The sequence below is a fragment of the Mobula hypostoma genome, chromosome 8, assembly GCF_963921235.1.
Source record: "Mobula hypostoma chromosome 8, sMobHyp1.1, whole genome shotgun sequence".
Lineage (NCBI taxonomy): Eukaryota > Metazoa > Chordata > Chondrichthyes > Myliobatiformes > Myliobatidae > Mobula > Mobula hypostoma.
Window position 1 is genome coordinate 82310263 of NC_086104.1, and position 126914 is coordinate 82437176.

General features: G+C 39.3%; 1 protein-coding gene and 1 long non-coding RNA gene across 9 annotated transcripts; one reads left to right on the forward strand and one right to left on the reverse strand.

Annotated features, from left to right (window-relative positions):
- The first annotated feature begins 5921 nt into the window (after positions 1-5921).
- Positions 5922-78558, forward strand: gpcpd1 (glycerophosphocholine phosphodiesterase 1). 6 transcript variants are annotated; one of them, XM_063056221.1, is made up of 24 exons: positions 5939-6053; positions 7414-7522; positions 10029-10171; positions 10534-10603; positions 15595-15705; positions 17165-17252; positions 23982-24072; positions 25347-25431; positions 27612-27687; positions 32717-32758; positions 40842-40965; positions 44921-45158; positions 48510-48666; positions 49016-49145; positions 50543-50597; positions 54393-54485; positions 57833-57910; positions 59512-59551; positions 61893-61951; positions 62296-62361; positions 69355-69491; positions 73383-73518; positions 73614-73774; positions 76959-78558. In XM_063056221.1, exons 6-24 carry the CDS (start codon positions 17204-17206, stop codon positions 77200-77202), a joined length of 2061 nt encoding a protein of 686 aa, XP_062912291.1. In that variant the 5' UTR covers positions 5939-6053; positions 7414-7522; positions 10029-10171; positions 10534-10603; positions 15595-15705; positions 17165-17203; the 3' UTR covers positions 77203-78558. The 6 variants fall into 6 exon arrangements, with proteins under 6 accessions (XP_062912289.1, XP_062912292.1, XP_062912291.1 ...); XM_063056224.1 differs by lacking the exon at positions 15595-15705; XM_063056220.1 differs by lacking the exon at positions 10029-10171.
- On the reverse strand, positions 52722-89759 carry LOC134350680 (uncharacterized). 3 transcript variants are annotated; one of them, XR_010018963.1, is made up of 4 exons: positions 89512-89759; positions 80095-80150; positions 70913-71030; positions 52722-54463 (listed from the first exon to the last, which is right to left on the reverse strand). It is a non-coding gene; the product is annotated as an uncharacterized LOC134350680 (long non-coding RNA). The 3 variants fall into 3 exon arrangements; XR_010018961.1 differs by lacking the exon at positions 80095-80150; XR_010018962.1 differs by lacking the exons at positions 52722-54463; positions 70913-71030 and adding an exon at positions 73786-75970.
- Between the last annotated feature and the right edge of the window lie 37155 nt (positions 89760-126914).

A 126914-nucleotide genomic window follows, 5' to 3' on the forward strand; every position in this document is an offset into this window, starting at 1 on the left:
AATCCTGGCAGAACATCAAGTGTCGTGGACTTCCAGCCAGAATAAGCGTTTTCCATCTCTACCCTCTGTCCTCAATATGCCAGCTTGTTACAAATCTAAGTATGCATTTGACCCAGGATCCCATGTATCTTTATCTTCTGAATCAACCTACCATGAGGGACCTTATCAAATGCCTTAATTAAGTCCATGTAGATAACATTCACTGCCTTAACCTCATCAAGCTCCTTTGCCATCTCCTCAAAAAGAATTAAATTAAGTTTGAAAGGCATGACCACAGAAACCATGCTGACTGTCCGTTTCCAAGCACTTATAGACGCTATCCCTGAGTATCATCTCAAATAGCTTCCCTCCTACTGACATGAGGCACAATTACCTGGAAATGTATGCACCCAGCAGAGTCTGACAAATAGTTCAAGTTCAAGTTTAGTATCATTCAACCATACACATGCATACTGCCAAATGATACAGCGTTCCCCCGGACCAAAGTGTAAAACACATTATATATAACCCATACACATAACACATAAAGAAATATTACCACAAATAAATCAACAAATAATAAGCTGCATATATGATACAGGTTAAAAAGTAAACAGTATTACTACTGGTGCTTCATACGTGATGAGACCTAGGTGATGACTGAGTTCAGTAATCTTATGGCCTGATGGGAGAAGCTGTTTCTCATCCTAACAGTTCTTGTCCTAATACCATAGTACCTCCTGTTTGATGGTAGGGGTTCAAAGAGATTGGTGGACAGATGAGAGGGATCATTGACAATGCTAAAGGCCCTATGTACAATGCGCTTCTGAAAAGTATCTCTGATGGGTGGAAAAGAGACCCTGATGATCCTCTCAGCAGTCCTTGCAACCCTTTATAGGGACATGCAGTCTGATGCCTTTCAATTCCCATACCAGACGGTGACGCAGCTAGTAAGGACATTCTCAACAGTACTCCTGTAAGTATTGGTTGAAATGGGGGTGAGCCTCACTCACTTCAATCTCTTCAGAAAGTAGAGTTTTCTTGACAAAAGAGATTGCGTTGAGGGAGAGTGCTCCTAACTTTCTCCACAGAGAAACCCTGATGTAGCTTAGTCAGAACTGCATTACTCTAAATCATGGGTTCTCAACTTGGGGCCCACGGAACCCTTGGTTAGTAGCAAGGGTCCATGGCGTAAAAAAGTTTGGGAACCCCTACTCGAAATAGTACCATACAATCATACAACAGATTTTTATCTATTTGGAAGTGAAAACAAAGCCTCAGCCTAATATCTTATTTGAAAGACTACACCTCTAAAAATGAATAGTATTATCAATGAATTGGAAGGAATTCCAAGGGATCAGATATTTGAGTATTTGGATAGACAGGGACTGATGAGAGATAGTCAGCAGTTTTCTGTGTGGTAGATCATGCCTACCCAATCTTATAGTGTTTTTCAAGGAAATTACCAGAAAAGTTGATGAAGGGAAGGCAGTGGATGTTGCCTACGAGGACTTCAGCAAAGCACTTGACAAGGTCCCGCATGGGAGGTTGGTCAAGAAGGTTCAGCCACTTGGCTTTCAAAATGATGTAGTAAATTGGATGGGGCAATGGCTTTGCGGGGGAAGCCAGGGAGAGGTAGTAGATGGTTGCCTCACTGACTGGAGGCCTATGACTCGTGTAGTGCTGCAGGGATTGGTGTTGAGTCTGTTCTTGCTGTTCCTTTCAGCACCCTGTGGCGCCTGGGGCAGCAATCTTGCCACTTCCTTAGTATTTTGTCTGTTTTTTATGAGGCTGGGTTGCTAGCTTGATTTTCAACCCAGCACAGATGGAAAGCGTGCAAACAGCCAGCAGGATTCAAACCCAGGACCACTCACCTTGGAGCCCAGTGCGGATGCCACTACGCCGTCAGCCAGCCAGAATCCGTTCTTACTTGTCATCTATATCAACGATCCGGATGATAACGTGGTTAATTGGATCAGCAAATTTGCAGATGACACCAGGATGGGAAGCGGGGTGCAGTGGACAAGGAAGAAGACTATCAAAGTTTGCAGCAGGACCTAGACCTGTTGAAAAAAAAAATGGGGTAAAAAATGGCAGATGAAATTTAAAGCAGACAAGTGTGAGGTGTTGCATTTTGGGAGGACCAACCAGGGTAGGTCTTACACCGTGAGCGGTCAAGCACTGACGAATGTGGTCGAACAAAGAGATCTGGGAATGCAGGTCCATAATTTATTGAACGTGGCATCACAGGTATTGAATTGACTTTATTTCTTACATCTTTCACATACATGAGGAGTAAAAATCTTTACATTACATCTCCACCTAAATGTGCAATTAACAAACATAGTAATTTATAATAATTTATAACAAATAGAACAGTCAATGTAATATAGAATACACTCAAAACAGCATGAATTCATCAATCAAATGGCCTGGTGGAAGAAGGTGTCCCGGAGCCTGTTGGTCCTGGCTTTTATGCTGCAGTACCTCTTCCCAGATGGCAGCAGCTGGAACCGATTGTGGTTGGGATGACTTGGGTCCCCAATGATCCTCTGGGCCCGTTTTACACACCTGTCCTTGTAAATGTCCTGAATCATGGGAAGTTCACAACTACAGATGCCCTGGGCTGTCTGCACCGCTCTCTGCAGATTAAGGGAGGTACAGTTCTCATACCTGGCATTGATACAGCCAGTCAGGATGCTTTCAATTGTGTCCCTGTAGAAAGTTCTTAGGATTTGGGGGCCCATACCAAACTTCCTCAACCGTCTGAGGTGAAAGAGGCGCTGCTGTGCCTTTTTCACCACACAGCTGGTGTGCACAGACCATGTGAGGTCCTCCGTGATGTGGATGCCGAGGAACTTGAAGCTGTTTACCCTCTCAACCCCAGATCTATTGATGTCAATAGGGGTTAGTCCGTCTCCATTCCTCCTGTAATTCACAACCAGCCCCTTTCTTTTTGCATCATTGAGGGACAGGTTGTTATCTTGACACAAATGTGTCAGAGAGATGACTTCTTCCCTGTAGACCAGCTCGTTATTGTTTGAGATTAGGCCAGTTAGGCCAATCAGCAAATTTAATTAGCAGATTGGAGCTGTGTGTGGCAATACAGTCATGGGTATACAGGCAGTAAAGGACGGGACTTAGTACTCAACCCTGAGGGGTTCCTGTATTGAGAGTGTTGTAGATAGTGTGGTTAAAAAAAAAGCTTTTCGCATATTGGACTTCGTACAAGACAATGGTGAGGCCTAATTTGGAGTATTGTGTCCAGTTTTGTTCACCTACCTACAGAAAAGATGTAAATAAGATTGAAAGAGTACAGAAAAAATTATAAGTTTGTTGCCGGGACTGGAGGACCTGAGTTGTAGGGAAAGATTGAATAGGTTAGAACTTTATTCTCCAGAACATGGAAGACTGAGGGGAATTTGATAGCGGTATTATGAGGGGTATAGATAGGGTCAATGCAAGCAGGCTTTTTCCACTGAGGTTGGGTGAGACTACAACTGGAGGCCATCGGTTAAAATTGAAAGGGAAACGTGAGAGGGAACTTCTTCACTCAGAGGGTGGTGAAAGTGTGGAATGAGCTGCCAGAACAAGTGGTGGATGTGATTTTCATTTCAATGTTTAAGAGAAGTTTGGATAGGTACGTGGATGGGAGGGGAAAGGAGTGCTATGGTCCACATGTACTCGCCGGGACTCGGCAGTTTAAACTTCTCTGAAAACTTTAAATTGTCCAAATCTGATTTGAACATGCTCTAATTGAAATAACATAACGCCACTCAGTCATTGTCTGGGTGCTCACAGATCTACATTGACTCGTAGCTCAGCCATGCCTCCATTTTACATTCCTATTGTTCCATTCTACTTTCTTTAAAGGTTTTGTCATTCCCATTATCCAGACAACCCTCAGATAACTGCACTTCAGTCTGGCCTCTGAGTATCTTTAACTTTAACTGAGGTCCCATCAGCTGCCAAAGCCACAAACTGTGAAGTTCCATACCCAAAGCTCTCTACCTCTTCCTGTAGGTCACCTGCATTCAATCCACAGGGTGACGATAAGCTTCTCTTTGCTTGCCACTTTGTTTCTCTATGCTGCTCCCACTCTGACCTATCGATTTGTGACGTCCTGCTCTGTTACAATGAGGACCAATGCAAACCAGAGCAACAGCAACACATCTTCTGTCTGCAACATTGCAGCATTTTCAACATAATATCTAACTCTACAATTTCAGGTATCTTGGTTTCTAATTTGTATCCATCAATGATTTTGGCTCAGCTATGACTACTCTATATTTTTCTTTTCTTCTTTTGTCTTTCTTTTCCTCTGGCAGTGGAGGGGATATGCCAAACTGTCTGGCCGGGTATCTCTTCCTGCCCTGCATCTCCCATTCAGAGACTGGTGAATGTTTGAAATTCTCACACTCAGAATGCAGGCTCGGTCAAGCTGCATTCAACTGCAGTCAAATGATCTTTTGTATTAGAGGTATCAAGGATATGGGGTAGGTCAAGAAAGTTATATTTGGGGGAGGAAATTAGTTGGCCTATTCCTTTTATTTCATATATTCTTATGTAATAGTCCTCTCAGTTCAAGTCCACAAGACATACATCAGATTTGCGGCAAACTTCACCAGTGCCAAACCAAGCAAAAAAGAATTATCCATGTTCTTTGTCTTAACTTCTCCCATAAAACAGCTTAAGTACAAGTTCTTGTGGAATCGCATTCATTCCAATAAAGGTTATGTAGTTTAACCATTTACTGTACATATCGGATATTGTTTTCACTTGGTTTGGCACTGGTGAATTTTGTTGCAAAACCCACTAGTGCCACTCAGGAAGGCGGCGTCCATTATTAAGGACCCCCATCACTCAGGTCATGCCCTCTTCTCATTGTTAGCGTCAGGAAGGAGGTACAGAAGCCTGAAGGTACACGATCAGTGATTCGGGAATAGCTTCTCCTCCTCTGCCATCTGATTTCTAAATGGACATTGAACCCATGTACACTACATCACTTTTTTACTATTTCTGTTTTTGCACTATTTGTAATTTAATTATTTAATATGCATTATATATAATTCCTGTAATTTATTTATTTCTCTATTTATCATGCATTGCATTGTCCTGCTGCCGTTTATGCTGGTGATATTAAACCTGATTCTGATTCTATTGGCCTCAGTTGAATAACTGAGTCTTCGCAACCTCTCATCTGGATGCCAGAATTTTAAACGTTCACTATCCTCTGAATGAAATTAGGGAAATAAGGAAAATTATGCATTGTTGGAGCAGGTTATCTGAAAGTAAGTTTGTCCCCTTGATCTACGGAGTAGAAGTGACAAAACTGTTCAAATTCTTGCTTGCTATTCGAGCAAGATGACAGTGGAGTGGGGTTTAAGAATATAGCTTGCAGTAAAGAAGGCGAGTCACCTCTGCAGTGTCTAGGCAGAAGAGAACAGACCACCTTTTGTGAAATCGGAAGTGAATGGGGAAATATAAATTTTGCATTTAAACCTTTGTACTTGCATGAAAATGAGTCATGCAGGGGAAATTAGACACTTTAATTGAGGGTGGGGCATTATATTTGGAGCTTGCTTAGCAGGAAGTCGGGCAGAAATAGATTCAAAAGAAACCGGAGGCTAGACAGCTGTAGGTTGAAGCATCATAAGCTGCGGCCAAATTGAAAGAGTTTCTTCCAATGGTAGACGTAAAAGGAAGTAAAACGTTGAGTGCGGACTCGCAGGGTTCACGACCTTTGACTATTAAAAATGTACATTTTTTAAAAATAGAAGACCAAAACTAAGATTCCAAAAAGCAAGTCGGGGTTGCAAATGGCAAAAATATTACCTCCAGTCCGTCAGGTTGTAATGGTGACACGATGGTTTGGGGGCGGGGGGTGTCGACGGCGAACGACAGGAGGGATCCACCAATCAGAGAGTAGCAGTGGACGAATGGGAAGGGCAGGTGGGCGGGATTTGCGCTGATGCTGTAACTGTGGGGGAAGCAGGCGGACGCCGTTGGTTTTCTTGCAGTCGCTGGTGTCAGTCGTCGTCGGACAGACGGTTCGGATTGATGTCTTCTCTCAGGTATGTGGCAGATTAGCCAGCCCAAGTTAAGAGGGGGAGGGTAAAGTTTCCCTTTTTTTAAAAAAATCGGTTCATAACCGAGGTTCGCGTTTTCTTGCCGTCTACTCAACGGTGACGGGTGTCCGTCGGAGGAGTTGCTTTCGTTGCCCGGACCCGTTCTGCTTTTCTCTTGACCCAACCGGCACGGTCCCGGCTTTTCTTCTTCTTCTCCTCCCATCAACACAGACCCAGCTTCTTCCCCGCCACGCTTACACCCCCCGCTAGCTCTCTTCCGGCTTCTGCCTCCACCCTACCCCCAGGCCCGTCCCGGCTTCTGCCTCCACCCTACCCCCAGCCCCGTCCCGGCTTCTGCCTCCACCCTACCCCCAACCCCGTCCCGGCTTCTGCCTCCACCCTACCCCCAACCCCGTCCCGGCTTCTGCCTCCACCCTACCCCCAACCCCGTCCCGGCTTCTGCCTCCACCCTACCCCCAACCCCGTCCCGGCTTCTCCCGCCACCCTACCCCCAACACCGTCCCGGCTTCTCCCGCCACCCTACCCCCAACACCGTCCCGGCTTCTCCCGCCACCCTACCCCCAACACCGTCCCGGCTTCTCCCGCCACCCTACCCCCAACACCGTCCCGGCTTCTCCCGCCACCCTAACCCCAACACCGTCCCGGCTTCTCCCGCCACCCTAACCCCAACACCGTCCCGGCTTCTCCCGCCACCCTACCCCCAACACCGTCCCGGCTTCTCCCGCCACCCTACCCCCAACACCGTCCCGGCTTCTCCCGCCACCCTACCCCCAACACCGTCCCGGCTTCTCCCGCCACCCTAACCCCAACACCGTCCCGGCTTCTCCCGCCACCCTAACCCCAACACCGTCCCGGCTTCTCCCGCCACCCTAACCCCAACACCGTCCCGGCTTCTCCCGCCACACTCTTCCCCAAACCCAACCTGCATCGTTCCAGCTTCTCTTTCCTTTACTTCCTTCATTCAACCTCCACCCGGTAACGTCCTGGCTTCGCGGTCCTTACTTAGCTCCCCCCAACCCTCCCACCGGTCTTCTGAAGACCACCCCTCCCCCAAAATTCGACCCGGTCGCTTCCTGCGGGGGAAAAAACCGCACAAACAACGCTGTCCCAGCCTTTGTTCTCTCAACACGCCTGCCACTATCCCACCATCCGGTTCGGCATCCTTTTCCTTTCTCTTCCCTTCCCCCAATTCGGTCGCTCACGCCTCTGCATCCCCATGATTTGGTATGCAGTTGAAAGGAATTCCTGACGATGGGTCTCGGCCCGAAACGTCGACTGTGCTTCTTGCTATGGATGCTGTCTGGCCTGCTGCGTTCCACTAGCATTTTGTGTGTGTTGCTTAAAGGAATTTATTGCCGGCTGCCACGTTGCATCCGCGTTTTAGAGAAGCGCATTCGCGTATTGGATTTTAAAAAGGAGATGGGAGATGAGCCGCTTACCGTAGGGTAATCGAGGTAGGCTGAACGTCGATTTTTTAAAATTCCGGTAATTTCTATCCCCCTCCCCTTCTATTTCCATTCCCTTATCTGATTCCCCTCTCCCCTTCAGTGCTCACCTGCCCATCATCTCTCTCAGGTTCCCTTCCTTCCATGGAGCACTGTCCTCTCCTATCAGATTCTTTCTTTACCGCTTCCACCTAATTCCTTTCTGCTTCTTACTTCATCCCCCTTCTCCCAACCACCACCACCACCTTTTTTTGGCTGCTTCTCCCTCCATTTCCGGTTCTGATGACGGCTTTCTGACCGAAGTGTCGACTGTTATGAGTTCCTCCATAACTTCGTGTGGTTCCATAGGATAGGAAATTTTCTGTGTGGAATTCAAGGGAGAATAACTAGTTTGAGCACTGGATGTGAAATTAAATGAAAGCAAAGTGGGTGATTGTGAGGAACTCAGTCGGTCAGGTTATATTTACTGCAGAGGTGATAAAACAGTGAATGTTTTGGACCAAGACCCTTCATTAGGACTGGAAATGAAGTCCTACCCTTTCTTGCATGGTCCATTGTCCTCTTCCATTAGATTCCCTCTTCACCTGTTTACGTCTTCCACCTTACCCTTCCCAGCTATTTACTTCATCTCCCTTCACCCACCCAGCCCCACACCTGGTCTTACCTATTCTCCTTTCCCTGCCTTGTTTTCACTTCTGCCCCCTTCCTTTCCAGTCTGGGTGAAGCACAAAGGCTTTCAGAAAATCCAAGTACACAACATCCATCCTTTGTTTATCCTGCTTGTTTTTTCTTCAAAAAATTCCAACAGATTGTCAGGCAAGATTTTCCCTTAAGTCATGCTGACTTTGACCTTTTTTTGTCATGGGCCTTCAACTTCCCCTTAACAATCAACTCCCAACATCTTCACAACCACTGAGGTTAGGCTGACTGGCCTATAATTTCCTTGCTTGATGCCTCTCTCCCTTCCTGAGGAGTGTTATCTGTAATTTTCCATTCCTCTGGAATCATACCAGAATCATTATTAATCATTACTAATGATTCTGCAATCTCTTCAGCTACCTCTTTTAGAACCTTTGGGTGTAGTCCATCCTGTCCAGGTGACTTATCTACCTACTTTCAATTTCTGAAGCACCATCTCCCTAGTAATAGCAACTGCACTTACTTCTGCCCCTTGAAACTCAAACTTCTGGTATACTGCTAGAGTGTTCCGCAGTGAAAACTGGTACAAAATACTTATTCAGTTCGTCCGCCATTTCATTGTCCCCCGTTACTATCTCTGCAGTGTCATTTTCCAGCAGTCCATTATCTACTCTGGCCTCTCTTTTGTTACTTGTATGTCTGAAAAAAGCTTTTGGTATCACTTTTGATATTATTGGCTTGCTTAGCTTCATATTTCATCATTCCCACCCCCCCCCCACAACTCCCTGCACTTTTTTTTTGCCTTCTGTTGGTTTTCCCAATCCTCTGACTTCCCCCTAATTTTTGCTGTATTGTATGCCCTCTGTTGGGTGGTGAACCAGCTGCTTCGTGTGGGATCAGAAATGGGCAGCACCTTGTAATTTGCTACATCCTGGAGCTTTTCAGAGAAGTTGGCAGATGAGTATTTGTCAGACAGTCAAGTTTCCAAGTGATAGATGCGTGCTTGAGTATTTCAGCAACAAATGCGCTGAGTTAGGGGTGGGAGAGATTTTTGTGTTGCAGAGAACATGGATGATGCAAGTTAGTTACATACAGATTTGTCCAGACACATTTGCTGTGGGTGAGGTGAAATGGGAAGTAAGGATTGAAAAGTTAATGATGTAGGCCAAGTATAGTTGTGATCTTTCCACTGATCACCTGGAGGAAGTTATGGTTCATTGAATTTTGATGTTTGTGCAGTGGCAGCAGAAAGGATATATGGAGCTGGGTATTCAAATGCAGGGTGAATGGGAAGTCATTATTAAAAATGCTCTGGAAATCAGATTGGTAAGGTTAGAACAAGGTAAATCTTGTAGAAAACAGAGATATTGGAACGTCAGTGTGTGGTTTTCTGCCCAGAGCTGAAGATAAATAGAAGACTGAGATTTTTAAGGGCAACTTGTATAATTGTAGTTAGTTATTGAATAAGCCATTGTCCCATGAAGAGTGATCAGTATAATCTATATACAGTACAAAGAAGTGAAGCAATAGATTTATTATTCTTAAAAGGTTTGGTAACAACGCTTTTCCCATTTAAAGTCTTTAACACTGTTGTTTGGCATTTTCAATCACATAATTCTTTGGCATGTTTTGTTGAATGCAGTAGGAATATCTGTGCCTTATTCACTCTTGCCCAGTAGAGACAGAATGCAGCCAGCATTAGTTTCTCTCCCTCAAAATGTTTGGATTCCCTTACTCAAGATTCTAATCTCACTTTCTCGTTCTCCTACTGTTTTGATCATCTTCTGAATGCAATTTAATGGATGCTGCTATATTTTTCAATATGTGACCTATCTACATTGACCAACAACCAACCGAAATACAAAATACTCTGCAGATGCTGGGGTCAAAGCAACACTCACAACACACTGGAGGAACTCAGCAAGTCGGGTAGCCTCTGTGGAAACAATCAGTCAATGTTTTGGACCGGAACCCTTTGTCTGGACTGAAGAGGGAAGGGGCAGAGGCCCTATAAGGAAGGTGGGCGGAGAGTGGGAAGGATCCTATAAAGAAGGTGGGGGGAGGGTGGGAAGGAGCCTATAAAGAAGGTGGGGGAGGGTGGGAAGGAGCCTATAAAGAAGGTGGGGGGAGGGTGCACTTCCTGGATATTTTCAGATTATGAGATAATGAAAGTACTGATAGTCAATTTCTATTTTGCAAATAATTAACTGCTGTGCATATTGTTATTTCTTCTAAGATTTTCTAAGCTTAGAATTGTATCCTAATTTTTGATATTGAATTATGTAAGGACAGGTTTTAAGAGTTTAATGCTTCTAGCTTGAAATATTCTGTTAAAGAAAACTTTTAAGTTTAAAATGTAAGCTATTTTTGTGTGTAAGCAGGTCTGAAGATTTAAATACTTTTGGTGGTGGCAGCAAGCCGGCATGACACTGCAGAAACCAACTTAACTTGGTATGTATACAGTACATTTGTAAAATGTTTTGTTTTGATTAGATGCACAGAGACTGGTGTTCATCTGGGTGTTACTGTATATGCCTATTCATGATAGTTGCATTTTAATTATTGGATTTAGGTTATTGAAGTATCCAAAGGCACAAGGTGCTCAAGATACTGTGCTGCTGATTTGATCCTGAATTCCATCCACTGTCTCGTCAAAACAGTGTTGGATTTGTTTAGAAACTTGTATTTAATATATTAATTTCTAATGCCTCATAATCTGGGGCTTAGTTGTATAAATAGTGTGTAAGATTTACCAAGTAAATACCTACTTTTCCATCCAGCATTAAACAATTACCCAGTGAATAGTAATTAGAGGAAAAATTTCCTTTGTATTCTTTAAATTTATCTTGCATGCAAAGCTTTAACTCAGTTCCTTTAAAATGGAATTGATATGGTGAGATTTTGTCCATTGTATTTACAGTGTGCTTTTTAACTTTAAAGACTTACAAAATTAAAATTACATTTGTTCATTTAGTTTCATTGTGAATTTTTAAGGATTACTGATAAATATAAAAAAATATTGACCATATCAATTGATGGATTTTTGTTAAAAAGCAAAGTTTTGGATAACTTCTTTGTAGTAATGGGTTAATGTACAGAGAATATGGAACAGTACAACACCGGAATTCACCTTTCAGCCCACAATGTTGTGCTGAGGCAGCTAAAAAGCAAATAAGAAACTTCCAAACACTTATCCCTCCTACCTACACCATGTCTGTATCCCTCCATCTTGTATCCATCTGCCTATCCAAACGTCTCTTAAATGCCTCTAATATATTTGCTTCCACTACCATACCAGGCGGCACATTCCATGAGCTTAAAAAAAACTTGCCCCTCACGTCCCCCTTGAACCTACCCCCTGTATCCTTCAATGCATCCCATCTGGTATTAGACATTTCAACCATATGAAACAGTGGTCTTTGTCCAGTCAGTCTATGCCTCTTAAAATCTTGTAGACTTGTATCAGATCTCCTCTCAGCCACTGGCACTCCAGAGAAAACAACCCAAATTAATCCAGTCTCTTGTGATACCATATGCATTGTAAACCCGGCAGCAAATTAGTAAACCTATTCTGCGCCCTCTCCAAAATTTCAACATCCTTCCAGAACTGTATACAATACTCTAGATGTGACCTAACCAGAGTTGCAACTTTATAAATTTTTGAACTCAATGCCTCAACTGATAAAAATAGTCATAGTCATACTTTATTGATCCCGGGGGAAATTGGTTAAAAACATGCATTCCATAGGCCTTATCAACCACCTTATCAACCTGTGTAGCTACTTTCAAGGAGCTATGAACTTGGATCCTAAGATCTCTCTGCTCAGCAACACTGTTAAGGATTTTTCCCTTAACAGTGTAAGATCTCCTTACATTTGCCCGACCAGGGTGCAACACCTCACATTTGTCTGGCTTAAACTCCAACCAATATTTCTCTGCCCACATCTGCAACTGATTTGTATTGTACTGTATTCTTTGCTGGTCTTCTATACTATCCACAGCTCCACCAATCTTGGTATCATCGGCAAACTTAGTAAACCCCCCCATCTATATTTTCATCTAGGTCTTTTATATACATCACAGACAGTAGAGGTCCCAGCACGGATCCCTGCGCTAAATTACAGACCTTCAGTTAAAATAAGTCCCTTCAACCACTACTGCCTGTCTTCTATGTGCAATTCAGTTCTGAATCCAAACGGCCAATTTGCCACAGACCCCCATGCATCTTAATCTTTTGGATTAGCACCCCATGAGGGACTTCATCAAACACCTTACTAAAATCCATGTAGACATCATTCACTGCCCCACTCTCATCAATCTTTCTCATCACCTTGTCAAAAAACTTAATCAAGATGGTAAGGCATGACCAGCCATGCTGGCTCATATATAACCTATCCCTAAGAATTTTCTCCAGCAATTTTTCTACAAATGACGCTAGACTTGCTGGTCTATAATTTCCAGGATTTTCCCTTGTTCCTCTCTTAAATAGAGGTACAACATTAGCCACTCAGCAATCCTGTGGCTAGAGAGGACGCGAAAATACTGGTCAAGGGCCCAGCAATCTTGTCCTTTGCCATCTGGCCAGGCTCATTGCCCAACATCAGGACCTATATGGCCCAATCCTCTCATTACACTGTAATAATTGATTTAAGGGACCTTCCTGGATACACTTTACAAATTCTGTCTTATCAAAGGACCTTGGACTATAAAGGTGGCAGTTTATATTGGGAAAGTTGAAATCAATCATGAAAATAACCCTATCATTTCTACACATTTCCTTAATCTGATTATATGTCTGTTCCTCAATGTCCCGATGGATATTTGGGGGGGCGGGGTGCGGGTTCTGTCATACCATCCCATCAGTATGATTGCACCCTTCCTATTCCTGACTTCTACCTAAATGGACTCCGTGTCTGGCCCCTCCATAATACTCCTAGCAGTAAAATATACACACTTCAAACTATCCAACACATTATCCCTCTTATTTCAATTTTGCTCCTCAATAGTTTCCTTGACATCTACCTTCTGGTCCAATCCTTCTCTTACAGACCTGGGGCTCTGGTTCCTAGCCCCTTGCAAAATTTGTTTAAACTCTCCTGAGTAGCATTAGCAAATCTCCCCACCAGGATATTGGTTCCCCTCCAGTTCAGTTGCAGCCTGTCCCTCTTGTAGGGTCACCCTTTTCCCAGAAAAGGTTCCATTGATCCAAGAACTTGAAACCCTGTCCTTTCCACCATCTCCTCGCCACTCATTTGTTCATGCTATCACCCAATTCTTACCTGCACTAGCCTATGGTACAGGGAATAATTCAGAGATTACTATCTTGGAGATCCTTCTCTTCAACCTCTTTCCAAACTATTTACTCACTGTGTAGGATCTCTTCCCTTTTTCTGACTATGTCATTGGTGCCAATATGCACCTATCGGGTCCCCTATAACTACCCCACTGCCTGACTTTACCATTCCCTGCTAAGCCACAGTGTGGCCATTGATGCGTCATCCCCTCCCTTCCTCCCCCCGGCAATATCTGAGATCTGTAGAGAAAGCTGTGGCAAATGCAAAAAAAGTGTGTAATGAATTTCTCCACTGGATCCAGTGCTTAATATTGTTGATTTGAACTTCGATAGGGAGGACACTGTTTTCTAGATTTGCAGACAATAATGTAGAGGTGTGATGTACTGAAGAGGGTAGTATAGTCAACGAGATATTGAGAAGTTGGTAGGTAGCAGATTAAATATAATACTGATGTCTCAAGTGTGGGGAGAATGTGAAGAGACAATCATAAACCCAGGAGGGAATCTTTTAAAGGCATGCAAGCGCAAAAGAATCTGGTTTAGTGCATGGTTTATTAGTAACAGAATAGTTTGAGAAAGTAATTTGAAATGTCTCCCAGACTTCTAGATTTAGTTTCTTGAAGTATAAGGAAGTTTTTAAATGTGCAATAGAAATTAACAAATTTCACGACACATGCTGGTGAATAACAAACCTGATTCTGATATTATGTGCAAGTCTGGGTTACCACATTTTGGAAAAGTCACTAAAGAGATTTAATAAACTTTTCAGGTTGAGCAACTTTATGTGAATAGACTAAAGAGGCTAGGATTGTTTTGCTTTTAACAGAGGACATTACAAAGGGATCTGATAGATTTTGTGAAATCATGTGCATTTAGACAAAGTTGATGAATCTTCACATTGGCAGAAAGGAGATAGAATAAAATCAATTGGCAAAAGGATTAAAGGTAACCAAAGGAAAGTTTGTGTGATATGTGGTTGTGTTCTGGAATGCACATAGTACTCATTCTGGTGCTGAAGTGAATAGAAAAAGCAACAGTGCATCTCCCTAACTCTCTTGCCAATGAAACTGAAGTCTGGGGGAGAGGGGTTAATGTACAGGGATAGCTGTGGAGGCAGATTCAATTGTAAAGTTCAACGGGGTGCTGAGAGGGAAAAACAACTTGCAGCGGGGAGAGGGGTCCATTACTGTTTCAGAGAACTACTACAAACTGAATGAGCCATGATGAATAAACTCTTCTTGGGCTTCCAGCCAGGAACAGGTATCGATTTTAACCGGTGTTTTGATGACAAACTCTACCATCTTCCTGTACCTGCCTGGAAGACCAAGAAGAGTTTATTTGGGAAAGCACTGGATCCTTTTCCAGTGAGGCATATTGTCATTTCCTACTTGATTATCCTATGTGATTGTGTGCTTTCAGTTTTCCAGTCTGAGGTGAATGTTTCACAAACACGAAAAAAATCTGCAGATGCTGGAAATCCAAAGTAACACACAAAATGCACGAGGAACTCAGCAGGCCAGGCCACATCAATGGAAAAGAGTAAACAGCGGACATTTGATGCTGAGACCCTTCATCAGGACTGGAGAAGTACTTCTCCCCTTCCTTTCCAGTCCTGATGAAGGGCCTCGATCTAAATCTTTGACTGTTTACTCTTTTCCGTAAATACTGCGTGGCCTGCTGAGTTTGGGTACTTGCACCTGCCTGGCTAAAATAATTAATGGTCAACTTGTTTAGTATTTTATAAGCAATTCATAATGTTTTCACTATTTATCAGTCTGATAACGTGCTCACAACTTAGCAAAAAGTAAATTCTCTGCTTTTGATTGCAGCTTGAATGCCTCCAATATTTGCAGTTTAATCATGTAAGGCAACATTAATGTTTGGGTGAAAACAAGTAGTAATTATTGCAGTGGAAGATTGCAATAGATAAATCAAGGTGTCCCACCTGAAATTTAATTAAACTTCTACAGAAACAGGTATCGGATTACTGTTAACAAAATGTAAATTATGCAGTGTTCTGCGGTGGCACAGTGTACAATAAAGGCAGAAGTAATAACACCATTTACATTATACTATCCAAGTAATTTAAACTTTTATATTTGCCAACTAGTTTTGGCAATGGTATTACAATACATTGTCTTTTGTACAGGTGGTGGTATTTTACAGCATTTTGACTCGTAATTTCAGACAGACTGTGGTTGCGTGGCAGTTTTGAAGTTTTATTTTCTCAGCAGTAATAGGCAAAAAGCTTGGATCGTGCGTAAGTATCTGCAAAGGTTTGAGCCATGACTCTGGGTTTAAGAAAATACATTTTTCTTTTCTAAGAGACAAACATTACGGTAGAACTGGTATGGAAATTTTATTTAGAATGTTTACCTCGGAGTAAATGTGCCATTTTATAAGATATTCTTTAAAAATTGGAACTTTGCAAAGTTTTTTTTTGTATGACCCCCTCACCCTTAATGAGTTAGCTATTGCTGTAAATATGAGCTAACAGCAAAATATCTCAACAAGAATGGGAATAACGATAAAAAGGTCATTTTCAATAAATAAACATGGGTAAATGCAACACATAAAAGTTTGGATGTTCCTTTAAGGGACAATGAGGCTGTCACTTACATGAACACTGACCCTCCCACGCAAATTTACTGTATGCTAGGAAGCAGAGTTTAACTCACACCAGTATAAACCTAAATTGAAATTGTATTGACAAATTGTTTCAAACTATACAAACAAAATAAAGAAAAGGACCCATTACACACATTAATTAGCCTGTAGGATGACCACCTTGTTGCGGAATCAATCCAGTTTGAAGTATTGACCTTTCTTCAAGATCGTGTGATAACTAGCTAATTAAAAATTATCTACACACTCTCTGAGACCAAACTCTACTTGAGGGTTTTCCAACAGCAGTATCTGTGTTTCCAAATTAGTTCATGTTATTTGGCTATGTTTGTCATCCGTTTCTATTTTCCCTCCTATCTCCTTTCTCCAGAACTCCTGCACACTCTCCAGAAAATGGCTACTCCCAATCGCTCTAAAATGTTCAGGGGCATCTTATTGGACAAAGTGTTACCACATCATATTGGCTATTACAAGCCCAACTTGGTCAACTGAGTCATTATTTTAAACAGAAAAAAAAAAAGAAATACTGGATTGTATAATGTAATTAAAGGACCACATTGGTATTTTCTGCAGATTTTCTCAAATGCAAATAGCATGACTGTTATTAATAAGTTAAAGCATTGTCTTAAACCAGTGTATTACATTTGTTTTAGGATAATTGGCTATCTAATTGGCTGCTGCACAAATAGTCTGAAGTTGCTTTCTGCCTTAATGTTAGCTTGTCTCAAAGATGATAGGATAATTATTTACATTGGTTGACCATGGGCAAATGGTTCAGATAGGTTTTTAATTACCTTTGAACCTAGTTTTGCTGCTTAATGTTATTTGATATTTGAAAGTAGCTCTAATTGGGAGATTTTTGTCACCTACTGCACCAGTGCAGCTGAGATTGAAGTCTAGATCTGATGGGTTGATCTCAACTCTAGATTCCCAATATGGCACAAGGAATGTGGATACACTGAGAATCTTAGAATCTGATTAATAATAGGACTTTATCTTTAGCATATGCCACTTGAGGGATAGATTTGTAACAAATTCTTTTAACCTGTAACCTATATAACATGCAGTTCTTTTAACTTTCTTTAAAACACTAGGTGACATCAGCAGTTGGTAGTGTTTCAACATCAACAAGGATGGGCACTTCAAGGGTCACTTTCAAACTCAAGGGGAGTACACTTCCAGGTAATCTATGGCGAATGTATGGTGACTTGGGAGAAATTTTTAAAAACCATGTGACTTACAAACAAAAATGCAGATTTCACACTAAAGGGGAAAATGCTATCTTCAAGAATTGTTCACACAGTATTTAAATTTACACATTTGATCTGGTTTGTGCGACTGATAACATCATTTTAACTTTTTTCTTGTATTAATTTTTTCCCTAGTAGACACAAATTATATTTGTTATCACTGTGCTTGTTAATGTGAAATTTGAATTTTTACATTTACCTATTTTGGTGTTTAATACTTATATGTTTGAATTACTAAAATAATTCTCTTAAGTGTATGATTTAAATATTTAACCTTTTATATTTTGAAAATATGTTGAATTATGATGTGAACTATCATACTTGACTGATAATTGCATAAAGTAGGTGACTACATTAGCATTATTATAATTCATTTAGAGCCAATAGTTTGGATGTTGAGAAACACAGGTGATTTGGCAGAGCTGGTAATCTTGAGCAACATGGACAAAATGGAGGAAATCAGACATCTAGCAGCATCTGTGGAGGGGAATAAACAGTCTCTGTTTTGAGCCGAGGTCCTTTGTCAGTTCTAGTAAATTGGGCTGAAAGATGGCAGATGGAGTTTAATGCTGATAAATGTGAGATGCTACATTTTGATAGGACTAATCAAAATAGGACATACATGGTAAGTGGTAGGGCATTGAAGAATGCAGTAGAACAGAGGGATCTAGGAATAATGGTGCATAATTCCCTGAAGGTGGAATCTCACGTGGATAGGGTGGTGAAGAAGGCTTTTGGTATGCTGGCCTTTATAAATCAGAGCATTGAGTAGGAGTTGGGATGTAATGTTGAAATTGTACAAGGCATTGGTGAGGCCAAATTTGGAGTATTGTGTACAGTTTTGGTCACCAAATTATAGGAAAGATGTCAACAAAATAGAGTGAGTACAGAGAAAATTTACTAGAATGTTACCTGGGCTCATCACCTAAGTTACAGAGAAAGGCTAAACAAGTTGGGTCTTTATTCTTTGGAACGTAGAAGGTTGAGGGGGTTCTTGATACAGGTATTTAAAATTATGAGGGGGATAGATAGAGTTGGTGTGGATAGGCTTTTTTCCATTGAGACTAGAGGAGATTCAAACAAGAGGACATGAGAGTTAAAGGGCAAAAATTTAGGGGTAACATGAGGGGGAACTTCTTTACTCAGAGAGTGGTAGCTGTGTGGAACGAGCTTCCAGCGGAAGTCGTTGACGCAGGTTCAATGTTGCTGTTTAAAGTTAAATTGGATAGCTATATGGACAGGAAAGGAATGGAGGGTTATGGGCTGAGTGCAGGTTGGTGGGACTAGGTGAGAGTAAGAGTTCGGCATGGACTAGAAGGGCCGAGATGGCCTGTTTCCATGCTGTAATTGTTAGATGGTTATATGGTAGCAGAAGCCACAATAAGAAAGTGGGGAAGGGAGGAAAGAGTACAAGTAGGATTTTCCGTTCAAGGGGATTGGTGTTCGTGCCACCATTTTGGACGCTTCTCAGTTGGAATATGAGGTGTTGCTTCCCCAACCAGAGTTTGGCCTCATGGCAGTAGGGGAGGCCATGGGCAGACATACCAGAAAGAAAATAGGAAGTCATATTGAAATGGATAGCCACAGGAAGATCCTGCCTTCTGCGGTGAATAGCAAAGCGATTCCTTAATCTGCGTCAGGTCACCCTGGTAAGAGGCCGCACCAGGAGTACCTGACATTAAGAAATACTTGTTAAAGTTGATTTGGGTATTAACCATGACAAATTGAGAAGATGGAAATGTGTACTATAAATGCTGCTTTGAAGTGTGACATCAGAACATATGAGATGGAAAGTCAATTGGAGAAGGTTACGAGAACTGGTTCATATTTCATGTTGATGGTTTTTCATCAGAACAGGAAAAAAGTTAAGATGCAATAATTTTCAAGCAAATATTTTGACATGGAATGATAGGTAGATGGGAATGGAAATGAGAATGCAATGAAATCCTTGATGTAGGTATAGAGAATTTGGCTGTAAATTTTATGGGCTAGAAGTAGATCTTGATTGGCAACATATAAAAATGGAGATGGCTGCGAAGAGTTAGATCATCCAAGAGATGACGAAAGTAAGTCAGAAATTGGAGGGCACGTGAAATTTTCCAGTTCAACATGGAAGAAAATGTGTTGATCCTCATTTGAGGAGCATGAGAAATTCTGAGCAGAATTGAAGTAAAAGTTGAGTTCGTTGTTATATGCAATGAAAAAGTAACACAGGTGCATAGCATCGTAGAGACAGAAGAAAAGCAAATTAAGCATAAATGTACAGATCCGTACAAGGAAGAACCTAATTAGAACAAGTTCATTTTAGTGTAAAGGGATCAAAATAGTTCGTGTTGGTAAACTACTGAATAGGTTTTGCTGGTTGGTTCAAGAATTGATTGGTTAAACAAAAATGGATGTTCTGAACCTTGTGTTGTGGAACTTCGGGCTTCTGTACCTCCTGCACAATGGTAGTTGTGAGAGGAAGGCATGACTGGGATGATGGTTGTGTCTGATCGATGTTATTGCTTTGAGGCAGACCTCTGGTAGATCCTACAAATAGTGGTGTGATGTATTGGGCAAGTCCACTGCTGTCTGCAGCTTCTTGTATTGCTGTGCATTCAAATTGCATTGCCACACCTTGATGCAGTCAATCACATCATACATATGCAGAAGTTTGTTAGTGTGTTTGGTGACAAATTAAATTTCCTTAATCTCCTAAAGGAAAACTGGTCGTCCTGTATGTTAACGAGGCATTTAAAACTGCTTACTCTCTCCATCATTATTTTTCCCCCAGTGTAGACAACTCATGTTCACACTCATTCCATTTCCCTGAAGTCAACAATCAGCCCTTTAGTTGTTCTGACATCGTGTGAGGTTGTTGTTGCAGCACCACTCAACCAGGTGTCCTTTCTCACTCCAGTATGCTGACTCATCGCTACTTGTGATTAGTCAAAAGTATTGGGCATGTGCAACTGAAAGGCTGACTTTGCTTGAAACCATTTGGGCTCTTTGGGTAAAATCCTTTTATTTGGAAGGGTCGATGTGTAAGTAGAATGTGGGGCTGTGAAGGAAGGTTGTGATAGGTGACCAAACAAAGGATTCTTGCACATGTTGATTGTGTGAGTTGCACAGAAAAGTACTGCTCATCCAAAAGACTTGATCTCAAGTACTATGAACATGATCTTTTGGAAAATATTACTTCAGTACACCATTGCTTCAGATGACAGTTTCTATCTTTTTATTTATATAAAGTTTAAGTTGAATGTAATAAGTTAAATCCTTTAAAGTAATGAGTCTGTTCCAAGTATTTTCCAGAATGTACTGAACTGTCATTCTAAAATGGGTTGAGTAAAGCGGAGTATCAGCTATTTGTTAAATTTGAATAATCTCTTTTGGGACCCCTATCTGTATTGAAGTAGAGATAGGGAGGGGTGTACATGAGGTGGGGTGGATTTTGTTACTGATTAGAGATGATGTCACTGCTGCACATAAAGGACATCTTGTAACATTTGTCCAGTGAGACCATGTGAGTAGAGTCAATGAATAAGAAATATGTAGTCACTATGCTATCCTGTTATGTATTATGACAATTATGTAATATACACAGTACCACTTTATTAGGTACCTCCTGTATGCACAAAATGGCCAGTTAGTGTTTACTCACAGTATTCTACTATTGTATCTCTTCCACTTCAAGGTTTCTTGTGTTGTGTATTCAGAGATGCTGTTCTGCATATCGCTGATAAAGCGTGTTTATTTGAGTTACTGTCGCCTTCCTGGCAGATTGAATCTATCTGGTCATTCTCTTCTCACCTCTCTCATTGACGAGGGTTTTCCATCCAGATACCTGCTGCTTACTGGATTTTTTTTTTTGTTTATTGTGCCATTCTGCTAACTTGAGAACAGAGATTCCCAACCTGACCCCTTAATAGTATTGGTTCATGGCATAAAAAGTTGGAAACCCCTGCTCTAGAGACTGTATGAAAATTCTAGGAGATCATCAGCTTCTGAGATGCTCAACCCACCCATTCTGGCACCAACAATCATTCCATTATCAACGTCACTTAGATCACATTTCTTCCCCATTTATTTGTTTGGTCTGAGCAGCAAGTTAAACTCTTGAACATGCTTTTATGCATTGTGATGTTGCCAATTGATGGCTGATTAGATATTTGTATTAACAACCTGCTATACCTAATAAAGTGGCCACTGAGTGTCTATGTGTGTAAATCTTTGGATGAAAAAAAAAGTTGGTGCATTTTTGTATAACAAGGAAGGTTGCCAAAAGATATAGCAGTGATATAAGTTAGTTGAAAACATAGCTTAGAGAAATTACAACTGAAGTTTAATCTGTAAAAGGATGAAGTATTTTGGGTGGTCAAATGTGAGAGGAAAGTGGTGTGACCATTCTGAGATTTGATGTACAAACCCCATTTCCAGAAAAGTTGGGATATTTTCCAAAATGCAATAAAAACAAAAATCTGTGATATGTTAATTCACTGGAACTTTTATTTAACTGACAAAATTACAAAGAAAAGATTTTCAATAGTTTTACTGACTAACTTAATTGTATTTTGTAAATATACACAAATTTAGAATTTGATGGCTGCAACACACTCAACAATAATTTGGGACAGAGTTAAAATATGATTGAGAAGTGCACAGAATATTCAAGTAACACTGGTTTGGAAGACTCCACATTAAGCAGGCTAATTGGTAGCAGGTGAGGTATCATGACTGGGTATAAAAGTAGCGTCCATCAAAGGCTCAGTCTTTGCAAGCAAGATGGATCGTGGCTCACCCCTTCGTGCCAAAATTCGTGAGAGAATTGTTAGTCAGTTCAAAAGGAACATTTCCCAATGCAAGATTGCAGAGAATTTAGGTCTTTCAACATCTACAGTACATAATATTGTGAAAAGATTCAGAGAAGTCAGAGACATCTCAGTGCGTAAAGGGCAAGGTCAGAAACCACTGTTGAATGTGCGTGATCTTCGAGCCCTCAGGCAGCACTGCCTAAGAAACCGTCATGCTACTGTGACAATTATAGCCACCTGGGCTCCGGAGTACTTCGGAAAACCATTGTCACTCAACACAGTTCGTCGCTGCATCCAGAAATGCAACTTGAAACTGTATTACGCAAGGAGGAAACCATACATCAACTCTATGCAGAAACGCCGGCGAGTTCTCTGGGCCCGAGCTCATCTCAGATGGACCGAAAGACTGTGGAACCGTGTGCTGTGGTCAGATGCGTCCATATTTCAGCTAGTTTTCGGAAAAAATGGGTGTCGAGTTCTCCGTGCCAAAGATGAAAACAACCATCCAGATTGTTATCAACGAAAGGTGCAAAAGCCAGCATCTGTGATGGTATGGGGGTGCATCAGTGCCCACGGCATGGGTGAGTTGCATGTATGTGAAGGTACCATTGACTCTGAGGCATATATTAGGATTTTAGAGAAACATATGTTGCCATCAAGGCGATGTCTCTTCCTGGGACGTCCATGGTTATTTCAGCAGGACAATGCCAGACCACATTCTACACGGGCTACAACAGCGTGACTTTGTAGACACAGAGTGTGTGTGCTTGACTGGCCTGCTGCCAGTCCAGATCTATCTCCTATTGAAAATATATGGCGCATCATGAAGAGGAGAATCAGACAACAGAGACCACGGGCTGTTGAGCAGCTGAAATCTTATATCAAGCAAGAATGGACAAAATTTCCTATTGCAAATCTACAATTAGTATCCTCAGTTCTAAAACGATTAAAAAGTGTTATTAAAAAGAAAAGGTGATGTAACACAATGGTAAACATGCCTCTGTCCCAACTTATGTTGAATGTGTTGCAGCCATCAAATTCTAAATTTGTGTATGTTTACAAAATACAACTAAGTTGGTCAGTAAAACTATTGAAAATCTTTTCTTTGTACTTTTGTCAGTTAAATAAAGGTTCACGTGAATTAACATATCACAGATTTTTGTTTTTATTGCATTTTGGAAAATATCCCAACTTTTCTGGAAATGGGATTTGTACATAAGTGTCTTTAGCCAAGACTGCATAGATTCTTGAAAGTGGCAAAACGAGTGAATAATGTGATAAAGAAGGCATACATACCTTGGTAGGAACATTGACTGTAAATGTCAACAGCTTGCTTACGCCTATATAAAATTTTGGTTTGGCTACATTTAGAATGTGTACTTTTCCGGATACCATATTACAGGAAAGAAGTAATTGCTTTGGAGAAGATGCTGAAAAGGTTCACCATGATGTTGCCTGGATTGGTGTGTATTAGCTAATAGACATTGAACAGATCAGGGTTGTTTTTTCTGGAACATCAAAGGACTGGTAGATAAAATTGTTAGATTGGCATCATGGTAGATGCTGATATGGTGAGCTGCACTTGTGTATTCTAACAATACTTTACAGGGACATGAAAAGATGGTTTTTAACATGGCGTTCTATATAAATGCTTATTTATGCATCATGTGCTTTCAATGTAGATCAGCTTTAGGGTACTATAGCAAAGGTTACTGTATGTCAATTAAGTGTAGTTAAAATGATTATTCAGATAATGTGTTGGCACAATAATCTGAGTTCTTGGACAGAATTTGAAATTTTATAACTCTTGTTCTGGTGATTTTTCATGTGCATGCCTTAAAGTTAATTTTCTTTTGGTATTGTAGGAGAATTGTTGGCAGTATGTGGGAATTCAACTGCACTTGGCAGTTGGTCTTTTCAGAAAGCTGTGTTTCTCGAACCCGATGCAAATGATGAGTAAGTATAATGTTATTGGATGAAATGCTCAGATTTGTACAAGGCCATTCAGTTTCCCATTAGTTCTAATTCAATAAATATTTTATTTATTTTATACCTTCACTTATTTATAATTTTTTTCTGAACATTATCATTGGCTGCCTGTCAGTTGCATTTTAAAAATATTTTCTTAATCAGTCTGCTAAGGCACAGTTTCTTGATGACCAAAGTAGATTATTACTAAATGAGATGTGGCTAATGTACTTCGCTGATGATCCCTACATTTGGTTATCAGGGAGGATCAGAATGAATACTCCCAGATGAGTCTGAAAATTGCCCTCTGTGAAATGTCTGCAAAAAAAATTAAAGCCATTGTTTTTTGCTGAATGTTTTATACCTGCTATTGGATGTGGTTATTTTGCTTGATTATTGTACTTTGTGGTTGACTTTGGGAGTATAGTTGTATGTGGAACTTGATCTTAATTATTGATGAAGTGACTTTGTTGTCCCTCATCTCCTAAGTGACAGCACAGTTATAATTTCAATAGAACTTCTCTTAAAAGACCATCATCCTCCTTTGCTGTTCATTCTGACACCAAGTTTTTGTTTCGTGTCTAGTTTTTTTATAATGTGAAAAACTAGGAACTGCAAGGAGCAGAATTTCCTCCTTGTATTTGTATTTTCAAAATATTCATTTTTCATTTTTGTGTTGGCGCATGGCCAAGTGGTTAAGGTGTTTGTCTAGTGATCTGAAGGTCGCTAGTTCAAGCCTTGGCTGAGGCAGCGTGTTGTGTCCTTGAGCAAGACACTTAACCACACATTGCTCTGCGATGACACCGGTGCCAAGTTGTATGGGTCCTAATGCCCTTCCCCTGGACATCATCGGTGGCGTGGAGAGGGGAGACTTGCAGCATGGGCAACTGCCAGTCTTCCATACAACCTTGCCCAGTCCTGTGCCCTGGAAACCTTCCAAGGTGCAAATCCATGGTCTCATGGGACTAACAGATGCCTATTTTAGGTATAATTCTAGGATCAGTTGTCATGACAGAATTTTGTTTGCTGAGACTTGCTACATTTGAAATCAGTTTTAAAGTTTCTTTCAGTTCTATTTTCCCTATCAACAATTTTTCAATGCATTTGCAGTTGTTGTTCTGGTCTAAAATGGGGGTTTCAAGGTGTTCTTCAGGCCAATCATTCATGTGATTTTTTTTTAGGCTAGCCATTTGATTTCTGAACTTGTTATTTGAAAATAAAAGTTATAGCATAATGCTTTGTTTCCCATCACCCCACCCCAGCATTACATGGACTGCAGCGGTTGAACTTCCAAGAGCCACTCTTTTCCAGTATCGCTATTTCAAATGTTATGCCACTGAACTGAAGGTAAGATCCATTTTCCAAGCAATCCAAACTGGAATGCAGTTTTCAAATCGTTGCATATTTAATTACTCAGCCTCTTTTTATTGCATAAGCAGTTATAGTAACTGACTTAAATCATGTATTTGAATTTTGCTCACTGTCCCTACTGCTGTAAAATAGTTAAGACTTTCTGTAGCTGAATGACTCATTGATATTTTTCAGTCCTAGTCTAACCATAATTTTTCAGAGGAAAAGGAGAAAAATGGTATAGATTTTTTAAAAAACTCATTTTTTTTTTAAACTTAAACGTATCCTACTAAAATATCTGATATTTGATTAGTGCTTGTTATCTCGAATAAACTCTTCTCGGCCTTCCAGCTGGGTACAGGTACAGGAAGCCCAAGAAGTGTTTATTCATCATATACCACAGGAAAGCACTAGATCCTTTTTGTGTGTTATTTGCTATTTGATTATACCTTGGTGCTTTTGTGTGAATCTTGTGTCGGGCAATGATTTGGTGGTTGAAGTTTTTGATTCTACTCTACTGTCTTGTTCCACTGGCAATTCACTCTGTCACAGATTTTCTATGGCAAATGTACAGTATGCTCTTGTCCACTGTTGCTTCTCAACCTTTTGTATTGAGGTTTTCAGTGCAGGATTATCATCAAATCATTTTGGTGAATAATGTGTAGCATCATCCTACTCGTCCTTCTCTGCAGTAGATTGGCTATTTTACATACTACTTATCATATGAATCCATTTGGATAAAATTGTTACAATTTTTGTTTCTGCTCACTTATTAAATAAGCAATTTTAATAATTATAACTGACCACGCTTTTTTAAATTGACTTTCACAATTCACTACAATAAAAAAAAGCTGTTGTGTGGTAATCAAAATATAAAAATCCACAAAAAAAATTAAAATTTAAACATGGAGTTTTTCTGTCACTTGAAGGGTTGTGTCCTTGCAAACCTGGGTTGTAATTGGAAAGTTATTTGAGGAATGCAAAGTGAAGGCACTGGTGATTACATTTTTCTTGATATTGGCAATGGTGGAATCATTTTAAGTTGAATGAAAGGTGTCGGACTATTGTTGTAAAGAGAAAGGTCTTTAATGGTTTTTTTGTGCAGTCAGCCTGATCGGTTTCCATTACTAACGCAAACTTGAAACAGTGCTTCAGGAAGGGCACACGGAATGTTAAGACTTTTGATTTTATCTTATTTTGCTTTTCTTTTGCTCTCCAGGTGAGTGATTACTAATCATTTTTGTCAGTACCTAGCATTGGCATTGACTACTACCAGGATCAGTGCAATACAATCACCTTTAGTGCACTGCTCCTTCTTGCCCAATAATGCATTTTTGCATCTACTTACAAAGTATGTTGCAAGTAAGTTCAGAAGTGGGGTTTGTTTACTGTGGGCTTTTGCACCCAAGAAAATGCTTATCAACAGCCTGAGCTTTTGTTAATATAGCTATTTATAGAAGAGAGGGGGGATGGGTTTTGTAAGTCTGGTTTCAGACTGATGTCACTAAAGTGACAGGACAGTTTTCTAATCCATATATGCCCTTGTTTCTTTATTTGTAATTTGAAGACTTCATAGTCTTGGGTTTTTAGCAATTTTTTTTTGTATTTTATCAGTACTTTGAGGCATTTCTTCTATTAAAATACCACTCTTCAAATTACAACAACTAATATCTGCATTTTGTACTGTTTAATGTACATGCATGATTTAAGGGAAAAAAATTTTCTCCATCAATAGCTGTACTAAGCAACTCCTGTAGACCTGATGGTCTGTTCCTATGCATGCACCAGTATTGCTGTTCTTTCAGCCACCCTGTTGGAGGCTTGTGTCTATAACCTGGCAAAAACATTGTCAATGTTTCTCCCCTCTGGAGAACTTAGAGAACCTGTGGCAGAAATGTTAAGATTGAAATTCTAGAATAACTAATTCATATCTGCATTTGTTAATTTTCTAATAGCTTGTATTATGGTCATTCCAGTTTTTAGATTATTTTTTAATCTCAATATCTATTAACTTGGGCAATCGTCATTGCATGAATAGTGCAGAATGGAAAAAAAAATGTAAATATTCTACCAGACGTGGTTTAAAAACTTGTATCTCTTGACCTCCAAACTTGAATTTTCTTCTAGTCCTTTTGTATTATTATAAAGGGCTTTAATCTTTTTATCACTTGACTCAGAACCCTGCTGATCTTCGGCAAGTGCTAGTCAACAAGTGGGAGACTCATCCTCATCCACGATCATTTATTCCGTCGGGTATGTCACTACAGTGAGTTTCTGTTATCTGCCGGATTGGCAATAGCAGGAGTACTTGTGATAAATTAAGCATTGGACAAATGTAATTTAATTCTTCAAATTTAAAGTATATTTTTAATGCAAGCCTTTGTCCCATATTTTAAATACTGTGCAAGTGTATCTGTCATGTTGAACAGAATATGTGATCCACAGCACTTCAAACGAACCTGCGACCAGTACCCTACTCCTTTACCCATCAAACCTACATTTTCATGCTCCTGTGTGACTCCCCTTGAAATCCACATCCAGGACAATCTGAGTGTGTATTGCAAACAAATTGTCTCGAAGTAAGAGGCAGAAATTTGTTTTGTGCCAAAAGATACTTTGTCAATTCTGCATTGTGTATGGTACTTCAGAGTATAAAATAAGGTTCTTGTGAAAGGACCCATTATATTAATCAGAATTTTAAGATTTCAGTATCCCACCACCTTCCCTCTGCGTAGTTTTCTTTGCATTGTTCTTACCGTCATGCTTGATAGTGAGGTTGAGCTGCAGCCTTCTCCAGATGTATGCTGTCTGTCTTGATATATTTTAACTTTTTCATGACAGTATAATCGCTACCTTTTTAAAAACTTTTTTTTTCTTTCTTCCCCTCCTACTAAAAACTTAAAGAAAATCTTCCAAATTCTGTTTACTATTGTTTGGTTTGTAATCTGGAACTGGCCATATGAGAAATTGGAGGTGCAGCTCTGCTTCTAATTGCATTGAAGCATTTAAAAAAGCTGTGTCATGGTGCCACTCTATAATATTGGATTGAACTACTCTGATGGGACATTCTGGCGCTGTGCCATTAGAATGTCAAAACTGAAGACCTTATTAACTATTGACAAGAAAATATATGTAAAGTACACATATTACACAGCAATTTGTGCTTCTAAACAATGTTATAATTTTGATCACAGTTCAAGGCTTTTTTTAGTTTTAAATTGGTGCTGCTCGATGTCAGTGTCTTGAATTAAATACAACAGTGCCACTTGCACTAATCCTGTATTTATGGCAATTATATTTGGCATTATACGTAATTCTACTTTTGCCAATTTACCCACTCAGTGCTTTTATTTTGACAAATAACACCTTTTGCACCTGATTTTGATTATGTTAATTATTGTCAATTAGCCTCGCAAAATTCATTTCACGTTGATTTTTTTCCCCCAAAAAAATCTGGCGCAGTTATTTAATTTCCATTGATTTTGTACTTTGGATTTTCTGCTTCTCCCTCTTGACACCTTATGATGTGCACTGTGATTAGAAGATCACACCTCAACCTTCCTTCTTCCCCCTCCCCTTGTACCTCCAAATCCAGTTGGATGACCTTGTAGGAAGCACCTGATCTTCCCACAGCTGAGTGAATAGATTTGTTAAGTTGTGTGGAAGCTGAGAAATGCATCATGCATAACTTTGGCAGGCATTCTATAAAACAGCATATTGCTGATTCAGTGTGCCATTTTGCACTTAATTCATAATAAAGTTTTTATTAAGGTTTGGATTTTTAAATACAGACAAAGGAAGCAATTAAAACACCTAAGAGCTGTAAGGTTGAGAAGAATTAGATTGCATGTCACAGGTGAGTACAACAATTAGCAGGATGTCTAACCCCAAAATGGACCATCTGTACAGACAACAGAACAGCAAATGCTAAAGAAAAGATCTTATGAAGACACGTTGACATTATGCACAGTTCCCCTAAGATGTTACTGCTGTTTTTCAGACAATACCATCTCTGGGTGCTTCATGAATTTGTTGCCGTTGTTCCTATTTTCTAGATTTCCTTAATTGTTTTAATGAAGGTAACTATCTTTGAGCCTTGCCAGAGACCACTCAATTTGTGAGTCCAGCTGACTACATTTTATTTTTTTTTTGTCAGCTTTCTTGTGGCTCAGTACTTGCCCTTTGATTTAAATATTTGCAACTCAAGTGACATACTATTGTCATTGCTGAAACACAGTTTAAGATGAGACTTTCCCCTTGAATACTAGCTTTCCCATTGTTGTAATGTTCATAAGTCTAGAATTCCAGGTTGCTGGTGCTAATGAAGAAACAGAATTGAGCACAATCTTTTTTGTTCTACATCTATTAATTGCTTGATTTCAACTGGACCACAGTTAAGGTGAGCCAGGGACAATTGTGTCAGTGGAGAATTCAAAGTTGTAGATACTTTTCTTTGAAAAAGATGCGGATTTTTTTAAAAAGTAAATGTCGGAGGATATAGCAAATCATATATTAGGCATCTGTGAAGATAGTTGATGTACTTCAATGTCACTTTTAGTCTACAACTTCTACTGTAGAAACATTTCCATAAGAATAGTACTTGGAACGTAGAGGCAGAGAATTGTTAACACTTGTTTGTATAAGGCATTTGTTTCTTGAAAAAGCTTAAAAGATCACAATTTTGATTTGTATATTGAAGTTTCCTAACTGTTCATGTCTTTGCTATAAACCCATAAGGAAATTTATAAATATTGCTGATACAATGTGAAAACACTGAAGGTCTTGGATCCAGGTCTTGACCATCTCAAAACGCAAAACAAAAACATGCGGTCTGGCAAAGTACCAACCTTTACATCCCTTTCAGTCCAGTACTGGGCCATCATGTTCCGTCACACATTAACAGACCAGCAGATCTAAGAGGAGTCCTTGATCTGAACTGGCATCTCTGCTTTTTTACTCGCCTAGTGTTGTTGTACTTGCTGAGGGTTCCAGCACTTTGTTTTGTTTTGTGTGTGTTTTGTTTCCTTCAAGTTTGTGTTTTGTGTTGCACGAATCTCTTCACAGGCATTTTAAGCAGGCCTCTAAACTATATTTCCAGTCCTTTCTCCCTCTTGGTTTTTATCTAGCTTGCCTTTATAACAATTTCCTGCATACCTTGGCTGCTTCCTATAGCGACAAGTTCTGATGCCTAAGAAAGTCTCTGAAATTGTTGTTGCTTTGTGCAATATTTGCCCCTTACCAAGCAGTGTGCTAGGAATTGAAACATGAGCTTCCTGTGGTTAAGTTGGTTTAAAGTGTGCTTTATCATCGCAATGGTACGAGGGATAATTGATAAGTTCTTGGCCTAAGATAGAAGGAGTCAATTTTAGAGAACCTAGCACATTTATTTTTCAACATAGTCCCCTCCTACATTTACACACTTAGTCCAGCAGTCGTGGAGCATACAGATCCCTCCTTTGTAGAAGTTGGTATCTTGGACCTCCAGAAAGTGGTCCACAGCAGGAGTGATTGATAAGTTTGTGGCCTAGGGCAGAAGAAGATGTGTTGTACAGCACTCATTAATGCACTTTGAGTGATTATGCAGAAAGTTTGAAGTTAATAACTCATCTCCTTCTGCCTTAGGCCACGAACTTATCAATCACCCCTGCTGTGGACCACTTTTTAGAGGTCCAAGACACTGACTTCTACAAAGAAGGGATCTGTATGCTCCACGACCACTGGGCTAAGTGTATAAATGTAGAAGGGGGACTATATTGAAAAATAAATGTGCTAGGTTTTCTAAAATTGACTCCGCCTACCTTAGGCCACGAACTTATCAATCACCCCTCATATATTTGAGTTTGTTTTAGACTTTGCCCTAGTGTGTTATTTAAAAATGCTACCTAGTGTAACCTGCACAATAATTTATGTGCAAAGTTGTGTTCAGATAGCCTAAATCCAGCTAACCCTAATACACGATTCTGTATAAATCATTGCCATTTAACAGTGAGTGATCTAACAGTTGCAGTTTCAATTGTTGGCCATCTTAACCAATATTAATAAGCATTTGTATGGACATCAGAGATTGTTAGCATCAGAGTATTTTGGTAAGGAAGTGCATTTTATGCACTTATATTTATTTCAAAGGGAGAACAAATACTTGCATCCTGCAGAGTATTGTAAATAGTTAGTCATAGTCATACTTTATTAATCCTGGGGGAAATTGGTTTTCGTTACAGTTGCTCCATAAATAATAAATAGTAATAGAACCATAAATAGTTAAATAGTAATATGTAAATCATGCCAGGAAATTATGAAATAAGTCCAGGACCAGCCTGTTGGCGTAATAGGCTTGTACACAATCTCAAATAGATTGCACGCTATGTAGAATTATAAGTGAGCCAAATGTGTGCTTTGGGCTTGTTGGCTGGGAATGACTTCCATTCTTGATCCGGGGTCAGTGTTAATTCTTAAAGCATTGTGCGTATCTGAAATTTTCTTATAAGCCACATGAACATAATATAACTAAGCAGTAATGAGAGTATACTCAGTGGTTTGACAGGGTTCATTCCATCTAATTGGCTATTGACTTCCTGGTTAGTTATGTGAAATTCTTTTCATTTATAACTGCTCAGAATTTCATAAATTCTGTATTGCCTGATTTGTGCATTAATTCATATTCCCCATCATGGTGAGATTTGCCCACTCATTTTTAACTAGTTTGAGAAATTTCTGCTTTGTATTGCCATTCTTGTAATAAATATAATTTCATATCAATAGGGCGGGTCTGTTCTCAGTGCTTTGTGTGTGCTCTTATTTGTCCTAGATTCTTATACTGTCGGAACTTGTGTTTCAATTTATGGTTATTGTTAATTGCTGTTGCTCTACAATCCTTGCCTTTCTGAAACATCACTAATTGATGCTGAAGTCATTGTCTCAAACTTTCACCATGGCTGTTTGGGTTCTGGATAATAAAGTTACTAAAAATGTTTAGTTTTCAATTTTTACTAATTTTGTTTGCGTTTTCAAGACCTGGATGTGACCTTCAGTGCTCAGTATGCTATTCAGGGGAAAGGTATTTGAATGACTTGCTTTTTGTTGATAAGTATATGGTTAAAATGTTTCGGTATTATGTATTTTTTTTAAAAAACGGCAAGTGTATTCTAGTCTGGGAAAACTGTTTAAATTAATTGCCCACCCAGTATTGCAACTAGGAAATTGAAATTGTTCAGTTTTGAACTGGAACTTATGCCTTCTGCAACAATTATTGACTTCTCCCAATGCTTACTTTTTCTTTTTCTAGAAGAGGAATGCATTTTGGATGATGGATATTTTGGGATACATGGTAAGTGTAAGAATTCATTTTATATTCAGTATTTTTAAAATGTTTAAAAATAAGTATACAGTGCCTATTAAAAAAAGTGTTATTCCCCCCCCCCCCAAGAAGTTTTCATGTTTTGTTGTTTTACAACATTGAATCACAGTGGATTTAATTTGGCTTTTTTGACACTGATCAACAGCAAAATATTTTTTATGTTAAAAGTGGTATAGATCAACTCCGAATATAAAACACAAAATAATTGATTGCATTACTATTTTATCCCGCCCGTCCCTTTTAATAGCACACGCCAAATCATCACTAGTGCAGCCAATTGGTTTTAGAAGTCACATAATTAAATGAAGGATTTGTAAATGGAGACCTGTGTGCAGTCAAGGTGTTTCAATTGATTACTGTAGAAACCATAGAAACTACAGCACAGAAACAGGCCTTTTGGCCCTTCTTGGCTGTGCCGAACCATTTTCTGCCTAGTCCCACTGACCTGCACACGGACCATATCCCTCCATATACCTCCCATCCATGTATCTGTCCAATTTATTCTTAAATGTTAAAAAAGAACCCGCATTTACCACCTCATCTGGCAGCTCATTCCATACTCTCACCACTCTCTGTGTGAAAAAGCCCCCCCTAATGTTCCCTTTAAACTTTTCCCCCCTCACCCTTAACCCATGTCCTCTGGTTTTTTTCTCCCCTTGCATCAGTGGAAAAAGCCTGCTTGCATTCACTCTATCTATACCCATCATAATTTTATATACCAATATCAAATCTCCCCTCATTCTTCTACGCTCCAGGGAATGAAGTCCTAACCTGTTCAACATTTCTCTGTAACTGAGTTTCTCAAGTCCTGGCAACATACTTGTAAACCTTCTCTGCACTCTTTCAACCTTATTTATATCCTTCCTGTAATTTGGTGACCAAAACTGAACACAATACTCCAGATTCGGCCTCACCAATGCCTTATACAACCTCATCGTAACATTCCAGCTCTTATACTCAATACTTTGATTAATAAAGGCCAATGTACCAAAAGCTCTCTTTATGACCCTATCTACTTGTGACGCCACTTTTAGGGAATTTTGTATCTGTATTCCCAGATCCCTCCGTTCTACTGCAATCCTCAGTGCCTTACCATTAACCCTGTATGTCCTACCTTGGTTTGTCCTTCCAACATGCAATACCTCACACTTGTCTGTATTAAACTCCATCTGCCATTTTTCAGCCCATTTTTCCAGCTGGTTCAAGTCCCCCTGCAGGCTCTGAAAACCTTCCTCACTGTCTACTACACCTCCAATCTTTGTATCATCAGCAAATTTGCTGATCCAATTTACCACATTACTCCCAGGTTAATTTACAGGATGAGTCTGGTGAAGAAGTCACATGCAATGTTGGCATTTATTTCAAGGGGAATAGAATATAAAAGCAAGGAGATAATGCTGAGCCTTTATAAGACACTAGTCAGGCTGCACTTGGAGTACTATCAACAGTTTTGGGTTCCGTGTCTCCGAACGGATGTGTTGTCATTGGAGAGAGTCCAGAGGAGGTTCACAGGATGATTCTGGGAATGAAGTGGTTAACACGAGCATTTGGCCTGTACTTACTGGAATTTAGAAGAATGTGGCGGGGAGGGGGGGAGTTCTCATTGAAACTTATCAAATGCTGGAAGGACTATGTAGGGTGGATGTTGATGGGATGCTTCCTACGGTGGAGGTATCGAGAAATGGGGGGCACAGCCTCAAAACTGAGGGGTGACCCTTTAGAACATAGGTAAGGAGGAATTTTTTTTAGCCAGAGAGTAGTAAGTCTGTGCAGGCCAAGTCCATGGATATATTTAAGGTGGAAATTGATCGTTTCCTGATCGGTCTGGGCATCAGAGAATATGGTGAGAATATGGTAAGTTGTTTGGGGTTGAGTGGAATCTGGGGTCAGCCATGATGGATTGGTGGTGCAGACTGGATGGGCTGAATGGCCTAATTCTGCTCCTTTATCTTGTCGTTCTATGATTGTAGTAAAAATACGCCTGTATCTGGAAGGTCCAACTGCTGTTGAGTCAGTATCCTAGCAAAAACTACACCGTAAAGTCAAAAGAGCACTCCAAGCAACTCCACAGAAAGGTTATTGAAAAGCATAAGTCAGGACATGGATACAAGAAAATCTCACGTTACTAACTGTCGCTTGGAGTACAGTTAAGTCAATCATCAAGAACTGGAAAGAATATCGCACAGCTATAAATTTGTCTGGAGCAGGCTGTCCTCAAAAACTGAGCTTGCAAGAAGGGGACTAGTGAGGGAGGTCACAAAGATCCCTATGACAACTCTAGAGGAGTTGCAAGCTTCAGTGGCTAAGATGGCAGAGACTGTACATACAGCAACTGTTGCCCAGGTGCTTCTCCAGTTGCAGCTTTATGGGAGAGTGGCAAAGAGAAAGCTATTGAAAAAAAATTAAAAGAAATCTTGGCTTACAGTTTGCCAGAAGGCATATGGGAGACTCTGAAGTCAGCTGGAAGTAGGTTCTGTTCTCTGATGAATCCAAATTTGAACATTATAGCCATCAGACTAAATGCAATGTTTGGTGTAAGCCAAACACCACACATCATCAAAAATAAACTATCCCTACTGTGAAGCATAGTGGTGGCTGCATGGCCTTGGAAGGCTCATGAAGGTAGAGAGTAAAATGAATGCTGTAAAATGCAAGGAAATCCTGGAGGAGAACCTGATGGAGTCTGGAAGAGAACTGCAACTTGGGAGAAACATAAAACCAAAGCTGGAGGAGATGGCAGTTGAATGCGTGGCTGAGGAGTTGGTGCACGGGGCAGGGTTTTAGATTTTTGGATCATTAGGATCTCTTCTGGGGAAGGTGGGACCTGTACAGATTGGTTGGGTTGCACCTGAACTCGAGGGGGAGCAATATCCTTGCAGATAGGTTTGCTAGCATGGTTCGGGAGGGTTTAAACTAATTTGCAAGGGGGATGGGACTCGGAGCGATAGAATAGTGGAAGAAGTACATGGAGTAAAGCCAGTTCTAACATATAAAGAGGCTTTGAGGAAAGAGAAGCAGAATAAAGGGTGTAAAGGTAGTAAGGTAGAAGGGCTAAAGTGCGTGTACTTCAATACAAGAAGCATCAGGAACAAAGGTGATGAACTGAGAGCTTGGATACATACATGGAATTATGATGTAGTGGCCATTACAGGGACTTGGCTGGCACCAGGGCAGGAATGGATTCTCAATATTCCTGGATTTCTGTGCTTTAAAAGGGATGGGGGGGGAGGGGGGGAGGGGTGGCATTACTGGTCAGGGATGCTATTACAGCTACAGAAAGGGTGGGTAATGTTGCAGGATCCTCCGAGTCAGTATGGGTGGAAGTTAGGAAGAGGAAGGGAGCAGTTACTCTATTGGGAGTATTCTATAGGCCTCTGGTAGCAACAGAGATACCAAGGAGCAGATTGGGAGGCAGATTTTGGAAAGGTGCAAAAAGAACAGGTTTGTTATCATGGATGTCTTTAACTTCCCTAATATTGATTGGCACCTGGTTAGTTCCAATGGTTTAGATGGGGCAGAGTTTGTTAAGTGTGTCCAGGACGAATTCCTGTCACAGTATGTTGACAGGCCGACTAGGGGGAATGCCATACTGGATCTAGTATTAGGTAATGAACCGGGTTAGGTCACAGATCTCTCAGTGGTTGAGCATCTGGGGGACAGTGACCACCGCTCCCTGGCCTTTAACATTATCATGGAAAAGGATAGAATCAGAGAGGACAGGAAAATTTTGAATTGGGGAAGGGCAAATTATGAGGCTATAAGACTAGAACTTGCGGGTGTGAATTGGGATGATGTTTTTGCAGGGAAATGTACCATGGACATGTGGTCAATGTTTAGGGATCTCTTGCAGGATGTTGGGGATAAATTTGTCCCGGTGTAGAAGATAAAGAATGGTAGGGTGAAGGAACCATGGGTGACAAGTGAGGTGGAAAATCTAGTCAGGTGGAAGAAGGCAGCATACATGAGGGTTAGGAAGCAAGGATCAGATGAGTCTATTGAGGAATATAGGGTAGCAAGAAAACTTAAGATGGGGCTGAGGAGAGCAAGAACGGGGCATGAGAAGGCTTGGCGAGTAGGGTAAAGGAAAACCCCAAGGCATTCTTCAATTATGTGAAGAACAAAAGGATGACAGGAGTGAAGGTAGGACCAATTAGAGATAAAGGTGGGAAGATGTGCCTGGAGGCTGTGTAAGTGAGCGAGGTCCTCAATGAATACTTCTCTTCGGTATTCACCAATGAGAGGGAACATGATGACGGTGAGGACAATATAAGTGAGGTTGATGTTCTGGAGCATGTTGATATTAAGGAAGAGGAGGTACTGGAGTTGTTAAAATACAAACGTATATTAGGACGGATAAGTCCCCGGGGCCTGACAAAATATACCCCATACTGCTCCATGAGGCGAAGGAAGAGATTGCTGAGCCTCTGGCTCGGATCTTTTTGTCCTCGTTGTTCACGGGAATGGTACTGGAGGATCGGAGGGAGGCGAATGGTACTGGAGGATCGGAGGGAGGCGAATGTTGGTTTAGAGAGCATGCATTATGATCAGAGATTAAGGGAGCTAGGGCTTTACTCTCTGGAGAGAAGGAGGATGAGAGGAGACATGTAGAGGTGTACAAGATATTAAGAGGAATAGATAGAGTGGACAGCCAGTGCCTCTTCCCCAGGGCACCACTGCTCAAAACAAGAGAACATGGCTTTAAGGTAAGGGGTGGGAAGTTCAAGGGAGATATTAGAGGAAGGTTTTTTACTCAGAGTGGTTGGTGTATGGAATGCACTGCCTGAATCAGTGGTGGAGGCAGATACACTAGTGAAATTTAAGAGGCTACTAGACAGGTATATGGAGGAATTTAAGGTGGGAGTTATATGGGAGGCAGGGTTTGAGGGTCGGCACAACAATGTAGGTGGAAGGGCCTGTACTGTGCTGTACTATTCTGTGTTCTATGTAAGCTATACAAGAATGGTTTAACAACGAAGTTAATGTCCTGGAGTGATTCCAGACCTCAATCCAATTGAGAATTTGTGGCTGAACTTGAAAAGGGCTGTTCATTCACAATACCCATGCAATCTGACAGAGCTTGAGCAGGTTTGTAAAGAAGAATGGGGAAAATTGCAGTGTCGTATGTGCAAAGCTGATAGGGACCTATTCACCTGCTCAAAGCTGTAATTGTTGCCAAAGGTGCATCTTCTAAATACTGACTTGGAGGGGGTGAATACTTATGTAATTAACTATTTTGTGTTTTATATTTGTAATTAACTTAGGTCACTTTGTAGAGATCTGTTTTCACTTTAACACAAGAGTCATTTTCTCAAGATCAGTCTCAAATTAAATCCACTATGATTCAATGTTGTAAAACAATAAAATATGAAAACCTCCAAGGGTGGGGGGGGGTGAATACCTTTTATAGGCATTGCACATTGATTGAATGATTTTAATATGTAATGCTGTTGCTCTTCGTTGAGCAGAATGAACTTTTATGCTTTTAATTCTACCATCTGCTAACATAATGACATGCAGTCATTATAATCAGGATAACAGGTAGTGAGAAGCTTCATGGAGTCAATTTCAAAAAAAAATCCTCAGACATATTGGAGAAATCAAGAAACCTGAAAGCAAGAAATCTAATATTACATGTAATATTTGAATTGTATCTTATTAGAGACTTCAGAACTGTCGAAAATTAGGGAGAGAGGGATGAAGTGTTGATAAATTACTTTAAACATTGAGGATTTTTAAGTCTTGAGGTTTTTGTCCGATTAGAATGTTCAGATTAATATCCCAGTTTTCAAAACTTCATTTACTCTTTATTTGTTGCTTTCCAGCTATTTTTTATTACTGAATTTTCCACATATAACTGCGTATATCAAGGCACCAGAAACTACTGTCAGATTATTTTTTTAGCATAATATACAAACTGGAAATGTAACTAACAAATCTTCAAATCTCAGATTAGGATCATAAGCATCCAGTGGTTACTGACTGTATTTTTCTATTATTTAAACTGTTTAATATATATACTGGATGTAATTTCTGTAACATATAATATTTCCAATGTTTCCTGAATCATTTCTTCAAAAAAGAATTGCCGTTGCGCTATTCTTGTTTCTGAATGTGTGTATAAGGCTTGGAAGCAATAAAGCAAGCCTGGGTGCACATGTTAATAACAGCCCTCATGGAGTCTTTAAACTTGGAATTTTTAGTTCTCCTCATCTATTTGTCTTAGCTATGTTTGAGTAACTTCTACATTTCTGGTGTCATCTTCACTGATTCTGGCCAAGTTCAAAGTAAATTTAGTATCAAAGTATATATCTGTCACCATATAAAGTGGGCATACTCAATATACAAAATAGTATAATAGCAATAACAGAATCAATGAAAGACCGCACCAACTTGGGTGTTCAACCACTGTGCAAAAGATGACAAATTGTGCAAATGCAAAAAGAGAGAAAAGAAAATACTGAGAATATGAGATGAAGAGTCCTTGTGAAAGTTGGTGCATAGGTTGTGGGAACACTTCAAAGATGGGGCATGTGAAGTTAGCCCCTTCGGTTCAAGAGCATAATGATTGAGGGGTATTAACTATTACTGGGGCTGCTGGTGTAAATCTTGAGCCTCTTGTACCTTCTTCCTGATGGCAGCAGCAAAAAAAGAGAGTATGACCTGGGTGGTGGAGCTGTCTGGTGATGGATGCTGCTTTCCTGAAAAAGTGCTTCGTGTTGATGTGCTTAATGGAGGGGAGGGCTTTGCCTGTGACGGATTGGGACATATCCACTACTTTTTGTAGGACATTCTGTTCAAGAGCATTGGTGTTTCCATTCCAGGCTAGTCAATATACTCTCCACTACACATCTTTTGAAGTTTGTTAAAGTTTGAGATATCATGCCAAATCTTCACAAATTCCTAAGGAAGTAGAGGCAGTTCTGTGCTTTCTTCCTAATTGTACATGTGCTAGGCCCAGGACAGGGCCTCCAGAAGTAATAGCACAGAGGAATTTGGTTTAAAGCTAGAATCTTGTATAATGCTGTGTACAGTCACTGACGGAATAGTTAATAACTTTGAAACTAGATTAAGGAATATACTGTATGCTTACAACTTACTGATCTGCGGGGGTATTTTCACATGTCATTCGGTATATTTTTATATCTTGTATTGTGGAATTTGCATTCAGTGCCCTCAGCTGTTCATGACACAGACAGGATGAAGTCCTTGTCTTCTACAGAGAATGATATTTTGGTCCAAACATTTTCCTCATTGACAGATAACACTAGTAAAACATTAGAAGAATGTTAAGCTGCATTTTTACTTTGTAAATGTACAGTATAAATCGAAAGTTCAAATTTAATTTTAAACGTTCAGGCAGAAATGTGAGAAATTTTTGACATTGATCCTTTTGATAGTTTCCTCTGACATATAATAAATTATCTTGATTCTTTTTACTAAAAGCACTTAGCTTGCTTAACAGCCTTTGAAGCACATTCTAACTGTGTTTCATGGTCCCCTGACCCCATTGGTATTAGGAACTTATTTTTTGACACCAACTCACCCATTTCCCTCCACTACCTCCTCTCACTTTCTGAGAGTTAAATGTTTCTTTCTATTATGGGCCACATTGATTCATGTATTTCATGTTCTCCCTAACAAGTTCGAATGCATAATGTCTGTGTAATAGTTTCCTCACTGTCCTAAGCTAGTATGGGTAATTTCAATTGTTATTTTGGTCATAAATATAATCATCCACTTTGGACTGAACACAAACCCCTTTGAAATGGAAGTGTATTTTGTTTGATTCCTTTGTCTTCCCATTTCACTAGTCCCATCTTGAATGCACAATCTATCTTGAATCCATTCTGCATTTTGAATGCAGAAGTGCACAATTACCCATACAGTATTTGTTCAATAATCACACTGGTGACGCATGCCTTATTAACTGCGTGCCTCAACCAAAATGTTAACTAAAATTCCACAAGCATGGATAGTCTCAGTTGTGGCTTATTTTGCAGTGTTAGTATTTTTTAATGTTTGAGAATTTTATTTGTGACTTGATTTATTTCAGGCGGCATTGAAAAATTGGAATCTGGGTGGCTGACATGTCAAAGTGAAATTCGCTTGAGGTTGCACTATTCTGAAAAACCTCCAGTTTCTATATCCAAGAAGAAGTTCAAAAAATCAAGGTTTAGGTAAACCATTTCTATTTAACTGATGTTTTTAAATGAGACTGTTAAATCTGCACTTGATTGTTCCTGAAAACAGTTGTTAACAGCTGTATGTTATGCAGCCAATTTTACTGTACTCAATGAAATTAATGTTCCACTGGTTGAGCCCAGAGTGGAAAAAAATAGTTAGTGTTCCTGCCTTCACATCGCAATTGGATAAATTCATATCCCTTTACGGAAATTGGTGGATTCTGTGTCACTGTGTAACATCATCTAAAAATGGTTCACAAGATAAAAATATTTTATAAAAGAAAGCACTTCCCCTAATGTCTTTGCTTTTCTAACCACCTTTTGACCACATGGAGAGCAGCAAAGATGTAATGTCAGGATTGAGTGTTGGATTAAACCACCTTCATTTTCAGGGAGATTCTTGCCACTGATGGTTACTTCCCTGTGCCTGTTATTATTGCAGACAAGTCATTTCTGTATTTGTGGTTATGCACTTTGGAAGAAGGAATAAAAGTGCTAGACTATTTTCTAAATGGGGAGCAAATTCAGAAATCAGTGGTGCAAAGGAGCTTCAGAGTCCTCGTGCAGGATTCCCTAAAAGTTGACTTGCAGGTTGATTCGGTAGTAAGGTAAATGCAATGTTAGCATTCATTTTGAGAGGATTAGAATATAAAAACAAAGATGTAATGTTGAGGCTTTATAAGGCATTAGTCATACCACACTTGGAGTATTGGGTCCTTGTTCTAAGAAAGGATGTGCTGTCATTGGAGAAAGTCCAATAGAAGTTCTTGAGAATGATCCTGGGAATGAAACAGTTGGTGTATGAGGTGCACTTGATGGTTCTGGCCTGTACTCAGAATGGGGGTGGGGGGAGATCTAATTAAAATGTAATGAATATTGAAAGGCCAAGGTAGGGCAGACATGGAGAGGATGTTTTCTATAGTGGGGGAGTCTAGGACCAGCTGGCACAGTCCCAGAATAAAAGAATATCCTTTTTAGAACAGAGCTGAAGTGAAATTTCTTTAGCCAGAGCATGGTGAATTTGTGGAATTTATGTTGTGGAAGCCAAGACATTGGGTGTATTTAAAGTGGAAATTGAAGGTTCTTGATTACTAAAGGTTTCAAAGGTTACAGGGAGAAGGCAGGAGAATGGAATTGAGAGGGATAATAAATCAGCCATGATTGAATGGCAGAGTAGACTTGATGGGCCAAATGGTCTAATTCTGCTCCTGTGTCTTGTGGTTTTATCCAATGAGCTATTTCAAAGTTGATGTCAGTACTATTTGAAAGACCACTATTCTGGGGTGGCGTGATAGCGTAGTCCCTTACAATACAAGCAATCCAGGTTCAGTTCCCACCATTGCTTATTCATTCTCTCAGTGACTATGTGGATGTCCTCCCACAGTCCAGAAACATGCTGGTAGGTTAATTGTTCTTTGTGAATTGTCCCATGATTAGGCTCGGATTAAATCGGGGGTTACTGGGCAGTACGGCTTGAAGGGCCCACTTCGTGTTTGATCTCAATCCAATAAAATGGTGTGTTGATTTGTATGGCATTGTCTGAAGGAGGGTTGTTGGGTCTAGTTCTATGGAGATGGTAGTATCTACTCCATAAGACAGATCTACTTCCATAAGACAGTTTATTATTAACAAACTTCTAACCGGCACATTCCTTCAGATTTCATTGACGCCTACCAAGATCAGATCTTGTGTTACTCTTAATGTACTTTTTATTTTCTATTTTATTTTACACTTTCTATCAATGAGGACAACCTGCTGCTATCTATTTTGTCTAGACTGGTATTACCCTCATTGACTATATCCAGTTCCTCATCTTTTTAAAAAAAAATCTATAGAATTGAACATCATTCACCCTTATCAAATCTGCTGTGGATTTCCTCAGTTCCTTATTTCTGTCCAGGTACCTATTAATCCTGTCACATCTGAATGTTTTAAAGCTTGTTTGAGATTTAACTGACTGGCCTCCTTGTTACAGTGTTTTTGATCATGGAAGCTATATTTGCTTTTCTACAATTTGTGACAATCCTATAATAGGATGTATCGGAAGCAACATAAGTGCAAGTTGTCATATGAAAGTGAATGTTTATACTTTAGGAGTTTTCATTGGTTGACATGAAATGCATTTAATGCATTTTCATCTTGAATCAACAACACTTGGATAATGGCAGAACAAACAAATCACAATATAGTTTGCCTGCTCAACCATAAATAAAACTCATTGAAGTGTCAACATAAGAAACGTTTTAACAGATGAAAATTGGAGTACCATTCAGTTTGACATACCTGATTAAGGTAAAATTATGTTGTTTGCCTGTGATTATTGGAAAATGGGTAGTGTCAACTAAATTGAATGAAATTCTGATGAGACTTCAACACTTTTAGACCAGGCTGAATTGGATTTCCAAATTTTCAGCTTATTTTTTTAGGGGAATAGAGGTATAGGTGTCAACCTGTTGAAGATTATGGGACTAACAAGAATGATAGTACGAATCAACTGTCTTGATTTATGGAGCAGGTTTGAATGATGGGGTGATTTAAGTCTATAGAACACTCTTCCAAGCATGGTACCAGAAGGTGATAGAAAACTTTTCATTCGAATTTGTGAACAAAAAATGTTATGAAAACATCTTTGTGTAATTTGTCACTTGACGGAAGATACATGTAGCATACTTGGATTAAGTTGGTGACTGGGCTTTGATCTCTAAAGCTTTTGCTTATTGACCTTCTGTAGCATTAATATTTAATTTATGAAGTTTATTTTTTTTACAATCAGTGAAAATATTAAGCTGTGACTATCAAGCTAGCACAATTAATTGCCTGAGTGCATTTCAACTTTTATGTTCCTGTTAATGAATTTGTTGAACATAAAACACATTTGTTATTTAAAGGGTAAAACACTATTTGAAATAATTTTTTAAACATTGCTTTCTACTATGCCAATTTTTAGGACTGGAAGTCAACCTCGGCATACTTTGTAGCAAGTGGTTTGCACAATGTATTTGGGTGGGTTTGGTGAAATGTCACTGACTGGATAATTTTGGATGAGCTTTCTTCATGAAGAGAAGTGGATTTTATAGGGAAATGGTCCTGCTTCTTCAAATTTTCTAATGCACATCAAATAGAAATGGAAGGTTAAATTACAAAATGCTGCATAGATAATTTGTGTATAATTCGAGCATGTGAGTTTGTTTCAAAAGAATATCTTTGTACTTGGTTGTTCATGTTAACAAGTTTTCAGAATAGAAATAGCATGAAGATGAGTACTGTTATACTCCAATATCCAGCACATTTTTGACTTTGTTGAATTCCCCGGTTTCTCTCTCCCTCCTTTTTTAAAAATCGGGGTTACATTAGCCACCCTCCAATCCTCAGGAACTAGTCCAGAATCTAAAGAGTTTTGAAAAATTATCACTAATGCATCCACTATTTCTTGGGCTACTTCCTTAAGCACTCTGGGATGCAGACCATCTGGCCCTGGGGATTTATCTGCCTTTATTAATTTACCAATTTACCCCTACTATTTCCGGAAGATTATTTATGTCCTCCTCATTGAAGACAGAACCAAAGTAGTTATTCAATTGGTCTGCCATGTCCTTGTTCCCCATAATCAATTCACCTGTTTCTGTCTGTAAGGGACCTACATTTGTCTTTACCAGTCTTTTCCTTTTTACATATTTATAAAAGCTTTTACAGTCAGTTTTTATGTTCCCCGCCAGTTTTCTCTCATAATCTCTTTTCCCTTCTGTAGAAAAGGTAATGATTTATGAAATTTTAAAATGCTAACCGATTACTTAAATTGCCTGATTTATTGACATTGGATACTGGTATATGGAGGTCAATTTTTCTTTTTTAAAGGATCCTTTAAATCAAATGTAAGATGAGTTTCCTAAATGAAGTTTGCTTACTGAAGACTCGTGACATTTTTTAACAATGCCTATTTTGTACTAAGGGTAAAGTTGACATTAGAGGGATTTGAAGAAGAGGATGAAGATGATGACAAGCTGGTGACTCCCTTGGCTGAAAAAATTGCTCCTATTTTAGAAATTACTTTAATCAGTAACAATGGATACAAGTCACGTCACTCACAGCCAGAATGTGGATATGCTTTGGAACCTGGCCAGTGGACTGAATATAGCATTCAAACTATGGAGCCAGATAACCTGGAGCTGATTTTTGACTTCTTTGAGGTTTGATTTTTTTTTCCCTTTTTAAATATAATTTTTTTAAAATTTCTGATTATTGGCTTGATTTGTAGTGCTTGGGGTGGAAGCAAAGGTTTCATTGTAACATCTCTAATTTGGAATATATAATTTTATGTGGAAAGACATTTTAGAATCTGTATCTCTATTCTACTAAAACTCTCATGCTCTGTCTGTTTGTGACCTCCAATTAGCGCAAACGGTGCATTACAGCGGCACTTTTTTTTGACTAAATCGAATTAAAATGCGCTAACTTACAGAATGCAGGCAAAGTTCAGGGTTATATAATCATATAAAATTGCTCACTCGCCAAAATCAACAGGCTTACTTTCACCCGAGAGCCAATCCGCTATCATAGAAATCGGGACGCAACAGCCCGACGTATGCACACGGCCAGCCTCAGCAGCGACACCTACCGGAGCAAAAGGGCAGGGCTGCTCTATTTCAAGGGGTCACATTCTGCTAATCACCATCAGCATCTGCAGGATTGGGACAGATCTAACTGCCAGCCATCAATAAGAGATAATTAAATCTTACTGTAATGACATACTTCGAGGCACCCATAAAACCCTTTGCTGCAGTCAGAGGACAGCGGTGACTATATCACGTCCATTTAGGAGAGCGCCAACCACACCATCAAGAATATTCAGCATCCTTTGATGTTAGTGCTTCGTATCTTCTATCCAGCATTAGGGTAAAAAAAAAATAGCCTTATTATGCCGCGTGGAAAGGAAAAGGGGACATTATGGTCAAGAGATGACACCAAACGTCGTCTGAAAGCAGCAAGGAGAGGGAGAGAACAAGAATCTGATGAGGCCAGGGCCACATGACTCCCAAGATCCAAGAGTCAGGACAAAAAAAGATGAGAGAAGAAGAGACAGAGGAGAGGCATGCATGTCTCCAGGATTAGAGACAAACAACAAACAGCAGAAGAGATGAAGAGAGGGGGGATGAAAGGGCTGCACGACTCCAGAATGACAAAAACAGGCACAGAAGGAGGAGAGAGGAAGAGACAAAGGAGCTGGGAAATGCACGTCTCCAGGAACAGAGACAAAGAACAAACAGCAGAAGAGATGAAGAGACGGGGGATGAAAGGTCTGCACGTCCCCAGAATGACAGTGAGAGGCACAAGGGTGGCAGATAAACCAGAAATGATGCCATCAAAAGTGTCCTTCGTTAAATGAGGAACAGCTATATTTGCTTTGCTGCACGTCGTTCTTCTTTAATAAACAGAGGTTTTCGACTTCAGTTTCCAAAGCAAAGCAATACCAGTAGCATTCAGGAAAATTTAATGTTCATTCTGGTCACATCAGACTGCAATACCCTTCTCTCAAAGGGTGCCCCAACGGGTCACCCCATTGTCTAGTAATGGATAGAAATTGACTGATCAAGTTCAAGTTTAATTGTTCTTCAATCATGCATGAATACAGCCAGATGAAACATCAGTCCTCTGGAATCAAGGTGCAAAACACAGTGTCAAGTCATATACAGCACAAGGCACATATCACACCTATAAGATAGCAGTAAACACATGGTTACACAAAAAAAATACAATATAACCGAAGTCCCTGAGTGTCATGTCCTACAGAGTTATGGTGCATGGCTGCTGTTGGCAAGAACAAGCCCACAGCAATCTGCAATCTCCAACTTGTCTTCCACCAAGTGAACATTGGAGGGCTGCACCAATAGGAGGGACCAGCTTCCAACCCAGCATTGATTCTGCACAGCATGAGGCTAGTCTGTGCTACAATCAGAGCCACACAGCTCACCTGCCTTTGGTCTCACCAATAAACCAGTGAACCAGACTTGCAGTATTCTACATTACCACTGTTCAACAGGGTTTTGAAATTACAAGTAAAATGTACAAGATTACTTGACATTAGATTGCATATCATCTTTGCGCACCAATTCCAAACCCTTTCTGTAGCTCCTCTGTAGGTCTACCCCATCAACAGTACTTGAAGTTTTTAATATCCAGCTGTGTCTTGAGATTGTAAAAGACAATTGTTAAAAAGTCAATACACCCGGGGTTGAACCCAGAGTGGTGACTGAGTCTGAGTGTACAAGCATCTTATCGGACTAATGTTTCTTCAGCTTCTGCCCCACATAATAATGGGCTAAGCCTTATCTCTTTCTGATGTAAGAATGTTGGAATTTATTTTTCAGTTTGATTTTTTTTTGTTCATTGTATCTAATACAGCTTGTTACAGTATTTCTATTGTTTCGATGCCTGGAGAAGTTTTCTTGTTTGCTGCCAATTTTTTAATATCCAATTAAAATTCAGTCTGAAGGAAAAAATACTTAATACTGCCTTTTTTAAATTAGAACTTAATTTGTTGCTAAAAGCAATGCACTGTTAGATTCTAAAGATAATGTAGGAGTAACTGCTTTTAATATCAAAGCTCTATTTAAATTGTTTTTTTTAAAAGACTCTTGGGGAAAACTAGAGAATGGTTTAAGTTATGTAAGAGAAGATGGTTGTGATTAATTTTACTCCCAGTATATTGATGGTCACTTTCAGCTGCTCCAATAATATTTTCTCTCCATCAAAAGATGGGGGTGTTTATTGCTGATATGCAACCCAAGATAAAGCAGGCTATTTTGATATGACAAGGATTCATACACCATGAAGACAGGCCATTTGACTGCTCACTTCCATGTCAAGCAGTGATACAGCAGGGGTAAAGGTGTCCCACAAAACAGTTAGTATTATAGTATCTGGATATCATTACAGTGAGATTAATGCAGTGAATTAGAGCAACCTTTGGGCAGGGATTCAAATAAGTCTAGAGATACTGACAGTTAATTAATGAGGAATGATAATGAAGAATGAAAAGCCCCTCTTATTTTCCATTGTTTATGACTTCTGTGTAGTTGAAATTAAAATCTAGAACCTCTTTCCTGGTATAGGACCTCAAGTGAAATGTTCTCAACTAGTCTAGGATTAGGGCTTGTGAAATTAGTCAACCAAGTGACCAGTTATCCAAAATGCTGACAGGAGTCAAATTTCTCTGCTACCTAAAATGTTGTCTTGATTAGGCTTTAAATTAGAATGACCTGTTTCACTTCTGAGCTGCAAACAGATGAGCCACTCAAGGTCAGGATTGAACCCCTCACTGAAACATTGAGGCAGCTACAGTGACACCGCTGGCCATTGCGTCATTGGCAAAGGTAGATACAGACTGGGTGGTAAATAATGAGAACAAAGACTTATTTAAGATCTGCAGTAAGAAGATAGTGAATGATAACTAAGCACTTTATTGTCCCTTGAGCCAGTTGGACTGCTTGCACTTTTAACAATCGTTTAAATTCATTCACCGGTCCATTTACTTTTTACAGGAAGAGTTGGGAGTAGCAGTGGTACAAGGTGATGCACTCCCTGGTCATGTAGGCTCAGCCTGTCTTCTCTCTTCAACAATTGTGGACAAGTCCAGTGGAGTTATCACTCTTCCTATCATGAGCAGAAATTCAAGACAAACTATTGGAAAAGTAAAAGGTACCAGCAAAATGTATAAGTTTTAAAATTGTATTGATCGCTGCCCCTTTTGTGTGCAAATTGTTATTGGCTCATTATACCAAAGACTTGCTTGTGAAATTCGGAGTGAAATGGTGTACTGCATGATGAATGGATTCTCCTGTACAGAATAGATGAGGGCTTTTTTTCTCTCATAAATATTCAAGTTCAAGTGAAAGTTGTATTTATATTGATATTCTACAGCCTTAATGTATTTCCACATGATTTCGGGAGAGTGATGCTTTCTTTTACCTACATGCAAATATTGTTGAATCTGAATTAAACTTAAAATGCTTGCATGTATGCAATCATCATTTCTATCTCTCTTTAGTTGACTACATCGTTATTAAGCCTCTAGATGGCTTTGTTTGTGACATGTCTCCTTCATTGTCCAAGTGCTGGAAACCCAGAATGGCTTTAGATGTTGGGCACAGGGGTGCTGGAAATTCAACATCTGCAACGTAAGTTCTACATTGAAAGTCTTTCTTATTTATTTTGCCAGGCAGTAAGGTGTCTTTTCTATTCTTTCTGCTGGGTTATAGCAGAACATTAAGGTGCTCAGACTGTAAATTTGCACCAAATATCAAAACAGCAAACCACCTGTTAGATTTTGCTGTCTTTAATTTTGTAAGTAAATATTGATGCAATTAGAGCTTATTTATCTCTATCTCATGCATATTCATTATATTAATGTAATTTTAATTTCTAGATTTTGTTTATGCATTTATCATTTGCCTCATTCAGTGCATACTGTATATTAAGGTTAGATCTACTTTTAAACTCCCAGTTACTTTTATTAAAATAGTATGTGCAGTAGTGGGATAATAGTTGATTTATAGTCTTTAGCAATGTTACTTCTATGTGTACTTTAGTCAGTTTTTCTCTTTGTATTCACATGGCATATTTATCGTAGAACTTTTTCTATATAAGATGGTTTTGCTTTAATAGTGGTTTGATTACATGCTGGCTACATTTGCAATTTTTTGAACATTTTCCTTTATCGTAATTTTAAAACTTGTATTCTGGAATTTTATGTTGTCAATTACCCTTTGTTCTTTAAAAATTTCAAAATACAATTTGGTGCCAAATGGCTGCACAGTGGCAAATCATTGTAATAGTATTTACAGCACCAACACAGATGCCTTGATGTAGGTGTCCTATAAATATTCCTGAACCTTCACTGTCCCCACTCCCAGCTTGCTTCAACAAACCTGCATTAACTTGCCCTTCTATTCCTTTCTCCATTTGTGAATTTATTCTTGATAGATATGGTACACCTTTTTACCTTGTCCATTGTATTATCACTTTTCCATTTTCTATATTGCCTCTCTTCATCCTACAATGAAGTTATCTGTATGTATACATTGTAATGTTTGCAAAGATTTTTATTTCCATTATGTCCATAATTAAAATGATATTACTTTAATAAGGGCACTCTTTTATCAAGCATTTCCCCATCTCGCAATCCTGCTTTCCTGAAAGGCTGTGCTTGTTCAGTATATGGGGAGGAGACTGGCTTGCTCTTTTTCTTTCCCTTGGGATATCTGAAAAATACACTATAAATAGCTTGGACAACTTTTCCTGCACTTATTCAAGAAATCGAAAGCACTTGTACAGAAATTTATAAATGTTATTTGCATTTACTATGCTATATTCTTTGTACTCTGTCTAACCATAAAGTTATAAATAAAAATATTTTTAAATGACAAATGTAGTTTACAAATGTTTTGGCTCATAAATTTTTAGGAATTAAATATTTGGTTATTCCACTATTATAACAGTAAGGAGCTATACATATTGAAACAACATATATTGTGGTTTCATAGAGCTGATTTTCTTAAACAAAATTGTGTTTTAGCCTCGCAAAGGTCAGAGAAAACACAATAGCTTCCTTTAAAAATGCCGCTAGTCACGTAAGTAATAAAACAACTCTGCATGTTTCCAAGTATATGTTGCCTTAAAAGGTTACAATGACGCCATAGTTTATCCCAAGAGTTTAAATGCATTAATGTAATGAACAAATTGATTCATATGAGCAGAACCAATATTGCCAGCCTATAATTTGCTGTATTGTTTTTAGATTTTTGTTTCATTATGGAAAAAATACTTGTTTTATAATTAAGAAAAAAGAACACATTTCAATTTAATGGTCCGTCATTTAAAATAAAAACTTAAAATATATGGAAACATTAGAATTCGAAGCATGTATATTACATTAAAAATAAGAAACTTAAATTTATTAGTATCTTTGGGTCCACATTGGATTAACCAGCTAGGGTTGGCACAAAGCTGAGGGGCAAATGTAAGATAGTCTAGCTTCTCGGTAAAGAGCATCTCAGAATGCCTTTCAGTAGTTCTGTCTTCAAATGAAAGACGACCGCCACCTACAACATGGTAAACTGCACAGTGCTTTGCACTGTTGTCACTGTACCCATTGTCATTTTCAGGATGCCGGTGTTACACACATAAAGGATGTGGCCTTCTCTTTTGTGCTGACTGATTAGGACCTCGATGCTAGCTATGTGGCCCTGGAAGGCTAGTTTGCTCATGCTGTCATTCGGATTTGAAGAACTTTGTAGAAATCTCACAAGGGATTCTCTTGTTAGTAATGTTTCAGAAGCATGCAGTCAGATGGGAAGAATTTTGTGCAGAGAGATGTTACTTAGTGTTAGGCTGTGATGGTCCACTAAAAATGAATATAATTTGCTTTTGGAGGTAGAAACAAAGATGTAGGAAATTATGCATATTTTCCATGTTCTTGTGATAGATCTTTATTGTTGAGAGTGTGGTGTGCTATCGGGTCAGTTTGAAGAGCCTATCATTTTGTGAATTTTAACTGTACAAGAAAATAGACATTACATTTGAGGAAATAACTCAACAATGATTTGGAGTTCAATCTCCAAATGTGTGCTAATACAAGCATCATCTGCCTGTCTCACTTCCACCTGATTTTGAGATGGCCAAAACCTTTTGAGGTACCATGGTGGAAGTGAGTGTTTCTTGATTTGTGTCGTGCTCCATTTCAGTGGGATGCTTGCTGGAGGTGATGTGCAGCGCAGTGGTGATGAAGATAGGGAAAATGTTGGAATTTTGATGCAACCTTGTTGATACAGAAGTGTATGGAGATTGGGGTTTTGTAATATCAAGCCCCGATAACTTTTGTTCTTCTCTGTCAAAATAGACTTCAATTCCAGGATTATTGTAGAAAGGTATCCTGAGATTATTTTATTATGCATTTTGCTACCCTCCGCTCAGCTCCCCTTCAACATCAACCCCGAGGAGAAGTGGCAAGAAACTTACTGAATTCTTTTCACCTTTTTAGAAGCCGTGTGTTCAGCTCTACTGCTTTACCCTCTATCCATTAATTCGGATGTCTGAAGATCCACTGTAATGCTAAACCTCTTCTGTTCCCACTAACCCTTGGATCATTCCTGAGCTTGGCTATGAAACGTAACCTCTGTTTTCTTGATTGCGCTCCAATCTAGTTCACCTCTTTCTCCAGCTTGGGATAATAGAATTGCTGGAAGAACATCAGATGAGAGGCAGTCTATATTGCAGAAGTGGAGGGAGGAGAGAGAAATGGGCCTAACATCTTAGTTAAGATGTTAAAAATATATATCCTGAGTTGGGAAACTGGATCAGTGCGAGCAAGAGGAGTACATGTATTACAGGATAGTGCTGAAGCCAGACTGAATGGCATAAATAGTGATTTCTGGCTAAAAGTGTGTATGAGCTGCCTTTTACTTTAGTTTTTAGTTTCCTCCACTTGGCCACTTTCCCCTTTTCATCTTTGTGGGGAGGAAAAAGAGATCCAAAATCTGTTCTTGTTATTACCGTTCCATCTTCAACTTTAATGTGCATTTGTTCCTAGATTTGTGCCCATCTCTTATATATGTACCTAATCATTTATAGTTTTTTCCATCACAGTGAAGAAACTTAGTAAATGATCTTGTATAACTTGCAATTTATATTTTTGCTCTCCATCTGTAGCCTTTCATGATTTTCTGCCAACATCTTCCTTGTCTTGATCTATGATATTGCCTGAAGCTCAGTTCTAATCAAGTGCTCCCCATTCCCATTTTAAAACCAACATCAAGGACTCGTACTTCTCCCCTGCTTTTACTACAAGCAAAAGTCGCCTTGCCAACATCATCCAGAATCAACTTTGTAGCTTGCTTTCAAGATCTCTTCATTACTGTCAACTGCAAGTTCATGCACTTTTGTTAAACTTGTAACTTAGATCTAAACATTTAAGAAGATTGTAAATTGGATTTGACTGTTTTTACAAAGTATGTATGCTTATCATTTGATTCTATCTCTTTGCAACTGTCTTGGCAGAACCATGCTAATTGCATACCTAAAATTCTATTTGACTTCAAACAATGCTTCTATTTTGGCCCAAAATAACTGAATTTTAACCTAAGTTCAGTTGAGTTTTGAAATATTGATTTTAATAACCTTTCATCTTCTGACAGACTTCAAAAGTGTGCTTGATGATTAAGTATATGTGAGAATCGGTAACTAGTAGAATATAAGAAAAAGACGACAGTTAGTTTGCGAATCTAGAAGCATAAGAAACTGCAGGTACTATAATCTGAAGTAAAAAAAACAATGCTTCCTTCAGCATTTACTGCTTTGTATTTGACAATGCCTTGTTACTTTGCCATAATTCTGTTTTTTTTCCTCCAAATGTTATTTGTCCTTGGCGTGCGGAACTTTCTCAAGCATTGTAGTTGGGCTTTCTAATGTCCAGAAGTGTATAAGCAGGCCCTTGATTTAATGTTTTTTGATTGAAAGATACTTTTTATTTGAAACATTTAATTGGATTAGGTTACTCATGTCACAGCTGTTCCTCAGTGCAGATAGTTGTCATGCCATTGAGCTAGTTATGTGTTAACTTGCTTAATAGTGATCACCTGAAAGAGCACTACTGAGGTATAATATGCTTTTGTCCTTTATTTTTCTGCTTTAAATAAAATTTTCAATCAAGTGTCAACATTGTCATTGGTTTGTACCTATGCACCTACTGCTGTCATCTCTCTACCTCAGCTGGTTGGAGTTAAGCCTGGAATCTTCAAGGTTGTGGTTTTGGGCCTCTTTGGGACTTGAGCCACAAAACCTAGAAGGATATTCCATGTTGAGTACTGAATTGCTGAAGATGTTGTCCCACTGAATTATTAAATTGATTGCTTACCCTAATGGTTAAAGGGACCATCATTGATTAGATTGCACTATCCGTCTAAGTTTCATTTCTTAACATTTAGCCAGTGTATTTTTAACAGATGATTGTCTGCAAACTGCAGCTATGATTTCATGTGAAATTTACTGAAAATTTTAAAACATTCTTGTGGTGTTTGCACTTGCATGGCACTTTCTCCCACTTCCAGGGTGATTTTTTTTTTGATCGAGTCATTAATATAGTTGGTAATCAAAAATCTGAATCTACAGTAATGGGAGGGAATATTAGGCAACAAGGTACAGGAAGAAAAAAATACATGTTACAAATATTTTAAAATATAAATGTTTCTTATCATAAACCCATACATCTTTCATAGTACAAATCCATTTGAGCAATGCAATCTCTTTAAGCAGAGGCAATACTGAAACACAAAATAAGCATGAAATTGGCTTTTTGTTTATATTGAGATGTTTACTTCACTATTGCAGTACAATCCCCAGACAATAAGGAAATGATTCATTTCTTTCAGGGTGCTGCCTTTGTAGAATTTGATGTACATCTTTCAAAGGACCATATTCCCATTGTTTACCACGATCTCACCTGTTGTATAGCGATGAAAAAGGTATGTGAATTACTTGCTCTTTTTCCATTTTACACAATTTACCTATTGCAAAGACACTAAGACATTTAAGGTAGTTAATAACCATTAAGATTAATGTGCATCAGTTCTGTGGCATCTATCAAATGTGGTTGTAAAGTGGCCATATCTGCCAGTGCAATTTGAAGTTGTGGTTTGGTTTGCTTTTGATTTTGAAAGAAATTAAAGTGAATTATTTTATCATATCAATAATATTATCCAGAGTGTAAAGTTGTCCATGGTTCAGTGCTAATGAGAAGTTGTAACTTTTGATTTAGGGAAATGGGTATGTTAGTGTTTTACAAGTGTTGTTGAAATCAGCTCTTAATACATTGGTGTGAAGATCAAAGTTTTGTATTTTGTGCTGCAGGCCTGGTGAGTGACATTTACTCACATTTCATTCACCGTTAATATTTAGTAACTTGGATTTGAGCATGTTTGCAGTTCACATGGAAAATCCTTAATTTACTGTCAGTAACTTTCTCCATAGTTCTCTTTGCAGCTTTGTCCAATTGAATAAGTGAACATTAAATGGATTTCAGTTACTTTCAATTAGCTTCATTGTTAAATGCATTGAAAATCCTTTGTGCAAGTTTTGAGCCAACGTTGCTGCTTTATATATTTAAAAAATCACATTGGTGTTTGTGTATTATAATTTCCTCATTTTATATTATAACATATTCTAAGATTTATTTTAAAAAATAATTTTGCTATGATAAACATACATATCTATGTTACAGACTTGATGTTTAGTGCTTTGTAAAAAAATTTTTTTTAAACTGCAGTACAACAAGTAGAACTGTCTGACTGCAGCTGTCACCTGCATTTTAATCCTGAGTGTTAGCTCTATGGAGTTTGCATATTCTCTCTCACTGCGTGGGTCTCTTGGTGTTCCCATTTCCTCTCATATCACAAAAGCATACAGATTGGTAAGTTATTTGCCACTGTAAAATGTCTTTGTCATGTAGGTGAGTGGTAGAATGTGGGGAGAATATAGTAATCCCAGTTTTTTGTGTAAGTCAGTCATTGGTGATTGAAACAGTTTTCATGGCCCACAAGGCCTGTCCCTGTGCTGTAGCTAATAGTTTTTTCCCCTCCTAAAAACATGTTCCTGATTTACTGGTCAAGAGATTTAATATGATTGACTACTTGGCTAGCTTGATGACATTCCTGTTACTTATAGACATTCATTAGTCTTGTGAGACCATGGATTTGCGCCTTGGAAGGTTTCCAGGGCGCAGGCCTGGGCAAGGTTGTATGGAAGACTGGCGGTTGCCCATGCTGCAAGTCTCCCCTCTCCACGCCACCGATGTTGTCCCAGGGAAGGGTACTAGGGCCGATACAGCTTGGCACCGGTGTTATCGCAGAGCAATGTATGGTTAAATGCCTTGCTCAAGGACACAACACGCTGCCTCAGCTGAGGCTCGAACTAGCGACCGTCAGATCACTAGATCGACGCCTTAACCACTTGGCCACGCACCAACTAGATATCCGAAATTCTCTTTAATGGCACCTGATACAAAAGAAGTCATCTTTGTTAGGCTGGCTTTCTTCAGTCAAAAGTATAACAAAAAAACAAAGACAGCATAAAAGCCAAAGAGAAGGTATACAATACAGCAAAAATTAGTGAGAAGCAAGAGGATGGGGAAGCTTTTAAAAACCAACAGAAGGCAACTTTTTAAAAAAAAAAACAAAAAACGAGGGGAGAAGATGGAATAAGAAGATACCAAAGTCTTTTCAGATAGAGTAAAAGAGAGCGAAGAGTGGACAGTAGACTGCTAGAAAATTACCCTAGAGAAGTACCAAAGGGGGAAAAGAACTGTCGGGTGAACTGGGTAAGTATTTTGCATCAGTCTTCACTGTGGAAGATACCAACAACATTCTAGAAGTTAGAGTATGTCATTGACAGAAGTGAGTGATCTTCCTAAGGAGAAGACGCTTAGGAAACTGAAAGGCCTGAATAAGTCACCTAGACCAGATGGACTACACTCCAGGGTTCTGAAAGAGATTGTGGAGGCATTAGCAGTGGTCTTTCAAGTCAGTCAGCATGGTTACAGAGGACTAGAAAATAGCAAGTGTCGCTCCACAATTTAAGGGAGGGAGGCAAATGATAGACTGGTAAGTCTAACTTCAGTGGTTGATTCTTTAGAATGAGATTCTGGGGAACTTGGGCAATGATACTTAACCTATGATACTAGACTGAAATTGGCATGGTTTCCTTCATGCCTCCATCATAAAGCTCATTTATTTGATTTAGTTTAATAGTAGTAACATTTAGAGAATCGCTGTCAATTTTCCACAGACTAGGTGTTGCTTTTCTTGCACCAGTGTAGAGTCAGGATAAAATAGATTTGATTTTTCTAAAATTTTCTTAGGAGGAGTGGAAACAAAATCTGCTTTAAAATGCACTTAACTTCTGTTTAATTATATCAGAACTGGACAGCACAGGAAGGAACAAGTCCTTAAGCCCACAATATCTCTGCCAATCGTGATACAAATTAAACCAATCCCAACTGCCTGCCCAGTATCCATATCCCTCCACTTTCATATCTCCCACTAATGGAAACATATTTTTCATATCCACTCTATTCAGCTTCCAATATTTGGAGGGTTTCAGTGAGATCCCCATTGTTCTTCTAATCTCCAGTGAGTACAGGCCTATGTACTCACTCACTCATAGCCATCAAATGCTCCTCATAAACTAAGCATTTCATTTCTGGAATCATTCTTGCAAATCTCCTGGAGTTACCAACAATATCCTCTAGATATTGGGTCCAAATCTGTTCACAATACTCCAAATGTGATCTGACCATCTCATTGGCTTCAGCATTATATTTTTGCTTTTATATTCTGGTCCTCTTGAAGTGCATATACCTGTCCAAATGCTGCTTAAACGTCATTGTTGCATCTGCTTCCACCAACACTGGTGCCTCCTTTACCACCCTATTGATTTGTGTTGCCGCTTTCAGAGACCTATAGACTCTCACCTGCAATATTCCTCTGTATGTCAATACTCCTAAGGGTCATGCCATTGACTGTATACTTTCCTTTATATTTGACCCCTCAAAGTGCAACATGTAACACTTGTCTAGATTAAACTATGCAATTTTTCCACCCATGCCTCCAACTGGTTTGTCTTGCTGTATCCTTTGACAACCTCCTTCATTTACTGCACAAATTTTTTTTGTATTGTAACCTTGATAACTATGGTTGAATATTTTGCAGATCCTTTAAAAGTTAATTAAATCCTAAAATTATTTTTATAACCTTGTGTTGCAATGCTTTTGGAAACCTATGTAATGTATACTAAGCAATGAAACTTTTTTTCCCAGAAATTGGACAAAGAATCTTCAGAATTATTTGAAATTCCTGTAAAAGAACTTACATTTGAACAGTTACAACTGTTAAAGGTAAAAAACTATAATTAAGAAAATGTAGTGAGATTCTCAATTGTGTAAGTGAATTCATTGAAAACTGCTTTCTTCCCCCCAGTCAAATTTGGCCTAAGTTGACATGTATTGCAAAGCTAACCAAGAAAGCAAGACATGCTAAGATGGAGTGAATGACAATCCAATGAAAAGAGGGAAATTGTATATATTGTCCATGAACTACCCACAGCCATCCTCAAATTGTTTTCATTCCTCATTAGTCACTGACTTTAATGCACAATAAGAATAAAACAGTGGTGTGGTTAAGAATCCAGTTAACTTTACTCATCAGTGCACGGTCACAACCAGAGACAAATAATGACTTCTGTGCTAGAAACAATGTTGGAGAAACAAGTCAGTCAGCATTTCTTAAAAGAGAATCACAATTGTCACTTCAAGCCAATGTCTCTTCTGATGAAAATTGATATGTCACAAGTTGGTGGTATCTCTCCAGAGATGTTGCCTGGCAGATTTATAGCTACTTGCATTCTTTTTTTTCAGATTTCCAGTATCTTTATTTTTTTGTTTTGTTTTTTGACTATTGCACATTTTTCTGTTCTTTATTACTGCATTAAGTTTGTTTTTGCTCCTTTAATTGAGGACTACACTTGCACTCTGGCCACTTTATTAGGTACAGGAGACATTCAAACCACCCTGTCTGGCACCAACAGTCATTCCATGCTCAAAGTCACTTGGATCTCATTTCTTCTCTATTCTGTTGTTTGGTCTGAACAGCAAATGAATTACTTGACCATGTCTGCATGCTTTTATGTATTGAGTTTCTGCTACATGATTGGCTGATTAGATATTTGCATTAACAAGCAGGTATACTTAATAAAGTGGCCACTGAGTTGTACATTCCTAAACTATTCCTTCAATCACATATTTCTCAATTCTGCTGAAATGAGTGCTTGTCATTTTGTTTTAAGTAACACTGATTATTATTGCTGATATAATCCAATATCTTTAAGTTAAATATCTTACCCAGAAATTTGATTCAGTGATTTTCACTATAGTGTCCCATGGTTAGAGTTTGTTTCAGTTATGCTTTTGGTATTCTATTAAAATCCTGCTCATGGCCTGTATGTTTAGTGTACTTTGCTTCGAATTTAAAAGGGATATTTCCATGTTTGACACCAAATATTGGCAAGTTTGTGTATAAGCTCTTGGTACACACTGCTGTGATAAATTGCGAGCAGATCAGACACAAGTTTTAGCTGTGAATGCATGATATGGGAAAGAGGAGTCAATAAATGTATATTAAAATTACTTGAGGGTTTTGATATTATATAGTAATACTTTTTAACGTTATCTACACTTATATTAGTGACATTTCTCAAAATCGCAGGTTATTAAGTTTTAAATCAAATAATTAGTTTTCAGAATGCTCTTTTATTTTGAACTACAGTATCCCCATTTTACTCAAGTAGTTAAGCTCCTGTAAGCAAAGAGGCATGTTAATTCTTAACTGAGCAAGGTTATGTATTACAGAAAAGTGAAGCATAAGCACAACAGTGAACTAATGTACTACTACTATCTTACATAATTAAGTGGTACAGTCACTTGCCAATTTTATTTTTCAGTTGGCTCATGTGGCTGCTTTGAAGGTGAATGCTGATAAAGGTAAATATAGCATCAGAATTTTTCAACAATCCCCATTACATTGATTTTATAGTTTTAGTATTGTAATTTGAAATCCTTGCACAATGTCATGCTAATTGGTCTCCGAAATGACAGACTAGAAAATCGTTTATTCAGTCAGCTGGTTTTTAAATGTGTTTATTCAGTGAACCATGGGTGGCTGAGTGGCGATGCCTCTCTACCACAGGAGGTGTAAGACGCTCCTTCCCTCTGCCAGCCTGCAGGTCACCCTTGGACAAGGTTGGCACCCACTTTGCCCCCCTGCCTGTGCCCCCCCCCACCAAGTCCTGGTTATGCGACAACTGACACTAGGCAGGCAATCTCTGAAGAGTATGGATAATGGCTGGGTCACCTGTCGAAACAACCCAACTTATGTGCTTCTATAGATGCCTGTTAAAAAGGAGTTTCACAGTTTTTAAAACATGTTTTAATTCTTTCTGTACAATAGTTCTACCAAAACCCTTTTCTTTAATTTGTATCTGGGTTAATCATAGGTAAGGTAAGTACAGGTTGAAACTTTCCAGTCTGAGAAAACCTTTGGGACCAGACAACAGGAATTTCCCTAGATCACCACCTTCTGAGCAGGCACTGTTCTGTCCATAACCTGGGTTCTTTATGTTGCAAATTTTGTTGGCTAAGATTGAAAATGTTCCACTAGTAGGTAAATTAGCTACAGTTTAATACAGATCTTAGTTCTAGGTCTTAAGTAGTAGCAATCTGTACCAAATCATGGAAATTGCTGGGCCTGTACAACCTGTACAATGCAGTTATTTAATGACCTATTTTATTTTGAATTGATAGTATGCGCTTAACCGTTTCACTGTAATCATAGTAAAAGTTGCTGGACCATATTTGCTGTGTCTAAAATAGATGAAACAGGAAAGTCCTTTATAAACAGATTAATACATCAGTGCAAAGTTACTTCACGTCAGTAGTTGTTTAAGCTGAGCTCACTTCTGAAAAGGAAGAAGAGACTTTAGGTTTGGAAAGTTATCTTTATTTCTGGTAACTAAATTGAACTGAGCAAGGAAGGCTGCAAAGAGTTCAATTATAAACTTGTTATGTTTAAATCTATGTTGATAATTTTTATGTTTCATTAGTTTAATGTATATAAGATTGGGTTCAGAAGCATAGAGAATGAAATGGAGCATTCAATTACTGGTTTATATGTATGAAATTTCAACATGGAGCCTTAAATGTACAATTTGAGTCAAATGCTAGGCCATTATCTGCTTGAGAATTGATTCCATTCGTGTAAAGCAATAAAATGGGGACAAAAGCTGTTCTGACCCTTTGCATTTCAACTTCGGTGCCTTGTCCTATAGGATATGTTTAAGAATTGTGATGGGTAAAATTGGCTTAACCTAATTTATAATGTATCTTTTAAGAAGGTTGATGTTACTAGTGGCAGTCTTGCATTAATTCTGGCCTCATTTAATATGGTTACTCAATTAAAACCTCATTAGCAGCAAAAGTGACGGTAAATGGCCATCACACTGACAATGTTTGAATTAGGCTAGTGATGGTTTGTTTCCTTCATTATTTGGTCTTATCTACTTAGAAAATATTTGAATTAATCTTCACCTAAAATTTCCTTTCCCTCCTGTATTTTCATTTAAAATAATTATCTATAGATGCCATGATTTGAATGTATGCTAGAGTGAATAGCTTTTATTTTGCTCGTGAAAATAACATGCAAATTCTCTTGGAGATGCAGTAAAAACAGTGAAATGCACACACAACTTTTTAACTAAGTCATGGTGATAATACTTCCATGTGTTATTCATAAATCAGTACTATTTCCAATTTGTACTTGTCATTAATGTTCTGAAGTAGCAATGTTGCTTTCCATTTTTTATTGTACTACCCCTGATATAAATATAGTTGGTTTGTGTGTGTCCATTTGAAATATCGCATTATCTATAATAAACTCCAAAAACAGGGTAATAGAATAATGTCCTGGAAAACTGGTCATTTCTGATGACTTTAGCCAGGATTAGAAATCCTATCCTCTTCTGGGAAAGAGGGATTAAAGTCCTCCATATGAAGCTATTTTCCTTAAATTGTGATTTTTACACAAGGAACATCTTGAATAACATCGATTTCACGAATAGATCTTTTTGTCCCTTTTGAAAGCAAGTCTGCTTGAAAATTGTCTAAGCAATAGCTTACTTTTTCAGTTATTCATTAAGCTGAAGGCATTAACTGAGGTAAGTTAATTTAACCTTTGGTGTAAATGTTACTGTGTTTATACATGATTTTATAGGAAGATCATTTTTAATTTCAAAATTCATGTGAGCTTCCTGAATTTTTAATTCCTTAGAAAATTTGGATGATGAAAATGGTGCTTCAGACAACCAGCCATTTCCTTCCTTACAGCAGGTGTGTTATTTAACGAACAAAATCTAACTTATACAGAATTTTCACAATGTAATTGAATATCATTTCTATCCTCTTAAATGTAAGACTGCTTAGTGTCCAGATATTCGTAAGTAGAAAGAAATAAGTATTCATTGTTGTCTTTGATCAGTGACAGTTGCCATAGATTTTTTTTTTGTCAATTTAATTATGCACAATAGTTCTGGAACAATTAGAAGTGGTCGTTTGTGTATTACTTCTATTACAAAAGATATTAATATATAGTTAAAATTTGTACTTGAAATTTTGTGGATTACTTGTGAAGCAGGTGCTTTCCGCATAAATTAAATGGTGTAATTTCTTCTTAGGTTTTATTATGTGTGCCTGAGAATATTGGGTTCAACATTGAAATTAAATGGCCCTATCAACAAAAAGTAAGTGCCTTACACTCCATAGTTGTACATTGGCTGGTTATCTTTGATAGGATTTATTGGGAATATGGTCAGTGCAGCAACCAGATAACCTTGTTTATAGTATTAACATCATGACTAACCAGATGAAAGACTATCTTTGACAAGGTTTATGTATTCTTAATGATCATTACTGGTGTAAATTGAAATTACTAAATGTTACTGTTAACTTTTAGGGGAGCAAATGCTAAAACACGATGACAATTGCTCAAATTTTTGCTTTCAATGTTTTATTAGTATATAATGTACAGTCCAAAAATTGTAAGGCTTATTATATTCCAGTTGTTAATTCCATCTACTTTTGCAGATTGATGAGACTAAAACCGGGGGACTTCCGGTAGCGCTCATGGAGTGAAGTCGCGTTCTTGACTCGCTCCATTACCTCTGAGTTTTTTTCTCTATGGTCAGCTATACTTTAATTAACTATTAAGGCATCAATTTTTACAATACTTTGAATTAAACTGAATTCTCTGACAATTGGATGATACTGAGATCGGCTATGTCTTAAGAACGGGAAAGACGGCAAGGATGGTAAACCTCCGGTTAAACCGAAAGCTACGGATCTCCCTCCGACTGAATCACCGGTGACTTTGAAAGCGATATCGGAGTTAATTCAGAGGGAAATTTCAACCTCTGTTAGGGAGATGATTCGTACAGAAATTGCGGGCTTTGTTAAAGACCTGATTCATACGGAAATCTCAACTAAGTTCCAGAAAATTGCCGATTTAATTGATAAGATGCAAACATGTATTGTGGAACATCAGTCGGCTATATCTGATCTTCAAAAATCCGCGCAACAAAGTGAGCTTAAGATGGGGAAAATCGAAGAAACAATTAATGTAATGAAGAAGAAACTTGACTTTTTGACTTTTAAAAACTCTGACTTGGAATCTAGAATGCGACGGCAGAATTTACGAATGATTGGCGTCAGGGAAGCCGTGGAAGCTAACAACCCTATGAAATATTTCTCCCAACTTTTAAAAGATGCATTCCCTACTGTATTTCCTGACCAACCACCGCTACTGGATCGTGTTCACAGAATCCCATCATACTCGTCTAGGTCAGATAGACCTAGGCATGTTATCTTACGTTTTCATTACTTTCAAGACAAGGAGAGACTGTTTCGATTCGCTCGATCTAAAGGTTTCGTTGATTTTTCGGATCTTAAGTTCCGATTCGTGGAAGATTTCAGTAAACCAATCTGGGACCAACGGGTCCGTTACAGATACGTGATGTCGGAATTCTATAAGATGGATTTAAGACCAGCGCTGCTGTACCCTGCACGTCTAAGGATTCGCATGTTAGATGGAGCCCTTCGTTTTTTTGATTCTCCATCGGATGCCCAGAGTTATCTGGATCAACTTTCATCTTCAACATCTTAATTGTCTTTTTTTAATTTTCTCCGTTGATCGGAGGCTGTGAATTGGTTGGTTTTAACTTTTCTGTGCCCTATTTGGGCAGAAAAGTTTACTTTCGATTTCTTAATATGGCTGCTAAACTTTCTTTTTAACTGCGTCATTTCTTTCTTTTCCCAGGGGATTCTGGGTGGTTACTTCCCTTTTGTCATCTTACGTATTTCCTGTGCGGCCTTAAATTTTGTAGTTTTTTTTCAAATTTTATTCTGTTTTGCTTTTTATAATCACTTTATGTTAATAATCCTATTTTTTTTTTGTTGCTGTGTCTATTCATGAGTTTGAGGTTTATTGTGGTTTTTTTTAATATATATTTTCCGGCTTTTGTTCTGTTCTGTGTGTATTCTAATTGAGCTAACTTTTTTTTACTTTTTTTTTACTGTTTTACAATTAGCTGATCCTTTTCATATTTATACCTTTTTTTTAGGGAGCGTATACCGGAAGTCATGGGGGTAGTTTTAGCGCTTGCTTCTTTCTGGCGGGTCTGCTTTAGATTTTGCCTTGGGGTCTTGGGCTGGGGGGTGGCGGGAGGGGCTTCACGTTTTAGTTTGTTTTTCTTTGGGCTATATACATTATTGAAGTACTGGTTGCGTCCTTTTCCCCGGTATCTTTTGTATGTTCTGTTTCCTCTCCGGGTTTGTGGGTCGCGCCTATTGTCAATCCTCCTTGTTGTGGGTTGACTTTAGGATTTATGGAGTCTATTATTAATTTTGTCTCCTGGAATACTAATGGTCTTAATCATCCTATTAAAAGAAAAAAAGTTTTTAAAGTGTTCCGGAGACTTAAAGCACAAATTTTATTTTTACAAGAGACCCATGTGCGGAGGGGGGACAGACTACGTTTTTTCAAATTCTGGAAGGGACAACAATTTCATTCGAACTCCAATGCTAAGATTCGAGGCGTCTCTATTTTTATAGATTCCTCAGTTACTTTTATACAACAGGATATTATCTGTGATCCGAATGGTAGATTTTTATTGGTTAGTGGTTTACTATTTAATAAAAAAGTAGTTTTGGTTAATGTTTATGCTCCTAATATGGATTGTCCGGAATTTTATAAACCATTGTTTGATCAGTTTCCGAATTTGAACGAGTTTTCATTGATTTGGGGCGGAGATCTTAATACCTGCTTATCTCCAGCTTTGGACCGTTCGGCTCCTTTACGGACTTTACCTAATAAATCTGCAAATTTGATTAATTTTTTCCTTTCTGATTCTGGGTCGACGGACATTTGGCGTTTTCTGCATCCTCAGGAAAAAGATTTTTCCTTTTTTTCACATGTTCATCATTCCTATTCAAGAATTGATTATTTTTTTATTGATTCTCGTCTCATTCCTTCAGTGATTGAATGTGATTATGATTCTATAACCATTTCGGATCATGCTCCACTTAAGCTTTCTATTAAAATTATGGCCAATATACCGAACAATAGACAATGGCGTTTTAATTCGCTGTTGCTTCAGGACTCGGACTTTGTTAATTTTATGAATGAACAGATTGAGCTTTTTTTTACAATTAACCATACAGAAGATATTTCGGTTAACACTCTTTGGGACACTTTTAAAGCCTATATTCGGGGTCAGATTATTTCGTATTCCGTTGCTTTGAGGAAGAAACAGAAGCAGGAGGAGATGGCAATTGTGGACAAGATTAAAGAAATTGATAAGAAATATGTTATGGCTCCTTCTGAGGAGCTATACAAACAAAGAACTGAACTTCAAATGGAATACAGTTTACTACTCTCGTCCTCGATTGTAAACCAATTAAAGAAAACAAGAAGTGATTTTTATGTTCACAGTGATAAAATTGGCAAGCTGCTGGCTAATCAATTGAAATCTAATTATGTTAAATCTCAAATCAATCAGATTTATAACCAAAATGATCGATTGATATTGGATCATGTGGGGATTAATCAAACCTTTTGTGATTTTTATTCTTCTTTATATCAATCAGAGTCTCCTCGAGATTCTAAATATATGAATGATTTTTTAGATAAGTTAGACTTCCCTCAGATTTCACAGGATATGTCTTCTTTATTAGATACTTCCATTACAATGGATGAGATTAAGAATGTTATTTTTTCTATGAATCTGGGGAAAGCTCCTGGCCCTGATGGGTTTACTGTTGAATTTTACAAATGTTTTGCTTCTTTATTGATTCCTTGGCTCTATAAGGTTTTTGAGGCTTCTTTGAAACTTGGTAAACTTCCGGAATCTTTTAATAGAGCATCAATTTCTTTAATACTAAAGAAGGATAAAGACCCTGCTCAATGTGCATCTTATAGACCAATATCTTTATTAAATGTCGATTCTAAAGTTTTTTCTAAGTTATTAGCAAATAGACTAGAAAAAGTACTTCCTTCTATTATTTCGGAAGACCAAACGGGTTTTATTAAAGGTCGTTACTCTTTTTATAATATTCGTACATTGTTAAATATCGTTTATACTCCCTCACAAAATGTTCCTGAGTGTGTTATTTCTTTAGATGCCGAGAAAGCTTTTGATAATGGCCTTATTTATTTAAGGTGCTTGAAATGTTTAATTTTAGCTTGAAATTTATATCCTGGATTAAACTGTTATATCACTCCCCTCTAGCCTCGGTTCGTACTAACTCTTTAAATTCACCTTTTTTTCCTCTCTTTCGTGGTACTCGACAAGGCTGTCCTCTTAGTCCCCTATTATTTGATATTGCATTAGAACCTCTTGCAATTGCTATTCGAGAATCTTCAGATATTACTGGGATAACTCGGGGATTAAAGTCCCATAAATTATCACTCTATGCTGATGATTTACTTTTATATATTTCTAATCCTGAGAGATCTATTCCTGCTGTTTTAGAGTTATTAGCACAATTTGGTCTTTTCTCAGGTTATAAATTAAATCTTAGTAAGAGTGAACTTTTTCCGATTAATAAACATCTTCCCTTATATTATAAATTTCCATTTAAATTGATTAATAATTACCTTTCATATCTTGGGATTAAAATTACTTGTAAACATAAAGATTTATTTAAGACTAACTTTTTACCATTAATAGACCATATTACTCAACTTTCATCTAAATGGTTTCCCTTATATTTAACTTTGATTGGTCGTATTAATGCAGTTAAGATGTTTTTTTTGCCAAAATTTTTATATGTGTTTCAGGCATTACCAATTTTCGTTCCTAAATCTTTTTTTGATAAAGTTGAGTCTAAAATTTCTTCATTTATTTGGCAGAATAAGAATCCGAGACTGGGTAAAATACATTTACAGAAAGCTAAGAGAGATGGAGGTTTAGCATTACCTAACTTTAGATTTTATTATTGGGCTATTAATATTCGACATATGAAATTTTGGTTACTTGACCGGGATATACTATCTATTCCTAAATGGGTAGCATTGGAATTACAATCTGTTCAGGGTTATACACTTGGTTCTATTTTAGGTTCATCTCTTCCTTTTGATTCGAAACGCCTTAAGCAGATCTCTAACCCGATCGTTAAATATGCTTTGCGTATTTGGTTTCAATTCAGAAAATTTTTTGATCTTAATCAATTCGGGTTAGCGATTCCTATTTTAGATAACATATTTTTTCCTCCCTCTTTTACGGATCGCGCTTTTCAAACTTGGAAGACTAAGGGTATTTTACGGTTTTTGGATTTATTTTTAGATGGTTCCCTTATGTCTTTTGAACAATTATCTAATAAATATAACTTATCAAGAATACATTTTTTTAGATATTTACAAGTTAGAAATTTCCTAAGTACTATACTTTCTTCCTTTCCAATGCTTCCTCCTATATATATTTTAGATTCGATAATTAACCTTAATCCATGTCAGAAAGGTGCATCGGCTATGATTTATAATATTATTATGAAACTTAGGAAAGCTCCATTTGATAAGATTAGGGTAGATTGGGAACAGGAATTGGGGCTTACCATTTCTGTGGATGATTGGGGGCAGATTTTACGATTAGTTAATACTTCTTCTATTTGTGTTAAACATTCCCTAATTCAATTTAAAGTGGTGCATAGAGCACATATGTCCAAAGATAAGTTAGCGCGTTTTTACTCGCATATTAATCCTTTCTGTGATAGATGTTCGGGGCAGATAGCCTCTTTAACTCATATGTTTTGGTCTTGCCCTACTTTGGAAACTTTTTGGAGAGATATTTTCAATATTATTTCTAAGGTATTAAATATAGATATCTCTCCTCACCCTATTACTGCTATCTTTGGACTACCTAAAATTTCTAGTAATCTTTCCCCTTCAGCCCGTAGAATGATTGCATTTCTTACTTTAATGGCGAAAAGATGTATTTTACAACATTGGAAAGAGCTTAATGCTCCAACTACCTTTTTTTGGTTTTCTCAGACGATTTTATGTTTGAATCTGGAGAAAATTAGAAGTAACCTTTATGATTCTTCATTTAAATTTGAACAGATTTGGGGACCTTTTATTCGATATTTTCATTTAATGTAATATTTACCCTTCTTGTTTTTTCTTCACTGTTTTAATGGAGGTCGGGATTGAGGACGTGATTTTAAGTTTAACTCTGTTTGGTTTCAAGTTAGCCCATTGCTTTGCTTTGCTTTTAGTTAGTTGCACGGTGGGTTTTTTTTTTGGGGTTTTTTTTTTCTTTTTTTTCCATTGATATATATAAAATCTAGTATACTATTATGTTATCTTGGTTTCTTATGCTTAAATTACATTGTTTGTAGTATTTTCTTTTTGGTATTGTTATCTTTTGGAATTTTATTATACTTTAACATTGTATTAATGTTTATATGGCTTACCTTTTTTGTATACTTACTCAATAAAAAGATTTAAAAAGGAGACTAAAACCATTGTGATGGGGCACTATAGTTATAGAAGTGGTTTTGTATATCACCTCTAGAACTACAGTCAAGGTGTAGTCCTGATGTTTAATGTGTTGGGTTTCTTTAAGTGATGCATTAGTTTTCGTTAAGCACTGAGAGGGAACTTGCACTTGGATGTTTGAATCAGATTATGAAGGGATATTTCAATATCCAAATAAAATGGGAAAGCAGTTGATACAGTAAATTTGCAAAATTTAGCTTAGAACAGTTGTCTCTGACTCAAGGTTCTTAATCCATAAGTTGTGCAGGTTATTCAGTGATACTTCATAGTGATAATAAAAAGGTACTACATTATTGAAGCTGCTTCTTTCAAAGAAAATGGTAAACCATAAACATGTAGGAATTTTTAAAGGGCAGTCTTCTGCCAAATATCTTGAGCTTAAAATGTTCTGCTGTTGACCCTGCAAAAGGATTTTTTGATATAAATATCCAAACAGTGCAAGGAGTTTGAAAGAGTTCATAAGCAATCTTGATAGGCCACAAGCATAACTGCTGTGGGAGTCAACTATTGCAGGAGAAGAAAAAGTGGAAGGTGTTGGATCACTGTCATCTGTAATGTAGCAGAAAAATATTGCTCAGTATATTTGAGATTCCACTCTGTCCACTGCTTATTATATATAGTTTATTTGTTGTGCCTGCTGTCTACAGAAACTCAAGGTGTTTTTTTTTTCCTCTTCCATTTATAGGATGGTACTTGGGAGGGTAACTTGCCAACATATTTGGACATGAATAAAGCTATTGATGTCATCCTAAAATGTACCTTGGAAAATGCATCTAACCGTCAAATAGTGTTCTCTTCCTTTGTTGCTGATGTCTGTTCTATGTAAGTTTCAAATTAATACTTGAAAAGAATAAGTATTTGTAGATCTTCATCTCTTGCATTTTTAGTAAGTATTATTTTTGCTCCGTGATGTTTTGGTAGTGCTACCTGCAGTTTAAATCCAAGATATCTAACAAAAAGGAACACTTTATTACGGTTGCCTAAAATCTAGATATCTTGTTCCAGAGACTCCATGCAATTGTACAAAGATGTTTCTTCCTGCTGTATTGATTTGTTTATGTTGGACTTCGTCTCTGGACTCAAGAAGAAAAAGTGTTTGTCCTGAAGGGACTAAACAAAGTTTTCCAGACTGCTTTTGGGGATGGTAGGTTAGGCATTTGAGCAGAGAATAAGCTCAAATTCCTTTAGAATTCCTTTGTTAAGTATCTTTAACTTGCAATATAGCCTGACCTGAGAGTTAATAGCACTTTCTGTTTTATCTTGTATTTGTTGTTTCTTCTATTTTGATTTTGCTTGGCTCTAGCACTTTTAGTGACAATGTTACCATGTGAAAGGTGGATGAGTATACAGTATTGCTATTTGTTAAAGGAAAGCGGGTGTGATAATGTTGCAAACAACAGGAATTCTGCAGATGCTGGAAATTCAAGCAACACACATAAAAGTTGCTGGTGAACACAGCAGGCCAGGCAGCATCTCTTCCTAGAGATGCTGCCTGGCCTACTGCGTTCACCAGCAACTTTTATGTGATAATGTTGCTCTGAGAGTTTGACTAGTGAAAGAAGGTATAGTTACTGAGAGAGAATCTAGTAAATTATTTTAACTAGGCCCATGTTACACTGATGTAGCTAATCAGTCAACTTCCACAAACTGCAGATCAGTTGTCTATAATGAAATTCACTTATTATTCCCTTTATTCTTCCATAAAGGAAGAATTTGTATGAATGTGGAAAAATACCTGCGTTGATCGTGGTGGGGGTGTGTGTGGAGGTTGGAGTTGCTGAGTAGGAAATGCAGGGTATGTATGTTGGAAAGACATGAAGTTTAAATGTGATAATTCCAAGAGCCTGAATGTTTCATTCTGGAAACTATTGTACCATTACCACTTTAGGTAAATTAGCATTAATCTTGCTGATAAGTTTCTGTCCACATTGTTTTAACAATTTGTCAGACTGATCTGTTTTAATTAAAATAGTTTAACTGAAACTAGATTCAGCCCTCACAACAATTTTCACATTTTACTGTCTAATTTTCTCAATTTAAAGTATATTGAAGTAGGATTTTTTTGAGTTACTCTTCAAAACATCATGCATTATGTCAAGTCAGAGGAAAAATTTCAAAACCTATCCAACAATTTACTAAAATTGAAAAACCCAAATTGTGAGCTGAACAAATATCCATTCCCTTTGTAATTACTACACAAGCTATCCTGAGGTGCTGTACTGTATACTATCTTACCAACTCACCCATTTTGGTGATGTAGAAAATTGGAAGATCATCCATCTGTCTTCAATGAATTCGTTAGAATAAATACCCCCTCTCTCTGTAAGGTCCAGCAGTATGGTAGATTTTCAACAGACCAAACTAAAATGAAGACCAAAAAAAGCATTCAAGACAAGTCAAAGAAATGATAATAGAGGAAATCTAGGTAAAGGGTATAAGGCTATCTCGAAGACACTGAATATAACTCAGATCAGTGCAGTCCATCATGAAACCATAGCCACACTGCCTGGGTCAGGCTGCCTGCTGAACTTAGTTGCTGGAAAAGATTGGTATTTGTAAGAGAGGCTACTGTAAGGCCAACAGTCACTCTGAGCTGCAGAAATCAGTGGCTGTAACTAGAGTTAACATAGAAATAAACAGCATGTTACAGGCCCTTCGGCCACAATGTTGTGCTGACCAAGTAACACTCTAGAAGCTGCCTAGAATTTCCCTACTGCATAGCCCTCTTTTTCTAAACTCCATGTATCTATCTAAGAGTCTGAAAAAACGCTATTGTATCCACCTCTACCACTGTCACTGGTGGTGCATTCCACACACGTCCGCCACTCTGGGAAAAACTCGCCTCTAACATCCCCCTTGTACCAACTTCCAAGCATCTTAAAACTATGCTCCCTCATGTTAGCCATTTCAGCTCTGGGCGGGGGAAGCCTTTGGCTATCCGCACGATCAATGCCTGTTGTCTTGTACACCTCTATCAGGTCACCTCTCACCCTCCGTTGCACCAAGAAGAAAAGGTTCTCCAGTCCAGGCACCATCCTTTTAAATCTCCTCTGCACTCCCTCTATAGTATCCACATCCTTGCTGTAGTGAGGTGACCAGAGCTGAACACAATACTCCAAGTGAGGTCTAACTGAGGTCTTGTATAGCTGTAACATTATCTCCCAGCTTTTGAACTGAATCCCATGGTTGATGAAGGCCAACGCACTATACGCCGCCTTAACAACTCTGTCAGCCTGTGCAGCAGCTTTGAGTGTCCTGTGGACATGGACCCTAAGATCTTGCTGATCCTCCACACTGGCAGGAGTCTTACCATTAATATTCTGTCTTCAAATTTGACCTACCACTTCACGCTTATCTGGGTTGAACTTCATCTGACACTTCTCAGCCAAGTTCTGCATCCTATCGATGTCACGCTGTCACTTCTGTCAACCCTCCAGACTATTCACAACACCCCCAACTTTTGTGTCATCAGCAAACTTACCAACCTACCCTTCTACCTTCCTCATCCAATTCATTTATAAAAATCACAAAGAGGAGCCCCAGAGCAGATCCCTGCAAAACACCATTGGTCACTGTCCTCCATGCAGAATTTGAACCATTTACCACTCTCTGCCTTCTTTTGGCAAGCCAATTCTGAATCCACAAAGCAAAGTCTCCTTGGATCCCATGCCTCAATACTTTCTGACTGAGCCTTGAATGGGAAACCTTATCAAATGTCTTACTGAAATCCATATACACTACATCCACTGGCTGTAGTAGCTGTGAGAAGTGGTTTAACTAGGTACAGAGCAAAGGGACATGAATACTCTTAAGCTCACATTTCAGTTTTTGATTTTTTTTTTAGTTTTTCATGCTTTACAATTTTTCCTGTTTATTGGGCTCAACTGTGAAAAAAGAAGCATGTGATTCAGAAATAAAAATTCTCAGTTCAATTGATCAAAATCCCTGGTTGTAGTACTTATTTATGTGATTAAAGGGTTGTGAGCTGAATACTTTTATAAGGCACTGTATTTAATGTTTTGTCCACTTCAAGAATTTGCCTATGTGTCCCTCTGTTCATTTCCTTGGTTTGCCTTGATACTTCTGAAGCTATCGTGTGCAGTTAATGTTTTGTGTACTAATTTTTAAATTACTTTTAGAGTACTGTCAAACTGGTCATTAGGCATCAAGAAAGTAATGTCTTTCGGCATTGATCAATTTTATTTCCTCCAAATGATGAAAACTGAATCAACTCAAAGCGCAAGTTTGTTATTGCATTTCCTCATGCAGTTTGAATAAATTGGTGTCTATTATTGTAGATTTATTACACAAGTGCAACAAACATAAACAATTATCATTAATGCTAGACACAAGATCCCAGAACATTCTCTGAGTAGGTGATAGTGAGCTGCCTTCTTGAAGCTGTCCAAGGTGTGATGTTGTTCACTTTGCTGTCAAAGGCATTTAAGGATAGGCAATTAAATGCTGAATACTGAAGTTTGTGGTGCCTTCATCTCTTGAATGTAAAAACCACTTCAGCCATCAATAGCAATTTACAAAATAAAAATATATTTTGTGCCCCTGATGTGAATAGAGCCCAAATATTTGAGTTCTAATAAAGTACAGTATGTAGATGAAAGGACGTCCTATACTTAAACATGTTTTCCGACAGGGAATTGCAAAAAGGAGAGACTTTAATGTTTCTTCCATAGTGAAAATTCTTCGTTTTTCTAGGATCAGGCAGAAGCAAAACAAGTATCCAGTACTTTTCTTGACCCAAGGCAATACTGATGCCTATCCAGAGCTTATGGATCTCCGATGCCGAACTACACCAATTGCAATGAGTTTTGCACAGTCAGAAAACCTTCTAGTAAGTACTAATAATTCTATACATTTCCACAATCCAATGTGAGCATTAATTTTAGTACTTTGTTTTTCATTTGATTTCCTTGTTTTTTTTAATAGGGAGTCAACGTGCACACAGAGGACTTGCTGCGAAATCCTGAGTATATTCAACAAGCTAAATCAAAAAAATTAGTCATATTTTGCTGGGGTGATGATACCAATGAGTCAGAAAATAGGAGGTTGCTGAAGCAGAAAGGAATTGATGGCCTTATCTATGACAGGTATGATCAATACAGCAAAATTTAATCGTACTAGAGGTTAGACTGTGCAGAGTAGCTGATGTACGTAACTGGTATCAAATAGTTTTAGTTTTATTTTGAAAGCTTTGCAGATTTCATTAAAACTTAAAATGTACTTTCTGTTTTATGGACTTAAAGTGGTAGCAGTTTAATGCAGTGGTTTGCTGTGCCTCGTGAGATAGCAGATATCAGTCACTACACTAGGTTAAGGATTGGACTAAGGGCAAAATTGGAAGAGTACACTTTTTTAAACCTGAAAATTTGGAAAAGAAATGCACAGCATTGTCACTGATAGCATTTTCTAAGATGTACAATTATAAGTGCCTTCAAGGTCACTTCACTTCCAATTTCCTTCTTTGTTCTTAACACTCTGAAACTGCAACAAATCTGTATACTTCAGTTAATGGGTTTGAGTTTTGAATAATTATTTTCTGTTGTGTATTTGAAAGAAGTAACTCGGTCGTAAGTAAAATGTGGGGAATTGATAGATAATTTAAAAGGCAGATAATATGTAACATGGGAGCATTTGATGGTGTCTGCAACAAGAAGCCCAAGCAAGTGATTATTAGAGACCAGTTATGGTATGATAATTGGACACGGGGTGGCACAGTAGCATAGTGGTTAGCTTACTGGTTTTACAGCGCCAGTAACCCAGGTTCACTTTCATCACTCTCTGTAAGGAGTTTATTTGTCTCCCGTGCTAGCATGGGTTTTGGATTTCCTCTGGGTGCTCCAGTTTCCTCCCACATTTCAAAGGCATACAGTTAGGTTAGTGAGTTATGTTGGCACTGGAAGCATGGCAACACTTGTGGACTGCCAAGCACAATCCTTGCTAATTTGATATGAAACAAATTACACATTTCACTCTCTTGATATTTCAATGTATATGTGACAAATAAAGCTTATCTTTATCTTCTGCAATTTCCAATTCCCAAAGCAGCACTACAGGGTTAAACCAGTGTTTGGGGACCAATCTATTTAATTTATTTCAATGTTTTATCATCTTTAAACATGTCCTTCTGTTTACAATTTGCGTGAATGAGTTCCTTATCTGCCACATAAAGTCTTGGGCAACATCGAACTCGTGGTTGATAATCAGCAAATGCCATTTGCACTGTTCAGTGACCATCTTTAGTGAATGTCCCACTTCTCTGAGCATTCATCCATATTTTTCATGCCTGCAACCTTCATTATCAACAATGTGGGAATTGACTAAAAACTATAGGATTAGGTAAGCATATACTGGTCAGAGATCCACTTGGATGCATCCTCAAAGCTCTGTATCAACCACAAAGTGGAAGTCTGTGTGTTTGAATATTCTTCATTTGCCTATATGAAAGTTACAGCAGCACCAAAAAGATGCCATCCAAGATCAAGGTAGTTTGTTTTATTGCCATTTCTGAATGTTAACACCATCAAGAGTTGGGGCAATGTACCTTAATGTAATCATGAGCCAAATAAGAGTACAGCAACTTGCTGAGCATTATTTCACATCATCTTAAATCCTTAATTCAAACTTGTTCAATGGAACAACATCTTTTGGTAACTTGGAATCCTGTTCTGGGCAGATCATTACTCATTTGCTGCTGGGCCAAAATCCTTGTGACACCTGTATTTTTGCCATGTAAATTGGTGTTTTCAAAAGACAGTCCATAACTGCTTTGAGCTATTATCATGGACATAATATCAATGTCACATCTTCTAGAGTTGAGTGTTGTTCATGCTTTTCACATCATCCAGTTTCCTATTGACTCCTAACTTTCTTTGAGGTTGTAACTTCTGTATTTGTTGCTTTCATTAAAGCAGAAATGTGAGAACATCTCTGAAAAAGAGCAAGCCATATCTTTTATTGGATTGAGCAATGGCTCAGCCTGAAATTTATTCCCAGCTTCAGTTGCATTTGTGATCATCTACAAGTTATTGCCAATTGTAACTTTGTCTGCACTTTTTAATGCCACGGTTGTTTTCCATTTGTTGTATGCTTGACTGCTTTGAACTTGATGTATAAGAAGAACTGGAACAGAAATTGTATATCCTTGCCTCATTTGTCGATTGTTCCAAATCGGATGGTGAATCTCTATTGACATCCGAAGTCCTTTGTTCAATCGAGTCATGGAACTATACAGGATGGAAGCAAGCTCTTCAGGTCCACTTGTCCATGTCAACTAAGGTGTCCACCTAAGTTAGTACATGTGACAAATAAAGCTTATCTTTATCTTCTGCAATTTGCAATTCCCAAAACAGCACTGCCTATATCAACATATGGCCCATTTCCCTTTCCTATCCGTATACTTAAAGGTCTCTTAAATACATTATTGTACCTTCCTCAACTAATTACTCTGGCAGCTCACTCCATATACACACCACCCTCTGTGTGACAAAATTGCCCCTAGGGTCTCTCTTTAAATCTCTTCCCTTTTCACTTTAAACCTATGTTGTCTAGCTCTTGTTCCCTTTGCTAAGCAGTGGATTGTCTTAATGAGCCATTCAAGTTTCTTTCCTCCTCTCTCTCCCCCCCCCCACCCCCACCCCCAAAGCATTCAGGAAAACATCATCAGAACTTTTGTCAAAGCAAGCCACTATGTGCACAAAATTAATAAATTTTGCTCCCAAGGGGAAATGTTGCTACATTTTAGATATTACATACTGTTATGTGGAATTCGTGAAGAATGGTAGATGTTTTCGGTAGATAATAGATTTTAAAAATAAAAATTAAGTTTTAATTGTATATTTAAATATGATCAGACTATGCCTGAATTACCTAAAAAGGCGAGTACTGATGGAGTGATCTGTCTTTTCAAATTGGGGCCCATTCTACTTTTGGATGAATGTATAGGATCATTTGGGTATTTGAAAGCAGGGGCCAATGATTATCCCAAAATCAGAAGGAATATACGTATTAGAGCTAATGTATATGTAAATTGACTGCCAACTTCATTATTGTAAAGCTTGTATTGTAGAAGTATTTGGCTGAAGCAGTCTGGCCTCTTGTGAAAGGGATTGAATGATGCTTGTACAGTTCATTAGACAGGCCGACATCTAGTAATATACATTTGAGATTGACTTTTATTTTGTGCTGTTCATTCTTGTAACTAACTGAATTATCCAGTTCTATCTCACTAATGTATTTTCTGTTAATTGATGTTACAAATTTTATTTTAAACAGGATCTGTGACTTTATGCTGGGGCAGACAAATATATTCCAAGTTGAAAAATTAGATCAACTGAAGCAACAGTTACCAGAGGAAGCATTTGTTGATTGTTCTTGTCCTGATATCAACCACTTCACTTGCCAATCAATTCCAGGGCACGATGACAATGGAAGTACATATTCAAGTGAAATAAAAAGTGGCGAGCAGGAAATGTACAGTACAGAATCAGACTCTGGGCAAAGCTGTAGTTCATTTTGATCAGTCCTTGATTTTGCTCCTGTTGCAGTGTTACTAGGTTTCTTCCTTTGGAGTAACATGAACAATTTCATTCCTTTTCACATTGTCAATTAGTTTAAAAGAAACATTTTCTGTGAATGTATTTTTGGAGAGTTCATGCTTTTTATTTTGTATATATTTTGTGCCATTTAAACTCGGATGAATGAGGGGGTTTGCATTACATTAGTGTTTATATTGTAAGGTTGTGTTGGTATTTGGTTAATTTTTATCTGGGCAAGGATTTCACATTCGGGTATATGCACATGCCAATTTGTTTGAGGAAGAAAACTCAGTTTTCAACAAATTGAGAAGGGAGCCTGATTTATAATTTAAGTCAATTTTAGCAAGAATATCTGCCTCATGTAATAAACACTTGCCATAAACATTTTTATAAAATGGATGGTAATTGCATTTGATTTTGCTGACATTCTGATCAAAATATATACATTATCTAAATATCAAATGTTTCTTTGCATGTAGATAGTGTACAAATATAGATTACATTACAACTTTCCATTACCCGTAACAAAATTTGTAATGTTAACTTATTTGCTTTCAAGTGACAAATACTGACCTCACTGAATTAAATTAGGTATTGTCTCAATATTTCATTTGTATAAACGAGAATGCAATGAAAGAACAAAGTTATGTAATTTGGTATACTAACTGTATTACTGAAGTACTATAGGGACTCTTGTCGTTATAGCTTCATGTGAAGGAAATAGCAATTGTAAAGCTGATTCTTAGTCCCAGCATTTTGAAGTCTTTTGCATAAACTTTAGCAGCTGTGTACGATTGCTGTTCACAATTAAGGATTTGACTTGACGTACAGTTAGTAAATTTGCTATTTAAAAATCATGTTTTGCGAAATAGTGTGGATATGTCCATCTTAATTTAGAAATGTAATAACATGGAATTGGGATTTTTGTGCACATGTAAAATTTTAAATTCGAATTTAATATCTCATTGAGATTCAATACTGTACATATGTAGTCTGATACTTGTTATGGTCTCAGGGAAATTACTATAAGGCTCTTGGGTTAGATTGAGTATTCTATTGTGTTAAATTGATGTTTGCAGTGTCGAATTTTAATTCACTTTTGGAAATAAAAATTATAATTTGGTGTTGCTATCTGAGTAAGGGCAATGAATTGAGAACAGAGATTGAGCAACTTGTTCACCTCATTTGATCCCAAATTTAATTTGTACTTTTAACTTCTTTTGACATTATATTAAGTATAATTGAGTCTATATACAAGTGAGGATGCCTGATGAATGGTCATTAAATAAGATGGTTCACTCTTAACACTTACTGTACTATTAAAATCTTTGAATTGATCTGGTATTGTGATTCTATCAGGTTTTGCATCTCTCCAAGTTTCCAGCTAGTTAATGCTCCTTTACTGCTTCAGAAGCTGTATATTGGTTTAATAGAAATGTTAATGTAAACTGAATTATGAACTCTGAATATGCAAGTCAATTCAAGCTAGCATTGCTGAAATTCATAATTTGCATGTGCACTTATTGCATAAGTGAATAGCTAACCTGCTAACGATCTTAAAAGTGATAAAAGATTGCTACACTGAATATGTCTGTGGTCTCTTCAATTTTTCGGGACTGAGCTGCTCCTTTCTTAGTTATTTTAACACTACTTGGAAAATTACTTTTGAGATCTTGATAATTGAAACATTCTTATTTTGCTTCACAGACTGATCAAGTAAAGTTAAGGTTCAATTGTCTTTCAGCTGTACCCATGCATACAGCTAAACTAAACGGTTTCTCTAAGGCTGAGGTCCCTGTGTGGCAGGGCCTGAAGATTTCTGGTACATGGGATGTTCTCCCAGAGCCAGGTTTCTGCAAGAATTAGCATACAGCAGTTCATCTGCAGACAAAGGCAATCCAGCTTGCATATCAGGGTATGAACATTAGAGAACAGCAATGACAGGAGCACCAGCCCCCAACCCTGCATGGATATCAGTGCTCCCACCATGCCTCTGTTCTTGCCTACACAACCTCCGGTGCCTTGTCCTCTGGCGGGGGGGAATGCTGCAGTATGTGTTGCCACAGCATGAGAGTTGAGTCCGTGGAATAACAGGCCATGCAGCTTCCCCACTGTTGGTCTTTCCAATCAGCTAGACTTGCAGTATTTTGTATTACCAATATCAACCAGGGTCATGTGACCCAGAGAAGCCTCTGAGACCGCCATTTTAATGGATCTAATTATGCAGTGAATCTTAACGGCGCTAATGTTCCCTTCCAAAATATCTACACTATTCTCTTCCATTTTACATCCCTTTTAAAACCTACCACCTCAATTAGATTTAAGTGCCAGTTCTTTAATTTTGTAACTTATACCCATTTTCTGCATGCTTCTAAGAAATGCCTGATGCTTTAAGTTTAAGGTGTTGGGTAAATGGAAGCTTATAGATGTATTTAAGTATGAAGAATTGCACCAGAATGACAAGTCACAAGATAATTTAGAAGTCTCTGAAACAGGACTTGCATGTAAAATGAATTCTTTTGCTGCATCAGAAGTAGAGGAACTAATGTTTTGAGTAAAGGTACAGGAGCAAAACAGTTCTGAAGGCTATCTTCATTGGAAAGATTATGAAGAGCCTGTTTTAATGATGTACATACAGGTTGCAAGACATAACCAGCAACACTGCCAAACAAAATTTGATGCCAAGTAGAACAAAGATTTTGAAGCCAGTGAAGTAAGACTTGGTCAATAAGTTGTACTTGAGCATTTTTTTAATATAATGTGTAGAGTGGGATGGTGAGATTTAGGGATGAATTTAAAATTTGTTGGAGAGATTAAATTTCAGCTGTAACTAAACACCAGAATTAGAGAAAATGGGTAAATTGGAAACTTACCAGGTCAGGAATATCATATTTACTCCATTCACTGTATATAACTTCAGAAAAGGATTCTGAAAGGAAAATGGTGGAAGAAGGGAAGAGGACAAGGCTTACATCATTGTCTCATTTGGAAGGTCTGGTCACAAGTTTAGCGATTTGGAGTCAAAGTTTGGTTGAGAATGGAACTGTGGCCTGGGTGGGTCCTGTCCCCAATTGGAACCGTGCTGAAGTATCAAAGCTAAATGGAACCTATGGGAGCATAATGCCACACAGCATTGTGAGTACTTTAGGCAGTCTACTACAGTTCTGGAACACCATGGTCCAGTTTCCACAAGTGCCTCAAAATGCAAAATGCTGAAGCAACATTAATGAATTAGGGTTGACATCACAGGTATATGATATTTTATAAGGACAGATCTGCCCTGAGTCTTCGGCTCAGTGGGTGTTGGTGGAAGCTGCTTGGCCTACTGAGTATTCACAGCATTTCCCAAATGGTTCTTGAATAAAATCTGTGATCTCACTGTATGTAATTAACATTTTCTATATTGCAACTGAAAGCTTTCTTCAAAAAAAAATCTTCATTGGTGTGCAAGGGATTTTGTAAGTCTTTTCCTCCTAAAGTCTAGAGTTTACAGCACAGAAACGGGCCTTTCAGCCAACTCATCCATGCTGTCCTGAGCTAGTTCCATTTGCCTGCATTTGACCCTATTCCTCATGTCAGGTTTTCCCATAGATGCTGCTTTGTACATTTTATTCCACTTTATCCTAGATTGTTTTATTGTTGAATCTATATATTTGAGGTCCACATTTAGGAAGTAATAATAAATACTAAGGAAATGTTTCAACAGTCAACTAAAGCAGGGTGCTTGTACCTGCTTAGGATGGCCATAAGCAAGTTGCCGTTCACAGAAAACATACATTTCTCCCCTACAATGTCCATCTGTGTTGCTTTTGGGGTTAGAACACTGAAATTAAAATGGAGAATCTTTATATCTTGCTTTCTTCAAATTGTACTTCTGACAAGTGCTCAAGAAATCAATAGCATAACCTGTCATCAACAGCCATACCCATCCCTGCCCATTTATTTTCAAACATAACATGCCTCCTGAATGATCTTTGTCCAGCTCTTCTAAACCACTTCCTCGTCTTGCCCTGCAAAGCAACTGTAAACATAAATTTTGAAGGGTAGGCTAAAAATGGGACAGGATTTCAACCTCTTCAGAAAATAAATAAATTTGACTAATCCATATTTTTTCTTCCCCCATATTCTGAGAAGTTATTAGAATTTCTAGAAAACTAGTGGGCCTCTGATCTGAAGGAGTGTGTTCCTTCCACCAGCTATAACTTGCTAAGATTCTAGTCATATTATCTCATACAGCAGGAAAGAAACAAAAGCCATTAGTGCAACAGTACTTTCTTTCTATTACTTCAGAACTGTTGGATCTGACAAGTTTATTGAAATTCTTTGGGGAAATAAGCAGGATAGACAAAGGGGAGTCGGTGGATGTTGTATACTTGGATTTTCAGAAGTGATTCGACCAGGTGCAGCACGTGAGACAGCTCATGTATTACAGCCTATGGTATTAGAGGAGAGGCACTAGCAGGGACAGAAGATTGGCTGACTGGTAGGAGGCAAAGATTGGAAATAAAAGAGCCTTTTCTGGTTGCAGCTGGTGACTTGGTGTTCTGCCAGGGCTGGTGTTGAGACCACTTAATTGCATGTTATATATGAATGATTTGGATGATGGAATTGCTGGCTTTATGGCCAGCTTTATGAACAATATGAAGATGGGTGGAAGGGGTGGTAGTGTGAGGAAACAGGAAGACTGCAGAAGGACTTAAGCAGATTGGGAGAATGGCAAAAAAGTGGCAATTGGAGTGTACGGTCATGCACTTTTGTAGAAGAAATAAAGGTGGAAGCTATTTTCTAAAAGGGGGTCAATATACAAAAATCAAAGGTGCAAAGAGACTTGGGAGTCTGTGTGTAGAATTCCCTAAAGGTTAACTTGCAGGTTCAGTTGGTGGTAAGCAATGCAAAAGCAATATTAGCATTCATTTTGAGAGGACTAGAATATAACAACAAGGATGTAATGCTGAGCCTTGATAAGGCATTGGTCAGACTGCATTTGGAGTATTGTGGTTGGTGGAGAGGGCCCAGAAGAGGTTCATGAGATTGATTCTAGGAATGGAAGGGTTAACATATCAGGAGTGTTTGGTGGCTCTCTGCTGGAGTTTGGAAGAATGAGAGGGGACCTATTGAAGCCTTTTGAATATTGAAAGACCTAGATAGAGTGGACTTGGAGAGGATGTTTCCGGTAGTGGGGGAGTCTACGACCAGCAGGCACAGCTTCCGAATAGAAAGATAGAGTCATAGTCATAGAGGTACAGAGCAGAAACAGGCCCTTGGACTCAGCTAGTCCATGCGGAATCATTTAAAGTGCCTGCACTGGTACCATAACCCTCCATATCCCTACTATCCACGTACCTATCCAAACTTCTCTCAAGCATTGAAATGGAGCTCACAAGGACTACCTGTGCCAGCAGCACATTTCACACTTTCATGACCTTCTGAGGGAAGAAGTCCCCCTCCCCCCATGTTCCCCTTAAACTTCTCACCTTTCGTCCTTAAGCCATGATCTCTGGTTGTAGTCCCACCCAACCTCAGAGGGAAAAGCCTGCTTGCATTTACCCTATCTATACCCCTTGTAATTTTGTATACCTCTGTCAAACCTCCTCTTGATCTTCTATGTTCTAAAGAATACAGTCTTAATCTATTCAATCTTTCCTTATAACTCAAGTCCTCCAGACCGGGCAACATCCTTGTAAATTTTCTCTGTACTCTTTTGACCTTGTTTACATCCTTCCCGTAGGTAGGTGACCAAACCTGCAAACAATACTCCAAATTAGGCCTCACCAACATATTACTTTGTACATAACTTCAACTTAACATCCCAAATTCTGTACTCAATATTTTGATTTATAAAGACCAATGTGCCAAAAGCTTTCTTTATGACCCTATCTACCTATGATGCCACTTTTAACAAACTATGGACCTGTATTCTCAGATCCTTTTGTTCTATCACACTCCTCAGTACCTTACCGTTCACTGTGTAAGACCTACCGAGGTTGGTCCTACTGAAGTGCAAAGCCTCATAATTGTCTGCATTTTCATTTGCCATTTTTGCAGCTGATGCAAATCCCTCTGCAAGCCATGAGAGCCTTCCTTACTCTCCACTACACCCCCAATCTTGGTGTCATTGGATGACGATTTAAAACTAATGAGGAGGAATTTCTTTAGCCAAGGGGTGATGAATCTGTGGAATTCATTGCCACCGCTGGCTGTGGAGGCCAAATCGTTGGGTATATTTAAATGGAAAGTTGACAGATTCTTGATTAGTCAAAGGTTACAGGGAGAAGGCAGGAGAATGGGGTTGAGAGGGATAATAAATCAGCCAAGATGGAATAGTGGAGCAGACTCCATGAGCTGAATCGCCTAATTCTGCTTTTATGTTTTATGGTCTTTCTCCAGTCTGATGAATGGATCTTCTAACTTAATAATTTTCTAATTGTCTTCTGTGAATGGGAAAACACATCTATTGCCTATCTTTAATATAAATTCTAGTTGTAAATGTATGAAGGGATTTGACGGATAGTTGCAGATTGTTTTATACCTTCCTACATGGGAGTAAGTGTAGCAAATATAAACTACAGCATTTTCCAGTTGAGACTGTGGGAGTAACCTATTCGCCCAGAGAAATGGTTAGAATATGGAACTTCTGTTCATTTTGCCATCACATTAGATTAAATCATGAAGTTGGCTGTGGTATTAGTTTCTCTGCAGGGAACCTAATACACTACCTACCCAGTACTTCAGCCAGTCTTAATTCCTTTGCAATTTAATGATAGTGCCTTTCACTATCTCAGAATTGATTCTGTTTTTAGAATCACATACGGTCTACAGCACAGACATAGGTTGTTCAGTATACTTGAATTTCATAGAGTAGTACAGCCCAGGAACCATATCACTGTGCTCAACTAATTTCATTGCTCATCAAATACACAATTAAACACTAAATAGTTGGTCAAGCTGGAGTTAAATGTATCCTCCGTATTCTGAGAAGTTGTTGTGCTAAAGGATTCTAGGAAACCCAGTGGGCCTCTGACAAGATCAACGATTCCTTTACTCCTGGGGCAGCAGCAATCATTTGCATAACTTCTAACTTGCAAACATGTGCTGGTATGTTTCCATACTCTTTCTGTGAATGTCATTGCAAGAACCATTTCATAACGAAGTGAAAACTGAACCCTACACTGAGTTTGATGTCCTTTGGATAAATTCTTCTACCTTAAAGTTAGAACCAAGAAATTTAATTCAGCCTTTTGTTTTAAATGAATGAATTTATGTCTGCCAACATGAAATAACTCCATGATTTATTTAATAAATCCTCAGAATAAATTTGGAATTTTGGTGAATTAGGCTCTTGGCAGGAAATCCAATTTACTCACTAAACCCATCACTTCAGTTGCTATGATTCTTTGTAAGCCAACTGCAATATAATGATAACCTGATTTAATGAATCAGAATTAGGTTTATTATTACTAACGTAGGCTGTTTTCTGTGACAGAAATACATTGCAAGATTTGAATGTTACAAAAATAAATGAATAATGCAAAAGACAAATAGCAAGGTAATGTTCACGGACCTGTCAGATGAGGGAATTAAATGCAGCATCTCCAAGTTTGCGGATGACACGAAGCTGGGTGACAGTGTTAGCAGTGAGGAGGATGCTAAGAGGATGCAGGGTGACTTGGATAGGTTGGGTGAGTGGGCAAATTCATGGCAGATGCAATTTAATGTGGATAAATGTGAAGTTATCCACTTTGGTGGCAAAAATAGGAAAACAGATTATTATCTGAATGGTGGCCGATTAGGAAAAGGGGAGGTGCAACGAGACCTGGGTGTCATTATACACCAGTCATTGAAAGTGGGCATGCAGGTCCAGCAGGCGGTGAAAAAGGCGAATGGTATGCTGGCATTTATAGCAAGAGGATTTGAGTACAGGAGCAGGGAGGTACTACTGCAGTTGTACAAGGCCTTGGTGAGACCACACCTGGAGTATTGTGTGCAGTTTTGGTCCCCTAATCTGAGGAAAGACATCCTTGCCATAGAGGGAGTACAAAGAAGGTTCACCAGATTGATTCCTGGGATGGCAGGACTTTCATATGAAGAAAGACTGGATGAACTGGGCTTGTACTCGTTGGAATTTAGAAGATTGAGGGGGGATCTGATTGAAACGTATAAGATCCTAAAGGGATTGGACAGGCTAGATGCAGGAAGATTGTTCCCGATGTTGGGGAAGTCCAGAACAAGGAGCCACCGTTTGAGGATAGAGGGGAAGCCTTTTAGGACCGAGATTAGGAAAAACTTCTTCACACAGAGAGTGGTGAATCTGTGGAATTCTCTGCCACAGGAAACTGTTGAGGCCAGTTCATTGGCTATATTTAAGAGGGAGTTAGATATGGCCCTTGTGGCTACGGGGGTCAGGGGGTATGGAGGGAAGGCTGGGGCGGGGTTCTGAGTTGGATGATCAGCCATGATCATAATAAATGGCGGTGCAGGCTCGAAGGGCCGAATGGCCTACTCCTGCACCTATTTTCTATGTTTCTATGTTTCTATACCCGATGGCAGAAGGGAAGGAACTGTTCTTAAAATGTTGAGTGTGGGTCTTGAGGCTCCTGTATTTCCACCCTGATGAAGTGGGCGTGTCCCAGATGGTGAGGGTCTTTAATGATGGATGCTGCCTTCACCACCTTGTGAAGATATCCTCCATGGTGGCGAGAGTCGAGCTTATAATGGCTGAGTCTGCAACTGTACAGCTGCTTGAGAATGTAGGCAGTGGGGGCTCCGTGCCAGGCCGTATTGCAACTAGTCAGGATGTTCTCTATGGTGACATGCCAAATCTCTTTGTAATGAAGAAGAAACGCTGGAGTACTTTCGTCATGGATATATGACTACAATTATGCCTTATTAGAATCAGATTCAATGGGTTGTGGGCTCAAGGTATTCCAGGAAGTGAAAACATTAACTTAGGTGTGGAGCAAGATGAGAATGTAAATGAAAGTGGTGTAAATTACTAAGAGAAGTCTGATATTATTCTCTAATTCAGGGATTCCCAACCTGGGGTCTACAGATTCCTTGTTTGATGGTATTGGTCCATGGCATAAAAAACGGTTGGGAACCCCTGCTCTAGTACATTTCCAACTTTTATACAGTATAATCTGCAGGTTTTGAAATTATTTAGAGCATGTTTCGAGGCTATTAATGATCTTGATGAATTAGGCAGACGCATGACAGGTGAAATTTAATGCAGAGCAGTGTGAAGCAATGAATCTCGAAAGGAAAGAGAGACAGATGTGGAAACAAATTGCACAAAGAGACTTGTCTCCCAGGACATACACAAACTTTTAGGGACAGTGGAGCAAGTTCAGGAGGCTGGGAGATAGGCTTTATGAATAGGTCATAGAATATAAAAGCAAAAAACACAATGCTAAAAACTTCCCAAGTAACTTGTTAGGGTTAAGTTGGTCTTCTGGTCAATTTATGGACACTATGTTTTAAAAGAATGTCAAGATTTTAACAAGACGTGGGGAGAAGTTTACTGAAATAGTACCGTGCTGAGGGACTCCAGAGGTATAGAGAAACTGCAAAGATTATAATTATTAACTTTAAACAAATAAAGCATGGGGGATTGAATAGAATTGATTGGAACTATGAAGTGGTCTAAAAGGGTTGATGGTTTCAGATAATTAGCAAATAATCAAGATGAGAATAGTTGGGAATAAGACTATTTTAATGTCAAAAGTTGCACAGATCTGGATTGAACTATGATAGAGGGAGATTCAGGACTCCTGGGATGAAGGATCTAGACCTGAAATGCTGACTGTTTACTTTCCTCCATAAATGCTGGTTGACTTGCTCAGTTCCTCCGGCACATTGTGTATGATTTGCTTGAGATTTCCAGTATCTGCAGAATCACTTGTTACTCTGACAACATTGCATACCCTGCATAAATTTGATTTTCAGCGAATTGCAGGTATTTCCTTTGTTTTCTCTTCGCTTCCTTCTCCAACTCTGCAATTTAGAACTGCTTATTTTCTTATTCTAGTCATAGGCAATTGGCCTGAGGCCTTTCTTCTCTTCAAAGAAGCTGCCTTTTCAGTTAGGGAGGTGTTTGTTGTGTATGAACCTGTGTGAAGATCAAAAGCCTGAAGCCCAAGGTTAACAGTTTTGACAGAAAGAAGACAAAAAGGATTTTTCTACGTCCAGCCTAATGCTCAAACAGTACAGATGAGAGAAACACAGATCTATACTTTTATCTTCTTCTGTAGCTTGTACAAAGCCAGTTCAAACTATATACTATGTAGAATACAAATTTATATAAGGTATTGTCATGGTGGTGGCAAACTACCGGACTTTTGCTAGTTCCGTCAATGTCGTGACCCAAATAGGCAAACATGACTGTGATATGACCTTATTGTAATTGCTCCACCAACACTGAGATTAGAGATACCAGTCTCAATGGTTAATATTTTTATATTTATGAGTACCATGCAATCCATCTGGAGGTCTATCTCTGCCACAGTCGGGTTTTGGTTTGATTGCACTTTCCACAATGATTACTATCCTTCAAGCTTTTGGGATTGCTACTTTTAGTAATCAAGGGTTTCATTGTCGGCTTGTTTAGAGGTTCTGTGCTGTAACTCTGTTCTTCAGTGATGAGGCAGAGACAGAATCTAAGGGTAGCAAAGATGATCTTTATATATAAATAATACATCCTAATAAATGATTAATAGAGGACTGTAAGATGGTTTCTAATGCGTGACTGTGGCAACAGTAAGACTGTCAATTTTCACCTCCATAATATTGCCAAGTTCCTGCCTCTCCTCTGCTCAAATGCTGCTGTAAACCTTACCTATGACTCACTTTACCTCCACAGTGGCTTAGTTCGGTATACACCCATACTGTATTTCTTAAGTCTCTGTAAACTTAAGGTCATCTAAAACTCATGCCAGCTTCCAGCCCTTCACACTGTCCCCGCACCCCTGATCTCTGGTGGTTCCTGTTTAAGCACAACCAAATTTGTTGTTTTCAAATTGCTCCATAACAGCATCCACACTCCCTCTCTTTAATCTCCTCCAACCCCACAGTTCCCTGACACATTTTTAATACTTGGATTGATAATCAGTCCACCACTGGCAATCGTATGTTCCATTGCTCAGGTCCCAACTTCTGTAAATATTTCCTGCTCCTCTACATCTTTTCTCATTTAAGAAGCTCCTTCAAATTTTCTGCTTAAATCCTTTCCTTTAATATGATTCACTGTGGATTTTGTTGATGCCACCAATGTTTTTCCCCATGTTTCACGAGCTGCTTGAAAATAATTTTTTATTACTGTCTATGTCTGCCTTTGTACAAATCCCTATTCCTAAGTGTTATCACAGCACTGATGCCAATCATCATGAAGTACTTTGAATAGTTGGTCATAACACTTATCAAAAACTCCTTTCCTGACACACCAATATGTTTACCAACAAAACCACTCTATTACATATGTCATAGTATTTTTCATGCAGCTGTCCATGACAAACCTGGAAAACAAGAACACAAGTGAGAATGCTGTTTCTGGATTTCAGTTCGGCATTCAATACTATTTCCCTGAAGACCTTGGTGAGCAAACCCCTACTCCTCAGCCTAAGTACGCCACTGTGCAACTGGGTGTTGGGCTTAGTAACAAACAGACCTCAGACAGTCAGGATGCACGACCGCTCCTCCCTCTCCATCACCCTCAACATGGATGCCTGCCAGGGCTGTGTACTGAGCCCATTGCTGTACACTCTGCTCACACGTGACCGTCCAGCCAAACACCCGAGTAATCACACTGTCAAGTTCGCCGATGACATGACAGTGGTGGGGCTCATCACCAACAATGATGAGACAGCCTACAGTGGAAGAGCTTGAGGCCTGTTGCCAGGCAAATAACCTCTTCCTTAATGTCAACAAGACACAGGAGATGGTTGTTGACTTCAGGAGGACCCACACCACTCACACTCCTCTTTACATTGGTGACACAGCAGTGGAAACTGTGAGCAGTTTCAAACTCCTGGGAGTGCCCATCTCACACAACCAGGGCACAGGAGTACATTCAGCCAGCGACTCATTCCACAGAGATGCAACACAGAGCGTCATAGGAAGTCATTCCTGCCTGTTGCCTTCCAGGCTGGTCCTGGACTTATTTCATAATTTACTGGCATAATTTACATATTACTATTTAACTATTTATGGTTTTATTACTATTTATTATTTATGGTGCAACTGTAATGAAAACCAATTTCCCCCGGGATCAATAAAGTATGACTATGACTATGACTAACCTCTCACGGTCCCAGAACACATCCGCCACAGTCAGGAAAGATCAGCAACTTTCTGAGAAGGCTGAGGAGAACTGGAGTATACAAATCTATACTCACAACATTCAATAGATGTACAATAGAGAGCATCCCAACAAGCTGTGTCACTGCATGGCACGGAAACTGCCCTGCAGCAGACAAGAAGGTAATCAAAACCGTGTCCAATTCATCACCGACACCAGCCTATCCACCATAAGGATATAGATACAGAAAGGTGCCACACTAGCCCCAGTAACATCATCAAGGATCCCACCCACCCTGTTCCTGTCCCACACCAATCAGCGAGGAGACCATGTTGAATCCATGCCAGGAGCACCAGTATCAAAAACAGTTCCTTTCCCCATGCAGTAAGCCGATCAGCATCTCCACCCACCACACCCTCAACCGCCACTACTTTATCATTTCCTGTCAGTCACCTTGTGTGCCTAAGGTCACATTATGGGCATATAATCAACGCTATCTAATGTATTTATATTTATTGTGTTTTTTTATTATTTTGTGCCTTTTCTTATTGTTTATTTTGTGCTGCATTGGAACCCTGAGTAGCAATTACTTCATCCTCCTTCACACTTGTGTATTGGAAATGACATTAAAAATAACCTTGAATCTTGAATCTAAAATGAAGTTACAAAGCTCTGGTTATACACTTCCCATTTATACATCTATCTTGTTTATGCATTATAATTCCACTTTTAATATACAGTCGATGTATGTTAATTTTATTCTTGTAATAAAAGTGTAGACTTTTAGTTTAAGCTATTAAACTATTGTTCCCTATCAGAATCATAGATCTGTAACAGCCATGTAGCAATGAACTTTGGTCGAAATTTCATTTAATGACTTTTGTTTTCATTACTCATCATGTCAATAAACTGTTATCTTCACTGGGACGAAGGTTAAGCACACAAAAATTATAATTTTTAATTAATATAGCAGGAAGGTGTGGCAGGTAAACGTCAACGGCTTGAAGCTTGCTGGTAATATTTACTGTGCATGTTTGGAAGTATATAAGTCACAACCTTTTAATACTCCCAAAATTACTCACTTTAAAAATACTGTGATGCTTTCAACAATGATGTTTCTTCTTCAAGATGGTACTGATGAATCACAACAACATTCTGCGGGCTATGTAAAATCCTACAAAGTGTGGTGGACACGGCCCAGTCTGTTGCAGGTTGAGCCCCCCCACCACCATTGAGCACATCTACACAAAACACTGTTTGCAGGAAAGCAGCATCCGTCATCAGGGCATGCTTTCTTCTCACTCTGCCATCAGGAAGAAGGTACAGAAGTGTCAGGTATCACACCACCAAGTTCAGGATCCGTTATCACCCCTACCCACCAACCACTGGGATCCTGAACCACAGGGGTTAACTTTACTCAACTTCACACTTCCCATCATTGGAATGTTCCCACAGCCTATGTGTTGTGTATTTACTATTTCAGTAGTACTTAATATATATATAGGTTGATTAAACATTCTTGTTCATTGATAAATCAATTATATATGTATAATAGATGAATTGCAAATGGCATCATGCTACCACATGATACCTGTGAGCCTCACTTAAAGTAAAAAAATGAAGTTAGACTCATATTTCTCAGCAGCTTGTTTTTCTTCTACTTAGTTTAATGGTTTGAAGTTACAAAACATAGCACTACAAAGTCACTTTCAAGGACTCTTCATTTCATATTCTCGATATTTATTCTTATTATTTCTTTCCTTTTGTATTTGTAAATTTGTGTATTTTGTACAGTGATTGAATGCCCACATGTTGGTGCAGTCTTTCATGAGTTCTATTATTGACTAATGGAGTCTGCCCTCAATAAAATAAATCCTAGGGTTGTATATGGTGACATACATGAACTTTGATAATTAATTTACTTTGAACTTTGAATGAACACATAAACAGATTGAAAAGATACACCCAACATACGGGATCAAATGGATCTGGAATCCTCTGCAGGGGAGAAAAAACAGAGCTGAGGGCTGATGCAACGGAAACCTCTGTGAAAATGCTTGATATGGTAGGCAAAGCCAAAATGTTTTCACTTGCAGTAGTGCCCAGAACCACCAGCTTGAATTATACACGAATCACCAGGCTATTCAGAAAAACCATATTTACTTCATGATGATTGGAATGTGGAATTGGCTGGTGAAGTGAATAATTAGAGATAATTAATGGCTAACTGAGAAAACATTCTGGCTTCTATCCCCTTCCTTTCCAGTCATGACAAAGGGATTCAGCCCGAAATGTCGACTGCTTATTCCCTCCATAAATGCTGCTGAGCCTGCTGCGTTTCTTCAGCATTTTGTGCATGCTGGGGGAGGCATACAAGCTGGCAGGTGATGTCTGGAAAGGAGGAGTGAAGTGAGAAACTGGGGGAATATAGGTGGAAGTGGTAAAGGCAGAAGAGAAAGGAATTTGATAGGAGAGGAGAGTGGGCCATTGGGGAAAGGGAAGGAGGAGGGGCACCAGAGGGAGATGTTGGGCAGGTGAGGATAAGAAACTGGGTAAAAGGGGAGTCAGAACAGGGAATGGAAAAGGAGAGAATGGAGAGGGTGGAAAAATTAACAAAAGTTCAAGAAACCAATGTTCATGCCGTCAGGTTGGAACACGAGGTGTTGCTCCTGCAACCTGACAGTTGCCTCATCATGGCAATAGAGGAGGCCATGGAACTGTCATAATGGGAATGGGGAGTAGAATTAAAATGGGTGGCCAGTGGTCGCTCGGTGAACTGGTCCGCCAGTCTACATCGGGTCTCACTTGACGGAGCAGGATGGACTCGATGAAGGAGAATGAATGAAGGATAAACACTTGTCATGGCTCAAAGGGCTACAAAGCCTGTGTCTGCACCAAGGGGCGCATGTATGCACGTGCACTCACCTTTTACTACTAGTTCACAAGGGAATTTAAACTGCGCTCAAAAGATTTTCACCCTCTATCTCCTTGGCATGTTAAGTACACGATCACATTTTCTTTTTCAGTTTCTGATGCCGACGGCATTGACATTGTGGAGTTTGCAATGATTTGTCTGCAGATTTTAGAAATGGCTTATTTATACTGTTTTTATTGAAGAAATTATTCATTGCGCACATGTTGTTTTCACTGAGCAACAAATTGCACAGCACAAGATTTTTGTGCACGCTGGTCATTACAGATTAAGGGAACATTGGTCTGTACTGTAATTCCTGTGATGCTTGTTTACAATGGCCTAGGTACTTACCTCTGGCAGAACTAACCCACTGGAATTAGGAAAACTCCAGAGCTACACACATAAAAGTTGCTGGTGAACACAGCAGGCCAGGCAGCATCTCTAGGAAGAGGTACAGTCGACGTTTCAGGCCGAGACCCTTCGTCAGGACTAACTGAAGGAAGAGTTAGTAAGAGATTTGAAAGTGGGAGGGGGAAGTGGGGTCCAAAATGATAGGAGAAGACAGGAGGGGGAGGGATGGAGCCAAGAGCTGGACAGGTGATTGGCAAAGGGGATATGAGAGGATCATGGGACAGGAGGTCCGGGGAGAAAGACAAGGAGGGGGGAACCCAGAGGATGGGCAAGGGGTATATTCAGAGGGACAGAGGGAGAAAAAGGAGAGTGAGAGAAAGAATGTGTGTATAAAAATAAATAACGGATGGGGTACGAGGGGGAGGTGGGGCATTAGCGGAAGTTAGAGAAGTCGATGTTCATGCCATCAGGTTGGAGGCTACCCAGACGGAATATAAGGTGCTGTACCCCATCCGTTATTTATTTTTATACACACATTCTTTCTCTCACTCTCCTTTTTCTCCCTCTGTCTCTCTGACTATACCCCTTGCCCATCCTCCGGGTTCCTCCCCCCTTGTCTTTCTCCCCGGACCTCCTGTCCCATGATCCTCTCGTATCCCCTTTGCCAATCACCTGTCCAGCTCTTGGTTCCATTCCTCCTCTTCCTGTCTTCTCCAATCATTTTGGATCTCCCCCTCCCCCTCCCACGTTCAAATCTCTTACTAACTCTTCCTTCAGTTAGTCCTGACAAAGGGTCTCGGCCTGAAACGTCGACTGTACCTCTTCCTAGAGATGCTGCCTGGCCTGCTGCGTTCACCAGCAACTTTGATGTGTGTTGCTTGAATTTCCAGCATCTGCAGAATTCCTGTTGTTTGCGTTTTTAGAACTCCAGAGCTGATGACTTCTGCAAAGTTGCTTGAACTGAACCAATGTGATAGCAGATTGCCTACTTTTGCCTCAGTTGTGCCAAAATTCTCTGCCATCTCCACCGTGACAACAGGTATTAATACTGCCTGGTTAGCATTTACATTCTGAAAAACAACATGTGAAACAACAGCCTGTTTGATGCATAATGACAACAATAACGTTCTTAGCGGTCAAGCAGTGCATTGACACCATGGCTCAGGCCTCAATGATGAAAAACAGGAACATGGAACAATCACATAGCAAGACCTCAAGAGCAACGGAAACTTCTCTCAAAAAATATTTACATTGCTTCCCTGGCATCCATTACATCGTAAACCCAACGGCTCTTGAAATTGTATGATGTCTGTTTCCCTCCTGTGGTGAATGTAGATATTGCAGTATGAGTCAATTCAACAGTGCACTTATGACGCAAGTTAATCTGACTGCCGCTATGTAGGAATAAAGCATTGCATCTACTGGAAGCATGCCTTGGTAGAAATTTATATGGCATTTTGTTGAACTTTTAAGCAAAAAGGTTAACTTTAATAAGTTCACTTTCATAGTGTTACATAGTAAAGGAAGAGACCATTTGGCTGGCAGATTTTATGCTGGCTAACTTGAAGAGCACTTAAAGATAAAGGTTAGTTTTATTTGTCTCATGTACATCACAGTGAACTGTGTCGCTTGCATTAGATCCAATCAGATAGGACTGTGCTGGACAGCCCACATATAGCACACTTCTGGCAGCAACATTGCATGCCCACAGCTCACTAACTTACATGATAAAATAGGCCATAGTCAACATGGTTTCCTCAAGGGAAAATCTTGCCTGACAAATCTGTTGCAATTCTTTGAAGAACTAACAAACAAGATAAATGAAGGAGAATCTGTAGTTGTTGTGTATTTGGATTTTCAGAATGCCTTTGGCAAGGTGCCGCACATGAGCCCATGGTATTACAGGAAAGATTCTAGCAGTGGCTGATTGGCAGGAGGCAAAGAGTGGGAATAAAGGGAAGCTTTCCTGACTGATTGCCGGTGACTAGCGGTGTTCGACAGGGGTCTGTATTGGGACCAATTCTTTTTGTGTTATATGTCAATGATTTGGATAATGGGCTTCATGGCTTTGTAGCAAAGTTTGCAGGCTATATGAAGATAGATGGAAGGTCAAGTAGTTTTGATGAAGTAGAGAGGCTACAGAAAGACTTAAATGGATTAGGAGAATGGGCAAAGAAAGGGCAGATGGAATACAGCGTTGGGAAGTGTATAGTCATGCACTTTGGTACAAGAAATGAAAGGGATGACCATTTTCTAAATGGAGAGAAGATACAAAAAAACTGAGGTGTAAAGGGACTTGGGAGACCTTGTGCAGGATTCCCTAAAGGTTAATTTGCAAGTTGAGTCTGTGGTGAGGAAGGCAAATGCAATGTTAGCATTCATTTCCAGAGGACTAGAATATAAAAACAAGGATGTATGTTGAAACTTTATACAGCACTGGTGAGGCCTCACTTGGAGTATTGTGAGCAGTTTTGGGCCCCTCATTTTAGAAAGGATGTGCTGAAACTGGAGGGCGTTCCAAGGAGGTTCACAAAATGATTCCTGGATTGAATAGGTTGTCATATGAAGAGTATTTGATGGCTCTGGGCCTGTATTCACTGGAATTCAGAAGAATGAGGGTGACCTGTTTGAAACCTATACAATGGTGAAAGGCCGTGATAGAATGAATGTGGAGAGGATGTATCCTACGGTGGGACAGTCTAAGACCAGAGGACACAATCTCAGAATGGAGGGGCATCCTTTTAGAACGAGATGAGGAGCAAGTTCTTTAACCAGAGAGTAGTGAATCTATGGAATTCTTTGCCACAGGCAGCTGTGGAGGCCAAGTCTTTATAAGGCAGAGGTTGATAGATTCTTCACTGGTCAGGGCATGAAGGGTTTGGGGAGAAAGCAGGAGATTGGGGCTGAGAGGAAAATTGGATCAGCCATGATGAAATGGCGGAGCAAACTCAATGGGTCAAATGGCCTAATTCTGCTCCTGTATCTTATACTCTTATGTCTGTCCATAGACGTAAGTCTTTGGAATGTAGGAGGAAACAAGAGCACCTGCTGGAAACCATGCGGTCATGGTGAGTGTGGTGATATCACGTGTCACGTGTAAGAACGTGATTGGCCAGAGTTTGGAGCATGCGTAGAAATGACAGAATGATCTAGAAACTGTATGGTGAAAATGTGGTTGCTGTTTGCTGTTGTAAATAAAAGTTCTAGTTTTAATTTTTCCAGAATATGGTTTGTTCTTAGTAACCCATGGCACGTATAAAGAACACAACATGGTGTCAGAAGTCAGTCTGGAAGAATAATACGTTTCGCTAACATGAGAGAAGCGAAGATAATTGAAAAAAAGAGCGCAAGCTTTTTTGTTATTTGCTAACAGCTTTAAAAATGGAAGTTTTACAACCTCCATCGACGCTTCAGTTGACTGGAAACGTAGCTGAAAACTGGAAAAGATTTAAACAGCATTTTGAAATATATTTATCGGCGATCGGAGCAGATAATGAAACAGAGAAAATGAAAGCTGCAATTCTACTCCACATGATAGGGGACGATGCAATTGAGGTACATAACCATTTTACTTTTGAAAATGGAGATAATTTGAATCTAAAAGTGATAATGGACAAATTTGACGCATTTTGTATACTGAAGCGCAATGTGACATATGAACGGTACAATTTTTTCAAGTGTCGGCAAAGACCTGGTCAAACAATTGATCAATTTGTTACGGAGTTGAGAAACCACCCGAGAAACCACAGTAAAGGATGTGAATTTTCAGAGCTTACAGACTCTCTCATTAAAGACAGAATTGTTTGCGGCATTCTGGATAATGGTCTGAGAGAAAGACTGTTAGAACAAGATTTGAATTTGGAAAAAGCTGTGGCACTCTGCAAAGCTCCTGAGGCCATGACGTCGCAGGCTAAAGAACTTTTTATCGAGAACGGCTGCGTAGACGCTATAAAGCGTGAACATATTAGAAAAGATAATGCAGCGACAACGAAACTGACAGAGAGCAAGACATCATAGAATCATAGAACCACAGAACAGTACAGCACAGAAACAGGCCCTTTGGCCCTTCTTGGCTGTGCCAAACCATTTTTCTGCCTAGTCCCACTGACCTGCACCTGGACCATATCCCTCCATACACCTCTCATCCATGTACCTGTCCAAGTTTTTCTTAAGTGTTAAAAGTGAGCCCGCATTTACCACTTCATCTGGCAGCTCATTCCATACTCCCACACTCTCTGTGTGAAGAAGCCCCCCCCAATGTTCCCCTTAAACTTTTCCCCCCTCACCCTTAACCCATGTCATCTGGTTTTTTTCTCCCCTAGCCTCAGTGGAAAAAGCCTGCTTGTATTCACTCTATCTATACCCATCATATTTTTATATACCTCTATCAAATCTCCCCTCGTTCTTCTACGCTCCAGGGAATAAAGTCCTAATCTATTCAACCTTTCTCTGTAACTCAGTTTCTCAAGTCCTGGTAACATCCTTGTAAACCTTCTCTGTACTCTTTCAACCTTATTAATATCCTTCCTGTAATTTGGTGGCCAAAACTGAACACAATACTCCAGATTCGGCCTCACCAATGCCTTATACAACCTTACCATAACATTCCATCTGAAAGAAAAAAACTTCGTTCTAAAAAAAATCATCTAAAAAAGTGTCTGGAAAATGTGCAACACCTGCGGTAAGAGTTATCATTTTTCACGCTGTTGCAGCAGTAGAAAGGAAATAAAACACATAAATGCAGTGCTTGAAAATGAACTCCAGGAGTTTTACATAGATGTGCTCTGTGAAAACAAACAAAGTAAGAATGACTGGACTATGCCATTGTAAGTGAACCAAAACATTATTCTGTTTACATTAAACACTGGAGCACAAGTAAATGTTCTTGCAGAATCTGAGTTTAATGCATGAAAGCTAAGACCAAAGTTACATCAGACAAGTATAAAAGTGATTGGCTATTCAGGTGCAGACATTCCAGTTAAAGGAACATGTGTGGCAAAAGTATCACTCAAAAATATTGTGCACATGCTTTCATTTGTGGTGGTGCCGAAGAATGTATAGTCTATACTGGGTTTACCTGCCTGTGGGAGACTGAATTTGGTGAAAAGAGTATTAGTGTTGGATAGTGACACAGAGTTAGAATACAGTGACTTGATGAAAGAGTATGAGGACTTGTTCAAAGGGCTTGATTGTCTTCCAGGAGAGCACATGATTAAAATTGACAACACAGTGCAACGTAGTACATGCATGTAGAAAAGTACCTTTTGCATAATGTGAACAACTGAAAACAGAGCTTGACAGAATGGAATGGTTAGGAGTCATAAAAAAATGATGAGCTGACTGAATGGGTCAATTCACGTCATTGTAGATAAGAAAAATGGAAAACTGAGGATTTCTTAGATCCAAGAGACTTGAATCGAGCCATTAAAAGAGAGTATTTCAAATTGCCTACTCGTGAAGAAATTATGTCACAGTTTGCTAATGCAAAATACTTTAGTAAATTAGATACATCCTCTGGATTCTGGCAACTTAAATTAGATGAACCGAGTTCAAAGTTGTGTACCTTGAACACTCCTTTTGCCAGATAATTGTTTTCTTAGGCTTCCGTTTGGAATTGCACCAGCTCCTGACGTGTACCATAAAACCATTCACATGCTATATGAGCACATTGAGGGTGTGGATACCTCCATGGACGATATTATTGTTTGGGGATCATCTAAACAAGAGCATGATGCCAGACTCAGACAAGTCTTAGAGGCAACACGCAAGGCAAACCTGAAGTTGAATAAAGACAAATGTCAGCTCGGAGTGACTGAACTTACATTTGTGGGTGACATCATCAGCAAAGAGGGTGTGCGTCCTGATCCATTGAAGGTTTCTGCTATTGAGAACGTGCCAAGACTGCAATGTAGAAAGGATGTTCAAAGGTTTATGGGACTGGTCAACTACGTGGGAAAATTCATACCCAATCTTTCAGAACAGCTTGCTCCGTTGAGGCAGCTAACAGAAAAGAAACATGAACAGGAGAAATCATGGCAATATCTCAAGAAAGTGCTCACCAAAGAACCTGTATTGAAATTCTATGATGCTGAGAGACCCAATAAAATCTCATGTGATGCATCTCAAGCAGGCTTAGGGGCAGTATTACTCCAGAAACATGATCAGGAACAGCTACCAGTTGCATATGCATCTCGTGCATGATCCAATCCAGAAAGAAGGTATGCCCAAATTGAAAAAGAATTGCTCAGCATTATGTTTGCTTGTGAGAGATTTCATCAGTTTGTGTCAGGGCAATCTATTGACGTTGAAACTAATCATAAGCCTCTGATTGCATTGTTTCGCTAACCTTTAGGCAACTGTCCTTTACGGGTTCATTGAATGATAATCAAATTGCAAAGGTATGTGTTGAATGTGTCGTACACACCTGGAAAATTCATGTACACGGCTGACACACTTTCCAGAGCTGTGGATCCAACAACAAAAGACAGTCACAGGAACGCTGTTGATGTTCAGGCATTTGTTGAAATTATCATAGAGACTGTACCTGTTGCTCCCAAAAAGTTTGAACCGCTGCGTCTTGAGACAGAGAAGGACAAAATTCCCAGTCAGGTAATGCAAGTGGTGATGGATGGATGGCCAGATAATAGGCATGACTGTACCTCAGAAGTACAGGAATATTGGAACCACAGATCAGAACTTTCTGTTGTGGATGGGATATTGTACAAAGGTAGTAGAATTGTGATACTTAAAAGTCTCCAAAAAGAAATGCTTGGGAAAATTCCTGAAGGCCACCTAGGTATTGAACAGTGTAAGAGATGGGCTTGGGAAGTGATGTTTTGGCCCAGGATGAATCAAGAAATTGCAGAATTGGTGTGTTCTTGTCAAATATGCCTTAAATACCAACCTAGCAACCTTCAGGAGCCACTGCATCCACATCCTAGTCCTTAGAGACCTTATCAGAAGGTAGGCATTGATCTTTTTGTAACTGACAACAAAGATTATCCATTAATAACAGATGTAGCTCCCTGGTAAGCCTCAGGCTTACTCAACTTGCTTTCATCTAGGGGGAGCAGCCTTCGGCCCCACCAAACTGGGTAATCAAGTTTGTGTGGTTGCTGTGTGATGTACCCCCACTCCACCAAATAACAGACAATACACCATATGCGATTAAATGATTACAATTTATAGATATTACTGGAACTATGTAATTAATAGAGATAAAATATAAAAGGAAAGTAAAAGGCGACAAACTTATCAAAGTTCAACCACTTCATGCCCAACAGTTGGAGCTCAATTAACGGAGTCCTCTTTCACCATTCGATCCCCTCCGACCCCCTCTGACCCGCCGCCTGGGACCAACCACGGTGGGCGACCAGACACTCCACACGAGTTTGTCTTCATCTCCTCTCCTTGCTGAAGACCCTGGGCCTCAGACTCCCGCTTGGGGTCCATCCCCTCGGCCAGCTTACAACATCGCGTCCACTCTCTCTGTCCCCATTGCACCTTCTGCCCCAAAGCCCGTGCAACATAATAGCTTACAGACACACAAGAAAGAATAACATCTATCCCAATTTGTTAGCAAATGAATACAATTCTCTTTATAACCCAAACAAGCTGCTAGAGAGAGAACTTTCTCAGCAGCTAACATAACAAAGAAGCCATTTTGATTAGCCTACGCAGTAACATAAAAGAAGAAACCCCTTACACAGATTACTACTCATTGTATCCTGAAGTGTGTGGTTTGAGCAGAACAACAGCAGAGAACGTCATTACATGCATGAAATCAGTTTTTTCCAGATATAGTGTACCTGATGAAGTTTTCACAGACAATGGTCCACAATTCAATGGTGAATGCATGAGACATTTTGCTCATGAATGGAGCTTTGTTCATACAATATCTAGTCCATTTTTCCCTCAGTCCAATGGATTGGTTGAGAAGTCGGTAGGAATTATCAAGAAGCTGATGCCCAAGCAAAAGATAGTGGAGGTGATTTTTATAAAGCTTTGTTAGCCTATCGTAGTACTCCAATTGAATGTGGATTTCCACCTGCTCAGCTCTTGATGGGACGCCGTTTGAGATCCAATCTGCCAAAAAATGAGAGCCTCCTGAGAACAGAGGAAGGTGAACAAGTGAAAAGATGGAAAGATGAACAGAAAGCAAAGTAGAAAACATACTTTGACTGATGTTCTCGTCCATTGCCTGAACTGCACCAAGGAGATGGAGTGAGGGTATAAGATAAAATGAACACATGGACACAGAAAACTACAGTACTTGAAGAATTACAGCCCAGATCACACATGGTCCAAAAAGAAGAAGGAGCAGTGTTCAGAAGAAGTTGCAAAGACCTCAAGAAAGAGCCAACTTCAGAGTTTCAGTTAACTGATGCAGACCAGACAAAACATGAAAATAACAACGAAACACAAGAACTGTGTGAACCATTTAGAAGGTCTACTCGTGTTCATAAATCCCCAGAGAGACTGATAGAGACATGTTAAATTATGCATCTGTTTTGATTAATGTTGCTAATTGTTTTTCTTTTTAAGGAAAGGAAGATGTGGTGATATCACGTGTCACGTGTAAGAACATGATTGGACAGAGTTCGGAGCATGCGCAGAAAAGACAGAATGATCTAGAAACTGTATGGTGAAAACATGGTTGCTGTTTTCTGTTGTAAATAAAAGTTCTAGTTTTAATTCTTCCAGAATATGGTTTGTTCTTAGTAACCCACGGTACGTATACAGAACGCAACAGGGAGAACATATAAACTCCTGATGAACAGTGGCGGGAATGAAACCCCATGCTTGCAGCTAGTGTTCCGTGCTGTAATTAGTCCAACTCCCCCAATTTCAATCACCAGAGTCTGTTTCTCATAGTGCAGAAGACACCCGTACTATCTACCCAGTCTATACCTTCATAATTTTATAGACCTCTATTATGTTACTGTTCGACCTTGTTCATCCCAGGGAAAACAGGCCCAGTGTATCCAATCTCTCCTGATAATTCAAATCATCCAATTTACGCAATGTCTATATGAATCTTTCCTGCGAATTTGCACTCAGTACTCCAAGTGCAGCCAAAGCACCACTTTGTACAACTGTATCATGACTTCCCAACTATATACGGATCTTTTTTACCAGGGCTTCATTTGTAACCTTCCATATGATATTCACCACCAGGTCCTTAGGATGTGTGTTCTAGATTCCAAACGTGCTCGGGTAGAATTTCTCACCAGATCTGCTGTAAACCCCTTATCCTAATTCAATGCCTTCTGTTCACAGCCACATCTATTTAAATATTAAAGATAAAAATTGGCTTTATTTGTCACATGTCCACTGAGACATCAAGACATTCAGTGAAGCATGTCATTAGTGTCAACGACCAACACAATCCGAGGATGTGCTCGGGCAGCCAGCAAATGTCCCCCTGCTTTTGCACCACCGTACCATGCCCACAGTTTACTAACCCTAATCCATACAGCCTTGAAATGCTGAAGAAACCCAGTGGAAATCCACATGGTCAAGGAGACAATGTAAATCTCCTTACAGACAGTGACAGAATTGAACCCAGGTCACTGCCACTGTTAAAATGCTACGCTAACCACTATACTACCATGACACTTTCTCATAACCCTGTCCTCTCGGGAATATGGTTGGCTCTCCCCATCAGCACTTGCTCATGAGCAGTTTCCTGGCAGCTAAGACTAAAGAAAGGATGTTCTTCTCTTGGTCCACCAAAGGCTCGTGAGACCAAGAAACTCCTCACTGTTTGTCAACCTGCTCTCTAGTAGCAAGGAATCCAATGGCTGAGGTCTACTGAGGTGGGAACAAGGCCGAAGCCAAATCACTTGCGGTTGTCCTATCAGGTACCCTGAGTGTCTTTGCGATCTAAACATTCCCCTCTTTGGATTCCACTGGCAATGCCTTTTCCTTGATGAATCATGAATGAACAAGGAGAAGCCTGATAGCTGAGGACCATGAGCACCGGAAACCATTGCAAAGGCTGGGGAGGTCAGAGATGTGTCCTCGTGAGCGGAGTTCATTTGCCATGTGCAAAATGCTGGCCCACAGCATGGAGGACTGACATATCAGCTGACGACTCTTGCTTTAATACGTGTTGCCTTTAGGGGTTTGAAGAGCTCATTATTGGTTGGGAAGAGTGTGCAATGTATTTCTTTGCTTGACCTGTCAGCCACAGTACCGGTTGTTGGGGAGAGACACTTTACTGCCATTGCCAGCGCTGGAAGTAGATTCCCTCCAGCTGATAAATTTGGACTGTGGATGCTATCCTGTGTCAAAGTTAATAAAAATCCTGCCTTTAGAAGCCCCAAGAAGGGTTTTGGTGCCTGAATGAAGCCAGTTATATATTTTTCTCTGGCACTAGCGTTTCTGCTGCCATCTGGGCACAAGCGATGCAACAAAAATTCTGCTGGAGGATCTCAGAGGGTTGAATAGCATCTGTGTGAGGAAAGGAATTGTCAACATTTCAGGACAAAACCTTGCATCAGCACTGTTCAGCATAAGCGGTGTTTGAACAGGGATAAATGGCAATGATGTGGCGCTTTCACGACTCAGCGTCATTATGAGGGGCTTATTCCGTTTCAGGGTCAAACGTTGTCCTCAAACTCGTGTAATCAAATGACAGCCAAATGATTCTCGTGTGCTAGCTCGTGTCACATATCTTAAGTAAATTTACTGTAATCATAACCGTGCATTGTGAAGGTTGTGCCCTGGGTGTCACAAGCTGTTTATCTAACATTGTCAGATAAACATTTTCATCGATTAAAACTGTTGAAGAAGTAAAATTATTGACAACTGTTCTCTCACTCATAGACAATATTTCACACATTCATGTCAATATATAGCAAGTAAAGATATTTGATATTCTGTGTTCATATAAAATAAACCAATTTTGCACTGAATGCTTTTAATTCCAAAATATTTTCGAGGGTGACAAATGGAAATGAACAAACGTTATGAAAATGAGATGTATTCAATATGTACCTAAGGTTTGGAAAGGTTTTCCTGCCAATTGTTTAGAAATTTCAGGTCAATAGCCAAAGCTTTTCTCACTTCACTTCCATTTTTTAAAAATTTCTTCTTACTGTTCTACTCTAACAGGGAGAAAGGTAAATGCCATTCACCTCTAGCAGGGAGATAGATAGAGGCCATTCACCTCTAACGGGGAGATAGATTGATGTTGTTTACCATTCCAATTTTACTCTGAAGCAATTTTCCGCTTCAATGAATTGGCATTGAACAAGACTTATTCATTAGACTTTCATTCTTTGGGATGTGGGCATCATTAACAAGGCAATATTCACAGCCCACTCTGACAGAACTCATCTCATATAACTAAGTTGTACGCTATGCCATCTCAAAGGGCTGCAATGAAAAACCATATGGGTGGATGACCAAGGACAGATATTAACCAGCTTAGTCAGGAGAGTAAGCTAGCTGCCCCAGAGTAAGTTATTTTACAACACTCAGCAGTTTCACATTCACTTCATATAAATAATATATCAGCTTCTTTTTTAAAAAAACTGAAAGCAAATGATCATAACCATGTTTTCCAGATTACCAGACCGGATCTTACTGTACCCAGCTGTGCAGATAAATCAGTCATAATTGATAAAATAATGCTTATTCTATATTACCTCATTGAGGTAATGTCTGACACAACATAGAAACAGTCTCTGTGGCTCACTCAATCCATGTTGACCATCAAGCTCCAAGTTACATTAAAATTTAAAAAGGGGTTCCCAAATTTTTTTATGCCATGGACCAATATCATTAAGCAAGGGGTCCGTGGACACCAGCTTGGAAACCCCTGCATCAAACCTCTTTGTTTTGAGGTCAGAAAGACAATAATACTACCCGCCTTTCCTTAAGTGTTTTACTTGATTGCATTTCCATAAGTGAAGCTCTGATCCATTTTTCAATAGATTACCATAATATTAGACATATTTTTGTATAGTTAGTGATTGTGGCACCACCAACAAAACCAGAACTTAGTGCCCATCTCCAATAGGCCACTTCAGAAACAGTTTAAGTCAATCACATTGCTGAGAGTCATAAACTGGGTAGAAACTGCACAGTTTCTTCCCATCTGAATATGTTCTTGCGTCAATCTGATAGTCATCGACACTTTATATTTTTATTAAATTAGTTCAAATTTTCTAATTGCTGTGGTGGGAAGGTGAGCTAAATTAGACCATAAGACCATAAAACAAAGGAGCAGAAGTTGGCCATTCGGCCCATCGAATCTGCTCCGCCATTTTATCATGAGCTGATCCATTCTCCCATTTAGTCCCACTCCCCTGCCTTCTCACCATAACCTTTGATGCCCTGGCTACTCAGATACCTATCAATCTCTGCCTTAGATACACCCAATGACTTGGCCTCCACTGCTGCCCGTGGCAACAAATTCCATAGATTCACCACCCTCTGACTAAAAAAATTTCTTTGCATTTCTGTTCTGAATGGGCGCCCTTCAATCCTTACGTCATGCCCTCTTGTACTAGACTCCTCCATCATGGGAAACAACTTTGCCATATCCACTCTGTCCATGCCTTTCAACATTCGAAATGTTTCCATGAGGTCTCCCCTCATTCTTCTAAACTCCAAGGAATACAGTCCAAGAGCAGACAAACGTTCTTCATATGTTAACCCTCTCATTCCCGGAATCATTCCAGTGAATCTTCTCTGTACCCTCTCCAACGTCAGCACATCCTTTCTTAAATAAGGAGACCAAAACTGCCCACAGTACTCCAAGTGAGGTCTCACCAGTGCCTTATAGAGCCTCAACATCACATCCCTGCTCCTATACTCTATTTCTCTAGAAATGAATGCCAACATTGCATTCGGGATGAGGGTGTGAAGGGGACAGGGAGAGGGGAATTGTGGTTGGGAAAAAGGGAAGAGAGTGGGAAGCACCAGAGAGACATTCTGTAATGATCAATAAGCCAATTGTTTGGAATCAAATGACCTCTCCTGGTGTCTCAGGGCTGGGTGTGTCTATGCCCGTGCCACCACCTGCCCCTTGCACCCCTTCTTTGCCACCTGTCCCATACCTTTCCCATGGTGCTCCACCCTCACCATTCCCAACATTGAAAATTGGGATCATTGGTTCTGTCCTCTAGATCAGTGGTCCTCAACCTCCTGGCCGCGGATCGATACATTGCCGCGAAGCATGCAGGGGTGCAGCGGTAGCTGGAATGCACCCAGGACATCTTTAAGAAAAAAGCCGAAATAAAAAAGCTAATTAATTAGGTGCTGCTCACACGTAAATGTCGGCCCAGATCAGACATGTTCTTTTTCTCTCTCTGCTGTCCTTCTTTGTCTGCCCCATTTGCTCTGCACCACATAGATGCCTCTATTGATAGTACTGAAAGTATTGTACCTCCTGAACAACATTTGTCTCCACCCTAACATAGACACCCACTTTGTTCTATCCACTTTTCTCTTCCCTGAGGCTTAAAACACAAACTTGTTTTCTCCTTTTTGATGAAAGTCAATGAAATATCAATGTTAACTCTTGTTGGATTGGGGACCAGAAATGTTATATTTCTTGTAATTTAACTTTCCTATGCTTGCCTGTATTTTTATATAATCATCTATATACATACTGTGCAAACATCTTAGGCACATATATTTAGCTCGGATGCATAAGACTTTTGCACAGCACTGCACTTGTCAACGTGGAGCAGAAAGCAGGCTTATGAAGAACAGAATGTTGGGAATGGTGAGGGTGGAGCACCACGGGAAAGGTATGGGACAGGTGGCAAAGAAGGGGTGCAAGGGGCAGGTGGTGGCACAGGCATAGACACACCCAGCCCTGAGACACCAGGAGAGGTCATTTGATTCCAAACAATTGGCTTATTGATCATTACAGAATGTCTCCCTGGTGCTTCCCACTCCCTTCCCTCTCCCTTCCCCTTTTCCCAACCATGATTCACCTCACCCTGTCCCCTTCCCACTCTCAGTCCACAATGCAGACCCAAATCAGAATCAGGATTATCATCACTCACATATGTCATGAAATTTGTGGGGTTTTTTGTGGCAGCGGTACAGTGCAGTAACTACAGAACTGTGCAAAAGTCTTAGGCACCCTTGCTATATATAGGTGCCTAAGACTTTTGCACAGTAGCGTAGAGTAACTGTTCTGTGGCTTTTGCTGTAATTACAGTACGGTTGCTTTAGTGTTTTTCTAGCAGTTCTTAGTTTTTAGTCTTGGTATCTATATTGCATTAAAATATATTGTGGAAAAAAAGTTATCTTTATTGGACCATATAGTCTGGTTATCTTCTTGCAAATTTAGGTATGAATCAAATTGATTCCATGCTATTTCAATCTGGCCATTTTATAGGTTAATTGTTATCACTGAATCTTTTGTTTTCTCTCGTTTGGGTATAAAATGACTACGACTGCTTCTTCCTCTGTTTTTCTTTGTTCCTTTCTTGTTCATGTAATATTTAATATGTTGGCTAGCAATAAGTTTCATACTTCATTCCCGACTTCCGAGGAATCTCTGGATCAGAAAAGTATTACATTCCAATGCTCCATTTCTTTCTGAATAGATGCCGAATATTCACTGCACTTTCTGTATTTATTTCAGATTTCCAGCATCTGCATTACTAAGCTTTTTGAAATTATTTTATGTCACTCATGGCTTGGATAAAGTAGAGAGGCCGGATACAAATTGCATGTTTTTTCTTGGCTCAGGACATCTGTATTTTGTTACTAGAGAGACAAATCGGGGCATCAAGTACTCTGACATCTGAGCCCCAGTTTGTCTCTGATGTTCAGGTTTCAATGCACAAGTGCAGATAACTGAGAGCTACCCCATGTACTCTGGATGGCTGGCTGACAGCGTGTAGTATCACTGGCTGAGATTTGGTGCTTTCTGACGCATTGATCAGTAGTATTAAAAGCTCTATTTCCTGTGAATGAACCATATTTATTTATAAAGCAATGTAGTAATGTAGTCCAACTGAATGCATGTAGATAAAAATAATTCTTCAGTCACTCTGATGTGTCATCTGGTTGAATTTTCTGGCTCTCTAGTGCATGAATGCAATCATTAGCAACATCTGTGATAATTAGTTGTTTCAGCAACAAGGTGAATATTTAAAATAAAAACATATTTCAGTTTCGCATCTGCTTGGGATGATATTAAAGTAGCAAAAGCTCTCTACATGCCCCAAACAAATTAAAATGTTATGGGGATGTACTGTGGCAAGCAAAAGTTTGGGCACCCCAGTCAAAATTTCTGTTACTGTGGGTAGTTAAGTGAGTAGAAGATGAACTGATCGCCAAAAGTCATAAAGTTAAAGATGAAACATTCTTTTCAACATTTTAAGCAAGATTAATGTATTATTTTTGTTTTGTACAATTTTAGAGTGGAAAAAAAGGAAAGGAACACCATGCAAAAGTTTGGGCACCCCAAGAGATTTGAGCTCTCAGATAACTTTTCCCAAGGTCTCACATCTTAATTAGCTTGTTAGGGCTATGGCTTGTTCACAATCATCGTTAGGAAAGGCCAGGTGATGCAAATTTCAAAGCTTTATAAATACCCTGACTCCTCAAACCTTATCCCAACCATGGGCTCCTCTAAGCAACTGCCTAGTACTCTGAAAATTAAGATAAATGATGCCCACAAAGCAGGAGAAGGCTATAAGAAGATAGCAAAGTGTTTTCAGGTAGCTGTTTCCTCAGTTTGTAAGGTCATTAAGAAATGGCAGTTAACAGGAATGATGGAGGTCAAGTTGAGGTCTGGAAGACCAAGAAAACTTTCTGAGAGGACTGCTCGTAAGATGCTAGAAAGACAAATCAAAACCCCTGTTTGACTGCAAAAGACCTTCAGGAAGATTTAGCTGACTCTGGAGTGGTGGTGAACTGTTCTATTGTGCAGCGACACCTACACAAATATGATCTTCATGGAAGAGACATCAGAAGTAAACCTTTCCTGCATCCTCACCACAAAATTTAGCATCAGAAGTTAGCAAAGGAACACATAAACAAGCCAGATGTATTTTGGAAACAAGTCCTGTGGACTGATGAAGTTAAAATAGAACTTCTTGGCCGCAATGAGCAAAAGTATGTTTGGAGAAAAAAGGGTGCAAAATTTCATGAAAAGAACTCCTCTCCAACTGTTAAGAATGGGGGTGGATCGATCATGCTTTGGGCTTGTGTTGCAGCCAGTGGCACGGGGAACAATTCAATGGTAGAGGAAAGAATGAGTTCAATTAAATACCAGCAAATTCTGGAAACAAACATCACACCATCTGTAAAAAAGCTGAAGATGAAAAGAGGATTGCTTCTATAACAGGATAATGATCCTAAACACACCTCAAAATTCACAATGGACTACCTCAAGAGGCGCAAGCTGAAGGCTTTGCCATGGCCCTCACAGTCCCCTGACCTAAACATCATCGAAAATCTGTGGATAGACCTCAAAAGAGCAGTGCATGCAAGATGGCCCAAGAATCTCACAGAACTAGAAGCCTTTTGCAAGGAAGAATGGGCGAAAATCCCCCAAACAAGAATTGAAAAACTCTTATCTGGCTAAAGAAAGTGTTTACAAGCTGTGATACTTGCCAAAGGGGGTGTTACTAAGTACTGACCATGCAGGGTGCCCAAACTTTTGCTTCGGGCCCTTTTCCTTTTTTGTTATTTTGAAACTGTAAAAGATGGAAATAAAAAAGTAATCTTGCTTAAAATATTAAAGAAATGTGTCATCTTTAACTTTATGCCTTTTGGAAATCAGGTCATCTTTTACTCGCTTAGCTATTCACAGTAAAAGAAATTTTGACCGGGGTGCCCAAACTTTTGCATGCCACTGTATATGACTGAAGATAACACACCAAGAGAGCGCCTGTGTATGTGCAACTAGCTCTTGTTTTGCTGGCACCATGAAAACAAGATTTAACATGTATTTCAAATAGTAAATAATGTTCTGTGTAAAAGAGATTTTAAAAGTGAAAGAGAAAACAGTCATTGATATTTATATTATTTGTGCAACAGCTTTTGTGGATGTCAAGATATATTGAAGATTACATAATATTGACATGTCTGGATGCATAAAATAAAAATGTGCATGTCACATTGTACAAGAGTGCTGGTATTAGCCATTCGTTCAATCAACACTGTAGTTATTGTAAAATCTTAAGCTGTTTAAAAATGACACAGAACCGCTCTTGAAGAAATTAGAGTCCTTAATTTTTCAAAGTACATCTTATGACTCTTCAGCTTGCTTTTTGGAACAAAGCTGCCGGAACTAGTTAGATCCAGTATCCAAAATGCACAAGAAATCAAACCTGCAGTGCATTGCTTCATATTTAACTTTATCTACAGTGTCATGATGAGTGCTGATGGCGAGTTTATAAAGATCAAAGTAGACCCAATTTCCTAAGAATGGTAAGCATTGCATCAAATAGTCATTTTGCTGCTGAATTTCTCTGCACCTTGCGCAGACAGCAGCCTATCTAAACAATAATGCTACCCTCCATGTGATCAAAGCAAGTTATTGTGTTGTTCCCAATAAATATGATTAAAGAACAATTATTGGCAGTGCAGAGTTTGAACCAGTTGGAATAATGCATTAAGTTTATTTTTCTTTATTTTACAGTTCCATTTTTTCAATTCAGTAGTTCATGTATTATTAATTTCATTATTTTTAATTATTCTTAAAGTTTATTTCTTAAATTATAACCATTTGGATTGATTTTAAATGTTTCTCACTATCAAAGGCTTTAATAGATGTCTTTGGCAATGGTGAGTACCATCCTGCTAGAGCTGAGGGTGTCAGGCCTCAAGTTCTGCCAGCTGAGGTCTAGATGTTACTCATAGTTTGCTGCCCGAGAGAAAGGCTGTGGAATGGAGGCTGCCAGCACAGTCCTTCCAATGGATGTTACAGCAGGTAAAAGCAATCTTGGAATTAGCTGTGCTGAAATGTATACTCTGTAATTGGATCAAATTGCAACCTTCTAACTCAGAGGCACCGATCTTGAGGAATTGCTGGACATCCAGCATTAAATCCCTGGGAAAGTATTTCATTTGAAAGAGACATAATACCATACGCTGTGTCAGTTTCATCATTTGGTCTAAAGTTAAGACAGGAGGAGTATTTCACAATTTGTAGATAACAAAATATGTCATTGGAACTTTCTTAAATAATGTGATCTGTATGTAGCCCTGAAAGATATTGTATTCAGAAAGATCATTAGTTATAAGACATAGTGGCAGAATTAGGCCATTCAGCCCATTGAGTCTGCTCCACCATTCCATTTGGCTGATTTATTATTCCTCTCAACCCCATCCTCCTGCCTTCTCCCCGTAATACGAGGGGTGATTGATAAGTTTGTGGCCTAAGGTAGAAGGAGTCAATTTTAGAAAACTTGGCACATTTATTTTTCAACATAGTCCCCTCCTACATTTACACACTTAGTCCAGCGGTTGTGAGCATACGGATCCCGTCTTTGTAGAAGTCGGCGTCTTGGACCTCTAAAAAGTGGTCCTCAGCAGGGGTGATTGATAAGTTCGTGGCTTAAGGTAGAAGGAGATGAGTTATACAGCTCTCGTTACATGCACATGCAGTTTAACTCTTTGAGTGATTATGCAGAAAGTTTGAAGTTAATAACTCATCCACTCCAGGCCATGCTCTCTCCTCTCTGCTGCCAGCAGGAAGGAGATACTGGAGCCTTAGCATTCACATCACCAGGTTCAGGAACAGTTATTACCCTTCAACCATGAGGCTCGTAAACCAGAGGGGATAAATTCTCTCAACTTCACTCACACCAGCACTGAACTGTTTCCACACCTATGTACTCACTTTCAAGGATCCTTCACCTCATATTCTTGATATTTATTGCTTATTTATTATTATTATTATTAATATTTTGTTTGTATTTTTTTCTTTTGTATTTGCACAGTTTGTTCTCTTTTTGCACATTGGTTGTTTGTCTATCTTGTTGTGTGCAATTTTTCATTGATTCTTTTGTGTTTCTTTGTATTTATTGTGAAAGCCTGCCCACAAGAAAATAAATCTCGGAGTAGTATATGTGCCATATATGTACTTTGATAGTAAATTTCTTTAAACATTAATCTTTGAACTTTGAACTTCGACCCAACATGTCTGTGCTGACCATCAAGCTTACCCCACTTGTTGTACCACTTCCAGGTCCCTCTGCATTGCTCGTTCAAGTACCTGCCAACATGCCTCTTGAATAACCTTACTGTTCCTGCATCCATGACCAGTCAGTTTCTCATTTTTGGAATTTGAAAGGAGTGGTGACCTCAGACATTTGTAGGATGGGAGGTGGTTCCTGGAGGAAGAGGGTGAGGTATTGGTGGAGACTGAAGCTTTGAGGATGCTAACATCATTGTGTTCTTGGATCAGGAGACATTGTAGACCAGGGGCACAAGGGGATGAGTTGATAAGAACTTGAACTCTATCCGAAGTCGCAGAATCTGAAATATGAATGGGAATAAAAGTGATGCATAACGCATGCAGGAAGAATCATTGACGTAGGGACCACCATTCCACACTACTCCCGATAACCTTAACCTTTCCAAAGTCATTGAACAGTCAGGACATGGTTGTTATTTCATTTGCCAAGCCCATAAGTTTTTGCATTGGAGTTGTTGCCAGCAAAGGTGGCCTCCAAAGTTTATTTATTTGTTATTATTTATTTAGAGGTACAGTGTGGAATAGCCCTTCCATCCCTTCGACCCACACAGCCCTGCAACCCCCGACAACCCCGATTTAACCCTAACCTAGTATAGGGACAATTTACAAAGCAGTGTTAACCTAACTGGTACATCCTGGGATTGAGGGAGGAAAGTGGAGGACCCAGGGAAAACCTATGCATTCCACAGGATGTACAGACTCCGTACAGATGACGCCAGAATTGAATTCCGAACTCCAATACACCGAGCTGTGTTAACATCACGCTAACCGCTAGGCTACCATGATCTTGCCTTTGACACGGCAAGATCACCAAAACAGCAAAATCTTATTAAAATGACCTAGCTGAGGTAGTAATGTTAATTAGAACAATTTAAGACCATAAAACATAGGAAAAGAATTAGGCCATTCAGCTGATTTATTATCCTTCTCAGCCCCATTCTCTTGCCTTCTTGCTGTAACCTTTGATGACCTGACTAATCAAGAACCTATCAACCTCCTCTTTAAATATACCCAATGACCTGGCCTCCGCAGCCATCTGTGACAATGAATTCCACGGATTCACTACCCACTGGCTAAAGAAATTCTTCCTCACTTCTGTTATAAATGGATATCCCTGCATTCTGAGGCTGTGCCCTCTGATTGTAGACTCACCCGATATAGGAAACCCCCTCTCCGTATCCATTCTGTCTATGCCATTCAATATTCAATAGGTTTCAATGAGATCCCCATTCATTTTTCAAAACTCCTGTAAGTACAGGCACAGAGTCATCAAATGCTCCTCATAAATTAGCCCTTTTATTCCCAGAATCATTCTTGTGAACTTCCTCTGGACCCTCTTTAATGTCAGCATATTTTTCAGATAAGGAGCCCAAAACTGCTCACAATACTCCAAGTGTGGTCTAACCTATGCCTTATAAAGCATCAGCATTGCATCTTTGTTTTTGTGTTCTAGTCCTCTCAAAATGAATACTAATATTGTATTTGTCTTTCTTACCACTAACTCAACCTGAATTTAACCTTTAGGGAATCCTTTAGGAAGACTCCGAAGTTCCCTTGCAACTCTTATTTCTGAATTTCCTCCCCATTAAGAAAGTAATCCACACCTTTATTCCTTCTGCCGAAGTGCATACCATGCACTTCCCTTACTATATTTATCTGTCACTTCCTTGCCTATTCTCCTAATTTGTCTAAGTCCTTCTGCTGATGTCCTGCTTCCTCAAAGCAAACTGCCACTCCATCTATCTTCATACTGTTTGCAAACTTAGCCACAAAGCCATCAATTTCATCATCCAGATCATTGCCATATAACATGAAGAGAAGTGGTCCCAACACAGACCCCTGCAGAACACCACTAGTCATTGGCAGCCAACCAGGAAAGCCCCCTTTATTCCCATTCTTTGTTTCCTGCCAGTCAGCCAATCTTCTGTCAATTCTAGTATTTTTCCTGTAGTGCCATGGTATTCCAGTAACATTTCCGATTCTTAGGCATATTGGACACTTGAAAGATTACCAAGTTTCTTTGTATATTATACTTTATGTTGTTCTGAAGACAGGATAGCTTCTAATAAATAGCTTTGGCTACACTTTAAAGATCTAATTTAATTGTTTCCTCTTTTACCTTGTACCAGTGCCCTCTAATTCTAGACCCCCCCAACTCCCACCCTGGGAAAAACACTCTATTTATCCTATAAGGGCCCCACATTATTTTATAAACCTCAGCAAGATCACCTCAGTGAGAATAAAAGCAGCCTAACCCATCTCTCCTTATAATTAAGGCCTCCATTCCTGGTACTGTCCTGGTGAATCCCTTCTGCACTCTCTCGATTGTTACCAAATCCTCCCTGTAACATGATAACTTGAACTCTACACGATGCCATAAATGCAGTCTAAGCAATTCTGTGTATAACCACAACTTGACATTCCAGCTCTTACTTCTTTTCAATGCTTGGCCGACAAAGGCCAGCATACAATACACTTTCTTCACTACTGTGTAGTCACTTTCCGTGATCTGTGGACTTGCACCTCAGGGTGCTTCTGCTCACCATGCATCTCCGCATTTACTCTGTCTTCTCAAGGTGCATTGCTCCACACTTACAATCCCACTGCTTCTTCTCCACCTAGCTTTCAGGCTGATCACTGTTCACTGTTTCCTTATAAAACTTCCTTCGCTATCTCTAACTCCATCAAATGTTGTGTTGTAAGCAAATCAGTCCAGCTACATCTTAATCCAGCTCATGCATATATTACAAGCAACAAATATCCCATACCTATCCTTGCGGTACTCAATCTGTTACACATTTTCGTTTGTCTGAGAAACACCCATCTGCCTCCTTTTACCAAGTCAATTTTGGATCCAGTTTGCCTCCCTTGTGCCTTAACTTCCTGGAGCAGACCACCACCCAAGACTGTGTCAGTAACCTGAATGAAGTCCATGTAAATGATACTGCCTTCATCAATTTTCTTAGTTACCTCCTTAAAAAATTCAATCAGAGTTGTGTGACGTGATTTCCCCCGCACAAAACCATGCGGTCTCCTCCTAATCAGCCCCTGTCCTCAAGAGGACTATAATGTGAAAGCAGGGGTGTAATGCTGAGGCATTGATCTGAGCACATGTGGTGTTCTGAGCAGCTTTGGGCACCATACCTAAGGAAAGATGTGCTAGCATGGGAGAGGCTTAAGAGGAGATTTAGGAGAATGATCCAGGGAAGGAAAGGGTTAATGTGTGAAGAGAGTTCCACGGATCTGGGCCTGTATTCGCTAGAGTGTCAATGAATGAGGGGGGTGCTCCTTGATACCTTCCTTTTAGAACAGAGATGAAGAGGAATTTTTTTAACCAGAGGGTGCCGAATCTGTGGAGTTCATTGCTGCAGATGGCTATGGAAGCCAAGTCTTTGGGTATATTTAAAGAGGAGGTTGATAAGCATTACACAGTGGTGCAGCATGTTAGGATGCTCTCAATTGTGCGTCTGTAGAAAGTCGGCTCTTTTCAGCCACCTCAGAAGGCAGAGGCGTGGGTGAGCCTCCTTCACTGTGGAGGATGTGTCGAGATCATGAAAGGCTGCGTGAGATGTGCTCTCCGAGTAATTTGAAACGGCTCGCAGTTTCTACTGCTGTGCCATGGAAACGGCGTCGTTTTGAGTTTATTTAATTTAAATGAAACCTTCTAGGAACAGAAAGACAGAAGAATTGGGATTCTGGCACAAGCAGTCTGCTGGAGGAACTCACTGGGTCAAGCATCACCTGTGGTGGGAAAGGAAATGTTGACATTCTGGTTCATATCCTCACCTCAGGACCTTGTGGGGAATGTGCTTAGGGTTTGGTACAGGACTGGCTATTGTTAATGTAATGTTGGTGTTTGATTCGTTGGATCAGCACGTTTGAATGAGTGATTATAATATCAGGGCTCTTCTGATTTTGAAAACAGATCTAGTCTCAATTGGGAAAGACGAGTTCACTTCCCTGTTCATTCTCCATGGTAAGTTTAGCTGCCAATACCCATGTCATCCGCAGGTTCTGCCGGCTGCGTGTCCAGGGAAGACAGTCTCTGGCCCCACCAAACGTGTGAGATTGAGGTGCAAAACCTCCTGTTTCCATGATGTGTCACCCTGTTACAAATCAGTACCACGAAAGAACAGACAGTACACCAAATGCAATTAAATGATTTAGCTTTATAATTCTTACTTTGACTAAAGAGTTAGTAAAGTAAAACAAAAAGAAAGGGGCCCATTTTAATGCAACAGTCTAATGTACATAAGTTGGAGCTCACGGTTTCCCTTCCATTGGTCTTCCATCGATTTCCCTGGGCTTTGTCGACTCCCGGCCCCACTCCAAGAGCTCTCCTTTCTGGTGTCTACAACTCTCCTTTCTGGCATCTTCTCCCCCCATCTTCCACCAAACAAAAGATCCAGATCACCTTGGTCTCAGGCACACAACAAGAAAAAACACTCCCTTCATAGGATTGCGCACATTCCAAAGCCCCCGTTACTACTGCTACAGAAAAACCTTTACATTAGCAGTGCTTCTACAGAAAGACCATTACATTGGCAGTGAAACCTTTCCCAGCATGTTACACTCACTATTCGAGTGATGAGTGCCCCCCCCCACCGACTCTCCCTACCTAGGAGAAGATACTTCCAGCTAAGAAAGTAGTTTAAGCACTTTCTACACAAAATGCTGCAGGATCTCAGCAGGTCCTGCAGCATCTGGGATCTAGGATACTGCCTGGCCTGCTGAATTCCTGCAGCGTTGTGTGTGTGTTGCTCAGATTTCCAGCATCTGCAGATTACTTCTTGTTTGTGATTAAACACTCTCCATTCATCTTCAGTAAGAGATGTTTAAATTCATAAAACACATTTAAAACTCACAAAGGATTTCTATCTTATAAAAGACGTCCTAATGGCAAACTATTTCTAAAACACAAAGGATTTTCCAAACATAGATGCAATTCCTATAAGCTTGTAAGACATACCAACGATGCAGATGAACCAGTCTTCTGTTGCAGAAATCAAAGGCAGAGGAATGGACTTTAGTTCTCCCCGTGTTTCTTTCATGCTTCTTGATGTTCCTTAACCCATTCCTAATAGGCCTCAACTGCTCTCTACATTTATACAGTTTCTTTGTCACTTGGGTGACTCCACACATATGTGATATTCTTTTAGATGCCTTTTAACACACAATCAGTCTAAAAACTATTGGAGGCACAGATCCCAGGTACTCATAATTAATGCTGTGAAGCTGACTCCCAGAGTATACAAATCTTCCAACTTATTAACAGATCAGTTATTGATGTACCAAGTGATTGTCTCCATCTGGTCTGCAAGCTTTCTTGAACTAAACAACTTAGCCAGTATTGTCTAGTTTTGAAACAAGCCAAATTAAATAAACCATTCATTTATACTGCACCTCTTCAGCAGTTAGCCTCATGCTATGAGCCAGCAAGTCTGTGGCTTTATACAGTGCTTGCTTGCAAAGCTGTGTTCTCAAACACATTACTGATTACTGCCTGCCATTTACATTCAGAACTGGAGACTGGCTCCCGTTTATAACCAGAAGCTAAACAAAGATTATAGTTAACTTAGAACTGTTTGATCTATATACAGTAAGTAGCATTTGCTGTGTTTAGAAAGCTAAGCTTGGTTAAAAACAAGAGGCCCCCTGGCCCAGGAAACAAATATCCATCACATGCCCCTCTTGTTATGTGAAGATTTCTAACCCAGCTTCAAGATCAAGACTCCTCCTGGGAACAGATTATCACTCCACCAGCTGTACCATTAGGTTACCAGTATTAGGAAAACTCTCTTCAATTTAATACTCAATGAACTCATTGAGTACTTCCCAATGTAGAGATTTCTGTGTGATTTTCTCTTTAGAGTATTCACTTCCTTAATCTCAGTTGAACCCATTTCTGCAACCTTAAAGGAATGTTACCATTATAATTTTCCATAAATTTGCAAAAACTCTGCATCACTGTCCATATTATAATTCCATATTAGTCCATATTTAAGATTTTCTTCCTCACAAACAAAACTTGCCATTTCCTTGATGCAAGTTTGGATCACTGGCCCTGTCATTCTTCATCAGGTCAGCTGGCAATGTTGTTAACTAAACTGAAGATAGTTCATTTCCTTAACAGTGGTGTTCACATTGCTTTCGATTCAGTACACAATATTACTCAGGTTTTCTGAAAACGAGTCTTGTAAGCAAGTTGCTGATAGTGTACTGCTGTCTTCTTTTGCCTAAGGATTAGTAATTTCACATTTTGGTTAATTATATTCATCAGTTACATGATTACACAAGATAATAATATACAGTACATTGAAAATGAAATATTTATAAAAGTAACCTGTAATCAGGTAAGGAAAGTTGAAAATTCTGTCTGTACTTTTAATTCTGAACTTTCAATCCTGAGCAGCCAGCAAAAGAAGTCACAACATAGGGGTTGATTATGTCCCTTTCCATGGCAGTGAATGCCCATTGGTATGCTGTAGCTTATCATTCTGATATCAATCATAACATCTGCATAAGTCCCTTCCAATTTTTGTGATTCTGGACTCTGTGTATAGTTGTCCAATTCTTCCCCCTTTTTACTTTGTTAAGGACTGGACCGAACTGAGAAGATTCTGTGTTTTCCAGAAAACTTAACCTGAGCAAGGGCTGCACAGTCTGTTATGTCAGACCATGGGATTTTAACAACCAAATAACATTAAGTATAACACCAATAGTAGTACTTGTAGACATAGAGGTCCTACTTGTTGCATTGTAGGAGTACCACATACATAATATATGTTTACACCCAAATAGTAAATGAATCATATTCAAACAGTTCTGTCTTGTGACAATACAATACTTTGTAGACCGCAGAGGCCCTAGCATTACATCATTGTTCTGAAGAAATCACAACAGAATGGGTAAGGAGGTTTTCAGGAGTGTAGCATTTCTCACATGTAGCTATTGTTCTCCTCCTGGTAAGTCTCCACCATTGTATAACATTACACACAAAATATAGTAAGACAGATGTTTTAAAGTCAAAGTTGTAAGCCATGGTAGGATAACACCATCTTTAACAGTGAACAATACACTTACAAAGTACATTATATAAACTCTTATGAACCATTTAATATAATATGCTACCCATGTTAAAAAGTAAATATGCAACATCCAAATAGTAAAGTTTGTGGAGGCATCTTTCCGTGGGATTGCATATGAGACTAATCAATCACGACTGACACATCCCAACTCCCCTCAAGATGAGGTGAGAAACATGCATACCTGTATGCAACATTAGTGGTCAGGGCTCGGAACGGGGAGGAGCAAGTATAGCATGGTGTGGGTGGACCCTGTTCCTCTCTCTTCCAGGGTTAAGGATGAACCAGAGGAATAGGTAAAGGGCAAGTGTGAGGCAGTGCATAGCAAAGCAGGCATACGAGAAATAATCCATTGTAATGCAGGTCAGGTATGGGAGTTAGCGGAGTCTTAGGTGTGGAACCGATATACAAAAAGCTTCCATCCTTGCAGGTAAAAACAACAATTCCAATGGGTAGGGGAATTGTCCATGGAAAACTGCAAAAGAAATCTGTAACCCAATTTGAAGTAGTGCCAATCCACCTGGAAACTGTATTCGCTGTTATGGGAGATAAATTTACAACAGTTGAAAAGGTCTTAGCTAGAGTGTTAAGCCGGTCAGCAGCATAATATAGGTCTGCAAAGGAAACTTGTGAAAGGAGGTGCTTCGCTCATCTGATTGTGTCAGTTCTGTTACTCTCATAATGTACAGAGAAATATTATTTTAATTTGACTGAGTTTCTTCCAGTCATTGTTGACTAGTACCAAGTCCTTCTAGAACATTCTTTGTTATCTCCATCATAAATCGTTCCTTAAAACTGGAATTGCTTTTCTTTATTGAGATATGCGACATAAATTAAATCAACAGGTTACTCCAAAAGTCATTTCCCTATAAACCTTAAAAAGTGAGTGATCCTCTGAACAACTTCTGTCAACAAATTTCTACCTTCCGAGTGAACTGAAGAATCACATTGGTGCTGTTATGGAGTGAGCACTGTCAAGGCATGGCTGTGCAGGCAGTTTTACTCTAATGTATATTTTTTTAATTCATGAAAATTGTTAAGAGCCAAATTGTTTTTTTTCACCTGTTGATGATAATATCATGTTATTAAATACACAGCAATAACTGAAGGCTTACTTGTGTATGCAATATTGTCTATTTAGGGAGTACAGTTACCAGTGTAACCCCAACATTTAATGTCTCTATTAGTCTCACACAGTAAAAATTGTCAGAGGCTTGTTTCCTTGTTTTTTCAACTTGTAGTCAAATTATATCTGAAATATAATTAGATTTGTAAGGACACCCATAATTCTGAACTAATTTTCCTTGTAAGGAACGAGCTGTTCATGACTCTTCCATTAAGGGTAAATAAGAAATCTGGGACTAAAATCTCTAAAAAGTTTATTGGACTTTTCAGTTTCAATTGACCAGGGAGGAAAAATTTTTGTTTTATCTTACCTTCTGCTTCAGTGCATCTTTCCATCCTATATTATGTTTCCATCCAAAAACCAGACCAAGGGCTTTGCTAAACCATTTAAAATATAAACCAGTAATGCAGAAAATTGTCATGTTACCTTGACATTTAATGATGGAGTGGAATAGTGGCCATAATTGGAGAAATGGAAATGCCTAAAATCTTTGTAATAAGTACTGTATGATCATATACTTGTTTGCCATAAAGGGAAAACATAATGAGATATCTATCTAATGGAGAAGTCTTCATTAAAAAAAATAGGGTTTTCACAATCCACCAGTCTAAGCATTTCACTGTCATGTTCTCTTGAGTGGGATCATTGAATGACATAATAGTGCCTACACTTTTCTTCATGTCTAGAAGGATCCATGTCAAGGGATTCCTCTATTAGTTAATCTTCAGCTTGTGAGCTGGAATCTTTCAGCTTTGTTAGAGTACCATTAATCATTTCCGCAAATGATTCTTTGCTTTCTGATGTACCTACACTCGTTTTGACTGCAATGCAGTCTGAGTGAATGTTTAAGTGGACAGGAACAATTATTTTTCTAGAGGCAAGGATTAAGGGTTCCGGTGTAGTAGTTCACATATGACCAAGGGATAAGGGTCATTTGGTGATATTCAAATTAGAATCAACATTGCTCACATATCTTCTTAATCTAATATTCTCCAAGACATTGAGTTATGGATATCCGAGCCAGAGGAGACAACTTCCATGGTAAATGCAACTTCATCCGCTGAAAGGCAAATTGGTAAGTAAGATGGCACTGAATAAAATTGTCGTAAGCACAAATATTAAAAGTAAAGTATAACAAAGGCACCCTTTCTTTCTGGAAGTTGAGACTTTCATCCGCTGAAAACAACAACTCATTCTGGATGTATTATCCCTGGGCAATGTATCTGTGAGATCTTCCTCAAGTGAACAGGAATGTTTATGTTTCTTTCTACACAACCCCAATCCCCGCCCGATGGGGTGTAGTGGTTCCAGGGTGGACCCACGTAACAGTCTAATATAAGGATTCCACTCATTCTCAGGGAATGAGTCCTGCTAGGAGCAGTTTGATGTTAACTATGGAGACATATTACTTACAGTTCCTTCCTGGTTTTGATTACCACAGTCCTATTGTTGATAACCTGGGTAATGAGACAAGGAGGTTTCCATCTAGGAGAATTCTTAAAACATCATCCTGGTTTTTTTTTATTTGTTGCTTATTTACCACCAAAACCTTGACCTCCCTTACCATAACATACATCAAAGTTGCTGGTGAACGCAGCAGGCCAAGCAGCATCTATAGGAAGAGGTGCAGTCGACGTTTCAGGCCGAGACCCTTCGTCAGGACTAACTGAAGGAAGAGTGAGTAAGGGATTTGAAAGTTGGAGGGGGAGGGGGCGATCCAAAATGATAGGAGAAGACAGGAGGGGGAGGGATAGAGCCGAGAGCTGGACAGGTGATAGGCAAAAGGGGATACGAGAGGATCATGGGACAGGACGTCCGGGAAGAAAGACAAGGGGGGGGGTTGACCCAGAGGATGGGCAAGAGGTTTATTCAGAGGGACAGAGGGAGAAAAAGGAGAGTGAGAGAAAGAATGTGTGCATAAAAATGAGTAACAGATGGGGTACGAGGGGGAGGTGGGGCCTTAGCGGAAGTTAGAGAAGTCGATGTTCATGCCATCAGGTTGGAGGCTACTCAGACGGAATATAAGGTGTTGTTCCTCCAACCTGAGTGTGGCTTCATCTCCACAGTAGAGGAGGCCGTGGACAGACATGTCAGAATGGGAATGGGATGTGGAATTAAAATGTGTGGCCACTGGGAGATCCTGCTTTCTCTGGCGGACAGAGCGTAGATGTTCAGCAAAGCGGTCTCCCAGTCTGCGTCAGGTCTCACCAATATATAAAAGGGGATACGAGAGGATCCTCCCCCCCTCTCTCTGCATTCCGCAGGGATCGCTCCCTACACAACTCCCTTGTCCATTCGTCCCCCCCATCCCTCCCCACTGATCTCCCTCCTGGCACTTATCCGTGTAAGGGGAACAAGTGCTACACATGCCCTTACACTTCCTCCCTTACCACCATTCAGGGCCCCAAACAGTCCTTCCAGGTGAGGCATCACTTCACCTGTGAGTCGACTGGGGTGATATACTGCGTCCGGTGCTCCCGATGTGGCCTTTTATATATTGGTGAGACCCGACACAGACTGGGAGACCGCTTTGCTGAACATCTACGCTCTGTCCGCCAGAGAAAGCAGGATCTCCCAGTGGCCACACATTTTAATTCCACATCCCATTCCCATTCTGACATGACTGTCCACGGCCTCCTCTACTGTGGAGATGAAGCCACACTCAGGTTGGAGGAACAACACCTTATATTCCGTCTGGGTAGCCTCCAACCTGATGGCATGAACATCGACTTCTCTAACTTCCGCTAATGCCCCACCTCCCCCTCGTACCCCATCTGTTATTCATTTTTATGCACACATTCTTTCTCTCACTCTCCTTTTTCTCCCTCTGTCCCTCTGAATAAACCTCTTGCCCATCCTCTGGGTCAACCCCCCCCCCTTGTCTTTCTTCCCGGACCTCCTGTCCCATGATCCTCTCGTATCCCCTTTTGCCTATCACCTGTCCAGCTCTCGGCTCTATCCCTCCCCCTCCTGTCTTCTCCTATCATTTTGGATATCCCCCTCCCCCTCCAACTTTCAAATCCCTTACTCACTCTTCCTTCAGTTAGTCCTGATGAAAGGTCTCGGCCTGAAACGTCGACTGCACCTCTTCCTATAGATGCTGCTTGGCCTGCTGCGTTCACCAGCAGCTTTGATGTGTGTTGCTTGAATTTCCAGCATCTGCAGAATTCCTGTTGTTTGCCTCCCTTACCGTAGTAAGTTCCATCCCCACAGGTTGTTTTGCTTCGTTATTGCCTAATTTATTTCCATAGCTGTGTAAGAGGCCTGCAGTTATGTCCCAGAATGTGTGAGTTAATAATAATTCATAAATATACTTCCATATGGACAAATGTGGAAGTAGTTTACCCCTGTCCGTTCTCCACCTGGTAATTGACCAGATTGGAAGATCTCTTTCTGACATAATTAGAGTCAGTACATATCAAGATTGGTTCTGTTCTATTTATTTGTTTTAGCTGTAATTCTAGACCCTTAGCCTCTTCAAATTGAACTGTATGATTCCCTAAAGGATGTGCTTGCAACTCATGTGTTTCAAATTCAGTTTCCAAAAATAAAATTCCTTTTATAATCAGAAGCAGAGATTATAATTGAGTATCCATCATTCTGGATTTTCATTGCCGATCCATCACATTGCCAAGTTTGAGAATAGTGCTCTAAATGTCGTCGTGGTACATTGGGTCATGGAGAAGATGGTTCTGCACTTTCCATGAGAGGTAAGGATTGTAAGTCATAGCTCTCAGGAATGTATTCCCACTTTTGGATGTTGCCTTGTAAAAGTGTTGCTATTTCCCATATCTAGTTATGGCAGCTCTCCGTTCATTTGTTGGTAATTTGCTATCCCTTTTCAAAGCTGTAAACTCTGTTTGCGTAATGATTGGTTTGACCCATGCAGTGGTCCTGCTGCAATAAGTATATGGAATACCATAGTAAGACACCATTCTAAGGCAGTAAATTTATGTTCCTTTGGGGTGAAATTATATGTGGCAGAATGTATGGTGGCGGGGGGGGGGATGTATTTCTTCTCCAGTGGATTTTGGAGAACAAGAGATTTTGTTAGGTCTCTTGTCCAAAGGTCTATTGTTTACCGAACTGCATTCATCAATTTCTCTAGAACCTCATAATCTTCTGAGGTATAAACAAAAGGCATTCCATTTTTCAGTGTACATTTGTCATGTAATGGTTTTGATAATTGAGTATGGGCAGGTATGAATGCTCTAGCATAATTCAATAAGCCTAGGGTTGATTGTAAGGCTTTTGGGGTCTTTGGATATCCTACTCAAGCAAGTTCTATGATCAGGAACATGCCATCATTTCTGGCATGGGAAAGGATTGCATCCTAATTTAGTTGGTTCAATATCAACCATCCCAAAGTGCTTAGGATATTGATATATATGGTCAAAATATTTGTACGAAATATGTCAATGTTGCTCTGATCATTTTATCCTGATGATCGTCCAGCAGTTTCTGAATGTATATGTCTCATTCATCCGGTGCATTTGCATCAGTTGGTGGTTTGATCATAGTATGACTACAGGAAGCATTCAGTAGTTCTATTAGAAGCTCTAGTTTATTACAATCTGAAGTAAGCTAGTGTAAAAATTTTACAGCCAACCTTTCTGTTTGTTAAATCAAATAACTGTATGGGAACTTTATAAATTGGGCAATCTACTTTGTTTCCATGTATGCCTACAGCTTTAATTTTCTTGTTGACTCCCCTAGTTTATCGTCTTGAATAATATTGGAATTTAGCATTGAAATGTCTGCAGCTGTATCAAAATGGCAGGATCGTCCAGCAGTGTTTGGTCTGTCTAATATGCATCCTAATCTATATTCCAACCCTTCATCATTCCAGTTTCTGACTTGCAGAATAATACATTCAGCTTGTTCACATTGAGGAGCAGACGAGGTATCATCCTATATCTCTGCTCTACTATTAGCATATTTATAACATTGACCAGCATTAATGTGCAGAACTACTGGAACTAATATTTTGATTATTTTTATAGTACTTGGTGTAGTGCCGTAGCACCTGTTGAGTGCGCTCAAAGTTGGACTACTGCTAAATGATTCTTTCTAAAATAATATTTTGGTATACTTTTGGATGTATCTATTTTGCGCCTTCCAAACTGCTCCCAGAAACTCCAGCCATTGCTACTCTGCCATCATCCATACTAGTGTCCCCTTCCAATTAACTTTTATACCTCTGTATTTCCCTTTACTCCACTGCAATACTGATACCTTTGACTTCAGCTTCTCCCTAACAAATTGCAGGGTGACTTCTTTCATATTATGTCCACTGGACCTTAAGAGTTCCTTTACCATAAGCTCCCTAATCAAATCCAGTTCATTATGCAACACCCAATCCAGAATAGCTGATCCCTAGTGAGCTCAAACCACGAGCTGCTCAAAATAGCCATCTCATGGGCATTCTACAAATTCTCTCTCTTGGAATCCAGCATCAACCTAATTTTCTTAATCAACCTGCATATTGAAATCCCTATGACTACTATAAAATTATCCTTTTCTATCTCCCATTGCAATTTGTAGCCCACATCCTGGCTACTCTTCAGATGCCTGTATGTAATTCCCGTTAAGGTTTGTTTACCCACAAGGACTCTTAAATTTACCCATCTTCCAATCCTATGTCACCTCTTTCGAAGGATTTGATTTCATATTTTACTAACAGAGCCATGCCACCACTTTGCCTATCGAAAAGTCCTTTTGATACGAAGTGTATCTTTGCATGTTAACTATAATCTTTTTTCTGCATGGCTCAGTGATGCCCACAATGTCATAGCTGCCAATCTCTACCTGCGCCACAAGATCATCTACCTTATTCCATATACTACGTGCATTCAAATGTAACACTTTTAGTCCTGTATCCATCACCTTTTTCGATTTTGTCGCCGTTACACTGCAACTCATCCCATTGACCTCAATTTTGCCCGATCTTTTGCCTGACTTCCTGACAGTCTCACAGCACACTGCATCTTCTTGTATACCAATTGCTCCATCCTCAGCTCATCATTCCGGTTCCCACCCCCCTGCCAAATTAGTTGAAACCCTCCCCAACAGTTCTAGCAAACTTGCCTGCAAGGATATCGGTTCCCCTCGGGTTCAGGTGTAACCTATCCCTTTTGTGCAGGTTATACCTTCCTCAGAAGAGATCCCAATAATGCAGAAATCTGAAGCCCTGCCCCTTGTACCAGTTCCTCAGCCATCTATTAATCTGCCAAGTGGTCCCATTCTTACCCTCACTGGTGCACGGCACAGGGAGCAATCCAGAGATTATTATCCTTGACATCCTGTTTTCCAGCTTTCCGCCTCGCTCCCTAAACTCTTTCTTCACCTTTTCCTACCTATGTCATTTGTGCCAGTATGTATCAAGACTTCTGGCTGCTCATTCTCTCACTTTAGATATGGTGGACCCGATCCAAGTTGTCCCTGACCCTGGCACTTGTTAGGCAATGTATCATCTGGGTATCTCTATCGCGTCCGCAGAATCTCATGCCTATTCCTCTAACTACGGAATCCCCTGTTACTACAGCACTCCTCCTCTCACCCTTCCCTTCTGAGTAACGGGTTAGACTCACTATTGGAGACTCGATCTCTGCTCCACGTTGACAAATACAGTACTGTGCTCTAAGATATTATAGTTAAACAGTGTAGCTCTATGTGAATAGTGTTCTGTAAATATTCTTTTCTCTATATTTTTTCTTGTCAACAGTATTTCCTCGTTCCATCT

Bases quoted from the DNA above. Each gene is read 5' to 3' on its own strand.
- gpcpd1 (XM_063056219.1), top strand. From the start codon at position 17,204: ATGGGCACTTCAAGGGTCACTTTCAAACTCAAGGGGAGTACACTTCCA. The intron at 24,073-25,346 runs GTAAGTATAATG...ACCCCACCCCAG, and splicing joins GAACCCGATGCAAATGATGA to CATTACATGGACTGCAGCGG. The intron at 73,775-76,958 runs GTATGATCAATA...TATTTTAAACAG, and splicing joins GATGGCCTTATCTATGACAG to GATCTGTGACTTTATGCTGG.